General features: G+C 44.0%; 5 protein-coding genes and 1 pseudogene across 11 annotated transcripts in view; 3 read left to right on the top strand and 3 right to left on the bottom strand.

The window, feature by feature from the left end:
- EGLN1 (egl-9 family hypoxia inducible factor 1) overlaps positions 1 to 51,992 on the top strand; it is a 57,154-nt gene extending 5,162 nt beyond the window's left edge. The window contains exons 2-5 of one of the 5 annotated variants that reach the window (XM_060126243.1): positions 40,545 to 40,664; positions 45,586 to 45,722; positions 48,354 to 48,421; positions 49,448 to 51,992. In XM_060126243.1, coding sequence (XP_059982226.1) covers positions 40,545 to 40,664; positions 45,586 to 45,722; positions 48,354 to 48,421; positions 49,448 to 49,512 — 390 coding nt within the window. In that variant the 3' untranslated portion in view covers positions 49,513 to 51,992. Of the gene's footprint in view, positions 1 to 35,007; positions 35,211 to 40,544; positions 40,665 to 44,451; positions 44,613 to 45,585; positions 45,723 to 48,353; positions 48,422 to 49,447 lie in introns of those variants that run through there. The other 4 variants (XR_009536083.1, XM_060126244.1, XM_060126245.1 and 1 more) reach the window with 4 other exon arrangements.
- A 6,812-nt stretch (positions 51,993 to 58,804) lies between these two features.
- On the bottom strand, positions 58,805 to 71,391 carry SPRTN (SprT-like N-terminal domain). Of its 2 annotated transcripts, XM_060126241.1 has the most exons (6): positions 70,879 to 71,391; positions 70,471 to 70,745; positions 69,354 to 69,453; positions 65,360 to 65,488; positions 62,378 to 62,645; positions 58,805 to 61,134 (listed from the first exon to the last, which is right to left on the bottom strand). In XM_060126241.1, exons 1-6 carry the CDS (start codon positions 70,879 to 70,881, stop codon positions 60,401 to 60,403), a joined length of 1,509 nt encoding a protein of 502 aa, XP_059982224.1. In that variant the 5' UTR covers positions 70,882 to 71,391; the 3' UTR covers positions 58,805 to 60,400. The 2 variants fall into 2 exon arrangements, with proteins under 2 accessions (XP_059982224.1, XP_059982225.1); XM_060126242.1 differs by lacking the exon at positions 65,360 to 65,488.
- On the top strand, positions 71,150 to 75,958 carry EXOC8 (exocyst complex component 8). Its single transcript, XM_060126239.1, has one exon. It carries the CDS (start codon positions 71,291 to 71,293, stop codon positions 73,466 to 73,468), a length of 2,178 nt encoding a protein of 725 aa, XP_059982222.1. The 5' UTR covers positions 71,150 to 71,290; the 3' UTR covers positions 73,469 to 75,958.
- Positions 75,959 to 78,885: 2,927 nt separating this feature from the next.
- On the bottom strand, positions 78,886 to 79,485 carry LOC132507354 (transmembrane emp24 domain-containing protein 2-like; annotated as a pseudogene).
- Positions 79,486 to 84,555: 5,070 nt separating this feature from the next.
- GNPAT (glyceronephosphate O-acyltransferase) lies at positions 84,556 to 114,493 on the bottom strand. Of its 2 annotated transcripts, XM_060125456.1 has the most exons (17): positions 114,252 to 114,493; positions 106,429 to 106,611; positions 102,574 to 102,678; positions 101,078 to 101,254; positions 99,036 to 99,165; positions 95,834 to 95,961; positions 95,058 to 95,133; positions 94,654 to 94,805; positions 94,376 to 94,506; positions 92,688 to 92,911; positions 89,201 to 89,443; positions 87,723 to 87,802; positions 86,720 to 86,860; positions 86,344 to 86,443; positions 86,166 to 86,259; positions 85,608 to 85,669; positions 84,556 to 84,862 (listed from the first exon to the last, which is right to left on the bottom strand). In XM_060125456.1, exons 1-17 carry the CDS (start codon positions 114,327 to 114,329, stop codon positions 84,819 to 84,821), a joined length of 2,148 nt encoding a protein of 715 aa, XP_059981439.1. In that variant the 5' UTR covers positions 114,330 to 114,493; the 3' UTR covers positions 84,556 to 84,818. The 2 variants fall into 2 exon arrangements, with proteins under 2 accessions (XP_059981439.1, XP_059981440.1); XM_060125457.1 differs by lacking the exon at positions 102,574 to 102,678.
- Positions 114,494 to 114,557: 64 nt separating this feature from the next.
- On the top strand, positions 114,558 to 135,853 carry C16H1orf131 (chromosome 16 C1orf131 homolog). Its single transcript, XM_060126464.1, has 7 exons — positions 114,558 to 114,695; positions 116,817 to 117,160; positions 131,384 to 131,440; positions 132,432 to 132,527; positions 132,650 to 132,736; positions 133,303 to 133,355; positions 134,397 to 135,853. The coding sequence occupies exons 1-7, from the start codon at positions 114,617 to 114,619 to the stop codon at positions 134,533 to 134,535; spliced, it is 855 nt and encodes a 284-aa protein (XP_059982447.1). The 5' UTR covers positions 114,558 to 114,616; the 3' UTR covers positions 134,536 to 135,853.
- The last annotated feature ends 6,824 nt before the right edge of the window (positions 135,854 to 142,677 follow it).

The raw sequence follows: 142,677 nt of genomic DNA, 5'->3' as shown, positions 1-142,677 counted from the left end.
CAGGATGTCCTAATTGAAGCAGCTTGTTTAATGTTTTAATAGCTACGTCAGAGTCGAGATCAAAGTCAATTATTCTGTATTCAGAAAGGTTGAAAATATTACAACTTCCATAGTAGCAGTTTTGTATAGCGCTTTACTGTTTTAAAAGAGAAGCAAGTGGACTGAAAGAGTAGTCTTAATAGGTTGTGACAACCAAGTTCAACTTTGTAGGAAAACATTTTGTACGGTGAATTAGTGTACGTGTAGTTTACATATATGGTAACTTCTTTAATTCTAAAGGAATTTTAGTTTAAATTAACAGGTTGTTGGTTTTTCAGAAATGTTTATAGCTCTTCCCTTGTCTACCGCCTAATAAGCCACAAAAATTTCCTGCAAAACCTTAGTCACACAGGAGGAGAGCATCTGAACGTAGAAGGATAGTGGACTTTGTCCTGCTGTGAAACCTGGCTTGGGTTCTGGATCTGCCACTGTTTCCGTGTCCTTGAGCCAGTTGCTTAAGCTTTCTGAGCCTCAGTTATTCCATTTGGAAAATGGTGTTAAATGATGCCTGCCTTTTCTGTCTCTCAGGCTTGCTGTGACGAATGTATATAATCTTGCATGTAAAGGCACTTTTTAAATTGTAAAGCACTATGCAAAAGTGTCCTTAACTTACTCTTCTCATTTAGAAAATTTTCTACTTTTCTGATTTCTTTCTTTGAAAGAGTCCTGTGCTTCTCCTCTTTAATAAGCTAGAGGAAAAAAGACTTTAGAATGATCACCCATTTTTGACTACATACACACACACACACACACACACACACACACACACACACACACACACACACACACACACACACACACACACACACACACACACACACACACACACACACACACACACACACACACACACACACACACACACACACTTTTTTTTTTTTAACAGAGGAAATAAGTCCCAGAGAGGTTAAGTGCCTTGTTCAAGGTCAGAGAGCTGGTTAGTGATTTACTTCATTCTTTTATCTGCACCTTAATGCTGCAGCACGTGTAAAAATCACGTGTTCCCACTTAACTAATTTTGGTGTCTTTTATGCCATTTTTGAGGCTACACTTGAACATTTATGACTTCCTTTTCTTCTCCCTTTTACTCCTGTCACTCTACAGTCTGGCTTATCTGACATTCTAGTTTAAATTTTCCTCCTTTCAAGAATTCCTCCCTAATTTCCCTAGATGTTCTTTATTTACCTCCTTTTTTCCTCTGTTGTTGAAGCCATTTTCCCTGAAGCAGGCCCACTCTCTCTTATTTCCTTAGTTGGAACTGTCTTTCTGCTCTGTGTTTCTGATTTAAATGTTTATTCTCTGTTTTCCTTTCCCCCCTTTCCCCCATCAGGCATGAAGTCTGTCTTTGTTCATCTTCTAGCATGTTCTCTGAAGCCTGTGCCTTCCCATTATGCTTTTGGATTGATGTTATCAGCTTAGTTGTTTTTATTTAATTTTTCTCTTTAGGCTTTTAAAGCAACACCAAATGTTTCAGTCTCCCTTTCATTTGCACACGTTCTTGATCAGTGTTTCATAGATGCATTTTAGTGCTGCATTTGCATTCTACCTCCTTTTCCACTATGCGCTTGTTTCTGCACCTGAAACATTATTTGTGACCACAGGATGGCATTCAGATGATTATTTGAACCATATTCATGGCTTGTCTTTGACTGTTTCTGTTCCAGCTCAAAACTTTCTATTCTAAAGAACAAAACAGAGAAACAACCAAAAAAACTGATAGATGATTAACCAAAGTCTTCCCTTAAAATGGTTTATTTCACACCTGTATTTCTTAGCCCAGACTCTGAATTGTTCTGCCATCTTTACTGGAATGTTTTGTGCTTCATTATCACATTTTCCCAGAACCAAGCCACAGTTTTATTTCTGAAGAGCTTGGATAGTATCTGTACCCTCTGTCTGTTTGCTCGCTGAAATCACCGGAAAGTGTTCTTGGGTGTGGATTTCTCGTTTTCTTTATTCAGTGCCCCAAACCCCGTTTCTTCATCAAAGCAAAATGCATGCACTCTTGGCTTCTCCTTACCGTGTTCTCTGAGTCTTGTTTGGATAGTCTTTTCATTCGTTCGTTGATTCAACAAATGACATGAAGTGAGTACTTTGCATGCACAGGTACTGTCCTAGGAGCTAGGAATACCTGAAAAACGAGAACAAAAATGCCCCCATTCTCAGGGAGCTTAAATTCCACTTGAGGCAGGTGAGGGGCGGGGAGAGACAGTTAATAAAGAGATGTATGAGTAAGTGCATGACACATTAGGTGATAAATATTAAAACAAAAAAATAAACAAGGTAAGGACAGAGTGACCAGGGGGTTTTCTTTTACACAGGCTTGGTAAAGTAATACGATATTCATGTAGAGGCTTGAATGAAGTGAGGGCCTGGGTTATAGAGGTACGTGGGGGAAGAACAGTCCAAGTAGAGGTATTAAATAGCACACACAGCGGCCCTGACGTGGGATGTGCTTGGTGTGTTCAGAACACAGCAAGGAGGAGGCCACTGCGTCTCTAGCGGAGCAGAGGGGAGGGACCGAGCGAGAGTGGTAGGCGATGGGGTCAGTAAAGCAGGGGTGGGGATGTGAGGTCAGTTCATGTAGGATTTCGCCTGTGAGCCGCGGCAGGAGTCCTGGGTTGTATCCTAGGTGACACAGGAGGCCCCTGGAGAGCTTGTTCTAGGAGAGCTCTCTGGCTGCTGTGCGGGAGCAGGGGTGGAAGCAGGGGCACCAGGTAGGAAATTCTTCCAGCAGCCCTGGCCCTGGGAGGTGGCGGCTCACGTTAGAGCAGTAGCTGCAGACCTGTGGAGAACTAGTTGGATTCTGGATATATTTTGAAAGTAGAGTCAGTGAGATTTGCTGATGGATTAGTCGGAGGAATGCGAGAAAGGAAGGAGTTGAGAATGTCTCTTGGTTTTTGGCTTGAGCAACTGGAAGGAGATAATTCTTATTTCATCTTGCTCCAACCCTCCTGCTTTTCTCCTCTGGCCCCGCTCTTTCAGTTTCCATTTAGAGCAGATTGTTGACACTTATTTCGCAGCTCAATCCAGAGGAGAAAAGTTCCATGCTCTGCTTGTCCACATTCCTTCAAATTGGCTGTGTTTGCTGCTCCTGCTGTTGACCTCGCAGCGCCATCCTTTCTTCTCCAGAGGCTTTATGGCTTCTTTGCACAGTATGCTCTCATCAGCTCTGCCCCTGGGGCTGCCTGCGGGAAGTACTGCAGGACATCTTGCTGAACTTCTGGTGCTGTCAACAAGTAGGTCTGTGCTCTCTTACATGAACTGCTCACTTAAGATGGCTTGTAGATACAAATCCATGTAAGAAGAATTACACAGATTCTGAAATTTAGGGAAACACTGGAGAAAATTGAATGGTTCAACCTGAGAGACAAGCATAGATTTAGATTAAATTTCAAAATAAAATTAGAAATAGAACATCTTTGTTTAAATATGCTGTTGGAAGTTAAAGCTATTGTAGAAAATTGAGAAGAGGTAGAATGACCAAAAATATCAAAAATAATTCCTGACATATAGATGCAAACGGCTCTGTGATAGCTGAGGAAAAGAAGGGGGAGGTGTATGATACTTTAGGGATCCGAAAAGATAGCAGAGAAATACAGCTCTCATCCACTTGATGCGGAGCCTGACCCTGGAATTAGAAATAAAAGTACCACCTATCAGATGGGAAGTGATAGGGTTAAAATTATAATATAGTGCCCAGGACTTTTAAGCATAGGAAACCTTGCTTTTGACTTTAGGGTAAGGGAGGGTCACAGAAGTATGGGTAAACATTAAAATACTCTATATGAAATGATTAAAAAAAATTAAAACCTGAAAGGTCAAACTTGAGCTATAGAATTGAGGAACCTTATAATCTCAACTTAATGCAAACAACATCAGTTTCAGCCTGATTTTTGTATACATGGGAAATGTCAGATCTGGCCAGTTAATTGAAAGAGTCTAATCAGGAGTTTGGGGTATGAAAAGATTGACCGCATCTGAATTTTTTCTCATTAATATTGGTACTCTCATCTGTAGATGGTAACTAGAGGTTCTGAGTCCATAGTTTTGTCAGTAATTATCCTTTATTCTATCTCTAGGCATTTTTTACCTTCTATTATGTCTTCCACTGACTTCTGTTAGCATTACTTCTCTGAAATACAGCCTTGAAAGTTACTTTTTAATTAGAAAATTGCGTGATTTCCCCCCGTAGGCCAGGTCTTCGTGCTGCTTCAGTAGCACTATTGACCACCCCACCTCTAGAATCTTTGATCACTCATTTACTAGCCTGGATCTGAGCCTTTCAAGTGTTGTTTTCTCAGTATATTTTTCAGAATTTTCCTTATTTTCTCAGCTTCTAACTGTGGTTTTTTCTTGAAGCTCAGTTCTTAGCTTTCTGCTCAGCACTGTGAGAAGACACATGTAGGGGGAACTTGAAGCATCTATATTTCTAGACTTTTCTTCTCAGCTTATATTAGTTATCTGTTGCTATGTAGCAATGTAACAAGTTGTACCAAAACGTAGTGACTTAAAATAACACCCATTTATTATTTCAGTTTCTGTAGATCGGGAACCTGGACACAGCCTAGCGGCATCTTCTGCTTCGCTGCCTCTCACAAGGCTGAAGTCAAGGCATCAGCCAGGGGCGGTGGTCTCCTCCAGAGGCTCAAATGGGGAAGGATCTGCTTCTAGGCTCACTCAGTGGCTATCAGCAGCGTTCAGTTTCTCGTGGGCTGTTGGACTGAGGACCTCAGTTCCTTGCCACGTGGGCCTCTCCAGCACAGCAGCTTGCTTCATCCAAGTATGCGAATCAGAAAGGCAGTAAAGAATCCTCTGTCGAGACTGAAGTCCCAGACTTTTGTAACTTAACCACAGATGTGACATCCCATCACCTGTGCTGTATTTTTTTGGTTAGATAAAATCACTAGGTTCATTTCATACTCAAGGGGAAGTAATTACACAGGGGTGTGAATACCATTTCTTAAATTGCTTCTTCCTTTATAGTGTTCACCCCTGAAGTGATACTGGTTTTTTTTTAAATTTATTTATTTTTATTTTATTTATTTTTGGCTGCGTTGTGTCTTCGTTGCTGCACGCCAGCTTTCTCTAGTTGTGGCGAGCGGGAGCTGCTCTTCGTTGTAGTGCGCTGGCTTCTCGTTGCAGCAGCTTCTCTTGTTGCGGAGCACGGGCTCTAGGCGCGGAGGCTTCAGGAGTTGTGGCGCGCGGGCTCGGTAGCTGTGGCTCGCGGGCTCTAGGCGCGCAGGCTCAGTAGTTGTGGCACGCGGGCTCAGTAGCTGTAGCTCGCGGGCTCTAGTTGCTCCGCGGCATGTGGGATCTTCCTGGACCAGGGCTCGAACCCGTGTGCCCTGCATTGGCAGGCGGATTCTCAACCACTGCGCCACCAGGGAAGCCCTGAAGTGATAGTTTTAATGATCTGTGGTTTGTTTTCTCCTTTTGCTCTGGTCTATATCTTTTTCTCCCTGGGTGATCTTATGTGCTGGAGGAAGCACAAGTTCTTGAGCTAGTTTGCCGGTGTTCAAGCTCTTGTTTTGCTACTTAATTGCTCTCTGATTTTAGGCAAATTTCCTAACAATTAAAGTATCGCTTTCTCATCAGTATATTAGGAGTTAATAATGGCACCTAATTCAATAAGGTTTGTTCAGAGATAGGTGAGATACATGAGAAATGCCCAGCAGATTATCAGTGTTCATTTAATTTTAGCTGTAACTGTAATAGCAGGAGGAGGAGAAGGGGAGCAGCCGTGGCTTCAGCTGTTGGGCTTTGTTCAAGACGCCTTGACCGTCTCTGACCCCGGCATCTGGAAAGGACTGATGGACGGCTCCGCTTGGATGTTCTACAAGTACTGCAAACCCAGCGTGGTTAAGACTGAAGTCTCCTCTTGGAGGGGATCAGGGTTGGTGGGGCTCTCTGATGGGAGAACAGGTTTAAAACTGAACCTGTTTGCAAAACCCATTTATTTTTTCAACAACTATTTGTGGTGTCTAATATATGCCCGGATCAGTGCTAGGCACTGAGAGTACCACGATGCCCAGGTCAAGGTAATTCTCTCTGCCCTTCCCAAGTTTTATTGTCTGAGGGGAAGATAACACTGAACCTGCAGTTCCATGTGTGATGGATGTTCATGAGATGTACTGGAGGCCATGGGAGCATGTTAGAGGAGACCTAGGTTGGTCTGCAAGCCAGGAAAGGTGTCCTTTTGTTTTTTTTTTGCGGTACACGGGCCTGCCACTGTTGTGGCCTCTCCCGTTGCGGAGCACAGGCTCCGGACGCGCAGGCTCAGTGACCATGGCTCACGGGCCCAGCCGCTCCGCGGCATGTGGGATCTTCCCGGACCGGGGCACGAACCTGCGTCCCCTGCATCGGCAGGCGGACTCTCAACCACTGCGCCACCAGGGAAGCCCCCTAATTGAGATTTTTAATCACTTTATACCTGGACTGTTATACAATATTATTATTTAATTCATTCTCCATGTACCACCTACATCTATCTAATATAAGTTTACTAACACTTATAAAAATCTTACTCAAAAGTCTTCTGAGGTTTATTTAAAGGATACAATTTGATTCCTAGGCACTTAATGCTCCCCAGCTACTTAGGCCCACCCCACCTATCCACCCTTATTTGCTACCCCTCTTTGAAATACAGCCACTATTTCAGCCAGACTATTTTCTGCCTTTTTGCTTCGCATCTCACTCCTCCCAACACATCTGTGAGTTCTTTGACTGGTTTATGCTCCCAGGATTCAGATGTTATGCATCCCTTGTGCGTCCCTTAGCATCTAGCTTTTAAGTCCCATCCCCCGTATCTCCCTGAACTCTGAACCTCCATTGATCTCTCTTTTCTCAAAAATTTTGTATATCTTTTATTCCTGAAGTATCTTCTCCAGAAAGTTGTAAGAGCAGGGGAGCTGTATTATATACTCTTTGGTCTTACACAAAGCACCTTTTGTTGTTCTGGTTATTTATTATTCATATGCTAACACTTAGTGAATTGCCCTCAACCAACCTGCCGTGTACCTCACCTCTGCTTCCCCTCTTTCTATCCATTTTCTAAAACTACAGTAAGACCTTTTGAAAGTCTGTGAGCATTTTCATCCTATTGTGGTCAACTCTCCTTTCTATGCTTACTATGCTATTTCCAGTCCCTATTTTCCAGATAAAAATAACCCAGGCCAAGATGGCCTAAACTATTTTTAACTCCAAGTACTGGGAGAAAGGTCTGAAAGTGAAATGAAGTTTTAGCCATTGCCTTGGCCCACGGTCGGTTGGTAGGTTACGCATTGTGGTAGAAGCCTGCACATCCATGAATCTCGAGGGCAGAGTGCATGTATGTCTTACCTCCCTCATCCCCACCAGTGAGAATCCCCAGGGAACATGTGTCACTTCAAAACAAAGGTGCATAATAGACACGATGTTGAAAGTGACCTCTTACATACTCTTCTCTGTGACCCAGGAGAGAAGCTTGTGCCTAGCAAGCTGACACAAAGCTCAGCGTTTCCTATACCATGGGATTGACGTGCAGAGTTAAAATTTTTCAAGAGCAAAATTATCATAGTTTTGATTTGGTTTTAGTATTTGGTAATTTAGTCAAAATTTTAGATCACATTGAAGGAGTTGTATTTACATTTTTATGTTTAAAAAGAATTTCACTTTCTAGCTTTGCTTGATTTTGGTATTTAAAATGTGTTTTCATTCTCTGAGAACAGTTTTTTAGTTGGAGGAAAGTAGCTTGAGATTTAATATTTACCACAGATAATTTATGTGCAAAGAATGGGTGCAGTTTTGGGTTGTTACAGTCCAGAGTATTTGGAATCAAATTTCTTCAATGAAGAAAATTTTGGCTAAAAATTACATATGATAATAAAATAGCACCCCTCTCCCATAGCTTACACTTTTTGTTTCAAGGTAATTATATACACTTGTGGTTCATAACTTTGTTTTGCATCTGGACCCCTTTAGGAATCTAATTGTAGCCATGCACCTTCTCGCCCTAAAAATGAACATACATGCATGTTTTGCTTATACTAAAGCCCATCCATAGACCGTACAGTAAGAACCCCTGTTATGAGAAGAGTTCTAAGGGACAGAACAAAACTAAAAACATTTTAAGATTTTCGTGTCTCCCCCTTTCCTTTTCATGTCTGGTTATGGTTAAGTGAGGTTTCTACATTTATTCAGTTGCTGTTCTTGCCTCATGTCCACAGAACTCTGCTTTGAATTTTTTCCCCCCATGATAGTAGTCAATTTAAGTTATGGAGACCCAGATAAAGGATATATATTATAACTTAAATCTAGTGGTGTAGGTGTGCAGACTTCTGAAAGATGTCTGCCTTGTACAAGCTGGCTATGTAACAAAACAAAGTTAACTGTTGTGTACCAGGATGGAAACCATGACCTTAGGGAGAATGCCTTCCCAGAGGGCACACTTCTGCAAGTACATCTGCTAGGTTATCCTTGCTTTAGAATTCTAGATGTGCAGTTTTGCCATAAAAGACGGAGATCCTTTATCACCAATAGATAACGCTGGACGCTGATTCTCTCTTCTCCCCTTTTCCGTTGCACCGTCTTGTTTCCTGCTCCCGCTGTACACGCTCATGCGTGCGTGTGTATTTTGCTTTTTTTTTGTTTTTAACTTGTAACTGACATTTCAGTAAGATTCATCTGAATTTTTTTAAAAATGAAAACCTTGGTAATAAGAGAGCATCAGGGCTGGGGGGGAGCAGGGGGAGTGCCTTTAAAACAAAAATGAAACTAGAATTCATATTGGTTGGTTTTGTTTTTATTAAAAATAGTTGCTGTAGCTGTTAGACATGAAGGATCTCTTGGTAGTTTTGGTAGAAAACATTTTTAATACGTGTAAGAATAATTTGTCCATCTTGCGCATCTCAGGATCTGTGCTTTGGTGTCGCGTAATAACTGTGAGGTTGTTCTTTGATGTAAAGATTCTTGCAGGTGTTTCTTTATCTCAGGAGTGTCTGGAGTCAGGGGCCATTGTTGACAGAAGCCAGGAGTGGGAGTAGGACCTGCTGGCAGTACTTCCGGATGCGTGCGGTCGGCCTCTCCGAGCTCTGAGCACAACGCTCAGCGCTCCTCCCACTCTCCTCGGCTCTGAAATGGGGGTGACGTTGACCTGGTTAACAGAAGATATGTTGAATAATTGATTATTGTAAGAAGCTTTTCAAAAAGGTGATTCTGGCTCTCATCAGTGCCCTTTCAAATCACTAGGCCTCGGCCCTGGCAGTCCTTAACTCTCCACCTTTGCCCCCGTTTGTTGTGTTGGTTAAGTTCAGTTTTAGATGAAGAATTCTTAACTTGCTTTTAACGCAATACCAGAACCTTATCTTTAATTAAGAGGAATCTGTTGTTGCTTAGGCGGTTGGTACATAGCCTTGGCACTGTGAAAAAAGAAACTGGTCAGTTGATAAGGGCACCTTGAACTGAATTTCAGAAGTTGTGTTACATCATGGGTAGTGAAATAACTCAGTCCGAGGGACACCCTGATCAAAGGCTCTTTCTCCCTCCATGTTCTCCCCTTTAGCGGAATCAAGTCAAATGGCAATAAATATTTTATTTATAATCATGAATTGAATTATTTAAGGTGCATTTAAAAAATTGAAACCTTTGGACGTTAATTACTTTTAAGAGCTAGTTGTGTGTACAGATGAGCTAGTACCTATAAAATGATCAGATCAAATCTCACACAAATGAGTTTATACTTATTTTATAGTTTTTATTGATATAAACATAGATTAGATTGTTTGGTGATTTGTTGATATTAGTATTTACCTTATTTGCCATGTAGGCTATAAGTTAATAGGCTTTTAAAACAAAATCTGAGAGGTTAATTCTTCCTTCCCTAAAGTAATGGGGGGGTGTTTGGGGTTAGCTACTGTTCAGTCATGCTTTATGTCTTTTTTACTCTTAGTAGTATCATCTTGTGGCTGTTACCATTTCATAGCATTCCTTTGGTGTCTGCACTGTTGAATTCAATTCATAATAATAATAGTTGTGATTCTAGTGAAAAATGCATTTTAAGAAGCTCACGTTGTCCTTGATATAAGAAATTGCTTGTAGCTTCCACATTTTTCCTAAAATTGGTCATTTTTAACAATTGAAACCAGTAAGATGTGAACTACTCTACTTACATATTATAGGAAGTAGCTTTTTTATGTTGACACGGGACAAAATTATTTTAGTTGTTTACAAAGAAAATAAAGCTTATTTGAAAATAAAGAATTGAGAGGAAAGCGAAGTTAAAACTACATGTATCCGTATCTGTATGTTTCTTACAGAAATATATGCTATCGAGATATGGAAGAGTAATTTCTTTGAATTATACTTTTAATAATATAGATTATATACGTGGTAATTTTCGTGCTTGCTATCTTTTCAGCTTGGGAATTGCATGTATATGTTAACTGTAAAGATCTTACATATGGGAAGAGAGATTGCTCCTTTGTTTGTGACTTTATATGTTTTCTGATAATAAAAATAATCCAATGCTTCAAAATCCATGAAGCCAAAACTGACAGAATAGGAAGGGGCAATAGACAAATTAAAAATTACAGGTAGAGATTTCAGTACTTCGTTCCAGTAATTGTTAGAACGAAGCAGGCAGAAAATCAACAAGGGTGTATGAAAGATTTGAACACTGTCAACCAACTTGACCTAATTGACATCTGTTGAACGCTCCTCGAAATAACAGAATAAAATACACTTTTTGGAAGCACACATGGGGAGTAGACCCTTGGCTGAGCCATAAAACAGGTCTCAATGGACTTAAAGGACTGAAATCATTTAGAGGCCGTTCTCAGACCACAGTGGAATTAAATTAGAAGCAAATAATAGGAAGAAATCTTGCAAATCCCATATATGCAGAAATTGAAAAACACATTCCTAAATAATATTAAGGAAGTAATAGAGGGCTTCCCTGGTGGCGCAGTGGTTGAAGAGTCCGCCTGCCGATGCAGGGGACGCGGGTTCGTGCCCCGGTCCGGGAAGATCCCACATGCCACGGAGCAGCTGGGCCCGTGAGCCATGGCCGCTGAGCCTGCGCGTCCGGAGCTTGTGCTCCGCAACGGGAGAGGCCGCAACAGTGAGAGGCCCGTGTACTGCCAAAAAAAAAAAAAAAAAGAAGTAATAGATATAGACGTAGAGGTCAATGGGCAGGAATAAGAATCCAGAAATAGACCCACGTTCAAAACATCAATTGAGTTTTTATTTTTGTTTGTTTGTTTACAAAGACTAAGCTAATTCATTGCAGGATAGTTTTTTATTTTATTTTTAAATAAATGGTTTTGGAATAGGTGGATATCTATATGGAAAAAGTAAACATGACCCTTACCTCACTTCATACAGAAGAAATTAATTCAGAGTGGATCACTGACCTAAATATAAGACCTAAAACCATAAACATTTTTAAAAAAAAAGAGAAAATTTTTATGATCTTAAGATAGGCAAAGAGTTCTTAGGACCAAAAGAAAAAAGGATGAACGATGAAGGAAAAAAAAATGACAAATTGGACTTTAAACATTAAAGCATTTTGCTTACTGAAAAACACCATTAAAAAAAAAGACCCTTTTAGGAGAAAATATTTGCAAAACATATCTGACAAAAGACTTTTATCTGGAATATAGAAAGCTTTCTTATAACTCAATAATAAGAAGGGAAACAACCCAACAGAAAAAAGGGCAAAAGATTTGAACAGATATTTCACGAAAGAAGATATGTGAATGACCATGTACGTGAAAAGATTCTCAACATCATTGGTTATTAGGGAAATGAAAATTAAAAGCACAATGAAAAACCACCGTATATACGCTAAAATGGCTAAAATTTAGCATACTGATAGTACCACCTTTTGGGCAAGGATGTGGAACAACTGGAATCCTTACACGCTGATACATTCCTTCATCACTTGTGGGGATGCAGAGTTGTACGGTTACTTTGGGAAACAGGTCAGCCACTGCCCAGAAAGTTAAATACATATAGACTCATCATATGACCCTAAATATCTTAAGTATTCTACTCCTAAGTATCTACTAAGAGAAATAAAAACATGTCCAAATAAAGACTTGAGTATTACTCATTTCCTCAAAAATAGGAAACAACCCAAATGTCCATCATCCGGTGACTAGATAAATAAAATATGGTACATCATACAGTGGGATACTCTTCAGCAATAAAATGAACTACTCTTTTATTCAACAATATGAATGACTCTCAGAAGCACTGTGCTCAGTGAAAGAGTGTACCATAAATTATTCAGCTCCTTGTGTTGGAAGTTTGGGTTATTTCTAATTTTTTGCTCTGACAAATAATTCTGCATCGGATATTCTTGAAGGTGAATCTTGTGCATTTTAGTAAGGTTTTTATGAGAAAAATTTCTTGAAGTAGAATTGCTGGATTGAAGAATTTTATATACTTATATTGCTAACATTTACTCAATGCTTATTATGTACCAACCACTATTATAAGTACTCCTTCTACCCAGATTATTTTGTTTAGTTCTCACAACAACCATATGAGGGGTAGATACTATTATCTTCCTCATTTTACAGTTGAGGAAACTGAGGCACAGATTTTTTTTAAAAAAACTTGTTCCAGATCAAACAATTAGGGACTTACGGAGCCGGGGCACAAACCAGGATAGGCTGACTCCAGAGCTTGACCTCCTAGGTAAGACATGTGAAGTATGTTTCTATTTATGCATGTTTTAGAGGAGTTTATTTACTTTTATGTTTCCTACTTGATCTTGTTCAATGCATTATAGAAATTTCTTAATTTTAAAACATTGGGGATAAGCCAAATATTTATCAAGAGAGTCTTTCTCTTTCCTTACTGAAATAATTTCAGAAATGCACTATTGGAATGTTGTTTAATGTCAACATAGACAAAGTCATACTCGAAAAATACAAACTGTTCACTTAAAGGAACAGTCTTTTGATAGTATACAAATATAGTGTACAATTCTTTGAACAGGTTCGTTTTTTCACATAGATCATAAAAGGTACTGGTCAAGTAGTAAAGTTCATATTAACCTGTAACGATTTTCAAATAGGCTGTATATGCACAGCGTGTTGTAGTTCCTTTAAGTGTGTAAGCTTTGCATTAGAATCACATTAATGTCAGGGGCCCACTGTAGATCTTCTGAATCAGATTTTGAATCCCAGGAGAAGGCCAGACAACTTGTTAAAACTGAACAGAGGTCCTAGTTCATATTTGGGTCTGAGAAAACTGGTATAAGGTGTATTCTTAATCGATAGGGATATAAAAAATGTGACATCTGATATCTCAGATACCCAAAGGACATTTATTAACTATTCTAAATACCTCTTAACAACCAATAAGTTGGCAAGGAAGAAATCTTTTATTAATGAAAACAGCTGGCTACATTTTCTTGATTATATGAATCCCATAAATTAATGCTCTCTCATCTTTCTTCCCCAAGGCTTCTATACAAGTAGGCGATACCATCTGCCCTCACTTGGTCATCACTTATTTATTCCTTGACCTACTTACAACATGATGTGTGCGTTCAAGTGCTGTTTTGAAGCTAATCTTTTGAAAGGTATTATTCCCCTGTTATAAGAGGACCTGTCCTTTTCTTTCTGCTGCCTTTTTTCTCCTGTCACTCTGTAGCACTTGATTGGAGGTAGTATGTTGTATTGGTGAAGAGTGTAGGATTCAGAGTCAGAATGCCTGGATCCTAAGCCTAGCTCTGCCATTGGCTAGTTGTGTGATGCTAGCAGGTTACCTGCCTTGTGTTCACATTTGTTTCACGGGATAAAAAGAGTACTTATGTCATGATTGTGGAGAGGACTAAATTGGCTAATGTATGACAAGCATTGTAGCTGGCATGTAGTAAGCTAGCAGAATTCCCACTTGTTGTTATTCACCCCTCCCTTTTCCTTTCTCCTTCCTCAGCTAACGTGATACTGCACTGCCCTGGCTTTCTGTAATCTCTCAAACCATTCCTTCTCTGTTGGCTTCCTTTCTTCTAAGTGTAGGTATTTCCCTCCCTTTGGCATCAGCATTCTTCTCTTTACCCGTAATATGGAGATGGGCCACTGGCTTTGAGATCAAGCAGACCTGGTTTCAGTTCTAGCCCTGCTGCATGTTAGCTGAATGACCTCAGATTTTAACCTGAATCCTTTCCAAGCTCAGGTGTCTGATCTGTAAAATAGAGGCAGCTCCTTCTTTCCGGATTATTGGGAGGGCTAGAGAGAACAGAATGCCCAGTATAGGGTGTGGCACACTAGTTGCTGAGTGAACGGGATCCTCTGCTCCTGCTGTCATTTCTAGCTTGTGTCATCCACTTGATATCATCCAGTTCTGTATCTTCAGATACCATCACTGAACTGTTGATTCTTTTTTTTTAATGTGTATTTTATTTATTTGTGTATTTATTTTAGGCTGCATTGGGTCTTTGTTGCTGCGCGCGCGCTTTCTTTAGTTGCGGCGAGCAAGGGCTACTCTTCATTGCGGTGCACGGGCTTCTCATTGCAGTGGCTTCTCTTGTTGCAGAGCACGGGCTCTAGGCGCGCGGACTTCAGTAATTGTGGCACGCGAGCTCAGTAGTTGTGGCTTGCGGGCTCTAGCGCGCAGGCTCAGTAGTTGTGGCGCACGGGCTTAGTTGCTCTGTGGCATGTGGGATCTTCCCAGACCAGGGATTGAACCCATGTACCCTGCATCGGCAGCTGGATTCTTATCCACTGGGCCACCAGGGAAGTCCCGAACTGTTGATTCTTAGTTCTGTTTCCCAAGTTGCATTTTCTTCTCTCCCTGTTAAGGTGCGCTTTCTCTATTTCTTACTGGTATTTTAGAGTTTTCATATCTGATATCAAATTAATCCTCTATCATCTTCCCTCTGAAACTTGCTCTTTACTGTGTGTTCCATTTTTTAATCCATCCTCCCAGCCATGGTACCTTAGCATTGGGTTGATTCATGCTGTCTTTCAGTCTGTCTCTGCTTCCTCTCTCAGCAAGGGTTCCATTCTCACCAACACTGAGGCTCAAACACCCATCTTTGGCTTTCAGTTCCCACTATCTTTTTTTGTGTGCTTTCTCCTGATAGCCATGAATGTCATCTCCCTGCTTCCAGTATTCCTTGTTCTCTCTAGTCTATCCTTTACATTCAACTTTACGTTCATCTGCCTAAAGTCGGGGTGGGGGGTTAGTAGAGTTTTCCCAAAGGGCTAAATGTTTTAGGCTTTGGAGGTCCAACATTCTTTGTTGTAGTTACTGAACTCTGCTGTTGTAACGGGAAAGCAGCCATAGCAATGTGTAAATGAATGAGCATGGCTGTGTTCCAATAAAACTTTATTTACAAAAACAGGAGGTGAGCTAGCTTTGGCCCACAGGTCAGGGTTTGCTGACTGCTGTCCTAAATGGCAGCTCAGATTATTGTCAATGCTTGCTTATATGACTTCAGGCATTCTGTAGCTTGAAAAATGAGTCTGAATTCCTTAGCATAGTATTTGAGGTCTGCCTCGAGTTAGCTTTATTTCCCTTGTCATACGTTGTTTATTCTAGCAAATGAAACTACCTCCTGTTCTTCGGACACGCCATACTTTATTAGGGCATCTCATGGTTGTTTTGTTGGTTAAGGTTTTAGAGTAAGCACTCTGTGTATTCTTTTTAATTTTCCTCCCTCCCTCTCTTCCTTCTAAATTACCGCTTCTCATAGTATTTCTTGAAATAATTCCCTTTTTAAAATACAGACTGCCAGGTGGAACAGTTTCCCTAGCACCCCGCTTTCCTATTCTTATCTAAAGTATTTTGGTTTTAAGTGTTCTACTTCTCACCATTTGGAGAAGCAAAATATGATGCAATTCCAAGGTTCCAGAAATATTAATTCTCATACCAGTTGCTCTGAATGGTAGTTCCTAACACTTTCTTAGCCATTCTGGACGCATGTGTGAGTGATGCCGTGGTACATGGAAGTTCTTTGGGAAAATAGCTTTAGGTCTGATGGGCTGAGTGGCAGTTTCTTCAGAACCTGTTTTGACCTCTGTATAGTAGTATTCTATTTCTCCTATCTCATCTCAGCCTTTCCGATCTCACTGAGTGATGAAGGAACATCTCTATTATATTTTTTTCTTAAAATTTTTTTTTTAAATTTACAACTTCCAGAGAAGTTGCAATATTATTACAAAGAATTCCTGAATGCTCTGCATCCAGATTTCCCAAACGTTAACATTTTAGTGCATTTGCTTCATTTTTTTCCTGTCTCTCAATATGTATTCTGAAATATTTGAAAATAAATTACAAGCATGACACCCGTTACCACTAGCTACCTTAGTACATTGTTTTATATAATCACACAACAATAATCAAAATCAGAAAATTAACACTGATAATTCTGTTATCTAATATACAGATCTTATCCTGATATGGCAAGTTATTCCAATAATGTCTTTTATAACAAATGAAAATCTTGGATCATACATTGCATTCAGTTATCATGTCTCTTTAAGTTTCCATTAATCTGAACCAGTTCCTCAGATCTCCTGTGTTTTATGACACCTACATTTTTGAAGCGTACAGGCCAATTATTTTGTAGAATGTCCTTGAGTTTGGGTTTGTCTGACATTGTTTAACCATTAGATTAGGGTTATTTGACTTTGTCAGGAATATCGCTCAAGTGTTGCTGTGTCCTTCTCAGTGCCTCTTACCAGGAAGCACATGATGTTGATTTGTCCCTTTACTGAAGAAAATCTCTGTTGGATGCCGTATATCTTCCTTCGGGCTTGGGGGCATTCTGTATCAACCTGGTGGACATGTGAGCCCCTTGGAGCTCCCTTAAGAGCCCTTGGAGCTCTTCCTAGCAGCATTCTAATTCCTTAAGTTAATATTTTTTAGTACTTTCTCTAGGCACGTGCTGGGGACGTAAAGACAAGTAAAACACAATCCTAGCCTTAACAGTACTCATGGTGTAATGCAGGGGTCAGCAGACTTTTCCCCAAAGGGCCAGATAGTGGTTATTTTAGGCTTTGTGGGCTACATGGTCTCTGTTGCAACTACTCGAATCTGCCATAACATCAGTGGCTAACCATGGACTAGAATGTAAAGTTGAAATGACTATTTAAGATAAAACTGAGCCTTGCAAGAAATGTCGTGTTTATAGTGAGCTTCTTAGATGTGTATCTGCAGACCCTTCTACTGTTTGCTGGAAAACTTTGAAAAGCACTGCTAGGCGTTTGGAGCCATTGAAGGATTAGAGGAAGGCAGGGACATCAGATTTTGATTTTAGAAAGTTAACTTGGATGGAGTACAGAGAATGGTCTGGAGCAGGGCATGGCAGTCCTGGAGGCGGGGAGAGGGGTCAGGAGGCTGTTACTAGGAATCCAAGGAAAAGATAAGGACCTCTTTTAAGATAGAAGTACTAGCGCTGTAGAGATCCAGCATACATAGCAAGGGATATTTGATCTGATTGATTGTATAGGGCAAGGGAAGTGGAGAAGGGTAAGTCGAGGATGATTTCTAAGCTTCTCTAGGGAAATTGACCAAGGTTGCCACTTGGTAAAGGAAAGAATATATGAAGAACAGTAACTTGAAGACCAGAGATGACAGGCAAATAAGTTGTCGTGGAATCGTTGAGTTTAATATGCCTGTGTATGTACAAGTGGAAATTGGTTTTATAGGTCTAAGGCTGCAGAGAGCCATCTGGACTATGGTGGTCAGCATATAGGTCATAGCTGAAGCCACAGGATTGAGTGCCGTGCCTGGAGAAGGAATTTTGCATAGCAACGGTAGTGCTAATTACAGAAGCCCTGTGGGAAGGAAAACTTCATTGGTGGAGAAAGGGCATGGGAGGAAAGCATATTGAAAGAAAAAGAAGGAAACCAAAGGACAGTGGTGTTTTAACCAAGGAGAATAGAGGTGCAAGAAGATCAATAGTATCAACCACAGCAGAGAGGGTTGATTAGGATTAGAACTTGAGACATATATTGCTTTTATTAAAAAGGTGGGGCGGGGCTTCCCTGGTGGCGCAGTGGTTGAGAGTCCGCCTGCTGATGCAGGGGACGCGGGTTCGTGCCCCGGTCTGGGAGGATCCCACATGCCGCGGAGCAGCTGGGCCCGTGAGCCATGGCTGCTGAGCCTGCGTGTCCGGAGCCTGTGCTCCGCAGTGGGGGAGGCCACAACAGTGAGAGGCCCGCGTACCGCAAAAAAAAAAAAAAAAAAAAAAAAAAGTGGGGCGGGCATAGTTTGGGACTTCACCCAAACTTTAATGATATCTAGGAGTCATTTGAAGATCTTGTTAAAGTAGAGATTCTGAATCAGTAAGCCTGGGGTGAATTCCAAGATTCTGCATTTCCAACAACCTTCGGAGCAGCGAACGCTGCTATTCTGAGAACTACGTAGACCACCCACGGTTATCAAATTGTGCGTTAAGGCAGCCCAGGGCACTGTAGCAAACTCACAGGGGTGCCATGAATATTTTTAAAATTTCAAGGGAAATACAGCAACATCTCATGGACACCACACCATTAGGTCACTGTATTACTTTTGGTGATGTCATACCTTTGTGAAGCTGGGTTTTCAGTGCTTACTCTGATTTTTTTTAGAAAAGCAAGTACTGGGCTTCCCTGGTGGCGCAGTTGTTGAGAGTCCGCCTGCTGATGCAGGGGACACGGGTTCGTGCCCCGGTCTGGGAAGATCCCACATGCCGCGGAGCGGCTGAGCCCGTGAGCCATGGCCGCTGAGCCTGCGCGTCCAGAGCCTGTGCTCCGCAACGGGAGAGGCCACAACAGTGACAGGCCCGCGTACCGCAAAAAAAAAAAAAAAAAAAAAGCAAGTACTTCCTAAAAATCAGTGTGAAACAGAAATGAGGCTGATTCCAAGATTTGAAAAGTTATGCAGTGCCCAACAGACGCTAAATTATTAGGATTTAAATACTTGCCAAGTGGTTTGGCCCATACGACTTAATAAAGTGAACAATCAGGTATTTCTTTTGGCCTAGGAGTGCCATGAAAAAATTACTGTGACACTAATTACTGTGTGAACCAAGAAAGTCTGGGAACCATTGGCATAACTGTTCTTCATAGAAACTTACCTGTGGAGCAAAGCGGCCGAGAAGATTGGATGGTAACTGAGAAAGGGCTTATTTTAAAGTAGAAAAGACAGGTATGTTACATGCTGGGGGAGGGAGCAGCTGAGAGAGAAACAGATGTGAAGATACGGCAGATAAAGGTGTTGACTTAGAGTGAAAGGTCTCTGAGGAGATGAGGCAGGATGGAATCTAGACCCTGCTTTTCCAAACCTTGCTGCAAACCCGCAGCATTAGTTTGCTGGAAGGAAGTGCAGAATCTCACATCCCACTGCAGACCTCCTGAATCAGAATATGGATTTTCAGTAAGATTCCCAGGTGATTATAAATGTGTGTTAAAATTTCAGAAGCACTGTATAGGCAGGATTATCCCTCCATAGGAGAAAGAATGCCCCTTTTGTTTATTCCATCACTGTGTTGTGAAATCTTGTACACGCCAGCCGTTCCGATTGAGGGAAATGAGGTGATGAGGCCTATAGGTTAGATACATTAAGAGTTCTGAGAGTAAGAAGTTGAAGAAGTTTCTACCTGATTGCCTTAATTACCTCAGAGAAGTAGGAAACATCTCCATCTATTGAAGAGTTGGAGCTGAAATAATGGCTGGAAGAGGTGAGTGATGGAGGTTTGGAATAATCGTTTTGAGGAGTACAAATAAATTGACTAGGATGAAATTGCCAAGCAAATCTGAAGTTCCGGCTGAGGTCAGAGACCACTTTCAGTTGTTTAGGTGTTAGTCTGCATGGTAATAACTTTTTCCAGCAGTGCTGAGTAGCTTGGGTGTAAATTTGTTAGTTTGCAGGGTGAGGTTAAGGGAAAAATGAGAGGGCTAACAAAAACTCTATCCTGGATAAAGAAAGAAATGAAGCCACAAGGAGGAATATGAGAAGGAGGGGTAGAAGGATTGGAGGTCTTCTTGAAAGCCTATGAGGTCACACATCCTGGATTTGGAGGAGTTCTGCCCTTGTTCTTATCTACCAGGAAGAGGAAAATTCTTTTTTGTCAGGCTGTAGAGATTTATCAGGACTTAGTGATTGACTGGCTAACAGGGAAGAAGGCTCAGTCTAGAATGACTCCTAGAATTCTGGTTTTAGAGACTGCTTAGAGTACATTATTAATCAGTGAGGAATTGATCTCCTGTGGGGGTTTTGTTTTGTTGTAGATGGGAAGTGTGGAGGCAGGGTAAGATCTGATTTGGAAATGTCAAATTTGAGGCTGGATAGGGGACTATCTAGGTGGAGATGGCTAGCCACTGGTAATATAGACATGCTACTCAAGAGAGGTCAAGTATGAAGGTCAATTTGGGAGTCAGTGGTATAATCATAGCCTCTACTAATTGAGTGTTTGCTCACTGTTAGGCAGAAGACTGAGCAGTTTATATGCGTTATCACATTCACCCTCTCATCAAGTAGGCTTACACAAATGTCCATGGTCACACAGCTAGTAAGTGGCAGAACCAAATCCACGCCCTTCTACTGCATTCTGGGCGGTGATTGATACCAGGTGTAAATGACAAAAGAAAATGAAAACTTCCTCAGATGGGCTTAAGCAAAAAGCCAAACGAGAAATGAATTGCTTCCCGGAACCGTAGTCTAGTAATTGACCTTCTGGCGCACAGGTGGAACCAGGGGCGCAGGCGGTCTCATCACAACCTGATCTCTCAGCCCTTGTTTTCTATATTAGTTATTCTCTTGTACGCTCTCCTCATCCTCTTCTCTCGCCAGTAGTTTCAGCCTTACATCCTGGAGATACACAGTTGACCCTTGAACAGCAGGGGTTTGAACCGCAGGGGGGTCCACTTATAGGATTTTTTTCAAAGTAAATACAGCATGATCTGCTGTTGGTTGAATCCCCAGATGCTGAACCACAGATATGAAGGAACTGTGTATACAAAGGACAGACTATAATTTATACTTGGATTTTTGATTGCTCGGAGGGGTGTTGTCCCTAACCCCGGCATTGTTCAAGGGTCAGCTGTACATAGAAAGAGAGCTTCTGTTTACCAGGGGCTCTGACAGAAATTGGCTTGGGCTGTGTGCTTATTTGTGAACCAATCTCTGGCCAGGCTTGAACCATGTGCTGAACCTGGAGGGTAAAGAGTGAGCCTCACCCAGACATAGGCACTGAGGATGACAGATCAGCATTGCCCTAGGAAATGAGGCTGCTGGAACGAGAAGAGGGGGAATGGATGCTGCGCAAACCAAAGCAGATGTCCACACACAGGCAGGGATGCAGTGCCCCTGTGACTGTGTGAGGAGTGTACCAGGAATGATGATAATAGCTAACATTAATTGGATGCTTACTGGGTACCACGTGCAATGCTAGCCCTTTATATGCATTCTCTTTTTAATCCTCACAGTAGCCCTTTGAGATACATACAGTCCACCCTCTTTATCCGTGGATTCCGCATACATGGATTCAACCAACTGTGGATCAGAAATATTGGAAAAATATTCAGGAAGTTCCAAAAAGCAAAACTTAAATTTGCTGCAATGCTGGCAGCTACAGTTGACCCCCAAACAACACAAGTTGAACAACACAGGTCCACTTATATGCACATTTTTTTCATTAGCAAATACTGCAGTACTGTACTATCGGCAGTTGCTTGAATCTGTGGATGCGGAACTACAGATCTGAAGGAACCTCAGATACAGAGGGCCAACTATAAGTTATACTCAGGTGTTTGGCTGCGTGGCAGGTCAGTACCCCAACCCCTGTTCAAGGGTCAGCTATATTCACATAGCATTTACATTGTATTAGGTATTATAAGTAATCTAGAGATGATTTTAAGTATATGGAGAATGTGTGTAGGTTATTAGCACATACTGTGCTATTTTATATAAGGAACTTGAGCATCCATGGATTTTGGTATCCAAGGAACAAATCCCCGTGGATACTGAGGGACAGCTGTACTGTAGTATCCCCACACGTAGCTAGTAAGTAGCAGAGCTGAAATTATAATCCAGGCTGGCCAGCTGCAAATCTTTATATACTTACTTAACCATTGTACTATAAGTTGCTTTATCTCCTCTGTACCACCATAACATTTCTATACCACCATAACATTTTTTAAGGGCCTTTTATTTATTTATTTTTATTTTATTTATCTTATTTTTGGCTGCTTTGGGTCTTCGTTGCTGTGCACAGGCTTTCTCTAGTTGTGGCGAGCGGGGGCTACTCTTCGCTGCGGTGCGCGGGCTTCTCATTGCGGCAGCCTCTCCCATTGCGGAGCGTGGGCTCCAGGCGCGCGGGCTCAGCAGTTGTGGCTTGCAGGTTCCAGAGCGCAGGCTCAGCGGCCATGGCTCACGGGCCCAGCTGCTCCGCGGCATGTGGGGTCTTCCCAGACCAGGGACCGAACCCGTGTCCCCTGCATTGGCAGGCAGATTCTTAACCACTGCACCAGCAGGGAAGTACCCGCCGTAACATTTTATTTGTGTTTTTTTCATTGTATTTTTCACAGTTTGTCTATTATAGTTGGGGAGTTACAGCGGTTTAGAGCATAGTGAATCAGACCTAGGTTACCATTTGTTCTATATAATATGCTTTTAATAAACATTTGTTAATGTGACTTAAATAACATTTACCTTAAATGTTATAGTGGAAATTCTTTGTTATTTTAAAAATTAAATTCTCATTTTTCTCCTTTTAAATGTTTTGTGCCATTTATTTATTTGGGCTATGCCGCGCAGCTTGTGGAATCTTAGTTCCCCAACCAAGGATTGAACCCAGGCCCTCGGCAGTGAAAGCGCAGAGTCCTAACCACTGGACCGCCAGGGAATTCCCTGTGCTTTATATTTTAATCTCACAAGTGGCTTTTTATATTTAGCCACAGAACACTTTCTTTTTTTCTAAGACTTTTTATACCATCCTTGAATATGTAAAATTCTAGTTGAATTATTGCATTTTACTGTGTCTCTAGAGATTATGAAAATTTTTTTGTTAATCTTGGTTGAGCCTTTATAACAGTAGTTTCAGAATCTTACCCAGTATTTCTGTAAATTTTTTTTTCAAGAAAACAAAACAAAATAAAGCTAATAGTGCTTCTGCAAGGCTTTTGTCATCAGAGTAATTTATTGAGGTCACCCCGTTTATTTATTAGAATTGGATATTCACAAAACTGAGCCGATATCTTAATGTGTCCTCATTTGAGATGTTTATTTTAAGCAGTGAGTGTTCCGGGCTGACTAATAAAGTTTGAGTTTTTAGACCAATAAAAGTTACCAAGTACTGTTTAATTTTGGCGTCCGTTATTACATGCGTTGTGACGCCAGTTATATTTCTGCTAATCCTGTCGGTTTGAAATGTCTGCTCTGTGTCATTATAAAGGAAGCAGTGTAGGATTAGAAATTGGGAGACCCAGATTTTTGTCCTTTGGATCTCTAGTTGGAGGGGTCTCTTAACTGAAGAGTTTGGGCCAGACCTTTATGGTCTCTTCCAGTTTTAAAATTCTAGAGTTTCTACTTTCAATTTCTGCTATATCTGAAGTACTGCCAGATGGAACGTATAGTCTTTGAGCTAGATTGGAAGGTTATGTAGTCCAGGTTCCTCGTTTCAGAGCCAGAGAAAGCTGGCTAGACAACGTGGTCCATGAGCTCCGCCACTCAGCGGCAGATGCAGCAGGGAAGGGGGGTTTCTGCTTCTGCTGCTCTGCACTCCTCTTTCCTCAGAACAGTTGTGCCAAGGGGAGCACAGCTAGCATGCGTTTATTTGATTAAAGAAACATTTTATTAGGCATGTTGCTAGCTGCCAAGATGCATAAACGAGGGAATGTGCATGAAAAGCCACATAGTGTGGAGTCTCAAAACTGGGCTGTGGAGTCCAGCAAACCTGGGTTCACAGTCTAGCTGGCTGCTTAGTTCTGTGGCCTCAGGTAAGCTAGCCATTCCAGATCTCAGTGGCCTTGTCTGTAAAATGAGGACATTAGCATTCTATACAACTGTTGTAAGGATTAAATGAGATAATAAAGATTATATCAGTACTTCGCAAGGTGCCTGGTGCATAGTAGGCTCTTGTAGAGATTATAATGAAGGCGTTCATTGAAGGAAGAAAGGAATTAAGATGTACAGAACTGTTTCCTTTGTTGTCTTGTTTAGCTCACATCCTCGTGTGAAATAGTGCTAATTCTAATTTCTCAAATGAGGAGACAGCTCTGAAGATTTGGGACTTCTCCCACGCCCCGTAGCTGTCGGCAGTAGCTAACACGGCTAACACTCTCTGTTTCCCAGGCTGTGTTTTAAGCACTTTTTGTGTCCTATCTTATTTGCCATGCAGGTCAGGTATACCGTTGTTATTTTCACTTTACAGACAAGAGAAATCAGGCACAGCAAAGTTAAATAACCTCCCCAGTGACCCAGCACATACAGTGCAGGCAGTGTCTGTGTCCTTCCTTTATTTCATGTGGCCTTTTGGGGATGTAAAAGCCATGTTGCAAACTGGAAAGCACTACGTAAGATGGGGTGCTATTTTATCTGACTTGGGCCCTGCACTCTGGAGATGACAGTCCACTGGGGATGTGTCTTCTCCATGCTAAACCTGCTCACTTCTACCACTGTTGTTCACTGGACGTTGTTTGGCCATTTTTTTTTTTTTCTTAATAAATACTCCAGCTTGTCAGTATTCTTCCTGTAATGTGTCCCCAGAAATGGATACAGGCTTCAGGTATGGCCTGAGTAGTACAGAATCTAGGAGCTGTTTAATGTTGCTTAATGTCGCGGTAGCTTTTTAGTAACACAGTGGCTCGTTTAAGTTTATGGTCAACCCAAACTCCTAGATTTGGGGAGTTTTTTGTTTTTTAAGATATCTGTTCTCTAAACTGTCTTATCCCCGTTTTATAGTTTACTCTGCCCCCCAGGAGTTGTGAGAATTAAATGAAAGAATGAGTATAAAGTTCTTGCCACAGTGACTGGCACGTAGTAATACCTCAATAAATGGTGGTGGTTTTCCTGTTATATTTATTTATCTAAACTCTTCCCCTTCAGAAAAGTTACACTGATAGATTCTTCTATTTTTGTGATTCAAGGTCATTGGTAGTGATCAAAATTTGTGGTCAGGATGCTGAGTGGCTACATTTGGGTAGAAATAAATGTAATTGAAGTTAAGTTTAGGGAAGGGTTGTAGAGTGGGAAGTAACATTTGAGAATCATATAAACTATTCTCACGCTTCTGCTGTTTGTTTTAAATTCTGTTAGGTAATTTTAACCATTGTGGTTTGGTTTGCATGTTAAGTGTTTGGGAGAAGAAAAGTTTGTATTGTTGCAATACTATGCTCTGCAAAGCCTTTTAAGGTATGAGATGTTTACACCAAAAAAAAAAAAAATTGATGAAAAGGTAGATTAGGTAGAGGCTAAAGACAGAATAGAATCTCCAGGCAGACAGGGGCCAGATGTGGGATTTATAGAGAAGCAACCTGTTAGTTTGTCCAGCTCATGTTTCACCGTCTTATCAATCAAATATATGAGAATGTTTTCAAGGTGTATCTGGTTGGTTCTTCATAATTAATTTACTTAAAATTCTCTCAAATTGTATACAAAAGTGGAGCCTCACCTTAAGACTTCTTGCAACATTCTCTGCACATGAATCACATCCTTATAGCAGTGGCCCACCTCATAGCCCATCAGTCACTTTGGTTAGAGTCACTGGGCCCCATCACCCTCCAGAACCAAAACAAAACTTCCTCTTTCGTCAGCAGCGTATGTAGAGATAATATTGAATAACAGTTGGTAAAATTCTGCCTACAGTAGATTTACACATAATGATGTTGATCAGATGAGCTGGATGGATCTGTTATTAACAGGATTCAGTAAACATTGTGACATAAAGATTAACCTGGGCCGGCAGAAAACTGTAGCTCAAAGAAATAGGTGGCGCTGAGGAATAGGGGAGAAGCAGCAGAGTGGCACAGATGCTTGTTCTGGAGGGCAGTGGGAACAAGGGTTGGAAATTCTGGATGTCAATACTTAGTTACTGGCAATATGCCTGGAAGTCACTAGGCGTAAGGGTTTAGAGAACTTGAGTTCTTAATAGTTGTTATGGAAATCTTGTATTCCTTTTAGACCGTTTTTCTAAACCACTCGCTAGGTACACTTGAACATTCTTAAAAATAAGCTACGCCTAGGGCCAAAATAAAGTCACATGGTACTGAATGAAAACCAGTCTGTAGGCTTAATTTAGTAACCCTGCGTGTGTGTGTGTGTGTGTGTGTGTGTGTGTGTGTGTGTGTGTGTGTGTGTGTGTGGTGTGTATGTTATCTTTGTCATCCCTTGCAAGTAGAAAGCTGTTGAACTTCAAATTTATTTCTTATGACCTAATAATACTTCTGTCAACCTTTAGTAAAACTCAGCTTCTATTTTAAATGTATTAAAGTTGTTTACATTATTCCCAGCCTCCCCCCTTAGTCATTAATTGATTTATTCAGCACATAGTTGAGCACTTGTGTTTGGCACAGATTAGTAAAGCCTGGTTTGTGCCCTGTAGGAGTCCAAAATCTGATCGGAAAACCCATAAAATAAGTATTATAAAGGTGTCTAGATATGGCAATTTATAGATAGTTAAGCAAGTGCCTTAAGGATGATGTGAAAAGCAAAGAACGTTAAAAGCGCATTAAACTCACTCAAAGTGATAAAAGTAGAGGAGAGGTTAACTTTATTTGAACCGGGCCATAATTATTTTCTAAGACCAGATCTGGCTCTTATAAGATTGATTACATTCCCGTGCAGTGGTATGGAGAGGCATATTAAACCCTTCAGCACTTAAAACAAGGCCCAGATAGGTTTATTTGTAAAATGTAGATAGTCGCTTTCCTGCATGACTCATGGAGCCGTTGCAGGACTGAAATGAGATGCACTGTATGCAAGTCCTGTAAACTGGAGTTCTCTCCCAGTAAACTTGTCCTCTCACAAATGCTGCGACTTGAATCTCTGTCAGTCACACCACAAAAGCTTTTCAGAAGTGCTTGGTTCTCTGCCTACAAAGAGAGTTGTGCTATTATTATTGGAAAAAAAAAAGAATCAGCTCATTATTGGAATTATTGATTTCTTAAGAGTCTTGAGTTATATGACCATGAGTTATATGTTCTTATGAACTAAGAAAGAGTGCTGACTTTGTCTATTAAATCTTAATGAAAAAAGCATTTTAGTGACTACTGAATTTCTCTCCAAGCATTGAGGCTAGGGCTAAGTTTAAACTTTTAAGTAATGCATTTGAACCCATTCATTTTGGGAATATTTTTTAAAATATGACTTTTGTTGTTACTGTTGCATTGATTCTACATCAAGAAAATTAAAAATAAAAAACAAGCATTTTGGTAAACCATTATGGAAAGAATATAAAAAAAGAATGTCTATACGTGTATAACTGAGTCACTTTGCTGTACAGCAGAGAGTGGCACAACATTGTAAATCAACTACACTTCAGTTAAAAAAAAAACACAGGATTTGGAATCGCAAAACAAAACAAAACAGAAAAAACAACCCAGGGACTCCCCTGGTGGCGCGGTGGTTAAGAATCCGCCTGCCAATGCAGGGGACACAGGTTCAAGCCCTGGTCCAGGAAGATCCCACATGCCGCGGAGCAACTAAGCCCGTGCACCACAACTACTGAGCCTGCGCTCTAGAGCCCACAAGCCACAACTACTGAGCCCGCGCGCCACAACTACTGAAGCCCGTGCGCCTAGAGCCCGTGCTCCACAATGAGAAAAGCCACCGCAATGAGAAGCCCGCGCACCACAATGAAGAGTAGCCCCTGCTCGCCGCAACTAGAGAAAGCCCGCGCGCAGCAATGAAGACCGAACGCAGCCAAAGGAAAAAAAAAAAAACACCCAACATTTTTTCCTCTATAGAGTGACCCAAAAGAGGAAACAGCTAGCTGTTTGCCAGCTCCAGTAAGAAAAGCAGACTCATTACTTTGCAGCTATGCTTTGGTGCTACTCTATCACCTACTCAAGTGAATGAAAACTCAGAGCTGATGGTATCACTTCCTAGCTCAGAGCTCTTCGGTGGCTCCCTATTACCCACCAGATAAAATCAAGTTCATTATCAAGGAGCACTCACCTTCCAGGAAGGGGCTTTGCACGTGTCCAGCCTCGTGCTCACACTTTGGCTCCCCCGCTTGCAGTTTACACACAGCACATGCCTGAGCCCGTAACACCGTGCTGTTCCTTGTCTTCGTTTGTGACTTTTTCTTTTCCTGGAATGTTCTCCCTCTCCTCTTTGCCTAGCTAATTTGTATTCTTCTTTCAAGACACATTTATCAAGAAGCTTTCCCTGATCCCAACTTCCCCCCAGTGGGATAATGCTTAGTGCCTAGTCTGGTCATTTTAATTGTTGGTTGTGTTGAAATGATTAGTTTTCCTTTCGATTCCTCTGGACTGCAAGTTCTTCAGGAGCAGAGACTGTCTTCCTACCAGCGTCTCGTGAACCCTAAGTCTCAGCGTGTCCAAAATTGGCCTCCTCATCTCCCGCAGCCCCTGCCCTAAGCCCTTGCCACCTGTTGTCTCCGTTCATTTAGGGTAGTTACAGTTTTCCAGCATCTCAAGCCAGAACCTTAGAGTCATGTTCTACCCCGTACCAGTCCCTCTGGGGATTCTGCTTGTGCTGCCTTCAAAACAGAAGGAGAGTCCAGCCACTTCTTAGCGCCGTGATCCAGGCCGTCAGCGCACTTCACCTGTTAACTGCAGTAGCCTTCGAACTCACCTCCTGCCCTCCGCTCTTGCCAGCCTTCAGTCTATTTTCCACATCAGGGGTTGCAGACTTTCTGCAAAGGGCCAGATGGTAAACGTTTTAGGCTTTGTGGACCAAACAGTCTGTGGCGCAGCGACTCAGTCCTGTCGTGGCATGAAAACAGCCATGCCACAGATGGTAATACGTAAACAAATGAGTGTTCCAATAAAACTTGACTAACAGAAACGGGCAGTGGGCGGTAGTTTTCCAGCCATTGCTCCACATGGCAGCCAGATTGCTCAAAGCCCTCCAGCGACCTCTCTCTTAGTTAGTCCTTTCAGTGATGTCTACAGCCCCCAGCTCTTCACCTCTGACCTCATCTCCCACTGTCGCCTGCTTTGCTCTCTCCTCTCCCGGCACACTGACGCTCCTTTCCCTCCGACAGGCCAGGCACACTGTGCCTGGAACATTCAGTTCTTCATCTCTTTCAGATTTGCTCAGACGTCAGCTTCTCAGAGAGGTCTGCCTGACCACCCCATTAATAATTATAAGCCCAGCGTTGTATTCCCCATTCCTGTTTTTTTTTTCCACAGTGCTTATCTTCTCACGTACTATTTATTGTGCTCTGTGTTGACTTAATTATTTTGTTTGTCCTTTCTCCTCCTAACAGAATATGTTCCCTGAAGGCAGTCACTTTTTTAATCTGTCTGTCCATTATTGTACCCCCAAGATCTAGAACAGTATCTGACATACAGTAAATGCTCAGAAAATAGTTGTTGAATGAATGAACAAACAGTGGATATTTTTAAGGTGGTGGTTGTTGTTTTAACGCGTTCTTCCTTCTCTGTCACTGCACCAAATCCTGTCTGTTTCACAGTCTTAATTTTGCCTTAGTTTTCCTGTCCTCTCCAGTCCTGTGGCCCTTCATCCGGGCTCGCATCTCTCACGTGCATGTCAGTAACCTCTAATCCCAGGTCCTCCACTCCATCCCCTGTGAGTAGCCCGAGTGATGCTTGGAAAGTTGAAATACGATTCTTCTGCTACTATGCTTTGACATCTGGCCCTTGATAATCAGAATCCTGTTGAACGCTTGTTTAGAATTCTGAGGTCGTAGGCCTCATCCCATGCTACGAAATCAAGATTTCAGGTATGGGGTTTGGAACCATATTTTAAGAAGTAGACCAAATGATTCTTACTGAACACATTTGGCTTCACTGGCCTGTAAAACAAACTCCTGAGCAAGTCGTTGAGAGCCTTTCTGCCGACCCCTGCCCCGTCTATCCTGCCTCATCTCCCCCCGCCCCCCCCCCACCCGCCCCTTCATGTTCCAGCGGTGCTCGCCTATCTGTGGCCCTCTCAGGGTGCCGCCTTTTCCAAATATTGTGTTTCCTCTACTCAGAATCTCCCCTGCTCTGGAAAAGTTCTATTTTTATCCTTCAAAATTCTGCTCATTTGTCACTTTCTCCATACAGTATTTTCTGCCGCCCCATTCCCATGAGCGCGTTGATCATCTTTGCTGTCTGGATGCCTTGTGTAAGGCTCTGTTTTGTTCAGTACGCCGTCCCGGATGCCTTTGTGTGACCGTCTCCCTGTTATGACCCACCTGAGCCAATTCAGTTGTTTAGGTATTAGGCTCTTTCTGAAAGACACTGCTTACGTTTGCAGCTACAGATAAGTGAGTACTGTTGATCTGCTCCCCCAAAACTGAGCTTCCAGATGGCATGTTACTATAAAAACTCAGCCTGAGCTCTGCCACGCACACACAAATAGTCTTAGAGACTGTTTTCTAAACTGGATGGAATCTCTACTCTCCATTCATTTAGAAACTCTGACAAGCACCTTTTATGAAAGGTTTATTCCAGGCAGAAGTGCTAATATGGTTTTAGTATTCATTTTAACCTAGATGAGATCAGACAACAGAATTCCCTTAGAGGGGACTAATCGCAGAACCAGCGGGAACCTTAAGGCCTAGGGTACCATCCCAAAGAGTATAGACCACTGGGTTCACTAGACTTCTATGTACGTGCTCATGTAAGAGCAGTGGTCCCTGTTTGACATCTAGCCAAACCACATAGCTTACTCACCACTCTTTTCTAATACTGTAGTCATTTCTAATATCTATTATGCTAATCACCAAAGTCTCTGGATTTGAAGAGAGAGAAAGATCCTGGGCTTACCTGAGGTTTCTGATTAGAAGCATTCAGCATTAACCAATGACTGTCTCTATCCGGGAGTGGCTTTGCAAATGTTAACTGACAATCCAGGATGAATATCAGGACCCTCTAATCCAAGCCCTCCAGTCCGTTAAAACAAATAAGCACTCTCTATGCTGAAATAATTTAAATAGTTTAAATCACACCTCTCTTGCAGACTCTGGAATTTCAGGAAGCAGGTGTTGAACTTCCGTCTCTGTATCCCCAGGCCTAGCGAGGTGCCGAAGTGCATGTTTGTAATGTTAAGCAGCTGGGGGTTTTGTTTGTTTGTTTGTTTGAATGCTAAATTGCAAACTCTGCCAGAGAGTTATATCAATAATAAAACAGGTTTGCCATAGCTGTCAGAGACTGTGTCTTAACCTGTGCACCTCCTTGCATGGGCTGGAATGCAGTGCAGTCGTGTCGCTCCTGGAGATCCAGCTGAGGCCTGCCCGGGATCCCCACCTCCTTGTGCAGAGAGGCTGCTCTGTCCTCCTCAGGTTTCATCTTGGGGTGCTGCAGGTGACTGCCATAAACAGAGCCCAGCTTAGGAACCTGAGGAAGGGTTGTGCAGAGCTGGTGAGGTTGCAGCCGAGGGTAACAAATTATAGGTCTCCTCTGACAGCAGAGCCAGGCAGCTCAAATATAAACTGCTTCCCCAGACCGATTCGTGATTTGTACAGTAGGACTTTATCAATTCCTTGCTAAAAGGGAAAAGGAGTGCAGTAAGGCATCATTATGTATCTCTAGATTACACTGCGTGTTGGGACATTGCTCTTAAGCAGGTGGATATTGAAGTTTTTTTTCTTTGGGGCTAGAATTAGGGCCCAATAAGGAAAGTAGTGTGTCTGGTGTTGGATTAAACAGTCCATCATTGTTGGGCCATTTGAGGAGTAATTTGGAGCAATACTATTTATTATGTTTCCTTTTTTTTTCCCTGCCTTTTTCATTCCTGTGAGTATGGAGAGAAGAGTCTCTTGGACTTTTTAAAACTTTAACTTATATTAGTAATTATTATGGTTATACTCTGCCTTACTACACAAATTATAACTAGCTGGTATTAAAATATTCTATAGGAGCATAGTAAAAATGTTGAAATTGTTCTTATATTATATGATAGAAGATTAATAAAGAGCTCTCAAAAATCAGTAGAGAAATTATTAATAACCCAATAGGAAAGTGAATAAAGGATGTGAGTAAGCAGTCAACAAAAGAATTAAATAGCAAGTAAAAATGTGAAAAATGTTTACTCATAAATTGAGATGTGATTAAAACAGTAATAATACAAGTTTTTACCTATTTTAAAAGAATGAAACTTAACAGCCGGGGTTGGCAAATGGGTGGGAATATATATGTACTCATACAAAGTATAGGATTCTGAAGGATATTTTGGCAATAAAAGTTTTTAAAGATTTATATTTTCACTTCCAGGAATTTGATTTTAGGGAGTTATTGAGGATGTTTACAGTGATTAGAGCTCCAAAACTGTTCTCAATCACAGTATTGTTTATAATAACAAAAAGTTTTTAAAAACGTTTTAAGGAAACAACGTAAATGCCCTTGTATGTCCTGTTTTATAATATATCTTTAATCATTTACAATTAGTCAAAAAAGAAGAAGTGAAATAATTAGTCAAAATTCATTTACAGTTGGTCAACCTTTGGCTAGTTATTTAACCATTTTCCTGTGATGAGGACAGCAACAAAGCTTAATGAGTTCTTACTCTAAATGAGTTTATTCCATAAGAACGTGTCCTCTGTTCCTTCTCTTCTCCCTACACGCTCTTCCTTCCGTGGCACTCAGTGGCAGCCGCGTCGCTTCCCCTGTCCCCTGTGAAGATGGCGCCTAACCCGCATCTCCAGCCATGACCTCTTTTTGACGTTCCAGACTCGCATTCCCAACTGCCTTTTGAACATCTGCACCCAGATGGCCTAGCAGCATGGCAAACTCAGTATGTCCACAAAAAGGAACTCATCTTTCCCAAACCCATATTTCCTACTTCCAGTAGTGGTCTGTTCATCTCAACCAGACACAAACCCTCTTAAACCGTCTTTGATTCCAGCCTGTCCCTTGCTCTATCGGTGAGAGCGCATACTAAGGCCTCTCACTTTCCTCAGTCTCTACCCCTCCCCATGCTGTTGATCCTTTGTCCTGCTCCCTCTTTCCCCACCCTTCACCAGCTCCCTCCTCTCTGTCAGGCTCTCCTTGCTTTTCTTTGTCTGTTGCAGTTGTGATATGATTGGTCTCCTCAGTGTCGTTTTTCTTCCTGCCCCCTTTCCCAGATCCACCCTGTATTCTACTTGTCGTGTTTCTGAAGCACAGTCCTCTCATCATGTTGCTCCCTTGCCCCAAAATGATGGCTTCCCTCTACCTGTAGTATAAAGGTCCCTTATTCCTGAGTCTGGCCCATCTTACCTTTTCCATTTTCTTCCCTCTTCTCATGAACCCTGGACTTCAGCAAATCTGAGTAATGTTCTTTATTTTCTCATTTAAACCTTCCCTTAGTTTATTCACTCTGTGAATTGAAGTGCCCTCCTCTTCCCTAAAGTCTGCCATGATCTGTCCTAATACTGTCTTGGTACTTCCTTTTACAGTCTTCTCTTTCTACCTGGAATTAGTTGAGTAAGTTTTATCCAGTACTGATCTTCTGAATGGTCTTTATTGCCCTGTGTGGACTAGAGGCTAGTACCAAGAGAGACTGCCCTGGTTCTTATTGCTATTATCCTTTTTCTCTGTGCTAGTTTTATTTTTTCCATGATATAGATTTGAAAAATTCACCTCCCCAAACACAAAGTCTGTTTATTTATGGTGAGATATGTTATTTATAACATTAAAGTTTAGGAAATAAGTCAAGAGCCTTAAAATTTTAAATGCCTGTGGATTGCCCTTCCTCATTACCCCTATTTTTAACATGCTAATTAATGCAGTGAACCAAATTCATAACTTTATGAAGTTTTTAATTGTCTCTTTTAGGAAACGAGATTAACTAAGCAGGTGTAATTGAAATCTGCAGTTTTAAAAACTAGATTATTCTTATAGTAAATACCAACTTGCTGTTAGTCTAGTTCTCTTGATGACCTGTTTTCCCCGTATTTGAGCTAGATTTTGTGGACCCCGGGGGTAGTGAATAGTGGTGGGTGCGTGTGCTTTGGGAATGAAGGAGGAAGAGACTTAAAAGCTGTAACTGCAGGGCTGGAGGAAACCTTCTGCAGCACATCTGGACGTGGGAGGACCGAGCCTTACGCACGTGCGTATCGCTGTGTCAGGTAGGCGGTCAGGCCGAACAGGACCCCACTGGAGCCAGGAACTGGGGAGGCTGCAGAGCCGCCGGTTTTCCCTCTGGGCCCCTCAAGGTCTCTGGGGCCTTTGGCAGGCTTTCTGTTCTCGTTATAGTTCAGTTTTCTGATCTCCAAAATGGATACATTAATTGTACCTAACCTCATAAACTTGTGAAGACACGGTGAGACGGTAATCCTTGCCTGGCTCAAGGTAAGTGCTTACTGAATGTTAACTGTCAACATCTACAAAGGGCAGAGGGCTGGCGACCCTGGGGCAATATAGTTTAATAGAATACATTTTCAGATAGTAAAGCTTCTCCCCCCATTCAGGGTAAATATAGTACTTTGATAGCCTGTAAAATTTTACTTTTCTTGCCTTTGAATCAATGTTTTAAAACAATTCAGTTCAAAAAGGAAAAAGGAAAAAAGTTTCCTGGTTCAACTTCATATTGAATACAAGCCTTCCAGTGCCAGAAATAAATGTCTTCAGATTCCAAAGAGGTATCGCAAACCTCTTCCTTCCTTTTATTCTTAGAGTAAAAAACAAATTTATGGTGTTTCTTATCTTAAGAACGTCCTCAATCATGTATAGTTTCATATCAAAAAGGAAAAAAATAGTATTTAATTGTTTTGCTTATGTTTAAATAGACTTTTCCTAATGGGAAACTGAAATATTTCAACTTGGTGTCTCAAAGAGATGTCAGATTAGGAATGTACCTCAGAATGATATAGTAGGCAATCGCATTGTTTCTTTTTCAGGCTAATGTCTAGACTCTTCCACTGTCTTCCAGCCCAACCCTTATAGGAGTGTGAGGTCGTGTCTGCTGCTCCTCAGAAAGGACAGAAGGATGACCAGGGAGTACCGCTCCAATCCCCAACAACTCTCTAGGGATAGAGATACTTCAGTTTTTCTTCGTCGACTTTAATGCCTTTCCTTATCCTTAGGACCAGTACATACAGTGTAAATCTCTTGGAACAGTTTTACCCTGCATAGGTGTGTCTTACTCCCTGTGGGCTGCTATAACAAAATACCACAGACTGGGTAGCTTATTAACACAGAAATGTATTGCTCACAGCCCTAGGGGCTGGAAAGTCCGAAATCAAGGCGACCATGCGGGTCACTGTCTGGTGAGGGCCCTTTACTGGTTCGTAGCCAGCGACTTCTGGTTGTGTCCTCACATGGTGGAAGGGGCAGGGTTCCCTCCAGAGCCCCTTTGTAAGAGCACTGTTGCATTCATGAGGGCTTCCCCTTTGTGACCTCAGCACCTCCCAAAGGTCCCACCTCCTAAGTCTTTGGGGGTTAGAATTTCAACATGTGAATTTAGGAAGGGACACAAACATTCAGACCATAGCAGTGTGCATTATCTTACAATAATCTTTCATATAAATCCCAGAATACGGAAGCTGCCTTCTTAAAAGCTTTTGCTGTGGCCATCCCCACCCAAGGACCACAGTGGCTCACTGCTGCTGACCTTTCCTGTCCTTCTTCCTTTGCTGAATTTTCAAAATTTCATCCTATTTTTACCAAATTAACTTTACTACTTAAGTAATTAAGTGACAGAGCAGACCGTTATAAAAATACCCCACTGTCCCCTCAGCTGTTTCCTATATTTGTCATGCTTATACTGTTTGCTTTTTATCCCTTCACCTTTCCAAATCACATCTGTCCTTTAAAGATAAGCTGGGGTCATGTGTAGCTCAGAGCCTTGTCCCTTTATTTTATCCCACATGAATAATTCCTTTTTTTCAGAATTATTTTCCTGTTTATTATTTGCACTACTCAGTTTTATCAGTTGATTTGTAAGTGCCCGGTGTTTTCTTTCTTTCCAGTTGCCTGGTGTTTTCTTTCTTTCCAGTTAAGTCCTTTCAGACAGATATCACACTGACCCTTTTTGTAGTGTGATATGGTAGGTATTCCATAAATATTTTTTAATACTGCTAATGACTTCTAGACTAATAACATGCTCAAGCAGGTGAAATCAGGTGTCGAATGAGTTGTTATTAGTTGCTTTATCAAGAGATTAAGAGAAAATAAATTGAATTTATTAAAAGTATTGTGAATAAGAATCTGCATATTAAAAACAAACAAAACAAGAACAGCACTATCAAGAGTCTTTTTTACACAAATACATGTAAAATATACCAGGAAGGGGCTTCCCTGGTGGCGCAGTGGTTAAGAATCTGCCTGCCAGTGCAGGGGACACAGGTTCGATCCCTGGTCCGGGAAGATCCCACATGCTGTGGAGCATCTAACCCCGAGGGCCACAACTACTGAGCTTGCGCTCTAGAGCCCACGAGCCACAGCTACTGAAGCCCGCGCGCCTAGAGCCTGTGCTCCGCAACAAGAGAAGCCACCACAGTGAGAAGCCCAGGCATCACAGCGAAGACCCAACACAGCCAAAAATGAATAAATAAATTTTTTTAAAAATTAAAAAAATATATATATATATATATACCAGGAAAACAAAATTACCAGTTAAGACGTAAAGTGTAAATATTTTTTCAAACCTGGAAGCACTATGTTACATTTAAGGAACTTTAAATTTTGATAATCCAAACCATAGCTAAGGATAACTTTATTTAAATATGAATACTTATTTTAAATATAACAGCTTCCAGATTTCATGAGACGTTATAGAAATACCTTTTTATGTTTTCTAGAATCCAAGTGGGGAGGAGTCTCAGGACACACATGAATTGCTAAGTGCAGTTTCACTGTGTCATTTTTAGGCCACACAGATACTTGAATGAATTTATGATCCTTCCAAATCTTTGCACGTTTCCTACAAAATTTATCTTTCCCCAGAACCTCTAGGAGTGTGGCTCTTTCGGGTCTCAGGTTTTCCGTGACGATCTGCTGTTTCTGGGTATGCTTGGCTCTCCCTTTTCCTCTTAGAGTCTCTAGTTATAGGCACGGAAGGGCTTGTCTGTGCTCTGGGGTCAGGGTCGCCTTGCTTCCTTCTCCTTTACACATCACTCTTATTTTATCGCCACCCGCAGTTAGCTGTAATTATTGATAGGCCGTCTAGTTCGCTGGGTTACGCTGGTGTTTTGCATTTTATCCTTTCACAGTTGTCCTAATGTACTGCTGCCTTTCCTGCGGCTGGTATTGACAGGTCAAGCTGGCAGATAAAATGCAGGCCCTGTGTATCACTGATCCCCTTCTCCTTCCTTCCTTTCTCTACATTTGGTAGCGTCCCTGCCACCAGAGCAGAGCTAAAGGGATCTAGGGGACAGCAGGCCAGGCTAAAGTGGTAATGGCACCTCAGATAATACACTTAGGTGGGCGTGAGTGAGCTATATCAGGGATTACAGAATTTAATTAATACAATTGTTTAAAGCTTTTATTGCATCTTTTATTTTTTCCAAAAGTTTCACTTGGAATTCAAAGGACACAGATAAATGCTGCCCCTAGTTGAAGGCTGGGGCAAGACCAAACAAATGTTTGGCCTCTTCTCATTTCACTGGACCCCCCGCCACAGGTGGCCACCCTCAGGTACCTCCAGTAACCCTAAGGAAAGCGGAGTAGAAGTGACTGACACAAACAGGTCCCATCTTGAGGCATAATCCTGGTGTCTTCAATCCTGTTCTACTCTGGGATGTCTGGCTCATTGTGACTGTTGCTGAGAAACTCCTTTCCTACCCTGTGCATGTTACTAAAACCACTCTTTCACCTAGTGTTTCCATCTTGGTAAATTGTTAGCTCCATTCATTCAGTTACACAGGCTGAAACGAAACCTGCAGTCATCCTTGTCTCTTCCCTACTCTCCGCTTCCGGTCCCTGAGCACATCATGTTGCTTTTCTGCCTTCAGAATACATCCCACCTTGCCACCCTGGTCAGCCTCTTTTTTGTTTTTCTCCTAGAAACAAACTGCAGTAGCGAATTAGCAGTCTTCTTTTTTCACTCTCCACCCCCAGTCCCCCAACACACACACCACAGTCTAGTACAGTGGTCAGTTACGCGGGTTCTTAAACCAGACTGCCTGCATTCATACCTGGGTCAGCTGTCGTATGTCATTAAGAACATGAATTAACCTTTCTGGGCCTCAGTTTCCTTAACAGGTAAATGACGAGGAGGAGGACGATACTAGTTACCTCATACAGTTGTGTCAGATAAGTTATTGTATGTAAATTACTTAGAGTAGCGCTTGGCAAATAGTAAACGTCCAGTGAATGTTAGGTAGTGGGTGACACTGAGGGTATTGCAGTTGTTATTTTTTATTCATACAGAGTCTAAACTGACCACCTTCAGACATTAATCAGATGTGTCCTCCATCGGCCTCCTGTCACTTTTAGAGCAGTATCCTCACCATGGCCTGCAGGACCCCCTCCGACCATCCTCTGCCCTCGCTCCTTTTCCTGCAGCTGTCCTGCTGCTGCCCTCCGCCTGCCACGCCACTGCTGCCTCCGTGCCCGTGGGCCCTCTGCCGGACGTGCTCACCCCGCACACGGACACGCGACTCGCCACTCCCTTCCTTTCATCTCTGCTCAGTGTTAGATCCTCAGAGCGGTCAGAGTATCCTTCTGTCGTTTTCTGTATCCTTCAGCTTAACACATTATTGACCGGAGATGTATTAACGCCACAGACGTTAGTTTCTGCAAAAATCCCCCAGTCAATAATGTGTTATCTTTTCATAAGATATGAAGAAAATCATCGCTACCTAACATCACGTTATATATCTGTTTGTTGATTATTAACCCCACTATGCTGAGTTCCATAATAAATGAAAGCAAGAGACTTTGTTCATCATTTTAGCCCCAGGCCCTTTCATGTACATAGTAGGTGGTCAAGAGGTGTTTGTTAAATGGAGGGATAGGGTGGGGTGGGGTGGGGTGGATGATCTAAGAAAGATTTTCCCATTTGTTCTTACCCGAGAAATGCTGAGGTTACAAACCAGATAGTTGGAGGGAGGCCTGAGTAAACTTTCTCGAGATGAGAACTCCTTAGGGAAGAGTTCAGGTTGATTTTTCTTTTCTTTTCTTTTCTTTTTCCTTTTTTGTTGATAAGAATGTATCAAGTAATTTACCATAATTGTCTCAATTAATCATATATGGATTAGTTGCATTATTAAATTAGTACCTTTTTATAGTTAATGTTCAAGGTCTGCTACATATGCCTTTCCTTTGCAGCTAATGACAAGGAAATTGGGTTTATCTTTTATTGAGCATTATTAAATGCAAGAAACATGTCATTCTCCCTCTTATTACAACCTCAGGTCACAAGAAGAGGGATTTAAAGTCTGTCTAGAATTACGAAAAATAGAGACATAAGCAATCTTCACCAAAAATTCTTCTTCTGATAAAGAGCAGTAGGTCCAGGTGTCTATGAAAATGTGATTTTTTTTTTTTAAGCATTCAGGTTTAAAATGCTTTCTAGTCCCTCAGAGATAGAACAGAGTTATTTGTTCACTTAGGAATTTTAAAAATTAGCATTTGCCATTTATCTTAAATAATGATGTAATTTAATTACTGTTTGATGACTGTACTAATTCATTGACACTAATACTTATCCATTAACTTTAACACGTGGAGAAATTAGAGAAATAAAGAATTTCAAGAATAACTGGTAATCTTGAGCATCTTTGTTTTTGTTTTCTTCGTAATTCCTGAGATTTAAAAAAAATTACCCTTACTAATTTCACTTCATTATAATGTACTACATTTCTAGGACATGCAAGTTATTTTTTGCTTTTTATTTTGGGCCTCTCTTACGCCTGCATACTTAAACCCAGCAGTCTTCTGAACTACATCTTGTTATAATCTGAGTGAAAAAATGACTTTCTGATTTGAAGAGGGGTTCGTCACATGCTAATTTGTCATTTAGCCTTTTTTAAAAAATCACTGACATTAAATGAGTTAGTGTTTGGAGTTGATCTTCTAAATTGTGTCTATCCAAATTGGTACCACTCAGAGATGGTATCAGAGGATGTGTGTGACTGTCGGACGGTAACGCAGGTGTTCTGTGGCGAGCTCAGGGAGGGTGGCCATCCCCCATGGAGCAGGACAAAGCCCACCTGATCTTGATTATCGGCATGAGTGACGATCACGAAAGAGGTCCTGCAGGCTTTCCCATCCTTCCACAGCAGCTTTTCCCATCGCTGTGACGCAGAATTCACCACACTTTGCATTGTTCACCAGCCTACCCTGTGTTTTTTCTTAATGTCAACATAGAAGATTTTTACCTCTTCTATTTACAAACATGATTTTTATTAGAGAAAGAATTTAAGCGTAAGTCAGAGTAGCCAAAAATCAGAGATCTTTGCTGTAAGCTGTTTTCCCTTTTTATTCATACGTGGACTTTAAAATTTATTATTATTATTATTACAGGCCATGGTTGCTTGTTATCCAGGCAACGGAACGGGTTATGTACGTCATGTCGATAATCCAAATGGAGATGGAAGATGTGTGACATGTATATATTATCTTAATAAAGACTGGGATGCCAAGGTATGTCACCTCATTGAGCATTTTTTTTTCTTACAGGTATTTTTTCCTCACAAGTAGTGTTAAGATTCATACTCCTCGTAGGTGAGACTGTCTTTAAAACGTGGCACAGTTAAACATTCCTCCTTAGGTATGTTTCACTCAGGTATCGGGAGTGGATCTTAGTTAACATGAAACAGATCCTCATAGAGCTCAAAAAGTAGATTCCCTTATTTCGGATGTTGAAACATTCATATCCAAAATTTAACAAAAGTATCTTTTATTAAAATAATATCCCTTCTAGTAGTTTTTATAAAAACACTTCTGAGAGTGTTTGTTTTATCACGACTTTTGCGGGAGATTATGTATTATGATTATGAAGAGTTATTTGCTCTTTAGCGCCTGCATTTCGTGCTTTGCATTGTTGCAGAGGTGTTGTCTGGCACTGGGCTATGGGATATAGGAGGCAGGATTTCTTTGTCCCCGGATTATGAAAAGCTAGTTTATCGGTACTGAAAAATCCTGTAAAACCAGTTCGAATGTGCAGCATATCCAATTTCTTGTGTTGCAAATATTTATTCCCTTAACATCAGCCTGAGTTTCACTTAAGTTTAAATGATTTAAACTTTAGAAGTGTGTCATGTATTATTGCACTGGAGGTTGTATCAACTAATTTTTGGTTGAATTTTGTAAAAAATCTCTTTTTACTTACATGTAATGAAGCAAAATATTTAAATAGAAAAGTGAACATAATGTATAGCCCAGTGGATTTTCAGAGAGTGAACACACTCGTGTAGCCAAGGTAATTTTTAAAAAATCAAATAACCTTTAAAACAAACACCTTCTTCCACCACATGCATACACACATAAATGGAAATCACGAGGTCTTAAATGTACAAAAACTTAGTCCTGTTCTAAAAGCAAATCCTAAAACTTAGAGTATGCTCACGGTGATCCAGTCATCTTTCCATATCATATACTGATTTAAAGAATTTCCTCTGTCCTTGATACTCTATGTAGAAAACCCTAAAGATTCCACACAGAAACTGTTAGAACTGATAAATGAATTCAGCAAGGTAGCAGGATACAAGATTAATATACAGAAATCTGTTGCATTTCTTTACACTAACAATGAAATACCAGAAAGAGAAAGTAAAAAAAATTCTGTTTAAAATCACATCATAAAAAGAATATATCTAGGAATAAATCTAACCAAGGAGGTGAAGGACTTATATGCTGAGAACTATAAGACACTGATAAAGGAAATCAAAGGTGATGCAAGGAAAAGGGAAGATATTCCATGCTTTTGGATTGGAAGAATTAATATAGTTAAAATATGGCCATATAACCCAAAGCAGTCTACAGATTTAATGAAATCCCCATCAGATTAGCCATGACATTTTTCATATAACTAGAACAGATCATCCTAAAATTCATATAGAATCACAAAAAAAACAGAATTGCCAAAGTGATCCTGAGGAAAAAGAACAAAGCTGGAGGCACAGCCCTCCCGGACTTCAGACTATACTCCAAAGCTACAGTACTCAAAAGAGTGTGGTGTTGGCACAGAAACAGACATATGGATTGGTGAGACAGAATAGAGAGCCCAGAAACAAACCCACACACCTACGGTCAGTTAATCTTTGACAGAGCAGGCAAGAATATACAGTGGAGAAAAGACAGTCTCTTCAGCACGTGGTGCTGGGAAAGTTGGACAGCCGCATGTAAATCAGTGAAGTTAGAACACACCTTCACACCATGCACAAAAATAGACTCAAAATGGCTTAAAGACTTAAATATAAGACATGACAGCATAAAACTCCAAGAGAACACAGGCAAAACATCGTACCAATGTTTTTCTTAGGTCAGTCTCCCAAGGCAATAGAAACAAAAGCAAAAATAAACAAATGGAACCTAATCAAACTTATAAGCTTTTGCACAGCAAGGGAAACCATAAACAAAAAGAAAAGACAGCCTATGCGCTGGGAGAAAATATTTGCAAACAGTGCGACCGACAAAGGCTTAATTTCCAGAATATACAAACAGCTCATACAATTCAATAACAAAACAAACAAACAACCCAATCAGAAAATGGCAGAAGAACTAAGTAGACATTTCTCCAAAGAAGACATGCAGATGGCCAACAGACACAGGAAAAGATGCTCAACATTACTAATTATCAGAGAAATGCAAATCAAAAGTACAATGAGGTAACACCTCACAGAACGGTCAGAATGGCCATCATCAAAAAGTCTACAAATAATAAATGCTGGAGAGGGTGTGGAGAAAAGGGAACCCTCTTGCACTGTTGGTGGGAATGTAAATTGGTGCAGCCACTATGGAGAACAGTATGGAGGTCCTTAAAAAATTAAAAAGAGTTACCATATGATCCAGCAATCCCACTCCTGGGCATGTATCTGGAAAAGACGAAAGCTCTAATTCAAAAAGATACATGCACCCCAGTGTTCATAGCGGCACTACTTACAATAGCCAAGGCATGGAAGCAACCTAAGGGTCTATCAACAGAGGAATGGATAAAGAAGATGCAGTACATATATACAATGGAATACTACTCAGGTACAAAAAAGAACAAAATAATGCCATTTGCAGCAACATGGATGGACTTAGAGTTTATCATGCTAAGTGAAGTAAGTCAGACAGAGAAAGACAAATATTATATGATATCACTTATATGTAGAATCTGAAAAATATTACAAATGAACTTATTTACAAAATAGAAACAGACTCAGACATAGAAAACAAACTTATGGTTACCAGAGGGGAAAGTGGGGAGGGATAAATTGGGAGTATGGGATTAACAGATGCACACTGCTATATCTAGAATAGGGAAACAAGGATTTACTATACAGCACAGGGAACCGTATCCGATATCTTGTAATAAACTATAATCGACAAGAATTTTTAAGAAAGAATAATATAGATATGCACACATATGTGTATAACCGAATCACTCTGCTGTACATCTAAAACTAACACAATATTGTAAATCAACTATACCTCAATAAAATGACTAAAGTTTAGAATTAAAAAAAAAAAGAGCAAGTAACAAAACAAATGCAAGAATAGAAAGTATTATAGAAGTGTGACAAGTAGTTAAAAGTAAAAAACGTTACTTTTCTGGGAAAAAAAAAGAATTTCCTCTGTCCTACTCCAAGTTCAAGGTAGAGGTAAGTTTTACTGCTAAGTATATTTTGAGGCATTATGTCAACAAGCATGGTTTTTTGTTATAGCTTTTAAAGTTTGAAATAGAGACATAAAATTGGTAATTCACCTTGAGCCCAACACACAAAACAAATTGCTATAAATTTGGTTAGAATTAAAATTTTTTTTCCGATTTTGTGAATATCTAGAAAACTATGAATATGTTTGATCAACTCTTAAATTTTACATTTTGTTAGAATCTAGGTTCTTTCTAGGCTGATCTTTTAATTTTTATATGACCTGTCCAAGGTCATTAATACGTTGTTTTTAAATTAGCATATAAGCAGAAAAAAATCTTCAGTATTTTTATATGTAAAACTGAAAACTTTCACTGCAAGATTGCACTGAATATGTACACTGTGGCAGAAGTTGTTCTGGGTGCTGGAAACAGCAGAAATAGAACTATCCCTCCTAGAGCTTGGGCTGGAGTGGAGGATACAGATCAGTAGACGGACGATTACACTTGGCGCTGCCAAGTGCAGGACAGATTGCTGTGGGAACACGTGGGAGCCCGCCTAATTCAGGGATCAGGGAACGTTTCCCAGAGGAAGAATGGTAGCTTCAACTACGTGTTTCTGAACATTTTCAGCAGATGGCCTGTGCTATTCCCGGCGACTCCAGTGAAAGGGCGGAGGGCAGGGGGAGAGAAAAGAGGCATGTTCTCGGTCACAGTCTAGAGCTCCTTTAAAAGATGTCTGCACGAGTGCTTTGGCAGTCGCTCGGAACAACGCTGGAACCTGAGGAAGGAAGGCAAGGGAACCGGGTAGCTTGAATCTGCCTTACTTGACAGTGAGCCTGTAAACAGCTTCTCTGGCTGTAGTGGAACCGAGGAACAGGCTCAGCCTCCATGGTGTCTTGATCAAGTATCAATGTGCCTTTCAGTTGAAGAGTCTACCTGTTAGGAGTTGAGTTTTCCAAGGGTGAAGAGCTACTCACTTGGGTCGGGTTTACCTCGCTTTACTCCCCCCCACCCAGATTATAATTACCACAAGGACCACATCTGTCTGAATTATTTCCTACTCTGCTCCCAGGGCCCAGGACAGGGCCCAGAACAATAGACATCCAGTCAGTATTGGAATGAATAGGTAAGTCCATCTGGTCCAAACAGAGAAGGATATTTGCTGGGGTAAATAGTAATGATCCTTTGTGAAGGGAGTCCAGTTGTATAGGCAGGGAGTCATCGATGTGTCAGGCCCAGTCTGGGGAGGGAGAGCTACAGTTTCTAATAATGACTGCAGCGCTGATGATAAATGACACTTTGTACTGATTTAGTGAGTTCCTTAAATAAGAGGCATTAGATTTGGCAAGGGCAAAGAGCTAGTTCTTTGACATACTTAAACCATTTGTAGTAATTTAGTCAACATGACTAGATATGGCTACATTTTTAAGAGTAGGTTAGGCAGATCATCACCATACATAAATAAGAAATGCTTACTACTTTTTCAGGCTTTCAAGTGTCATTTTAAGACTTTTGAGTTCAGATCATATACATCTGTCTCATCAAGTATTTACAAAATTCTCTGAAAGAAGGAACGAATGTTTCCTTGTATTGATTGGTGCATGTACTTGAAATCTCAGCTCACCTTCCCACCTCGTTAACCGAGATATGTTTGTGAATAATTGATTTAAGACTTCGGATATCCTGAATTGGTCTTTTCCCCCCTAAATTTAATTTTGTAGCATTCTTGGTCACTCACGCTTACGTATTTGGCCCTTTTCCTAGGTAAGTGGAGGTATACTTCGAATTTTCCCGGAAGGCAAGGCCCAGTTTGCCGACATTGAACCCAGGTTTGATAGACTGCTGTTTTTCTGGTCCGACCGTCGCAACCCTCATGAAGTGCAGCCAGCATACGCTACAAGGTAGTACTCCTCCCCTTCAGGAAGAAGTGGTCAAGAGCACGTAGGGTAGCAGGGGGTGGCTGGGGTGAACATGGACATTTTCTAATGCGTACTTTCCTGCTCTTCACCTGCCTTTCTTTATCAGAGGGCCTCGGTCGTAACTGTTTAATTTGAATAATTCTGTAAGATGGATTCACAGTTGGTACCAAATGCTTGTGAGTCTCTTTGCACAGCCACTCCGTGTCTGGGGTCAGTCAGGGGAGCACGGGGCTCCCGTCTTCCCTTAACTATGATCCATTCTCGGATCTGGTGAGAGTATTCACTTGGGGAATAAAGATTAGATAGAGAAGGGAAAGGGCAACTTTGTTAAAGGTGGTCCGGCAGGGGTGGGGGGCAGAGGGATGACGTAGAAAAATGATACAGAAGAGAAAAACACATAACCAGAGAGTAGAAATACAGAAGAAGAAGAGTAGAGCAAAGCCAAGTGGAGAAGAGGTATTTGGGAGTTAATGTTAGAAAACTCACCCTTCAGCTTCAACAGTAAGCGTCTGTGAGGCTTGTTACACGCTCCTCTGCATTATTTTCTACGTTACACTCTCTTCCTACAAAGTTTAGTTTTCTAAACCTATTATGTTTAACGTATTCTTAAAAACATTTCTTTTACCATTTACCATGACCCAATTAAAATGTTTAGACTGTTAAAATGGAAGATGTTACAGACATTGTTATCAAAATGAATATTTGGGGAAAAAAGTGCTCCTTTTTAAATACCTATTCTTCATTGTAGAAGGGACTTTGACCTTACGGTAGTGAATCACTGGCACGCATTTGCCTAGGTCCCTTAGATACACTGGGAGAAGAGCTGCCTCTTGATAATGATGTTAGAGACGGGCCAGCAGTTGATGAGGTTCAAGCTCTGCAGACTTTGTCACCTGTCCCTCCTTCTGGCTTCTCTCCGAGCCATGTCGCCTCAGCCGTAATTCATCATAGTGAGTGCCGGCTGAGTGGTGTGGCTAGCGGCCAAAAGAATCCCTGGGTGGAGGCCGGGGGTCCCGTCACATCACACGGCGCGCCGTCCTGAATCCCCGCCTCGCCTCCCGTCCCCCCGGTGCCCGTCTCTGCCCTAGAGACCGCTTCACAGACATTGCTTTTTATGGAATCTCGGATACGGTGTGGTTGTAGCCTTTCTAGATGAAGACAGAACCGACATTTTAGGTGGTAAATAGATGGCAGACGATTAGGGAGTGCTCCAGGGGTTTGGAGGAGGGAGACAGGCCTGTTGAATTGGAATCGATGGGTCCAGTGTTACCACTGGGCCTGGAGTGTGGGGAGCAGGGAGTAGGGCAGCGTCGGCCTCTGCCGGGAGCGGGGGCGGCTGTGGAAGTCCCAGCAGAGGGGGACGTGGGGACGTGGGGACGAGGGGCCTCTTAACAGATGGCTGGAGGGAGAGGCAGGGGAAGCAGAGCCACGCCTGCTGCTCTGCAGCTGTCTTCTGGGAAGGCCTTGGGGCAGGTGTTAGAACTCTGATGACTACGTAACTGAAAGTGTAGGGCAGGTGCGGAAGACATACCGAAGTGTTTGTGCGTGCACTTCCCTATTGCCACGGCCGCCTGACAGGAGAGAAGAGGCTGCGTGGCAGGGGAGGGGCTGGAGCTCTGGACGCCGGGAGGCCAGACCTCGAGCTCAGCTCTGCCCCTTTGCAGCTGAGTGGCCTGGGGCTTCGGCCTTCCCCGCTGCCCAGACTCCCAGCCTCCACTCTACTCTGCCTTTGACTCATTGCTTCCGACCTGTTACAGGATTTAGTTCTGCCACGTTTGCTGGCTCTTCATTTGATCAGTCAGTGTTGCTTTGCCCCCAGCGAACACTGGCCAGAAGCCGCAGGACACTCTGACCGATGGCTGCGTTCTACTCAGGCGCTGGTCATGTGCAGCGGGCTTCCACTTCCTGCGGTGTGTGCACATTTCCCACGTTATTGGTACCAAAAGCTGTAACTAAGTGGTATTTAATAAACCAGAGATTCTTCAGTATTTGTGAAATGAGATATTCCAAGTGAGTGATGAAATTTTCAGAAAAATGAAACAAAACATAGTATAATTGCTTTGATAAAAATCCTAAAACATTCTTAGCATAATGTAACTTTCTTGATGACTCCAGGTTGTAAAATTGTAAACCCCCATCACGATTCTTTGCCGGTATGTGTGTAGTGGTGTCCTTAGAAGTGGTGGAGACTTAGCCCTCCCTTGCTCTACAGGGCCCCTGGCCTTGAGTCCTTCTCTGCTTTTCTTTTAGAACTTGTGCTATTGATAGCGTGCTTTTTCTGTAACAGCCACTCTTACCTTCTTACTGTCTGTTTCTGATCTGCTGTGGGCTTGCAAAACAGATAATCAAGTAGGTTAAGTAGGTGTTAAGAAAGTCATAAAAACTCATCAACTCTGCAACATGAATTTTAGCTACTCCTGGCTCTCTGCCATACTCCTGAGCACTGGGACTACTGGTTAAGTGAGTGGGCTGTTGCTCCGCTCCCTTATCATCTGATGTCACCCCAAGTTAGGCATTATTTTGGCGTTACAAGTTTTAGTAGACCTTTGCAACAGAATACCCTTTGTTTTCCCCAGTGTGATCATTCTTACCCTATTCTGAATTTTCTTTTAGGTACGCAATAACTGTTTGGTATTTTGATGCAGATGAGAGAGCACGAGCTAAAGTAAAATATCTAACAGGTAAACATCTGGGGCCAGGGTACACCGGAAGGAAGAGACCCCGCAGCCAGGCAGGGCTTTCCGTGAGCCAGAAGACTGGCTCCTTGTTTCCGTCTGATTCTTAGTTCCCCTATTGAAGAGGGCTGCTCTTAAGTCATCTTCATTGTTATCTTGAACCGTCACAATTGCCCAAAGATGAGGAAAGTTTGAGACAAAGAAGTCTGGGAAAATCGTTTGAGTCCAAGCTGAGTTTTTCTGTGGTAATCCTTTTCAGTCACAGGCTGGCTTCCTCTCATTCTCCCCGCAGAGGAAAGGTAATAATATCCTTTCCGTGTTAGATGTACGTGCTCTGAAGAGTACTCCAGGTCTGCCATGTAAAATGTGGACATGAAGAAAATTAATACAAAGGGGATGAATTGACATGCTGAAATCAGTAAAGCAGACAGGCATGTGGAGTCCATGTCTGCCAGTGGCGTCCATAGGTCACCCCCAGTTACGGGTTATCTCCTGGAGCGGTTGGGTCTGAGGTTTCCATCGGATGGACCACTGACCTGTCTTGTCTTTAACCCTACCTTGTATCTCCACAAACCTGCTCAAGTTCATTCATATTACTGATTTAACTAGCTGTATATTCATGAGCCCGTTGATAATCCCACATCAGCCTTTTATAAAACTATAAAAATTGAATGTTCACGCATTTTCTGTGTATTTTTAAAGTTTATTTGGGACAGAAGCCTAGTAGTGTGCTTTCAGTGATGCTGAACACACTGTGCTCTTACAGCAGTTTGATTTGCTTTTCAAATAAAAGGAGACAAAAATCATTATCTCTGTGTAGAGAATGATTTTTCCCTTTGAGGGTTTACTAGTTCAGCGTCTGTGCATGCCTCGTAATACAGTCCTGAGGGTAACTTTTGGAAGTGCAAGCATGATCGTTTTCAGATGATGTGTGTTTGCAAAGCTGAAACGCTGTGCATACTGTTAGGAACTTAGTGGGAAGCAGTACTCTGGTGCTTACCGAATGAATGAATTTTTTTTTTTACCTTGCAGGTGAAAAAGGTGTGAGGGTTGAACTCAATAAACCTTCTGATTCAATCAGTAAAGACGTCTTATAGAGCCTTTGATCCAGCAATACCCCACTCATCTACAGTAATTATTGACGCTGTTTGTTAACTTGTGAATACGAATAAATGGGACAAAGAAAATAGACCACCAGTTGGCAATTTAAGGAAACCAACAACTTTTTTGTGTTGCATCAAAACGAAGATTTTGACTGTGTGGCTTTGTACTGCATGATTGACTCCAAACCTGTGATGGGAGGAATATAAGTTATCAGCTGAAAGTGGTATTTACATCTGGACATGAGATAAGTGCCCTAGGTGGAACTTTTTCACTCTTATATTTGCCAGGTCTGTCGTCTAGCTGACTGCATTGCATCTCTCCCTTTTTTATATAGTCAAGTTTGAATTTGAAGTAATTTTTATATGATCAGGTACAATTTATCAAAACTGAATTGAGAAAAAAATTACAGTATTATTCCCCCAAATAGCATCAATCTATTTTTGTAAACCTCTTCGTACTATTAAATTTTGCCCTAAGAGGCCTCTTATAATGATTGTTGCCAGTGACTAATGATTACTTTAATTTTCTTTTTACTTAAAATAAGAAAAGGAGCACTTTAATCACCAGCTGAAAAATCCGATTGTTTTGTGTCCTGTCTTACACTAATTTGGACTCTTAGAAATTGCTGCTGTTGTTTTCCTGACATTGTTAGTAGTGAAACATAACAGTAAAGCCATCACCGTTTACTACCAATAACTTCTAGTTCATGCTTTATAAGAAAACATACACAGTAAAAAGGTTTTATCTTTTAAGTTACATTTAAAAAAACTAAAGTGACTGGCACTAAATGAACTTGAGGTTATCCTCAGCATCAAGTTCCCAAGATAAAGGGCTTTCTTATGCTTTCAGGTATATATATCCTATAGATGTAGAAGATACTGTCCCCTTTCCTAAGACTTTTCCTTTTGCTTCCCGTCAAGTTGATTGTACTTTCAATTTTGCTGTTAACGTTTTCTTCCTACTCCTGTGCCCATCTGGTCAGCAGATCAGCACCTCGTTCCTGTTGGGTAGCGTCAAGGGGAGGCTGTGCGCATTCAGACTGAACGGTGTTGGTAGAGACTTAACGTTAGTGACGCCTCAGACCCCTGCTGACACACTCCCCAGACATGACGCTCTTCGTCAGTACCGAAAGATGGATGTTTAGCTTACAAACACAAAACACAAAGCAGAAAAACAGATACTTTTATGTTTCATGAGTTTGCTTTTTCACTTTTCAGGAAAAAAAGAGGGAATACTACAAAATCACACAAGGCCTCCCAGACTTCTGTTATTTAACACCTGAATTAGGATGGGTGTCTTAGACTTCAGTTTCCTAGGCTCTTCAGCAAAGCCCTAAGGGTGGTATCTGTATTTTGCGTGAATTATGGGTGTAAGACCTTTGCCCACTTCAGTTTTCTATCTCTATCCTTAATCTTCTTTGCCAAAATAATGTGAGTGTACAGAAATATTTCTGTATATTTCAACCTATGACAGTTTTAGCATCTGTATAGTTTGTACTCAATTAGAGACCTTTTCTATGGAAAGCTCAGTAATTTTTATTAAAAGATTGCTATTGTTCATGTAAAACATGAAAAAAAAATTGTTTAGTGAACTGACAGTGTGGACTTAGGGTGGGATTGAATATTCAGTATTGTGATCTCACTTCCGGAGAACTTGCAGGAGACAATTACAGTTGACTGTTGTTTTTCCTCGCCCGCGTGCAGTTTCGTTCCGCTTCCTCTCCTAGTTCCATAGAATACAGCGGAGCGTCTCGACAGTAAGTGCCTCTGCCCCCTGCCCTCCACACTCCCCGAGCGCAAGTTGTCTTTGCCACCCGGCCTGCGGTGCAGTGCGCTGCCTGAGGCCACAACTCAAAAAGCGCTGTTATTTTTAGGTCTAGTAGAAATCGTATGATGTGGATGGGAGGCTTGTCTGTGAAGGTGTACAGCAACAGCCTTTTAATCTGGGAGCCCCTGTGTCATTCAGATGTGTTTCTCTGCAGTTGTGCAAAGTGTCAGATTCTACTACCTGTGGGTTTTGCTCACCAGACAGGTTTTAAGTTTTGGTTTTTTGTGTTTTTTTGTTTTTGTTTTTGGAAAAGTTTATATAAGTTCTTGGAGATTGTTGTGAAAGGATTGAGAAATCGGGATAGCCATTCCTTTAATATCCATTTAAAATCTGTTCATTTCATGTTAGTGGGACCGTTAACTTGTCACCAAGCAGGACTCTATATAAAACAAAATTTAAAACTTTTTGTGGCCTATATGTGTTTAATCCTGGTTAAAGATAAAGCTTCTAATGCTGTTTTCATTCACCATATTAACCAGTCGTAAAACACAGACCTTTATCCACAGCAGGCAAAGAATTTGAGGATTCATCTACAGATAGACTATAAAGTCATGTAATTTGAGAAGCGGCGTTTCATTATGAAAAAGCTCTCCAGATGCTTGTAAAGCTAATCTAATTAAAAAGATGTATAAATGTTCTTGAAGAAATTATGCTTCTTTCCGCCTGTCTTGTTTTTTTTTTAATCCTTTATCATACGCTGACTTTCTTAATGGGCCCTTCCGTCAGATAATGTGCTTTTCTATCACACATCTCTGGTTCAGTCCAGAGCGTTTGGTATTGCTTTTTATAAATGATAACGGGGAAGAGAGAGAACAGTAAACATGGGAGTCCGACAATTTCAGCAACATCCTGGGAGTAGCTGAACTGGGTCCACGGGCTCCATGACCTCTGGCTGGATTCTCAACATTTGGATTCTTGCCCTTTTACTAGGATTTTTATGCTGTCGAGCATATCTGTGTCGCCCCTCTGCTGCAAAAAGGAAGGGCCACTAGGTTCTGTCGCCGGCCGTCACAGGTGTCCCATGTGTGTATGCAAGAAACTGAAGAGCTCTCACAATATGAGGTCAATATACAAGTTCATTTATCTCTTATTTAAAATATTTTTCGGTATGGTGTTTTTGCTATATCCCAACCTATCCTGGGGCATTTGGACAGCTGTGCTGAAACATAGCTGCGTGGATTAAAGGAGAGGGCAGATGAGCTAGGGATGAAGACTTAGTTAAATTCGGTAGCGTGGTAAAAGAGCACAGCCAGGATTGACCAATCGGTTTAGTTCTGGCTCTCAGCCACTTAGTTGCATGACCTTCGGAGCCCTTTTCATCTGAAAACAAGCACAGTAGCTCCAACCTTAAGAGTTGTGCGCGACCTAAATGAAACACACGTTATTCCCAAGACACACAGGGTTCAAGGATGAGAGTGTATCTCGGCTGTGGGTGGCAGTTACATGTATTTATACCATATATTTGATCATATAATTGTACATGGACTTTCAGAAGTACCCAGTCTCCACTGCTTCAAGAATAGGTTTTTAGACATCTTAATGCCAGGAATGCGTTCTCCAGATTCTGCCGTTGATTTTAAGGCAGAGTCTTCTCATGATGTTGACCAGCAAGTAAATTTCACCTGAAACATGGCAGCGCTCAAGGACGGACCATTGGACCGATGATATGTATAAAGGGCGTGGCCTCATGAGCCGGGAAGAGCTTTACAAGTAGAAAACACTTAAATATAAACCAGTTCATAAGACAGGGAGAGCCTACGCAGCTGCAGGCGGCTAAAGCTCTTCTTATCGAATGGATAATTTCTGCGCTCTGAACAGGTGGTGTAGAGGTTACTGGATAGGGAGTTACTGGATGAGACCTCTCTTTCATTGAGATTAGGCCTTTTTCTGACAAAATTGTTATATTTCTATGCTTTTCTATAAAATGCCTTTACAGTTAGAAAGTCAAAGGTATAAATGCACACGTAGCTAAGTCAGCTTGTTTTGTAGGGGTTGTTAAGGAAAACAGCCCCTTGTGTCCTTCCCCTGAGAAAAGATTTCACCTCTTCTAAGTGATTCTTTGGGTGTGTGCCCGGTTCTTAATACAGTTGCGTCACGCGGGCCTCTCACTGTTGTGGCCTCTCCCGTTGCGGAGCAACAGCCTCCGGACGCGCAGGCTCAGCGGCCATGGCTCACGGGCCCAGCCGCTCCGCGGCACGTGGGATCTTCACGGACCGTGGCACGAACCCGTGTCCCCTGCATTAGCAGGCGGACTCTCAACCACTGCGCCACCAGGGAAGCCCGCGTCGCTACATTCTTGATTCTTCATTGTCCGACATTTATCTCCTAACTTCCCCACATGGAAGGTAAGAATACAGGTGTCTCTCCAGCCCTCCTCCACTGCCCCTGCGACACCTCCCCGATCTCCTTACATAATTACATTGTAACTTAGGTCACATTAATGTTAGACTGTCTGGGACTTCCCTGGCGGTCCTTCCCTGGTGATCCAGTGGTTAGGACTCTGCGCTTCCACTGCAGGGGGCACGGGTTCGATGCCTGGTTGGGGAACTAGGATCCTGCATGCCGCGCGGCGCAGCCGGTGGGGGGGGGAGGGGGGAAAGGCTATTGGTGCTAATTCAAAGGTGAGACGCAGAATAAACCATGATGACTTTCCCAGTTTACTTTTTTCTTTATGTCTTGCTTGATCTTTTGTTTTCCCCTGTGGCGTCTAACCTGCAGGAACCTGGAGTGGTTGCCCTTTGTGCCTGGCGCACAGCTGCCTTCCCTAGACCTCCTTCCACATTGTTCTGGAGATCCTATCACCACTCTCCGTTGGGTCTCCCATTTCCTGGGTCTCATGTCTTCCTGCATGTTGGTTTAGTTCCTCAATCTGGTGGGCCTGGCCTTCAACGCGTTCTGTGAAAGAGTATGTGAGAGCTCAGTTTCCTGAGACCAATGTCTGTTGGTTTTTTTTGACCCTCACATTTAATTGGTAACTTGCCTGAGTTTAGAAATCTAGCTTGGAAATAATTACCCTTCAGACCTTTGAAGGCACTGTCCAGGTTCTAAATCGCAGTGTGGATGCTGAGAAATCTGAAGCCGTTCCTGTTTCTGATTCTTTACATGTCATCTGCTTTTCCTCTGTGGAAGCTCACGGAATAATTCTTTGTCCCCAGGGCTCCACCGTTTTACAGTCACCCGTTCTCTGCCAGTACGCTGGGTATGCAAGCTGTAAATTCGTGCCGTACATTCGGGGACATTTTCTTAAATTGTTTCTCCCCTCCACCCTCTCTGCTCTTTCTGAACCCGAGTCATTCAGACAGTGCACCTCAGGTTTGAGCCAGCTGCTGTCGTCTGCTTCCTCTGCGTCTTTGTCCTACCGAGGAGACGTGTCTTTTTCAGTTCTGCCCGCAAGGGTTTCACGTCTGCTCTCACGTTTTTAATTTTCAAGAGCTCTCTTTTATGTTCTCTAAATTTTTAAAATATAGAAAAACCTATTCTGTTGAATAGACACAGTATTGAACGTTGTTTTCTGTTTGATTTCATTTTTGTCTGTCAGGTTAGAAGCTTTCCTCCCAGGTCTGATAGTTCTTGCTGTGTGTTCATATTTAAGGGGGGAGTACTTGAGCTTCTGGTTTTCCAAGGAATAGTAGTTGCTGCCTAAATCTGAATCTCTTTCACTGTCTTCCCAACAAAGTCACCTATAACCTGTACCTGCAGCGTAACTGTGAGACACAGAAAAAAGTTCATCTAGAGCCGGCATCAGAATTCCTATGAAGGCAGAGTCAGGTGGAAACTATATGGTAAAGAGACAAGGGCAGGGGGCCTAGCTGTGGCAGTACACAGGGCAAGAACACAGGGCCCCCAGCACGAGTGATGGGGATGCTGACGCCTCACACCAGTGCCTCACAGCGCTGCCCACGGGATCATCAAGGGGAAGTCTGAATGAGACTGACGGGGGCTGTGTGAGGAATGTACCGTGTCTGGGACAGGGGGAGATGTCTCCTGGAGGCTTGATGATAAAATGAAAGGAGGAAGTAAGGGTCTTAGAAAAGTAAAATTACAGAATCAGGTGAGACTCCAAGCCCCAACACACCTCACAAAGAAAAGTGTCATCTCTTGAGAAATACCGTATTTCACTGTTCCAACAGAAGAAAACACTCTTGAATCAAACCCCTCATCCTTGCCTACATCGAACCAACTGTTTCTGCCAGTCAAGGAAAAGAATACCTTTCAAAATGAGCCGAAAAGGGAAGAAAATATCTACAAACACTACTATCTATAAGAAGAAAAAAAACGAGAAGTATAGCTGCTGAAAATTCTCCCAACCATAAGGCAGAAAACTGCAACAATATTCGGTGTGAATTAAATATCCTCCAATAGAACTTGGCAGGAAATAAAAACTAACACCTGAAATTCGAAATTCAAAATCTCAGAACAAAAATGGTCCAAAAGACTCCTCAGGAAGCTGTGAAACAAGAGCTGATGTAACTCAGTAGAGAATTGAAAATGACAAAATTAAAAAGATTAAATTGTGAGGTACCCCAGGAAGAATAGATTCAACTGAATATATAATGAAGGTCATTTAAAAAAAAAAAAGTAGGAAAGCAGCCCAAAGTACAAAATAAAATAGGCACAAAGAGTTGGAAAGCAGGATGGACACATACATGCCTGCTATACCAATGAGAATGAACAGTCTACAGATAACAACCACGGTGGCTCTCACAGACATGCCAAGAAGCTAGACTCCATCCTCCCCTCGGGGATCCTATGGAGGTGGCTATTCGAGTATCTGATGGTAAGAATGCAACTGAACAGGTGTCTGGGTGCATCTTACCTTCCCTAGGGAATTATTTTAAATGTATACAAATACATAAAGGAACCCTGTGAGGAATCTTTTGTTAAAAAAATCCAGTTTTCTTTCATGTAGATGCAGATTTTCATGTATTTAGTTTGCAAAGCATGCTTATAACCTGGAATGATTTGGGTCTTAAGAATATCCTATCTTGAAAATACAAACTTTGATTCTTCAGGGAAGTATGGGAACGAGTCAGTGTTACATTAAGATGTTTTTGCAAAAGCAGGTAACAATGGAAGTTGAGAAACGCCAAGAATTTAACAGGCCCCTCTTCTTTCTTCTAGACCTCTGACACAGGGGCAAAGGACATTATGTCCTAGGAAGCTTTCAGACTAACCTAGATGATACACAACAAAATAAGAAGTACCAGACATTCAAAGGAAGAGTGCTGTGATTTTGAAAGCAGTAGAAAGTATAGGTCCCACCGCGTCTGGAAGACATTCTGTTGGGGAGTACCATGTTTTGCCATATGTTAAGTGTTCAGAGTGGAAGGTGAAATGAAAACAAGTCTGGGGAGATTACGGTGCCCTGTAGATCAGTCCTCGTTTGTCTGAACAAGCACACACTCTTGGCCATGCTGTGTCCCCTCCTCTCTCAGGACTTGAGATCCTAACCTACCGTTTCCCTTTATGGGTCAAAATTAGCAATTACTATGCCCGTTGAAGTTTCTCCCTTACATCCTTTTGGCTTTGCTTTTTGCCTTCGGTTTTTCAGAGAAATTTAATTTACTAAGAGCGCCATCTGGTGTTCAGTGAAGCCAGAGGGTATAAATCTTTTGGTAGGTTTATTAGCACCAGAACTGAAGAAAGCAAACAGCGGCTTGTTTCTGTATTACAGTCTACAACGGTGTAAATTTTAATATTGAGATGATTCCTGAGTCACTTAAGAAGATCAAGTCTTTCACTTTTCATATCAAAAGGTGTGTGATGATGTGTATGGAATTCTATAACTTCTAACATTCTAGTGGAATGTTAGAAAAATAAAGGAAAACCAGAGCTGATCTCCACATTGCATCCTTTTCTGTTCATTTCAACTCCCCAGGCAATTTAATCTGTAATACTAATTGTCCAATAGAGTTTCACTTCATTTGGTAGATATGCTACTTAGTCAACAACAAACACAACAAATTGCTAAGGCACCAACAGCCTCAAGGACAAAAAATTGAGACAAAGAACAACAGGAACCCACTGCCCCTCAATAAGGACTAACTTGCAAAGACTTCCGCTTTTTCACCAAGCAGCCCAGTGAGAGGAGATACCGCGTGTGCCCCAGGCAGGGGATCCCAGCTGGGTACTAAATCTGCAGGAAGATGCAGCGCCTCTTTCACTTTGACATTCTAATTTACTTAAAACTCCTCTAAGCTTTGGGGGGGGGGAACCCCACAAGCTCAGAGCTTTAGGACAACGGGATACTCTGCGAGATTTTTGTCCCATTTTCCCACTCACCTTATAATTTCCAGTTAGGATACGCATTTATAGTCTACTGTGAAAGTCTACTATACTTTCTAAGTCTAAAGTTGCTTTGCTAGATATTGTATAATCTTGACTTTAAAAAACACCGAATTTTTACAGAAGTCAAGTCTGCTCCCCTTCTCCCACCCCATCTCTCCAACATGAAGGGCAACAACATTTAAAGGTTGACCCCAAATTACTGTTATCAGGATAGGAAACTTGCTTTAAAAGGGAAAAACAAACCAACAAAACAGAAAACTATTTTTCTAATATAAATGACAGATTGGGGAGTATCAGAATTGAGCGATTGACACGAAGCCTTATTTAATCCCAAATTTAAAATTAACTTGTTTTCTTGCCAACTAACATTCCCATCATCCCTTAAAACTGACCAGCTCTTGATTTTACAACCTGAGTATTTCTCGAACCCATCCTCTCTCTTTCCCTGCCACTGCCCCCCTTTCTTCCTCCTGTCTCTGTTGCCCCCGGAGAACTGGTCAAAACACTTCTCGAATGTTCTTGGCTGGCTTACAAGCCTTCCCAACCCTCACTGCACCAGCCCCACCTGAATCAGCAGATGGCCATACAAACTGGATGTAAAGCGCAGAACGTGAGGGACGGACGGGTCTTTCTGCCCTCAGGCTCTGCGTACACCTGTCCTGTCTGCAGCCCTTTTCCTGCCATCTTACCCCTCACATCTTACATACACTCTGTCCACTTGGAACAGCTTAGTTCTCCCAGTCGAACGTGCCGGTCTGTGCCAAGCCTTCGTGTTCCTTCTCTGCAAGGCCCTTTCTATCCCCCACCCCGACCCCAGGCGACCCTGACTGGCCCTAGGAGACTCAGCCGGATGTAGAGCTTGTCCCTCAGTCCCCTGAAGCCCTGGGCTATTCTGCTGATTGTCTTTAAGTTCCCGCAGCGCCGGCAGAAGCCCGTCAGAGCACTTACAGCGCTGAAACCACCTCTGCTTGTCTCACTCCCCGACTAGGCTGTAAAGCTCCTTGAGGACTCGGGCTCTTACTTACTTCACAGCCCCAGAACCTTGTACGGTTTTGCACCCCTCTGCCCCCAAAAAGTGTTAAACTGCACAAAATTTGTTAAATTGAAGTAGAGAAAATGATCCTCTATGAAAGTGTAACGGTATATATTCAACATAATACACATTTTAAGTCATTTATCTATAAATATTTATTAAATACTATTAACTTCATGCTTAAGAAATATCAAAACTCGTAAACACTCAACCAGACAGGCTAAAATGAAAAGGACTGACAACAGCGTTAAGACTGCTGAGCGACAAGCTCTATACACTGCGGGCAGAACTGTAAACTGGCAGCATTTACTAAAGCTAAACATAAATGCACCTGGTGACCCTGCATTCCAGACTGGGGATATGCTCAGCAGAAATGAGTAAGAACGTTCTTAGCAGCGTTATTCAGAATGGCCAGCCCCAAACTGGAGATAATTGCAATGTCCATTAATATCAGAATGATAGATAAACTCGGGCATATTCATACAAATACTACAGAGCAATGAAAAGACTGAACTTCTGCTACCCATAGCAACAAAGGTACTACTTCATAGTGTTTAAAAACAAGCTAAACTAACCGTGGTGACAGACGAAAACATTGGTTACTCTGGGGTGGTGGGTGTTGGCTGGCAAGAGTTGCCCATAAGGACACTTCATGGCAACTGAAATGCTCTCTAACTGCACCTGCGTAGTGGTCACTCAGCGGGGAACCCAGCTGCACCTTACGGATGTAAAGTCGTGTTGCAACAAAGTTAAGAAAAAGAAAACCTGTGAACTAAGGCCCTGAAAATATGCCAACACACTGGCGGTAGAGCCATGAGACAAAGTAAACTGACCAAACTATCTCTGTCCCTTTGCTGGGACGTGGAAAAGAATGCTTTTTAAAAGAAATATAATTTTTTACATACACAAATGGTATTCCTAAATGGTTTCAACTTTGGCTTAAGGTTCATAATACTGTTTCCAGATGATGGTCCACTTGTACATAAACTAGGCAACTTGGTTATGTTATATATGCCAGTTACTTAGTACTGAGTTTTAACCAGTCATTTCGCTAAAGCTCCACCCTGGCCCACAGAATTACAGTGGCTATTTGTTACCAGCAATATTCCAAAAGGAATTTATTTTACTCTGCTTATCTACTTTAACCTCAAACCTGCTGCCACCTTTTAGTGAAACAGAGAAATAAAAATCTTTATAATATAGGAAATGTATTTCCTGTTAAAATTTTGAAGAAAAAAAAAAGAAACACCAAAAGCCTTGAGTACCGGAAAACAACTAGGTTGTATTTTTGGTCAATATGTCCGATACTATGAATATTACCAGTTCTGGGAATGAGTTTTAATATTAACAAAGGAATTTAACCAAACACCTGACAGGATTCCTCACTGACTATTTTAAGGAAAATATGCAAATTAAAAAGATTAACAGATTTAAATACTTTTAAAGGAAAGAATAAAAGTATCTAAAAATTATACGTGTATGCACCCAGAAGCAACTCTGGGCTACAGTACACCTACGAGTGAGTATAGCACTCTCAGACATAAAATAGTTTAAGTTACAATCTCATATATGTATATATAAAATAGAACATTTAATATGGGTGAACTAGGTTATAATCTGCAAATCTTAGCACTAACCAGGAATTCCTGAGCGGCTGACACTGTGCTATGAGGTAATACGGGTGGGACATGTGAGACCCATTCATTTTTCAGAGATTGTTTTCAGCTTTTGACTTAGAAGCTATCACCTGCAAGGCACCAGTCCAAGTGCTCATTAATCTGAGACTCCAAAACTTCACTCTGACAAACAGGACAGTGAACCATTCTGCTCTGACTAGATGAACTGCTGGCATTCTGCGTTGCAGCTATAGGACGTGAACCACACTTTGGATCGTTACCACCACTCTGTGTTTGCTCTTTCGCGATAAAAAAGTTGTCGAAAACAGTCCTGTCTTCGAGCCTGGGGCGTTTACTTGGGAATTGATCTTCAGGCCCACCTGCAACCTGGGGTGCAGTCACAGATGTCGATTCCACTGCTTTTAGAGGATTTCTTAGGAATATCTTAGAAGATGTCACCCTCCTTTGAGAACTAGAAGAGACCGAGTTTTTAGCGATGTCACCAACCGTGAAGCTTTTCATCGGAGACCCACTCACGCTTCTGAAAGCCTTGTGCTTGGAGACCGATACTCTCGAGAAGTAGTTGCTTAAAACACTTTGGTGACTGGAACTGAGAGCAGCGGAGACTAAGGAAGTTTTCCCACTTGAGCCGTTCTGTTCAAATGTCACCTCAGGTTTCGAATTGGGTCTTAAGGCATTTGCTGAATGGTCCTGATTTAAAAGATCCTGGGTTTTAACAGCATGTGAAGTGAGACATTTCCCAGATGAAGGCGAATTGCTGGTTCCCCCTAGAACATACCCTTTCCCACTGAAAGGGATTAACAACTGTGTCTCCCCTCTGTTCGGTTTACCTGCAAAAGAAGCAAATAAGATTCTTCCTTGGCTCAAAATCAATACCATAACAAATATTAAGCTAATGGATAGCTTTTCCAAATGAAGAAATACTACTTCTGTTCTGCATTAGAACTATGTTGTAATTATCTACTGACGGGAGACGGACAATCCTCAGCAGTCCGAAAGCTGTGGTACTGAGAAAACATAAAGGACAAAAACACCCTCTCATATTTAGATAAGCAGTTCTATCACACAAACATCAACAGCAAAGTAACTTTTACCTTGAAAATTGCTGTTAGTCTTAAGTGTCATTCCAGAAGCGAACAATCTGCTACCACGTTCTTATCTTCCCAACTCACAAAACTGAGGGCATAAAATCTCTCCACATAAATTCTTCTATAGCTTCTCAACTTACTAATGAACACTTCAGATATGAGAAATATAGCTTATGTCTGTGAGTCCTTATCACAACAAATCCACAACTTCCCAAGGGAAGAAGCATTAACTTTAGTAACCTTGTTACCCCTTCAAAAGGCAGTTACTCTAGGGGCTTCCCTGGCGGTCCAGTGGTTAAGACTTCGCCTTCCAATGCAAGAGGTGCAGGTTCGATCCCTGGTCAAGGAGCTAATATCCCACATGCCTCCAGGTCAAAAAACCAAAACAAAACAGAAACAATATTGTAACAAATTCAATAAAGACTTTGGAAAAAAAAAGTGAGATTACAGAGCTAAAAAAAGTTAAAAAAAAAAAGGCAGTAACTCTGAACTGCACAGGAAAGGGATAAATCCTGAAGATGAAGTACTAGCGTAATACATGTCATATCCTTTTCCCATTCTCCCAATGAAAATACATACATCAATAGAAGTCACCTGGATAGACTCCAACTGATAGGAAGGGGTGTAGCTAGGACTTCCATTCCGGGCATTGTTATCTGAATTACTGTTTTCATTTGGACAGTCTTTGCCTTCTGTTTCTATCCTAATGACCCAGTGAGTCAGGACAGGGAAAGGGACTTCACCCTCAAATTTCAGCGGTGGAAACTACTTCTACTTTTACTCACATGTGTATACAGCAGAGGATAGTTTTCTACCACCATTTCATGGACAACGGGATTTTTTTTTTTTCCCTTGAGTCCACACTTGAAAACGTCTACACTAGAAACAATCCTTAAGCTTACCTAATGCCAGGTCCCTGATGGACAGTACTGTCTGCGTTACAGCCACAGCCGCGGAAAAGTTGGGAGCATATAAGCAGAGTTACCTTTATTTTCTGCTTCTGATACTGGCTGCTTTCCTGGTTTTGTCTTTCCTTTGCCTTTTTTTGAGTAGCTCTCTGGTTCCTTGATTTTTATGTAGGTGCCTCCACAGGTTTTCTGGTGCTCAGCCCACCAGTAGTCATGGGCAGAGGGTGCCCTGTTGGTGGCGCGTTTCACGTAGCCATAATATGGCTTCTTGTGCTGACACGGCCCATTGCAGCGCCACCAGTGTCGCCGGTACTCATCCACCTCGTCGTGGAAAGTATGGTACACCTGGGTCGAGACGAAGTTGTCAGCGTTAAGCAGGCAGGTTAACAAGTGTAAGAGAATATACAAGCAATATATAAGCAGCCCCCCGCCCCCTTTTTCAACTTTCCAGTTTCCCAGAGCTTTCTGAAGTTGTGTTTTGGGAAAGACAGTAACGATATTTAGCTTCTCTTCAAAAGTTCATTTTAATGGGAAACAGCAGCACTTAATTTAGTGCTTCATAAACTGTGTAAAGATAGAAAAAGGTGAGACTAGAAGACAAGAAAATTAAAAATAAAAAACCCAAAAAGCTTCTATAAATGCTGAAAGTTTTAGAAACCCTATTTCTAAACGATGAAAAACTAGGATAAAGACAAGATTTTATATAATGCTGTAATAAATAAGAATTGTTCCCACTGCCAAGCTGAAATCTTCCCCTGTAAGTAAACAAAGGGTCCTGAGGACTGTTTCCTGTAAATGCTGGACCCAAACCTCGTGCAGCATCTGTCAAACCCGCCCCGCCCATTTCTTCATAAGAAGGCTTCGGGCTATCATTTTATCTGATTATAGGTGAAAAGCTCTCCAGGACTTGAAAGTTCTCAGCCTGTACCCCTAGTGGCTATTACCGGCCTGGCACAGGGAAGGTGCTCAGTGTTTGCTGAGTGAAAAGCTTCGAGTCAAATAAAATTCTCTGTAAATGTGCTTTTCAGTCCTTCAACAGGATCCGTCTGTTTCACCCTCTAGATGAAATCTTACTTAGAACCTAAGCAGGAGACAGACAGGACGGCTATAGCCCCCCCACCTCGGGAGTACTGAGGATGGCAGGGCACCGTCTGAAACGGATACTCCTGAAGGACTGAGCACCTTTTCCTCCTGTCCTCTCAGTGAAAGGTTACTGTTTATATAAGGAGCACAGCATATGAGTTTTGTTTTGTTTGTTTAAACCAAGGCATTTAACTCTTTAGTAAAGTCCCCTTGTGGGAAAGAATGCTAAGCTTTCTGTAACTCTACAGATAAATAGTTTCATGATCACCATCTCTCCATCATAAGCAAACAAACTCAATTATTTGGCAAGCACGCCAACAACGCAAATTATGGTAGGTGCAGAAGAGACTGGAGGACAGAGGGTCTGGGAGCGAGGAGGCCTGTAAGACCCTGCCCGCTCTCTCGGGTTGAGAACACTCCGCTTAACAATTCAGCGGCAAAGACCACAGCGAACTGGATCTGTTTTGCTTGCAGCTTCCGTAATTCCTATAGCCTGGGGATGTAACTTTTTAACAATGTAGTCACGAAAATAAAATTGCTCTCAATGTGGATGCCCTGTGGAGTGTGCTATAACGTGATGTAACCCGTGAAAGCAAGGGGTGTCCACCTGATAAAACCTCCTAGATGAAAACACACAGACATCCAAGATAAAAGAGCATATCCTCTTCCAACTGAACAACAGGAAGTATACTAGGATTTTGCTTAAAGTGTGAATTCTGATGAAGAAACTAAGTCTTTTACACTAGCAACTCCGTAATTCTTGTGCTAATCTGGATTTTATGTGATTGTGATTGCAAGCCACTTCCCTGATGTTGAAGGAACTCTGTCCGGTAATTAAATGAGCTCTCTAGAAAATTAAACTGACGGCTAGAGAATACTACACGGAGGGTCAGCACTTCTCGCTTTCCATCACACTGGCCTTTGTTGCCTTTTAAAGGAAGGAAATATCTAAACACACCAAGGCATTTAATCTTTGTAGGAATTAATATTTCTGTTTGGTTCCATTCAATTCCATATTTGCTAAGCGCCTGTAGAGACACTGCACTACACATCTCATGCAGAGGTATGTGAGGATAGGCAAGAGCCGCCCCCTGAGAGGTATGAAAGCAGAATAAAGGAGTGTGAAAGGTTAAACATCTGCCGAGCAGGTTCCAAGGAGGGAGAAGCTGCATCTCACTGCAAAGATGGAGATCATGTTGACAGAAAATAGGAGAAGTGGCATCTTTTAGGAAGAGGGTATATGAGGACAGACACGGAGGTGCAAAGTCCAGTTAGAAACGTTAAGACATAAGCAGGCGGGCTGCAGAAGGTAAGAGAAAGGGAAGAGCAAGGTTATCTGAAAAAATGAATCAGTAATAACAAAAACAACTAATATTTAATGAGTACTCAGACTGTGCTAAAATGTTTTGCACGTACTTCCTCTAAGCCTCACAGGACCCAACAGGTAGGTGCTGTCACTACCCTCCTTTCACGCGAGGAAACTGAAGCGCAGAAGAAATCTGCGGGTCCCACAGTGAATCAGTGGCACCAGCGTCTGGACGCAAGCAACCTGACCCTTCCTGCTTTCCTGACCCCAGGCTCTGCCATCTCCTACAATATCATGCAGAAACACGAATCAAGACTTCTGAAGAAGGGAATGACATATGAAATGGTGGCAGAATATGGGACAGACTGGAGGAGGATACGACGAGGCAACAAAATTAGGAGCAGACTGTAGTGGTCCAGAAGAGAGGTGCGCAGGCCTGCAGCAACGCTGTGCAACGTGCTGCCCTCGCTGTGGCTGGAGGCACCGGGGTACCACTGGTGCGGCCACCCTTCGCCTACGTGGTCCTCGACAGGCCAGGCAGCTTCTCTGGGCCTCTCACTTGCTGTGGAAAATCCTCAAACATAGTATTCGTTTCCACCCAGTTCTCTATATTCAGGAAGTGCTGAATAAACAACTGCTGAATATCGTAAATGTGTGTGGCTTTATATACCGTTATATTGGCTCCCGTCAGGCGATTGATGCGATGCATATGCTTACAAAACTCTGGGCCGTGCCCTTCCCGATCTTTATCGTTATTCGTGACAAATAAATAGGCATGTATCATTTCATGCAAGAGGGTCTGAAACAGAGAACAGTCAAATTAATTTGTTATGGTGCTTTTGAAAATAAAAATGCATTTTCTTACTCTACCTGGGGTCTTAACCTTCTTTGGATCACAGACTCCGTTCAGATACTGAACAAAGTCATGAACGATCTTTCTAGAAAACTTACATAAGCACACATTCACAAAACTTTGTCTCTATAATATTCAAAGCTCTGTAGGTCCCAGGCTAAGAACTCTTGTTCAAAGAAAACCTTTTTAATTATTAACAAAAATCCAGTAGAAAAGACTGACAAATCCAACTACATGAAAATTTTAAAATTCTGTATGGGGAAAAAATTTTATAAGTAAAGCGAAAAAAGAAACTCAGAAAAATATATGTGCAACCGTCTCACAGCCTATTAATTCCTAAAATATAAAGAACTCCTAAAAGTCCACAGGGAAATGACCAACAATACAATTTTAAAATAGGCAAATGTCACGGACAGGTCAGAGAAAATGAAACATATATGATCCATAAACATGTGAAAAACGTTCAACGTCATTTATAAAAACAGAAATGCAAATTAATACATTAGTATACCACTTCTTGCTTATCAAGACTGGTAAAACTCCTAAAGTTTGACACCATTAGTAAAGCTAAGGGAAAATAAGCACTCCCATATATCACTGGTAGGAGTGAAAATGGTACAAATTCTCCTCTCCCTGGGGAGGAGAATTTGATAACATCTAACAAAATTACAAATCCATTTATCGCTGAACTCAGCAACACCCAGACTAAAATGAAAGGCCGCACATATGAGGTATTTTCTCGGTGGCACTGCTTACAAAAGCAAAAGAGTGAGAACAGTGTTTAGCAATAGGGGCCTTGTTGAAAGAAGAGCCACATAATGGAATTCCATGCGGCCATAAAAAAGAAAGAAAAATTTCTCTACGAAATGATCTGGAGGAGGCTACAGACTGTATCATTTTAATGAAAAAAGGCAAAGTACAGAAGAGTATACACAGAATTTTGTATAAGAAGTATGCTATGTGGTGGGGAGGGCATAAGAGTGGATATAAATATTGGCAAAACAGAACAACGATAGAAAAAAGAAACTAATAACAGTATCCTTTAGTAGGTAGAGAGTTCAGAATAGAGGGATGGGGGAGATCAAGATTTCTTTGTGTACAGCTTTCTATAGTTTTGGGATTCTGAATCATGTAAAAATTTAAAACAAACAGTAAAACCTGCTCATTCCACACCAAGGATGCAGCAGTTTAGGTGCAAAGTTAACAAAAGCACTTAAGGCTGCTATTTCATACTTTATTCTAAAAAAAAGTGAATACAAAAAGTGAAAATCATAAAGGTCTTCAAAAGCATATCTTTTTCATAATCCTCCATAGTTTTGTGAAAAAAAGAATTTCCATCAGAAGAACTAGACTGGCATTAATGAATTTTAGTCTTACAAAATTATGCTGAACAGCAAAATGGGAGAATCAAACATTTTAACTTGGTCATTATGAAACCATCCCTTTTAAAATTATCAACTCTATCTTTTCAAGAAAATGCCACTCTACTGAGACTTAGAGTCAAAGGCCATTCTACATTTCAGATGTCTCTCAACATTCTAAAATAATGATAACTATTCTCAGAAAGGAGAAACTACTTAGGTTCCTGATTTTTGGTCCGATTTAAACACATCTCGAAAATGGGACATGGCATTGTACTGAACACTTCTATTTTTATATATCTACCATTTTCCACATTTAGGCTCTACACAACATGGTCCCCAAATACCTCTATTTCCCACCACTGTTCTATATCTGGCCAAAAACAAGTACTTCTGCTCCTAAACATGCCGTTAAGTTTAGTGGCCTAGCTTCTGTTCACAGCACTCCCGTTCCTTCTGCCAAGATAGTCTCCTCTACTATGTGTACATGTGAGAATCCAATCTGTCCTGTCAGGCTCACCCCCATGTTTTAGTTTGCAGTGGTAACAGTTCTAAGGGGACAGGACAAGAGCTTTAGGGCCAGGGAAACCAGAGCCTAAAGCGAGGATCTGGTATTCGTGATCCACGTGACCCTGGACAAGTTACACTTGCCCCTCACCCTTAAAATGGAGATACCCTAATCTTGCAGGGCTGTGGTAAAGGCGAACGCTACAATAACCAGGGTAGTCCGGCACGCAGTAGGCGTGGTGATGTTACTAGTAATAAAATCCACAACTCTGAAGCTTTTCTTGACCTCCTCAAGCAGTTTAAGTCTTTTCCTTTTCTGAATCCTACTGATTATAATTTAGGCAGCTACTTTCAGTACGGGCCAGAGTCCCCCTATTCCTCCTCTGTCCACCTTCCTGATCTGATGTTAGAACTTTCTGCCAACAGCAAATGCTCACTTGAAGCATTAGCACCTATTTCCCATTTTCTTCTTGCCCATTACCTTAAAAAGATAAAAACTGTTCACGTGTTAATTTAATCATTTATGCAACAAATATTCATGAAGCAGTTTTCAGTTAGGGCTGTTCCAATTAGGGCTCCTGGTAAGGTTGATCTGGTTAATCATATTGTTCAACTTTTGTTTTTTCATTTTTACTATTTTTGTTCTGCTTATTCATTTAATTACCAACGGAGTTGTGTTAACATCTGCAACTATGTGGATTGATTATTTCTCTTTTTGTTTCTGCTGATGCTTCATGTCACTTAAAGCTATGTTATTACTTTTAGGGTCATTATGTGTTTTTATTTAATAGATTATTCTATCATTATAAAATGTCTCCCTTTTTTCTAGTAAAACTCCCTCCCTTAAATTCTTTAAACAATACTAATAAAGCCATAGCAGCTTTCTGTTGTCTAGTATTTAGATGATATGCTTTTTCTCATCCTTTTATATTTAACATGTGTCTTTATCTTAAGCATGTCTCTGTTAATCTAGGACGTCGTTTCATGTTTTTAACTGGAGTGTTTAGTCCATTTACATTTAACATAATAACTGCTGTTTTTATGTCCACCTTTCTCTTTATTTGATCTGGGCTTTGTTCCTTTATTCTTTTCTTTCTTATTAATTGGGTTATTTCTGTTGTACCATTTTACATTTAGTGGCTATTTACCTTTTTAAAACTGTGGTTAAAAAAAAAAAGTAACATAAAATTTACCACCTTAACCATTTTAAGTGTACGGTTCAGTAGTGCTAAGTACATTCACATTGTTGTGAAACCCATTACCTTTTATTACCCTTAAAAACATATTTCCAAGCATGTTTTAACTTATTTCCCATCCACCTATACCACAGGTGGTATTTCTCTACCACCTATGCCCTCTAGTGCGTATGCTGCAGGTGATATAATTGGGGCAAGACCACTCACACTGGCTGTATCTTGGGGATCTTCAGGCAACTATTCGACTCCACTAAACATACTCTGACAGCTCCCACGGCTCCGTTTTGCTAGCAGGAGTGACCACTAGCTCTAGATACGCAGTGTGCCCTCACGCTGCTTTGTTCTGCCAGTCAGCTACACGTCCTGGGAGGACACCATGGTGGCTGAACACAGGAGAATCTGTGTGTCTCAATACAAAGATCTGGATCCTAAGTTTTTCTCTGCTTCTAAACCAACCACTTTGCCTCTCTGAACCTTGATTATCTCATTTATAAAAATGAGAACACACCGTGAACATAAACAGGATTACGGTAAAGATCACATTGGGTGACTTACCTGAAAGCCTCTATTTTCGAAACACGATAAGAATATAAGGTAATCATTATTATGTGCCCCACAATAAAAGTTCGCAGTGAGGGAAAACGGGTTTTTTCTTGTTCACGTGCACAAATTAATTTACAGCAGTCTAAACCAGTAACAAGCGTTTCTAAATTACTGAGCTAAGCATCGGGTTCACGCAAAGAATACCTCCACCAGATCCTTTCTTGGTCTCAACTTTAAGAGGGGTTCACTGAGGCGGATAGAACACATTCCGCCCCTGCCTTCGTAGCTGCATATCCCAGCGCACCTGGAAAACAACCACCACAAAACGGTCGCTTAGCAAAGATACGCGAAAGGGAAGCGGACGGGAAAGGGCAACCGCCGGTTCCTTCTCCAACGGTCCAGACTGAGAGGGCTCTTGGGCGGGGGGGAGGGGCTCTCTCTCGAGAGCGCACGCGCAGCCGCTCGGAGGGGCGGCCCCTGCCCTTCGCGCCACTTAGGGAGGCACGTGAGCAGCAGGAACTCCCCGAACCCCAGCCGGGCCGTAAGAGCTCGAAGAAGGCCGTCCAGTTCTGCCGCTCCCTGCCTCCTCCCTACACGCCACCGTCGGTCAGTCGTCGGTGGCGGTAACGGCCAGGTCTCCAGCAGCCTGTGTCCAGAAGTGTCGAGGAAACCCACATACGCAGCAGCATGGCACTAGAAACACACTTCCGTGTCGTACCTTCATCTCTTACTTCAGGGCGCTTCGCCTCCATCCAAGAGCAAGCGCGGTGGCCTCGAACCGCACTGTCAACTTCTCAACTCCGTTCGTACGCAGCAGCAGGTTACCTGGAGCCGGCATTTCCCGGACTCGGCGTGCCGGAAAGGGCTGCTTTGAGACGCACCCCGCCGCCCCCACCCAAAGATCCCCTGGACCCAGAAGTAGGGAAACGCCGCCCCTTCCCCACCCTGACCCGCGAGCTCGCGGCCCAGCGGCGGTACCCGCCGAGCCCGGCAGAGACTGCACGCGTCCCGGGGAAGAAAGCAAGCCGCGGCCCCGGCCTCCTTTCCCGGGGTCAGCTTCCGGCTGCTTCTCCCGCCTGGGTCCTAAAGCGCTCCCGTAAGCCCCATCAGAAAACGGTCAGCTCATCGTTCTAACGCCAAGGAACGTCCCCTTACCAGCCAAACCGCCGCGGGGTGGGCCACAGGGCTCCCCTGACGCTGTCTGGGCGGGACAGAGAAGGGCAGGGAAGGGACAGAGGACCGAGGGGCCGCCTGCCCCCAGCTCCTCAGCGCCAGCTGCGGCCGCCGGCGCCCCCCGCCCGCGGCGCGGCTCGGGACTCACAGCGTCATTCGCATGCTCCACTTCACCTCGACCGCCTCCAGATGGCCCCAGAAGAAACGGTCGTTGAACAGCATAAACAGGGCCTGAATATCGGGGGTGGGGTCCACCAGCTCCCAGGACGCGTCCACCAGAGACAGAGGCTCCTGGGCCGGATCGCGCTCCAAGACCTGCAAGTTCCACTCCTCCTGAAGCTGCAGCGCCAAAACCATGTCCTCATCCATGGCTGCCGGGGGACTCCACGTACCGGAGCCTCGGACGGCCGGGTCGAGGTCCTCCTAGGAGATACCGGCCCACGGGTCAGCCCACCGATCTCGCGAGACTCAGACAAACTGCCTCGACAACGAGAACGGAACTTGTCCCAGACGCCGAAGTAAAGCTTCTGGGGCTCAAAAAAAAAAAAGAACTCACCATGACAGCACCTCCCAGTGGGCTCAAAACTTGGGTTCCCAGGGCTTGAGCCGGAGGCAGGTTTCAGAAACCTGGTTACCGCCTTCTCGGTTCGCGAGTAACGTCAAACACCAACGTCACGCTCGGTTCTGGCGCAGCACCTACGCCTCTCTGCCCCGCCTTCCACTCGCTTCCGCAATAGCTTCTCCGGCTCATGCGCCCTAGGCCGCTGGCGCTGCTGCGCAGGCGCAACGCCTGCGCCCGGCCTCTTGCGTAGGCGCAGTGCCTGAAGTTCATACGCGGGCGCAGGCGTACTCGTCTCTCTTCCAGCCTGCTTCCGCAGCCCTGGAGTTGGACCCGGCTTGGGTGGGCCTCGACAGCGGCGGCACGGGCGACGGCGATAGTGACAGGGACTGCGTGAGTCCGGACGGAAATGGCGATGGCGATGTCAGACAGCGGGGCGAGCCGCCTGCGGCGGCAGCTGGAGTCGGGCGGCTTCGAGGCGCGGCTGTACGTGAAGCAGCTCTCGCAGCAGTCGGACGGAGACCGAGACCTGCAGGAGCACCGGCAGCGCATCCAGGCGCTGGCGGAGGAGACGGCGCAGAACCTGAAGCGCAACGTCTACCAGAACTACCGGCAGTTCATAGAGACGGCCCGCGAGATCTCCTACCTGGAGAGCGAGATGTATCAGCTCAGTCACCTGCTGACCGAGCAGAAGAGCAGCCTGGAGAGCATCCCGCTTACCCTGCTGCCGGCTGCCGCCGCCGCGGGGGCCGCCGCCGCCTCCGGAGGGGAGGAGGGGGGAGGCGGCGCGGGGGTCCGCGACCACCTCCGGGGCCAGGCTGGCTTTTTCCCCAGCCCCGGGGGCGCCTCCCGCGACAGTTCTGGGCCAGGCGAGGAAGGAAAGCAGCGCACTCTCACCACCCTGCTTGAGAAGGTGGAAGGCTGCAGGCACCTGCTGGAGACGCCGGGACAGTACCTGGTGTACAACGGGGACCTGGTGGAATACGAGGCGGACCACATGGCCCAGCTGCAGCGGGTGCACGGCTTTCTCATGAACGACTGTTTGCTGGTGGCCACCTGGCTGCCACAGCGGCGGGGGATGTATCGCTACAACGCCCTCTATCCCCTGGATGGTTTGGCCGTGGTCAATGTCAAGGACAACCCGCCCATGAAGGACATGTTCAAGCTGCTCATGTTTCCTGAGAGCCGTATTTTTCAAGCGGAAAACGCAAAAATCAAACGAGAGTGGCTGGAAGTGCTGGAGGAAACCAAGAGGGCCCTCAGTGAAAAAAGACGCAGGGGGCAGGAGGAGGCAGCTGCCCCTCGAGGGCCACCCCAGGTGACTTCCAAGGCTGGCAACCCATTTGAGGACGAAGACGACGGCGAACCAGCTGTTCCCGAGGCAGAAGAAGAGAAGGTGGACCTCTCAGTGGAATGGATCCAGGAATTGCCTGAAGACCTGGATGTCTGTATTGCCCAGAGGGACTTTGAAGGGGCCGTCGACCTGCTGGATAAATTGAACCGTTACCTGGAAGATAAGCCCAGCCCACCTCCTGTGAAAGAACTAAGGGCCAGAGTGGATGAGCGTGTCCGCCAGCTCACTGAGGTGCTAGTGTTTGAACTCTCCCCGGATCGGTCCCTGAGAGGTGGTCCCAAGGCTACCCGCCGGGCGGTTTCTCAGCTAATCCGGCTTGGCCAGTGCACGAAGGCTTGTGAGCTGTTTTTGAGAAACAGGGCAGCAGCTGTGCATACTGCAATACGCCAGCTTCGCATTGAAGGTGCCACTTTACTCTACATTCATAAGCTCTGCCACGTCTTCTTTACCAGCCTTCTGGAGACCGCCAGGGAATTTGAGACGGACTTTGCGGGCACCGACAGCGGCTGCTACTCTGCCTTTGTGGTCTGGGCGAGGTCAGCCATGGGCATGTTTGTGGATGCTTTTAGCAAGCAGGTGTTTGATAGTAAGGAGAGCCTCTCCACGGCGGCTGAGTGTGTAAAAGTGGCAAAGGAGCATTGTCAGCAGCTGGGCGACATCGGACTAGACCTCACCTTCATCATCCACGCCCTCCTGGTGAAAGACATCCAAGGGGCCCTACACAGTTACAAAGAAATCATCATCGAAGCCACGAAGCATCGCAACTCCGAGGAGATGTGGAGGAGGATGAACTTGATGACTCCAGAGGCCCTGGGGAAACTCAAAGAGGAGATGAAGAGCTGTGGAGTGGGTAACTTCGAGCAGTACACGGGGGATGACTGCTGGGTGAACCTCAGTTACACGGTGGTTGCTTTCACCAAACAGACCATGGGCTTCTTGGAAGAGGCACTGAAGCTGTATTTCCCGGAGCTGCACATGGTGCTTTTGGAGAGCCTGGTGGAAATCATTTTGGTTGCTGTTCAGCACGTGGATTACAGTCTTCGATGTGAGCAGGATCCAGAGAAGAAGGCTTTTATCAGGCAGAATGCATCCTTTCTGTATGAAACTGTCCTCCCCGTGGTGGAGAAAAGGTTTGAGGAGGGTGTGGGGAAACCCGCCAAGCAACTTCAGGACCTGAGAAATGCATCGAGACTGATGCGTGTGAATCCCGAAAGTACAACGTCAGTGGTCTGATGCCTGGACCTGTTTATGTGTATCCGTGTATATTGCTTATGGATTATTTATATTAAGTTGCAGTAGCATATTCTTTATAGTCTCAAACATGTCTTAAAAATAAAAGATGCCCTCTCGGATAGAAGTGCAAAATCACAAGGAGAAAGCAAAAAAATGTTAAATTAAGGCCATATGACAAAAACATTGGAATTATTAAAATATATGCTTTCCTTTTAAATTATGCAGCTCTCTAATGCATATATCGTCACACTATAGCATTTCAGCTTATCCTTTGACTCACGACACACGTTCTCACAGTGCAGATTATGCAGCGCCAATAAACAGTTTCTGTAAATACAGAGATTAAGTATGTTGTGAATGTCTCCCCGTTCACAAAAATGTTAGGTTTCTTAAAGGGTACTGTGCCATATAAAACACCCTGTGCCCTATACTTACACACCTTAAAATGTGTTTGAACAATTTGGGGGAAAGAAAGGAGTTGAGGAAATTGGTTTTAGGGTAAACTTTGGTCAAAAGAATTCCTTCATGAAGGTAGCTAGTGTGTGGACTTGAGTACTGCAATCCTTATAGAGCACAAGAGGAAGCTGTCATAAACACAGTTCCAACGTAATTTAAATGATTCAGCATTTTTAGCTGCCAATTAGCAGGTTGATACTTGATTTGGGAGCATTTACTTGAAAATCTTAAGAACTATCATCAAATTTTTTTTAACATATTTCTGAGTTGTCTTAAGTTCCCTTTTATCATATTAAAAATATAAAAAACAAGACACATTGAAGAACCTGACAGCGCTTTTGGGGTGGGTTACACATAGTGGCGCAGACTTCATGCAAGTGGAAGAAAAGTTTTCAGATTTCAGGGTCTGGGTGGGTGGGAAATTAGGAAAATTAGACCCCACGGTGTTCTTAAGTATGACTGCTTTGAGCAGAGATTTGTTTTTGTTTTTTCGTGGCTAAGTGGATAGCTTTTCGTGGCTAAGGGTAAGTGTTTTTTCGTCTCACAGAAAAGTGAGACAGTGTGCCCAAAGGAAGGAGGGGAAAAACCTTTGGTGACTCCTAAAATGCTCCAGGCTGCATTTTTCTTGTTTTATTTTTAAATTTTATTTGTTTTTCAAACTGAATATAATGCTTCAGATTGTTTAGTAAACAAAAATAACTAAAGAAATTTGAGCTTCCCTAGGTTTCTAAACTTGCATCCATTGTATCTTGATTATCTGGCCTTCCTCACACTTGGAGAGAAACTGCTAAGACCCATTTTTCCCCTAACTCTGGTTGTGATTCTTGTCCCTAAGTGTCATTTCTGATGCCGATGACTTCAAAAGGTCGTTTCTTTTATCTGAAGGAAAATAGTGGTATTAAGACTGTGGGAATTATGTAAAACCTAAAATAGCTTCTAATAGCAGGCTAGGGTTGTAAAGCTCCTTGACTTAATTACTCATATGCCAGACGAGCCTCTCATTTTATATTTAGCTATGCATATCTAAAAGGTTGAACATTATCAAAGTTAAAGATTTTCTTTGACCTTTTTTTTACATAACTTTAGCATTTGCTAGATAATAACCATAACTGGATATCTCAGTTGAACATAAACAGCTATAATCTGCCTTTTTGCTTTTTAAGATCACTGGAAACTTGAATTTGATAAAAATTTTATGATTATTTTGTGCCACTTAAAGTTTCCAAAATTATATTGTATGAAACATGTATTGTGTCAATATTTGATGCTGGGTCCATGAAATGATACTTCTGAAATGAAAACTTCTCTTACGGCATGAAGTGTTAAAAACCTCAGTGCGTATGCTCTCAGATGCTATGTAAATGGTAGCCTTTTCACAGAACTGTCTGCTTTTTAAAACTGGAAGTACAGAACTTTCTTCTGTTAAAAGTTGTGTGTTCCTTAATCAAAGTTGTAGCGGGAGGAATTAAGCTGTTGGTGAATCAGTTCGTGTGGGAAGTTGATTAAAGACCATCGATGTTGCAACGTGCCTTTGTGCCAGGACAGAGCATTTCGCTGCATTTCCTCCAAGTGGGGTCAGAGCGCTTCTCTCTAGTTCTCTTTAGTTAGACACCAAAACAAGGTCTGAAAATAGAATGCGGTTAGAGATTGCCCCAAAATATCGTACATACGGTATTATACCACTTAAGTGTTGATTGCCTTGTCTCGGTTGCTTTGAAGGTAACACTGTCACTTGAGCTTGAAATCAGACTTGATTGAATTAATTAGTGTTGAAGAAAGATGCCCTGTGGAATTAAGTCTGTTTTTGATAAAAGCCTCCTTTCACTTAAGTGCTGAAAACTCACTTATTTTTGTTTAAAACACTACCTATCATTGTCATCAGCACTTGTACTTTGCAACTTGCTTTCCCGGGATTGGGAATTCGGGACTTGACGTGTACTATAAAATCAGTATGTGTACATTTTGCTTATTGGTATGCTGTGATCTGAGGGAATCTGAGATGTTTTACCAAAATAAAGCTGAACATTTTTCTTACACTGGATAAAATCGATTGATATTACAATGCTATATTTATTTATTTTCTTTAATGAGGATTTAATATTGTTATCTTCATTTTACTGAAATGTTTTAAAAGTCTCGGTTGTTTTCTAGTTTTTGTTTTTCTATATGAGGAGTAATAGGTACAAAACTGTTAGCTTATTTAAGTAAGTGTTCTGCTACTATCAGAATTAAGTGAATTAAGTCAGATGGCAACTTTTTAGGATTCCCTTGAGTGGGAGATTTCAGATGTACAAAATGTGAATTTACTCTAAAAACTGGGTGTTAGGGACTTCCCTGGCGGTCCAGTGGTTAAGACTCCACGCTTCCAATGCAGGGGGCGTGGGTTTGATCCCTGGTCAAGGAACTGAGATCCCGCATGCCACGGGGCACAGCCAAAAATAAATAAATAAGTAAAAATAAAAATATAAAAAGTGGGTTTCATACCATTTGCACATCTTTAAGTGAAGAAAATATAATGTGGGCTATATGACCTAGGAACTAGGATCATAAATGACAAGGATCTTCTTTTTTTTTTTTTAAATAATACGTGGATATTGCGGGAACTATCACGTATAGTTAACAGTATTTAACAGTATTTAACAGTATTTAATGAATGCTATGCCTCACATTGACTAAAATGCGGGTGGGGAGGACAAAAGAAAGTTAAGCATGCTTTCACTTAATATACTTAAAAATTGGTGAAAATAGAGAATAAAAACTTGGAAAAAATAAATTAGCAAATTAAAGGCAAAACTGTTGCAAATTAAATTCAGCAAAATTAATTCGTTTATCAATAAATAACTGAATAATTGCAAACCGTGTTGGGAAAAAAAAAACGACCAAAAAACCTGCGTGTCGCAGTTTAAGTCCCATGGGAATGCTGAGAAGGATGAGAGCAGTGTTATTCTGAGGAGTTTGGAAAGGCCTCGTGGAATTGTTGGCCTTGGAGCAGGTCCTGGAAGAGGGGAAGAGATTTAGGTGTGCAAGGAAGATGGGCGTGCAAGTGTGAGCAAAGACATGCAGCAGGAGCGCGTGCGTGCTTGGGACAGTCTTGTGGAGTAATGTCACTGTCACAGCGCCGTTGCAGATGTGCTAGAGATTTGAGGAGAGGAACGCTGTGTCTGTAACTCATCCCTACTAAGGAAGCTTCCATCATGCAGAGGGTAGGAGGTAAAAAGTCCACGTCATCCTGCCCGAGCCCCCAGTGACCCCCTCAGCATAGGTGCCACTTGTAAGAGTTTCTCATTCATCTTTTCCCCAGAAATTGGACTGTACGGCACCTACTGTTGAGCCTCTTGCTCCTACTCGAGTGCCCCCAGTTCAATATTTCTCAGAACTGCTCACATCAGTACCTCACCGGGCTGGATTTTTCTGTGATTGAACAGCACTCAATCACAATGAATGGATCTGTCAGGATTGCGTGCTTTCCAATTACTTTGCTGTCTTCAGGTTTTTTTCAGGATTGCCAAAAATTCCGAAAAAAGCTCTCTGTGCATGTATCTTTGCTTACCTGTGCGACTGTGTCTTTCTAGCATTTCTAGAAATTGCTCGGCCAAACCGTACATTTTAAATTTAGGTAAATGGGACTTCCCTGGTGGTGCAGTGGTTAAGAATCTGCCTGCCAATGCAGGGGACACGGGTTAGAGCCCTGGTCCAGGAAGATCCCACATGCCTCGGAGCAAATAATTTACATCTTTTTGAAGTGTTTTCACACACACACAGGCACACAAATTGGCATGCAACAGTTGTCCCAAGGTAAAACACAGTCACCTTAAAACTGTTGCAAGTATTTTCACCCAAGGTTGAAAAACTGTTTATCCTGAACGTGAAAACCTGTAACAAATTTAAATTAATTATATAAAACTCGTTACTTGTAGTTTTCCCCTTGCAAAGATCCCAAAAGAAAATGTCCAAATAACTAATATACATCAGTCACAACATGGTCCTGGATCACCCCACACCAAAACTGGATGATCTTTTAATTTTAAACCCATCATCAGAGACCAAGAGAACATCATTTCGTTTTATACAAAACAAGATTCACATGTGCCGAAAAAGAAAGAGCCAAAAAAAAAAACAGAAACAAAAACCCTAGTACTGACAGTAACGTTCAGTACACTAATTAGTGGCCAAAATGCCACCGATCAAAAATAAAATAGTGGCAAAGAAATCCAAGAGGCTTTTAACCCTTTGGCATCAGAAATCCAAATTTTTCCAATTACGTGAATGCATACCTCCTACGTGCCAAGAATAGAGAAAGTGTATGTGCCGGCATAGAAAGAAAAAGAACCACCGTTCACTGCACCACCCAGAGAACTGGCTTTAACAGAGACTTCTCGCAAGGTTAGGCAGAAACCAAAAAATGGTTATTAGCTGCTGTGTCAACAATTTTAAGTGGAGGTGATTGAGTTCTAAGGTTCAAAGTAAAACTTTAAAGGGGAAAAAGGTTAGGCTGGATAGAAAATGTCAAGATTCAGATTGTTGTTTCTGGTAAGGACTCAACAAAAGGAATCTTTAATGACTTGAACTGCAGGATAAGGGATCCCAAGAATGTAGTGATTTTTAGTAAAGTGCTATCAGTAAAGTACTATCCTGAACAAACTGCATTTTATGATGAAAACAAAAGGAAAGAAGATATAGTAAGGACTATACACCTATATTCCACTCACAGTGTTTGAGTTCTGGAAGGATCTGTATAATGAAGGAAGAATTCAAATGTGAAATCATGCCAATCACATGTCAAATTTTCACTATAACTTTCCCAAAAAAGTGTTTTCCCCCAATATCTGTTAATCACAAAGAAACAGAAGCTGTGAATGTACAGTTCAGAAAATAAAAACGGATAAACTAATGACATTATTATGACCAGGATGTTTGGTAAACAGTGAATTATGAATTTGGGATCTTCAGGAAAAGGCTTTTTAAACAACCCTCTGGACTTCAGAAAATCTCTTCAGGTAGTAGATCTGTCCCAGTGTCATAGCAACTAGAACAAGAACTTCAAAGAGGGACCAAAGGACCACTCTGCTCTCTGTGTTGTCATTGATCGCTCTGTGTATTCTCTCCCAAACTTCCATGTATTCCTGTTCACGCTTTACAGCCATCATCGCCACTGTGAGCTCATGAATCATTTCGTCTGCCTTGTTCTGTTGAGTTTCTGTTTCCATGTCCTGTCTTTTTGGAGCCTCCCCACTATCACTGTGAATATCACTTTGTCTTGGGGGTCACAGTGGACATCCTATTGCTAAAACAAAACTTATTACGTTCCATGCACGTGAGCAGCAAATGTGTATTTCCCCACTGGACTCCCGGTCTCCTTTATAAATTCCTGTATTATCAGGCCCTGTAATCTCCACGTCGATGTCCAGGAAGCTGCCCTTGGCCACCTCCAAGATGAGGCCCATCTCGGTGCCCGAGGTGACCCGCTGGAAGAAGCACCTCTTGGCATGCCCGCCGAGGCTGACGACGTAGCCCGAGGCCGTGGCCGGGAGGGCGGCCAGCAGTTCAGCGAGCGTCCTCATGGTGGCGCTGGGCCCGAAGCCAGGACCCAGGACCGGGACTGCGGCCTCCAGAATATTCCGACTGTAATAAGATTTACTCATCTGTGAAAAAAATTTACCAAGTTTTGCTTGTAATTTTTGAGTGACATTCAGCAACCTTGTATTTCTTTTTTTTATTAAGCTCCCTACGTCTGTCCTTTGCCATTCTTTTCTTAGATGATCTTGGTCTTATGATTTTGTAGTTTATAGTATATTTAGGAAATTAATTTTTCATGTGTACTAAGTGTTACAGATACTTTTCCCCTCGTTTGTCATTTATTCATTTATCTATTTATTTATTTTTGGAGTACAGTATATGTTAATCTGTTATGAAGCCAGACTTATCTGTGTTTTTTCTGTGTGATTCCTGTTTTCGGTGAGACTTTGAAAGGCCTTACTCGCTTTTGGATTCCAAAAACATTCATGCTTTTCTTCTAGCAATTTAGTATATTGTAGTATTTGAAATTTTGCTCCGTCTGTAATTTGTTTTAAAGAATGATGTAAGAATCCCATTTTCCCACAACTATCAATAATTAGCAAATTGCTGCAGTAATTTTGAATCATGCTTCTTTTTCCCCACCTTACTTGAAGTGCCATTTTTTTGGGGGGGGGGAGTACGCGGGCCTCTCACTGCTGCGGCCTTTCCCGTTGCGGAGCACAGGCTCCGGACGCGCAGGCCCAGCGGCCACGGCCCACGGGCCCAACTGCTCCGCGGCACATGGGATCCTCCCGGACCGGGGCACGAACCCGCGTCCCCTGCACTGGCAGGCAGACTCAACCACTGCGCCACCAGGGAAGCCCTGAAATGCCATTTTAATAATTTATTATAGTTGTACTAGATGTGTATCTGGGTACATTTTTGGCTCTATGTTCTGTTTCACTGATATTTTGATTTCTGTGCCATTATCAACCTGTTTTAATTGTAGATTTATAATTTAATAACTGGTAGGACTGGTCTCATTCTTCTGCTGTTTCAGTATTTTCCTAAGTATTCTTACATGTTTGTTATTCAAATTGCATTTTGAATAATTTAATGACACTCCTTACCATCCTCCAAAAGAGTTGGCATTTTGATTGAAATCATATCGAATGTAGATGAATTTAAGGAAATTTGACATCTTTATAATTTTGAATCTTATTTATTTACGCAAGTGTACTTTCATATTTCAGCAGCATTTTCACATTTTCTTCAGGTAGATCTTGCACGTTTCTTGGTGAGCTTATTCCTTGGTACTTCATCTGTAATGCTTTTGTGAATGAAATCTTTAAGAGTTTTCCAGTATATAATCACCAAATAAGGATAATTTTGCCTCTTAAATTTTTATACATCTTATGGAGTTCTCTTCATATCCTATATTAAGTTGAACATCCAAAACTATGTTAAATCATAGTTTTTGCTTGATATTAATATCAAGGAATTAGAAATTATACCAGCTATGTATCTACTAGAAGTGTTTTTCCTGTTTTTTTTCCCTCAGAGCCTGATGTTGGCTTTTGATCATTATGTTAAGGAAGTGATCATCTCTTCCAGTTAACTAAGAGTTGTGGTTTTAATTTTTTTAGGTCAGGAATGCATGTTGAATTATCAAATGAATCTCAGCATCTATTTTTGCCCTAATTTGTGAGAAATGTCTTCATCTTCCAACCTTCTACTGAGTTTTTCATTTCCCGTTTTCATGTTTATTTTCCCTGAGCTCTCTTTTTGTCTGACTGTCCCCTTTACAGAGTATCTTTTATCGCGTGGAGGCTATTAAGAATATGTGGTTTCCTTGTTGTCACTATGAAGGTGGCCCTCAGGCAAACCCCAGGGGCTGGGTTCTCCATGCTGGCTCTCCCCACCCTACCCCGCCTGCTGCCCTCGGCCCCTACCCAGCGTCGATTTCTGGACTCAACAGTAGATGGAGTCCCTCAGGACAAACCGCTCCCAACTCCCCCGGCCCCAAGACCTTCTTTCTTTCTGAAGAACTTCAGGGCCAGGTGCAGGAGGCGAGAGGCAGTGGGCAGGAAGCAGGCATCTCTCCCCCCTGCTCCTTTCCTGGGGCCCTGCTTCTTCCTGAAAATCCCATTTTCTGCCTTGGGTTTAAATCAGTGAAAACAAAAGCCAAAAAGCCTAAGAGGGAGGGAGACATTTTGTGGGTGATGTTTTTGCCTTCCACCCCGCTGCTAACTTCCCCCAAGACAAGGAAAATGAAGCTTGATTATTTGAGCGATGAAAAAGGAAAAGAAAAACACATAAGGAGAAAAACTAAAACATCGAGAAATATTCATCCACATGTGTATATAGCACATATATATACTGGGTCTCACCAGGATGGTGATTTTAAATAAAGAACGAGAGAGAGAGAGAGAGAGAGAGAGAGAGAGAGAGAGAGAAGAGAGAGAGAGGAGAGAGAGAGGAGAAAGAGAGAGAGAGAGGAGAGAGAGAGAGAGAGGAGAGAGAGAGAGAGAGGGAGAGAGAGAAAGAGAGAGAGAGAGGAGAGAGAGAGAGAGGAGAGAGAGAGAGGGGAGAGAGAGAGAGGGGGGAGAGAGAGAGAGAGAGAGGAGAGAGAGAGAGAGAGAGGAGAGAGAGAGGGGAGAGAGAGAGAGAGAGAGGAGAGAGAGGAGGGGGGGAGGGAGGGGGGGGAGAGAGAGAGAGAGAGAGAGAGAGAGAGAGAGAGAGAGAGAGAGAGAGAGAGAGAGAGAGAGAGAGAGATGGAGCAATGCACCACCCCATAATGCTGTTGGGCTGAACAGCTGGGCTGAGACCTGCTCTAAGTCAGGGATGCGAGTGCCTATGGCCATAATGACCACTCCAGAAGCACCCAATCTCATTTACTCTGAGAAGCCAAGGAGGGCTTGTCCCAGTCAGGAGTAGCAGTAATAACAGGTTACACTTACTGCCAAGGACTCTTTGAAACATTTCACTGACATACGTTTCTCACAACTCAAGAGGTATTAGCATTATCCCCATTTTATGCATAAGGAAACCGAGGCTCTGAGAGTCTAAGCAAATCACACATAACACAGGGCTACTGTACGGCAGAGTTGGATTTCATAGCCAGTTGGGCTTTGGACCCTGCATTCTTAGCTGCTACATTATACTGTTTGGATGGGAGACTGTCCTGGAAAACCAGATGCTAAGGGTCTTTCTTTTTACTTGCTTCGAAGCAGGGGCAGCTCCAGAATTTATAGGTCGGGCGGGGGTGTGGAGGCGAAGGCCTTAGGGACAGCGGTGTGGCTTGTAACTGCGGTGTGTGCAGGAGCTCTTGTGCGGCCGGGCACAGCATACACGCTTTGAAGCTCTGACAGCATATGACGCGTGCTGTTCTTTGACTGAGACTTGAGGTTGACTTGGGTGACTTGGGAGGGTCTGAGGAGACTGAGAGGGGAAAAGTGCCCCCGCCACCTCCCACAGCTGTCTCCCTCTGCTGCAAGGCCTCATCTGCTTTGGGCTGCACCCCGTTTTCCTACCTCTCCTGTCTGCTTGCTTGTGTGGTTCTGATGCCAGAGCTGGCCAGGAGACAAGTCTATAGCCACGTGCACCCCAAACTCCAAGGTCTTTGTCCCCAAACCTGAAACGCATTACAAACAGGTCTCAAAGTAGATAAAAGTCACCTTAGTCTTCAACACATATATTCATGGCATGAGAAGAGAACAAGTAACCAAACCGGGTGTGCAGGGATCCTTTGTAAGGCATGCCTACGCAGCTAGGGTTGGCCAGGACCCCGCCTCCCCACTGCTCCCTGGAGGGCAGCAGCTCGGTGCCGTTCGGCTGGCGTGCCATACAGCCCTCAGCCAGGAACAGCCCAACTGACTCCTCAGCTCTTACGCAGCCTCAACACACGCCAGTCTTCTCTGGCTCCCGAAACAAGCAGAGCCACACGGAGGGGGCCCCTCTGCCCCCCCACACGGACTACAGCAATGGCTCTCCATTCTGAATGTGCAGCAGAAACAGTTTGGCCTCTGGGGAACAAACGCACATTCCAGGAATTTGCATACAGATAGTCCTACAACCACAGGTCGAGAAACTTTTCAGCATTTCCCATGGCACTTATATTCCTGTTCAAATGTTTTACAAGAGTCTCTAAGCCACTACAGATGTTGAGCCCTGCTGCTACGGACTCAATGGTGGCCCCCAAATTCAGATATTGAAGCCCTAATCCCCAGTGTGACAGTATCTGGAGATGAGCCTTTGGGAAGAAATTAGGGCTAGAGGGGGTAAATGGGGGTGTGGCCCTCATCTGACAGGGTTAGTGCCCTTCTAAGAATAGAAAGCAGAGAAGACTGTTCTGTCTCCAGATGCACAAAGAGGTAATGTGAACACACAGCAAGGCGGTGGCCTCCTGCAAGCCCAGAACAGAGGCTTCATAATGAAACCTACCTTGCTGGCACCTTGGTCTTGGACTTCCAGCCTCCAGAACGGTGAGAAAACAGATTTCTGCTGTTTAAGCCGCCCACTCTGTAGTATTTCATATGGCAGCCCAAGCAGACGAATACACCTGCCTTTCTTTTTAATTTCACTTCCCATGACTCTTGTTTCAGCCACATTTCAGGTCCTTTGGAACCAATCCCAAGACCTTTCGATCACTATTCTTTCTGCACACCCACCCCCGTACCTCCTGTCACCTCAAGCCCACACTTCGAGGACTGGCTCCTCTCACCCTAATTATCAGCTTAAACGTCACTTCCAGTAGTGGCTGGCTGTCAAGCTAGCTGTTCACCCACCTTATTTCAAACTTTTCTTCCCTTGAATTGTTAAGCCTATTTATGATACTTCTCCTAACTTCTCTTTGTTCCATGTACTTCCTCTAATTCAGTTGTATTGATTAAGGTCCTTGGGTGACAAAATTTACTGTAAGCTAGCTACCACATTACAGATCTCTGTCAAATGTGCACTTGTTTGCGGCAACTTTAATTAAAGAAAGCCAGGAGAAGTCTCAGATATGCCCTTTCTAGTAGTTTTCTTTTGATAGCCAGAGCCTTTAGACTCGATGCTGCACTTTAATTCAGAAGTCAACGTAACAGTTTAATACATGTAATAAGTTAAAAAGTATTAGTGAAATAGGAGCTGGGTTTTGTTTTTCCAAACATGTTTCCGAAAGCCTGTTTTATTTTAAAACACACACGGAGTTGGACACAAATGCCTTTTTAACCAACGTGGAGATTTCACGGATTGCTTAAATTGGTCACTCTTCCTCTCTACTGAGCCCGCCGTTCTTGACGCCTTATGAAGGACGAGAAGATGGTCTCTTCCTTTGCTTCCCTCTTTGTTGTAATACGAGTCCTTGGATGACAGTAGTTATATGACCAATTTTTCCGTAACCGTTTGGCAATCATTAAAGCTTTGCAGTTGCCGGTTTTCCTACTGGTGTCTTACCACCTAAGGGAGAAAGACAGAGACGGCTCATGAAATGATATTGAGTTTGCCCTTCCTTGTACAACTGTTTAGGCACTGGCAAAAGAGAAACACATGACACTTGTGCAGAGTTTTACAGACTGACAAGCACCAATGGAGACAGCAGCGCCCTTCGCTGGAGAAGCAGTGGTGTCGCAGAGGCAATGGGGTCAAAAGTCTTGACTCTTACTGTATACCATAAACAAATGGCCTCGCCTTTTGGGACTGGACTATTTCTTTATAAGCTGATAGGATCTGCAGAAGAGTCTGGATTGGATTATTCTCCTAAGGATGTGCTATCAGCCCCCAATTTCAAGTTCAGAGTCTATATATGATGTGGACATTGATCCCGACCCTCACACGGGAAAGAAGAGATCTGAGGGTGGAGAGGGAGCAAGTGAATCCAAGGACCAAAACGAGAGGAATTTTCTTGATGCTCACTAGGACTAGATGGAAAGGTCTAGATCTTGGACCCTGATGAGTTATGTCAGGAGCTGATCATTTTTATGTTGTATAAGACCGCCTATTTTATGCCTGCTGTGTCTTCTCTGCTAGTTTTCTCCTTAGTTTCCTTGAGAAAATTCTAGATGACAGAAATAGTTCTCTGCGTATACTAAAACCCTACTGCTGTTCATTTTGATAAAGCATTTAGTGCCATCCTTTCTTGTTTTACTACATGTTGATAAGTGCAATGTGCAAACCCATCATATTTTTATTAAGCAGCACTTACCAAGCATTTCTTCTAACTTTGTTGTGGCAGGTTCATTCACAGTAAATATATAATCATTATTTCTAGGAGAAAAAGTAACAAGCTTTCTTACTGCATAAACCAGGAGGAAAAGACAACATTCATCATTTATATAGTAAGACTACTTTTAAACAGTCTTCCTCAGGGCTCGTTTGAAATAGTTGAAAGTTGTGTGTATATATATGTAAGAATACACACACACACACACACACACACACACACACACACACACACACACAACATGCCCCGCCCCCCAACTTTTCTTATAATTAACCTATAAATTTCCATATTAGGTCGAAGCTAAAATGCTGGCCTAAAGCACTTTCTTTCTTTGCTTCAATGTGGTTTTTATTCACACCCACAATAAAATTCGCATGGTAACTCAGAGTGACTTAGCTAACCAGGACATGGATAAGTGAAGCATGATGTCATGTTTCCTAGATCCTGCATTCCCACATCTCTCTCTCTTGACTTGGTGCCCAACTGTTCTGAGCTGTCGCTGCCCCAAGCTCACCCTGGGCATCGTGCACAGTTACTTACACCTTCTTCTTCTCCACCACACCGAGCCTCACAAAAGCTGCTAAGGCGTTTTTTTGTACATCGGAGGATAATACATCGTAACACTGTGAGGCACCTAAAAGAGAGGGAAAGGGAGAGTTAGTGGCTTACTTTCTGTGCTCAACTAACAGAAGTTACCACCCACAGAGGTGTGACTCACCTTGATGGAGAAGCTGACCTGTGAATTTTCTAACGTTCACCAAGTACTGTTTCTCAGTGAAGGAGCCTTCTTCTTCGTTCAAGAGGTATTTGCAAATTATCTGATTTTTCAGAGGGAGGATGAGAGGAACAGAAAGTGAAACAGAGCAGCCAAATACCGGAGAAGAGTAAATAACTTTACACCTGCCGCTCTTGACAGAACGATACTTTATATTAGAGCAGAATTAAGACCTCCCCCTGATCCCCACCAAAAAAAGTTCTACCTTTCACCTGGGGAAGACACTTGCTCTTCAGACCAGAAACAAGTACAGGGTAGGAAAGTCTTAGCTATATTTGCTATGGGAGGATGAAGGAGAACTTGCGAAAGATTTACACACCTGGTAAGATTCCACAAAAGGTTTAAAGAGTCCTATTAAAAACTCTAGCACAGTATTTCCTTTTTCTGTAACTAGGATGTCCCTTGTCGTCACCTGTGTGGCCTCACTTTTACAAAGCAGGTAACAGCCTTCTTCAAAGTCCTGCAAGGGGAGGGGAGAAGACAGAATGCACCCTCTAATTTATAACTTAGGTCAACGATCCACTGCTGGGCTCAGCACGTGCAGCCCTGTGCCCTCAGAACAAGGGAAATACCAGCCAATTCTGCAAGCCTTCCCGACTGCTGTGGCTGTCAGACAGGAGCCAGAGCAGCAGTGTTCCAACACTCACAGTGCTGAACCTCAAATACAGCAAACACCAAAAAGCTGATGAGCCTCAGAGATCATCACCTGGGCCACAGATTCTCCTTCGCTTTGCACTGATGAGCATACTCCTTGCTCTTGAATAGAAGTGCATGTAGCAAGTCCAAAAAGTACTGAGAATCGTGTTATGCTGAGAACGGCTGCCCTCATTTCCTACTGAATAAAACCTGTGGCCCTCAGCCTAACGGACAGACACTTAACCCACTTGTCAATGCTGGTACTGCCCCCAGCCCAGCAAGCCAGAAGTCCAGCTCTGGGAGCCCGATCCTTCACTTGCTGTCTACACCACCAGGCAGGACCACTGTTCTCTAATCGCAAAGCAAAAGGGCCTACTCATCCTAACAAGTGGTGCTGGATAAAGTGTGCTGGTTGCTAAATTTTCTAACAAAATAGAGTTGGTTTATTTACAGTGGCTGCGCTAATGGTTCAAAGGTTTGGTTCCTCTCACCAAATAATCCCTAAATTATTGATTAAACCTGACCAAGAATTAAAACAGAGTTTGTTGAACTGTGAGTGTCCATGTTTCTCTTTTGTTCTGCTGCACGTAGCCTTGAAGGCAGGGAAGACACCCCCGTGAATCCAAGCCTAACGTTTCCAGAACTCACTCCGCAAACACACCTGCTCTTTGGCAGGAAGGATTTACCTTTAGCGCATTTCCTGGAAGAAAGATGAACTCATCTGAAAAAACATTGCATAGGAAGCGAAAGCAACTGTAGACATCCTCTGGAAATAAATTCATTACATAAAATTACAACTCTGCTCTTTAAACATTCAGGGAGTACCAAGAAGTCCATGATACTCCAAAATGCAGTATTTTAAAGGCATATTATTCATATACCAGGGACAAGAATTAAGGCCCCCAAAGGAAGCTATAACCAATCCAAATTTTACCTACAGAGAAACTACAGGCTAGCACAGTTTCAATGGTTGAGACTGAATTACAACCAGGTCTCTAACCAGTCAGTCTGGTAAAGAGCGAGAGGCCACATTCCGCAGAAGCCAGGGCACTTCATTTCCCCTGCACGTGGTTCCCTAGCAGAGAAGGAAAGGAACGGCTTCCTTCATTCCCTTCCACACTCGTATCTGCTGATGTCTCTACTGTGCCTTTAGCGCTAGGACACACCGGCACACAATCATAGAGACCTTATCCCTCGGGCGCGTAGGTCTGCCCTGACCGTCGGCTATACACCAGCTTCCTGACGTGAATTTTCTCATTAGAAAAATATACATCCATATGGACACAAACGGTTGCCTCCAATTTCAGGGTGTTCACACTGAAACACTCTAGAAGACCACGTATGTGCCCCGCAGTTGTGGACAAATCCCAACGTAAGAAGCCTCAGACAGAACTAAGATCAAGCTTTGAGTTTTCTGTGTCCTGAACTAAGCTGTCTGACGTCTCTGGGACCCAGTTTCCTCATTCACAAAATGAGGGCATGAACGCCGGACCTCTGAGGTTCCTTCCAAGGCTAAAGGTCTGTGGCTGAGCTCAGTGTTTCTCTACTCTGGCTTTTCCTAATAATTATCTACAGAGCTTTGAAAAGCCAAAAACAAAAACATTGATTTCTGGCCCACACCCCCGCCAGTTGCATCAGAAACCTTTGGGGATGGGACTCAGCCTCCAAAAATTCTAAGGTGCAGCCCGGGGAGAAAACCCCTGGCCTTGACTACAGGTTTCTGTGAAAAAAAGTTCTACTCATTATTACACTCCTCGGTGCGACGAGCACTCACACCGCTGGACCGTTTACCCGCCCTGTCTGCTTCTGTCAGATGCGGGAAGTGACGTCAGAAAAAGAGCATCAGACCAGCAAGTGGGGAGCTGTGCTCTAGTCCCAGATCCTTAAGGGATCAGGAATCTCTGGCCTCACTTTCCTTATTTATAAAAGGAGAGGTTGAGATGAGATGATTTCTTAGGTCCCTTGCAATTCCCAAATTCTATGGCCAGGTATGTAGGGGAAAAAAAACCTAATGAGCTCTGAGAAGAGGTCCCATCCCTTGCTGGTGTGTGGGCTGCAGGCATGTGGCAGACCATCATAACAGAAGGCTTCAAACGTTGCTCTCTATATGGAACTCAACGGCCAGGTCTCTTCCAAAACTCAAGACCACCTTCCCGAAGGTTACCTTTCCTGAACCCAGGCGTCATCTGCAATGCCACAGCTACTAAGGAAGGACGGACAAAAACGTTGAGCAGCTGGTTCCTGTAAGCCGAGCACACGAGCAGAGTGACGTGCTGGAAGACAAGCCCATCGACCACTTCTGGGCCTCCAGAGTCCACTTTCAGAGTCACCCGGTCTTTGACGAGGCTGACGATGTTGGAATGCAGAAGAAGGCTGGACTGGACCACTTCTTCAGCAAGTTCATTATCTACACGCACACACAGACAATTCATTCAGGCAAATGGCACAGAAATGGGATGGTTACTGCTGGGAGTCTTAGGCTCAGTATGAATCAACGCTACTGACCCGACACGTTTATTTTCAAGTGCCAGGTACGGGTTTTAGGCTCCACCTATTGGGCTAATGATACCATATGTGAAGGGTATTTTAAAAGCACTCTTTCATAAATCAGCTCTCTCTGAGGACATGTAACATGCTTTCTTGTCTACCCCCAATCTGTCAGCCATTCTGAAATGCACATCACTTCCCACTCTGAAAACCAACACTTCCTCAGGAACCAAGGTTTTGTAATTGCAAGTTACAGGACAAGAAAATCACATATATGGGAATTTAAGAATACTAAGACAAGAAGACATGCTTCACACACACACCTCGCTTAGACCAATTCCGAGACGGCAAGGATATCGCTTTACAACTTTGCAGGTAAACCCGAGGGCAGCCCAGAGAGGCACTCTTCTAGCTTCAGGTCTCTCTGAGCACAGAGGGACGCTGAGGAGATTTTTCTGGTTTTCCTACATCAAAGATAACTGAAGAGGCAGGCTCATAACAGTTCCCGGTAAGTCATCACCTGACACTACACTGGCCTAGAGATAGCCAAGGAGTTAGAATGACAAGTCTAATAAAGAGACGGTGATATTTAACAACACTCTTGATAAGGGAAATACCTTTATTGCTCACCCGAGCCAAAGAGCTGGCTGACAGGTGTGCCAGGCAGGGGCACTGCTAGTGTGTCACGGAAGGGACAAAGGGGAGCTGCGGTTCTCCTTTCGGACTCATCACATCCGCTCTGGGCTAACCTGCCTTGTCTCAGCTTGCTCGAGGTAAGGGTGCAGCACATGACATCATACACATAATACAAGATCATTTATCTGACATGTACAATATAATGATATGTATATCATAAAAAGGCCTAGACAGAATGCTTAAGAATATATGGGATAATCTGGGTAAAAAAGCAAAAAGGCACCGAATATACATACCATGTTCTAGATTAGGAATAGTGTTTGATAACTACATGACTTCTGGTACTTGGATACCGAGCAGCTCTCACTTTGTAACAACCGGAGTTGTCGCGGCATCTGCACAGGTACTTTTCGCTGTGAACTGGCCACATGTTTATCCCCTCTTGAAAAACCAACACCTTAGAAAGACAGGTGCCTCTGCTTTCACACGTTTCTGGGCCGAACATTCGTCTTTCACGACTTTCTGCCTTGTATTGCAGTCCACATGTCCTTTGCGTCCCATCAGACCGTTAACAATACTGGGATTCGGACTCATCTTTACTTCCCTCCCGGTGACCAACACTCAACTGGCCGGCACTCCTGTTGGCAATTCCTCCCAGCCTCTCTCAGCCACACCGCCCTCTGCCGCTGCCTGGCTCGGCTTCCTGAGTTCTTATCTACGCACGGCAACCTGCTCAATTGTCTCCCTGCCTCCGGTTTCTCCCCACTGTGGTCCATCTTTAAAACTGACATCAGGGGGCTTCCCTGGGGGTCCAGTGGGTAAAACTCCATGCTCCCAATGCAGGGGCCCTGGGTCCGATTCCCGGTCGGGGAACCAGATCCCGCATGCCACGGGGCAACTAAGCCCGTGCACCACAACTACCGAGCACAGGAGCTGCAACTAAGACCCTGCATGCCGCAACTAAGACTCAGTGCAGCCAAAATAAAAGAACAAAAACATACCACCCTATAAAAAAAACAAAAAACCTGACACCGGGCTGCTTGCTAAAGGCCAATCCCTCACATTTCGCTGCCTAAAACCCACGTCTGCGTCCTGTGACCTACAGACTCCAGTCTAGATCCCCAGGCAGCAGGTCTCTATGATCCAGCCTCTGTCCACATCTCCGCCTCCATCACTCCCTTCCCAGAGCCAATGTTCTAATGTTACCAACCGCCAGCAGCTCAAGGGATGCCCGGGCCTGTCACACCCGCCATCGCGTGTTTCCTGATCCTTACATTAACAACGCTCCTCTCCATCTGTCTTCCTGAAGAGCTCCTACCGCCCCACCAAGATGGGCTCAGGTAGCTTCTATGAAATCTTCCCTGCGCGTGGGCCCTTTCCTACGCAGCAGTCTCAGTAAGCCCCAGCAATCTGTCCGTAGCTCTTTGTCTTTATGTCCCTGAGCCCTCTCTACTAGTTTACACATTACTACCCACCCTGTCTTCTACACACCAGCAGAACCTCCAGAACAAGGGTTGCATCTAGTTCATCTTTGTACCCCTGGGAGTTCCCAGCACCCACTAGGTACTCAGTATGGGTTTAATGAGTGGACAGTAAATACTTGACTATAAATAATTATCCGGTCTTAAAAAGACTGCATTTCCAATTGTAGTCTCTACAATTTTAAAGCAGAGATTGAAAACAACTTCAGCTAACTATTGTCATATACATCCCAAACTCCCGGCATAGTCTTCATAACTCCAGTGAGGTTTCTACAAAGTTGTTATTATCAGAGAATTGTATACAGTTCTCCAAGACCAGCCCTTTAATCCTTACAATCCAGTGAGGCAAATGGGTTGCAAATATAATGTGGTAGAAAGAGGTGGGTGTAGGGGCTTCCCTGGTGGCACAGTGGTTGAGAATCCACCTGCCAATGCAGGGGACACAGGTTTGAGCCCTGGTCCGGGAAGATCCCACATGCCGCGGAGTGACTAAGCCCGCGCGCCACAACTACTGAGCCTGCACTCTAAAGCCCACGAGTTTAGAGCCTGTGCTCCACAACAAGAGAAGCCACCAGAATGAGAAGCCCACACACAACGAAGGGTAGCTTCCGCTCGCCGCAACTAGAGAAAGCCCGCGTGCAGCAACGAAGACCCAACGCAGCCAAAAATAAATAAAATAAATAAATAAAAATTTTAAAAAAATTTAAAGGAAGAAAAAGAAAGAGGTGGGTGTAGAGGGAAGAATATGTGGAGCACAGAGAGTCATTATTTATTCTCCACTCTGCTAGGAAGCAAGGGAGGGTGTTCTGGTCCTCTGTCTACTCAGAGCCTCCTAGGGAGAAATGACATGTAAACAATTATTCTCAAATAATTGATATGCAACGTTCAATGTCCTAGAGTGATAAAAACAGATTAGGCTTGCTTTCTCTGAGCAATGCTTTGCTTAAAGTCCTATATGGGTTTTTTTTTCACGTCTAGGCTACAACTTTTCCAAATTAAGAAATAAAAAAAGCAAGCATTATCACCACATATGTCCCACATACATACCAGGCCAAGTGAGAAACCCCCCGAAGGCCTGGGCTAAGCCTTTCAGCCATAAAGTCTTTTCCAATAGGGCATCAAAGTCCATGGATGGCCGGTTCTGAAGCAGAACAGCAACTATTAGTGGCCACGGGCTCAGAACCAGGTTTTGAATTTGCAGGAGTTGCATTTTGTAGGCAACTTCAGTGACAAAGGCATGCATGTCCTCCGACTGTTTCTGAGGAATATATCTAAAAGGAAGAATACAGAACAACCAATTACAGTTCTGCTGCTTAGACAATGTGAGTGGAGAAGGGAATGGGAGAAGACAGACCCTTTAGAAGGTTTCTCATACTTTCTGCCAACTGAACTCTCTCAGGTCACGCTGCAAAAATATACTTTCACTTTACTAGAGTGGGATCTGTCCATTCGTCTCTGGGCTATGCTCTTGAGAGGTGATTAAAAACACTCAAGGCAAGAGGGTTGGTTTTATTATCCCTGGTTCCAGGCCAAAGCAAACAGACAAAAAACACTTGCTGCTGCTTTGTCAGTGGGCTACATCACTTCTTCTGTGAAAACCGATGCCTCCTCCCGCGGACTGAACTGCTCGGTCTCCTGAGAATCCACAGGATTGGATTTGAACATGGCTCTTGTAGAACACGCCTAACAGGTGATGATATGATATGCATGGCAACTGCTCATGCCTGTACTGACAGGCTGTACCGCTGGCCTGACTGCTACACCGCCCTTCTGAGAAGCTTCAGGGCACCTGCTAGGCACTGTCTGGGTCCTTGCCTGACAGAGTCCTCATGCGTGAAACAGCCAGCGTTGAGTCAGATGATACCCAGAACCTACCCAGAGCTGGCTGGGGCAAGATATATGCACAGGACCTAACAGCAGGCACGTAAGGTGGCTTAGCACGAAAGCTGTAGCCAATGAGGACTCCCTGGTAATGGATACAACTGGCCAATTTGAGATGGGCCAAGTGAAAGCCCGTGGCTGCAGACAGCTAACATCTGCCCCTGACAGCTGATGAAGCTGCGCGCGAGGCCGCCAGCTGCCGTGGGACCACTGGCGCCGCAGATAAATTATGAAGGATGCTGCAGTCACGGAAGCCCGGCTGGGCAGGCGATTGGTCTCCTTTACTCCTGCGGGTGTATTTCTCTACATTAAGAAAACCCACATGTGTATCTGTACCTGCATGCTGGAAGAAGCGAACACATTTCCCTGCCACAAAACTATCACCTTCTTGAGAACAGGCACTCACTCCCATTCGTTATCATTAAAGAATCCTTTCTAGGATCAAAAACAATACTTAGTAGATACTTTGGCTGGCCTACCAATAGTGCTCAGCAATTCCCATACATGCACTTGTTAACAACGGCTTATTTCTTCACACTTTTAAGTCAGTAGGGTACTAGGGAGGGAGCCTGGGGAGAAGGAATCAAAAGAAGCATCTATTACTTTGAGAGCAGGCAATGGGTTTTGCGTTTTGTTTTGTTTGTTTGAGCACTGTCTGGTTTTGCATGTTTAATGTATATATCCTGCAGTTAAGTGTCCGGCGAACATATTAATTGAAGCTTTCTGCTTCTCCGGGGTGTGATCTCAGATAACCAAGTTTCAGTGCTAGAAGTGGTCAACTCAAGAATCACAGTTTACACTTTCATATATTCATCCTTGTTTCTATGTCAGTTATGAAAACACAGGCCTTGCACCTTGGAACCAAGTTATACGGGCTCCGACCCATTCTCCCAGCTGCCAGAGATCGAAGTGACACAGGGTCTCCGAAGTACACATGAATGTTTCCAAACTTTTCAGAGAGAATCCTCCTGGCTTTCAACAATCCCTGAGAGTATCACAACAGGGGAAAAGAAAACAGGAATACATTCAGAAATCAGTTGGTGTATAAAGTACATCATAAATAAATATAAATTTAAAGAAATTTAATTTCTTTAAATTCCAGTACGATCAAGCTTGGCTATCCTTTACGTACAGTTGTAGATTCTTTCGGCTTAGGAACCCCTAGGAGCTCATAAGCATACAGAGTTTCTTCCAATATCCTATCGTAACTGATGCTGATTGGAACAAGGTAGGTATCAAAAACTTCTCTTTTAAAAAACGGTTCCATCACAATATTCAGAAGACCTGTAAACGTACGGAGAAATGATTGTTCAAACATATTGAAAAGGAAAGCAAACAAGGCCGCAGAAAGATACTAAAAGTATACATTATATACCAAGTCCATAAATATAAACAGTTGAACTTAAAGAAACAGTTACACTTATGAAGTAAAGAACATCTTGCAAAACAAGTGTCAAGTTCTATTCAGCAGCTACGATGACGCCACGCCTGGAGCCTCTGGGCTTGTGTTTTTCCCTCAGGCTGTAAGGAACCTACCAAATTTTGGAGTCAGTGTCTTGGCGGAGCGGCTTCTTGTCCCTTCGAGGAAAAATTCAACAGGAGCATAACCATTCTGTAAAGAGAAAACACAAACCAACAAAACAAACACAAAACCCATTGCCTACTCTCAAAGTGATAAATGCTTCTTTTGATTCCTTTTCCTGAGTTCCCTCCCCAGCCCTCCGAGCAAACACTGCTCACAGTGAAACTTAGACAAGAGAGTCACACAGAGGAAACAGATTGCGGAGGTTATGCACATTCCTCGAGGGGGAAAAACCAGCTAAGCAGTCCATTCAGAAGTTACGAATTTAGGGCCTCCCTGGTGGCGCAGCGGATAAGAATCCGCCTGCCAATGCAGGGGACACAGGTTCGAGCCCTGGTCTGGGAAGATCCCACATGCCGCGCAGCAACTAAGCCCGTGTGCTGTAACTACTGAGCCTGCGCTCTACAGCCCGTGAGCCACAACTACTGAAGCCTGCACGCCTACAGCCCGTGCTCTGCGATGAGAGAAGCCACTGCAACGAGAAGCCCGTGCACCGCAACGAAGAGCAGCCCCCGCTCGCCGCAACTAAAAAGAAGGCCCATGCGCAGCAACGAAAACCCAACGCAGCCAAAAATAACTAACTAAATAAATTTATATTAAAAAAAGTATCTATTGCAACAAAAGAAAAAACAAAAAAGAAGAAAAAGTCACGAATTTAAGTAAGATCTTAGAGCAAACTTCAGTGAAAAGAAAACACAGCTTGCAAGTAGTCGGTTATTATTTGCATTACCCGTAACATAGTTTTCACATATTCAGAGAACACCGCCCAATAGAGCTGATCGCCACCGAAGGTCCGCCGCATGAAGAACGCCCCCGACATTCGCAGCAGCTCACCAACCATCTTCATTCCTAGGAAGTCTACGAAAGAAACAACGGTTAATGTTGATTTGCAGACCTTGAAGCTTTCTATGAATAGCTCAACTCAGATTCTATTAAGATAGATTTCATGTACGTAAGACACCCCTAATCTTAAGAAGAAGCATCTAATGGAATTAAGGAAAGAAGGGACTCCGTCGGCAGGTGCTGGCTGGGAGGTTACCTTGTGCACCCCACTCCCCATGCACCTCTGCATTTACAACCAGACCAGCTAGAGGTGGGGCAGCAGCAGGCAATGGGACAGCCTCAACTATGCCATCATGCCAACTTCCTTAGTCAGCAGTGCCGCTGACCTCAGTGACGGATCAACATATATCCTCCCTGCTCTGCACAGTCAGGCCAAACTAGCTCTCACCTTTCCTTTTTAACCATCAGGTGAAAATACCACGCTTCTTTTAGTGGCACAGATTAGAAAAGAAAAGCAAGTCCAGAATGAGAGAAAGAGTTCTACCATCTGTTTTAAAACAGTTCTTTTCATTTTCCCCTAATTTTCAAATAACTTCATGTGTCTATATAGATGGAAATGCTTTCAAAGTGCTTAAGGTCCTGGCAGTTTCTACTTTACTGTTTACTGTGTCTATTAGCAAAGGTGTAGGCTTGAACCCCAGCTTTCCTGGCTAGCTTATAAAGGAGATGATAAACAATTTATTTGCCTTAGCAATCCTACTTTTTTGGAATCAATCCTACAGTAATAAAAGCACTAATATGAAAATATATTGAAAGCTTGTTTGTAACAGCAAAACTACCACATTATGATACATATACACTCCTGAATATTATATAGCAGTAACAATGTTAGACGTGAAGTTGGAACCTTACCAAAAAAAATCACACCACATACAAAGATTAACTCAAAATGGATCAAGGACCTAAATATAAGACCCAAGACAATAAAACTCTTAGAAGAAAATATAGGGGAAAAACTTCATGACATTGGATTTGGCAATGATTTCTTGGATATGACACCAAAAGCACAGAAGATAAAAGAAACAACAGATAAACTGGACTACAGCTGTCCCTGGGGTTGGGGGGAGTCTGTGGGGCATTAGTTCCAGGACTCTCCATGGATATCAAAACACCTGGATGTTCAAGTCCTTTATATAAAAGGGCAGGGTATTTGTATATCACCTAGCACATCCTCATACACTTTAAATCATCTCCAGATTACTTATAATTCCTAATACCATTGCTATGTAAACAGTCGTAAATACAATGTAACTGCTATGTAAATAGTTTCCTGTGAATGGCAAATTCAAGTATTGCTTTTTGGAACTTTCTGGAGTTTTTTTTTCCTGAATATTTTTGATCAATGGCTGGTTGAATCCATGGATGTGGAACCCGTGGATACAGAGGGCCGACTGTATACCAAAATTAAAAACTTCTGCTCATCAAATGATAACAATCAACAGAGTGAAATGGGAGACAATATTTACAAATCACATATCTGATAAGGGGTTAATATCCAGAACATATAAAGAACTCCTTCAATTCAACAACAAAGAAAACAAACAACCAAAAGGACTTGAATACTCCTCTAAAGGAGATATAGAATTGGCCAACAAGCACATGAAAAGATGCTCAACATCACTAATCACCAGGGAAATGCAAATCAAGCGCACGATGAGCTGCCACTTCACACCCATTAGGATGACTATTATTAAAAACAGAAAAACAAAAAACCTAAAAAAACAGAAAATAACAAGTGTTGGAGAGGATGTGGAGAAACTGAACCCTTGTGCCCTGCTGGTGGGAGTGTAACATGGTGCAGTGACTGCATGTGGAAAACAGTATGGCAGTTCCTCAAAAAATTAAAAATAAAATTACCATCTAACCCAGCAATTCTACTTCTGGGTGTATACCTGGAAGAATTGAAAGCAGAGACTCAAACAGGTATTTGTTCACCTATGCTCACTGCAGCACTAATCACAAGAGCCGAAAAGTGGAAGCAACCCAAGTGTCCAGGGATGGGTCAATGCATCAACAAAACATGGTATATACATACAGTGGAATATTATTCAGCCTTGAAAAAGGGAAAATTCTGACAGACACTACAATACGGATGAACCCTGAGGACATCACGCTGAGTGAAATAAGCCAGCAACAGAAGGACAAATCCTGTTTGACTCCATTTACAGGAGGTATCTGGAGCCGTCAGGTTCACAGAAATAGAAAGGAGAGTGCTGGGTGCCAGGGGCTGGAGGGAGAACAGAATGAGGAGCTAAGCGTTTAATGGGGACAGAATTTCCATTTTGCAAGGTGAAAAGCCTTCTGTGGATGGATGAGAGTACAACAGTGTGAACTTAATGCTACTGAATGTGCACTCAAAACTGCTGAAGATGGTGAATTTCATGTTTTGTGCATTTCACCACAATTGAAAACCATGTTAAAAGAATTTAGATCTATTTATTGACCTACAGAGATAGCCACTGATATATTACCAAATAAAAATAACAACAGCAGGTAATACATTCAGGTCGTATAATCTCATTTTTCAACCTGAACCAAAAACCCTATGTGCATATATGCTTGCTGATGTCTGGGTAGGCACAGTAAAGCACAGTGCAGAGGACAGAATCCAACCTATTAAACACTGGGACTTGTAGAAAGAAGGGAGAGGGACTTCCCTGGTGGCACAGTGGTTGGGAATCCACCTGCCAATGCAGGGGACACGGGTTGGAGCCCTGGTCTGGGAAGATCCCACGTGCCGCGGAGCAGCTAAGCCTGTGCGCCACAACTACTGAGCCCACGTGCCACAACTACTGAAGCTTGCGTGCCTAGAGCCTGTTCCCTACAACAAGAGAAGCCACCGCCACGAGAGGCCTGCACACCGCAACAAAGAGCAGCCCCCACTCACCCCAACTAGAGAGAGCCCGCACGCAGCAACCAAGACCCAACATAGCCAAAAATAAATAAATAAATAAATAAATAAATAAATAAATGAAAGAAGGGAGAAGCTATTCTCATCATTTTCTTCAAATAACCTCGGCACTGTTAAAATCATTCCCGTGAATGCCTTAATTTTTATAATTAAAAAAAGGGAAAAAACCAATGCATACCCATTCCTGCTGCTATGACCGGCACAGGCAAGTCGTAGTTGTATAAAAGAAAAGACAGCATCAGAAAGTCAATGTAACTTCGGTGACTGGGCAACAGAACAACAGGATGCTCCTGGATGGCTCGCTGTAGCTTTAAAACAAATGTTACACTTTGAATAATTTCAGCTTTCATATTATTAAAATCGCTATCTTAAATCAGAAAACGGAAGAATGTGCGTATGCACAGAGGGAATACGAGTAATGCTTTTGTGTCTCCCGACCACGTGCACAAAACTTATTTCAGAGTTCTAGTTAAATAATCTCCCATAACGCAAGGACAGCAAAAATAAATTTTACGGATCATCATAATACTGGTGATGATCACTAACTGGTATTAGTTGAGAAGCATATTAAGCATTTTACATGCACTGTTTAATACCATGTATTTGTACATAAGGCCTAAGCCTTAGCTTCCTCATTTGTGACATAGTCATGCCTCTAATACATGGTGGAGCTAGGACTGGATCTGTCAGTCTGAATTAAAAAGTCAACTGTCAGCCACCGCGCTAGACTGGCTGTTAGTTCGTAGGAAGAGAAAACAAAACTTCTCTCAGGGAGATTAAAAAAAATTACAAATTGTTAGGACCAAGGAAAGGAATGGTATTTCTCTATTTATGCACTGGGTTCACTGTCAGGGAGAGTGGGCGCCTTGTAGCAGGGAGGGATGCATCCGAGCTTCCCGATCCATTCCTCAGGCTGTCAGTCTCAAAAACACCCACTGTGTCAACGTGTGTCTGTTCTTCTGAAATCGAAATACATAACCTACCGACAAACAAGACATAGCCAGCAACATCCCCCGTTCCCAACACCGTATCAAACGTTCTCCGACAGAGATGCAGACGTAAGTCAGCAATCTAGAAATCAGTCACAGCAGGAAGAAATACTTGGAAGCAAAATAAATGACTGAATAAAAACAAAGCATTAAAAGGTATGAGGAGGAAGGCCGGTGAAGGTAAGAGCTTCCTAGTAAGAGAAGAAAGGTATTAAAAACAAATGAATAAAAATAATCTTCATAGGGAAAGCTCTTACTTTCAGAAAAAAGTAAACAATTAAATGACAGGAGTGACAGAATTAGAAAAATCACCACTTGGCAATCATAAGAGTAATAACTGATTCAAGCAAAAAACATCAGTGGCTGTAAAAACGCGTGGAGGAAAGTATGATGAAAAACAGGGTACTGAAGCATCCTTCAAGTGTCTTGTCCCAAGATACTTATTAATTACAGGGGCACAAAGAGTAACTCTACAGGGGCCAAGAGCCTGGCGAGGAGCACGGTAGCCAAGTGACGAACATGACCATCACCAGGAACAGGCAAACGGAGGCCACGTGCTTCTGGGCTGATACACTGAGGACACGCCCTGAGCCTAATCGAAAAAACATCTCAAACCCAAATCAAGGGACACTAGAATATAACTGGCCTGATTTCTTCAAAAGTAATATCATGAAACACAAACAAAGCCTAAGTAATTGTTCTAGATTGAAAGAGTCTAAAGAGATATGGGAGCTGACTGTAACACACGATGCAGGACTTTCTTTGGCCTATACAGGACACAGCTGGGACGGCTGGTGAAACATGAATAAGATCTGTATTACCAGCACTGTGTCAATGTTAATTTGCTTATTTTGATAATTACACCATAAGAGAATGTCCTTGTTTATAGGGAAAACACACCAGAAAGGTGTGTGAGGAAAGGAAAGAGAACATGTTGTAGGGGAATCTTGGTGAAGAATATGTAGAACTTCTTTGTATGACTTCTGTAACTCTATGAACATCTGACATTAGGTTAGTCTGTAAAGTCTGTAACTAAGTTAGTTTGTCTGAAGCCTGCAGATCTGAAGGTAAAAGGAAAAAACACCCCGCAGAGAGGCGGAGTCTTTTCTGCTCAGGCTGGAGGCCACCTGCTAACCAGGGCCTGCTCATCGGGTGCAAAGCGGGATGCCTTTGAGCTGAATGAATTGTGAGGGACCGAAGAAGAGATTGCTTTTCTACAAGCAATACTCACTTTCTGAATACCTTCTTCATTTACACACACTTTCGAGAAAATTTGTTTAAAGATTTTGCTCAGGGCAAAGGCACAGAACCGAATGGCTCCCAGACGCAGTTTGTGGTTCATTTCATCCAGGATGCCACAGGCTTCCTCTCGCAGGACCTCAGCAGATTGAAGGGATTCCCTGGAAAGCTACAAGAAAAGGGAAAGCAGGGATAAATTTCTGGGAAAAAAAAAAGTCAAAATTCTTTTTGCTCAAATCAGTAGGACCAGTTCCAAATGGACCAATGTTATTATATAACTCAAAATGGTATGTTCTTTTCTTAATTTAAATTGATATAGTTTACGCTTACATCCAAATTCTCTAAAATAAGTTGTTGCTCAAGATCTAGTGTCTGAGAGCATACACTTAGTAGTTACTTTCAGTACATTGTTGCAGCTGTTTTTTTTTAAAATTTATTTATTTGACTGATTGAGTTTTGGCTGCGTTGCGTCTTCGTTGCTGCGCGCGGGCTTTCTCTAGTTGCGGCGAGCGGGGGCTGCTCTTTCTTGCGGTGCACGGGCTTCTCATTGCGGTGGCTTCTCTTGTTGCGGAGCATGGGCTCTAGGCACGCAGGCTCAGTAGTTGTGGCTCGCGGGGTCCACAGTGCAGGCTCAGTAGTTGTGGCGCACAGGCTTAGTTGCTCTGCGGCATGTGGGATCTTCTCTGAGCAGGGATCAAACCTGTGTCCCCTGCATTGGCAGGCAGATTCTTCACCACTGCACCACCAGGGAAGTCGCACAGCCTACACATCTGAGGAATCAGGATCAGAAGGGAAAGAGAGAACTGGAGCATTAAAAAGAAAGAATACATTGCCAGGAGAGGACCTTCCTCGAGACAGAAAATGCTCATGCCAGTTTGAGCCGGTTGAGAAGGCTGGGGAGTGGGAAAGCCAAGACCCCTGGGGACAGGAAGGACTTGGATAGGTGAAGAACACAGGTGAAAAGGCTGGCTTGTTCAGAAGGCACTGGAGGAAAGCAGAGAAGAGAATGGCCTGGCCTCTTATTCTGTGCACCTGGGCTTCTCATTTGCCCGACTGATGTGCTGTCCCTACAGACCCCTCTCCCTGGAAACCTGAGAGAAGCAGCGGTCTTACAACTCCTTGTCCCCAGTGATGTCCCTCTTCAGTCTCTTGTCCATGTCACAAGCCTGAGCAGTCTCTTAAACGCAGAAGTCATCACATCCTTCCTTGGCTAAAGCCCCTTCAATGGCTGCTACTGCACTCTGCAAGATAAAGGCAGCCTCAGCTGGAGAAGTGGCAGCAGGGATGGACGGAGGTAGACCAGCGCTATTTTTAGGAGGGTACATCATTTTCAGCAGAGCACATCAGCAGCTCTTAGTGCCTGGGAGCGTGTGAGAGGAAAGTAAGAAGCTGAAGACGGCATCCAGATTTTTGGTTTGAGCAACTAGCATATGTGGGGGGGGCATTCTTAGAGACAGGACAATCTGGGTGGGAGGGGGGAATACACACAGTACAGGGGTGCGGTGGATCCAAGACTTTGAGGTAGACATCTTGAATGCTTTCAGAGTGCTTCTGGAAGCACTCCAAGTGGATACCCAGTGGATACCCAATAAACTGTGGAAATATATGTATGAAACTCAAAAGAGATCTGGGCTGAAGCGATACTAATTATCTATATTACTTATGATAATATATTATTTTTATATAGTAATATTATAATACGGAGATATTAGCATAAGGAGGGTACTTAAAATTCTGGCAATAAATAAAACTCCCAGTGAGTGGGTAGATAAGAAGGGGCTAGAACAAAATCTTGAGGAACTGCAGCATTTAAAGAGACAGGCAAAGGAAGAGAAGCCCATAAAGACAACTGGGAAATAATCAAAAAGATGTGGTGGGTAAGTGGGAGAGTGTGGTGTCCTGGAAAGGAGAGAGCGTGTACCAAAAGCTATCCAGGATTTGAATGAGGTTGATTTTTGCCACGAGCAAGAAGGAGGTCATTCACCATCTTGGGAAGAGCTCCTACAGGGGGTTGGAAATCAGATTCCAGTGAGCTGAGCGGTACATGAAGGGTGAGAAAGTAGGGCAACAAGCACAGAAAACACAGCCAACTTCTTCAAAGAGCAGAGCAGAAGTGGGAAAGGAAGAGATGCGTAGTAAGTAGAGAAGGAATGTGGTCAAAGGAAGTCTAATTAAGTTGGAAGAGAAGTGAGCATGTTAAATGCTGATGGTAAAGAGCTGATAACAGGAAGAAGTTGAGACAACTGAGGGGACAGACGACAAGCAAAGTTCCCGAGGAGGAGGGGGGAGGTGGAATTCGGAGCAAAGGAGTAGGGTAGGGATTAAACTCGAACAGAAGGGGATCCCTGTTCCATTCTAGTAGGAGGGAAGAAGAAAATCACGGGTGTTAGATGCAGGTAAATTACGGGCCTGATCTCAGAGAGCTGAAACAGCTCTCACTTATATAATGGCTCAAATTTTCTTTGTGAAGTAGGAAGAAAAGTCATCTGTCCAGAGTAAGTGGAGAAGGTAGGGTTGGAGGTTCAAGGAGAATGGGGCAACTGAAACTGCCACTTTGGAGAAAGGGAGAGAGTTTCCTAGGGAAACAATCAATGACTGGGTAACAAAGAGGGCGCAAGTGTGCTGCATAATCAAGAATTTATAATAATTCCAATCTACCTCGATTATATGATTTTTCTCAGCAGTACGTTCAAGTCTGAAAAACACAGGCTTAAATCAGTCGCACTTAACCTGGCTGTGCATTAGAATTACATGGGGAAACTTAAAAAAAAAGAAGAAGAAGAAGAAAAGAGAAATGCCTGGGTCCTAACCTAGACCAATTACACCAGAATCTCTGGGGATAGGACCAAAGTATTTTTTTTCCATTCATTAATTCAAGAAATATTTATTGAATGTGTACTATGTGCTAGGCACCAGAAATACAGCAATTTAAAAGAGAGAGAGAGAGAATTTGACTTCACTTATGAAATAAGTTCAGTCAGACAAGATTAATAGATTCCCCAAGATAGATCACAACAATACGATTAAGAGCATAGGTCATATGTCCGAATCAGAATAAAAGAGACAGCAAATAATAAAGATAACAAATAATTTTCCTGGGAGCTCCCCGGCGGTCCAGTGGCTAGGGCTCCGCACCGTCAGTGTCTGGGCCCGGGTTCCGTCCCAGGTCCAGTGGCTAGGACACCGCGCTGTCAGTGTCTGGGCCCGGGTTCCATCCCTGTCCAGTGGCTAGGACACTGCACTGTCAGTGTCTGGGCCCGGGTTCCATCCCTGGTTCAGTGGCTAGGACACTGCGCTGTCAGTGTCTGGGCCCGGGTTCCATCCCTGTCCAGTGGCTAGGGCTCCCTCCGTGCTGTCAATGTCTGGGCCCGGGTTCCATCCCTGTCCAGTGGCTAGGACACCGCGCTGTCAGTGTCGGGGCCCAGGTTCCATCCCTGGTTCAGTGGCTAGGACACCGCGCTGTCAGTGTCTGGGCCCGGGTTCCATCCCTGGTCCAGTAGCTAGGATACCGTGCTGTCACTGTCCGGGGCCCGGGTTCCATCCCTGGTCCAGTGGCTAGGACACCGCGCTGTCAGTGTCTGGGCCCGGGTTCCATCCCTGTCCAGGGGCTAGGACACCATGCTGTCACTGTCTGGGCCTGGGTGCCATCCCTGGTCAGGGAACTAATATCCCGCAAGCCGTGTGACGCAGCCCCCAACCCCAGTGCCGCTGCAAAATGAAGAATCTTCCCAAGGCCACAAACCGGACTAACCTCCAGTGAAAAGTCAAAGAAGCAGGATCTCTCTGTGAACCTCAAGGCACAGGAGCACGATATGATAGAAGAGCCCGCCGTCGGGGAGCTCCGATCATGCCTGCCAAGGACCTGTATCTGGATGTCCTCAAATGACGTGTGCAAAGTAGAGCACAGCTTCTCTCCTAAGCCCTCTTCTAAGTCCCTATCTCAGTGAATGGCTCTATCAGCCTTGATTCTTCCTTTCCTTCACTTCATTCACCCAACTGGTCATTTCTTAAACCTGACCATTTCTCTGTTTCTATAACCACTTACCAGTCCAGGCAGCTACGATCCTACAAAGGGACTGCTGCAGGAGCACCACACACAGCCTTCCCGTCTCCTTCAGCACAATGGTGTTTCTAAAACATAAACTGATCACGCCACACTGCAACCTGAACCCCTTCCATGGCTTTGCACTGTGTGTAGGATAAATCCAATTCCTTCAGACGGTTCACAAAGCCCTTCGTGACGTGGCCTGCTCTCCTCTCCAGCCCAGTTCCTGTCATCACCCTCCTCTGCTCTCTTCAGTCTTGGTTCCACTGAACACCTCTCAATACCACGAACACACATGTGCTCTTTGCCTTAAAATAAGCTGGTGGTTCCCATACCTCACCACACTTTGGAATTGACTGGGCTTTTAAAAAACTTCGGATGCCTGGTTTCTCACTCCTGACATTATGATTTAATTGGTATGAGGGTGAGACGTAGGCACAGGGATTTTTAAAAGCTCCCAGAATAATTTTTTTTTAAACGTTCTATTTTTTAAAAAATTTATTTATTTTTTTATTTTTGGCTTTGTTGGGTCTTCATTGCTGTGTGCGGGCTTTCTCTAGTTGTGGCGAGTGGGGGCTACTCTTTGCTGCGGTGCACGGGCGTCTCATCACGGTGGCTTCTCTTGTTGTGGAGCACGGGCTCTAGGTGCGCGGGCTCAGTAGTTGTGGCTCGCAGGCTCACTAGCTGTAGTGCACGGGCCCAGCTGTTCTGCGGCATGTGGGATCTTCCCAGACCAGGGCTCAAACCCGTGTCCCCTGCATTGGCAGGCGGATTCTTAACCACTGTGCCACCAGGGAAGCCCCTCCCCGAATAATTTTAATGTGCCACGAGGTTTCAAAACCACAGGGAAAAAGTTATTTGCCCTGCTAGGAACACTCTTCTTCACCCACTTCACTTGGAAAACCCCCAAACATCTTTCAGGCCTCATTTATAAAATCACTTCTCTAACTCCCTACACAAAATTAGTTGCTCTTATAACTAATTAATGCCCCTGTACACTGGCCTCCCATTAGCATGTCTTGTATCATATTTCACTGTAATTGCCTGCACAACTGTCATCATTCCCTATTAGACTATACACTTATGAGGTCAAGAACGCTGCTCAACTAGCTATTAGGCAGAATGTCTAGCAAAGGGGCTAAGATGCATTATGGGTACAATAAACATTTGATGAATGTGCTGAATATAGCAAAATCTAAAAAGATACATTAAAAATAGCAAAATAAATTCATAGAATCAAGAAGAGAACTTGCTGACAATGAACAAATCTGGCTATGGCTGAAGAGGAAATCACTTACCTGTTTAATGACATAATGAATCTCTTCAGAATTGAGAACACTACATTTAATGTCACTTGGCTTGCAAGGAGTAATTCCCTTGTAGACAAGAGGTGTGTAGCATTTCATGGCAAATTTCAGGTCACTGACATGCCTCCTCTCCTCCAAAGCATCTTCAAACTGATCCCACTTTTTGAGTTCCTTCTGTGGATGAGGCAAATGAAAGAAAGTAATGCACATGCTGTAAAACTACATTGGTAAGGTTTCATCTTAGCCAAAATTTTTATTCTATGACATAGAACAAGAGCAGAGTGTTCCGATGTTAGGTTTTCACATAGTAAGAAAAAGAAATGTAGCTATTGGATTTCCCCGGTGGTTGAGAATCTGCCTGCCAATGCAGGGGACACGGGTTTGATCCCTGGTCCGGGAAGATCCCACATGCTGCGGAGCAACTAAGCCCGCGCGCCACAACTACTGAGGCTGTGCTCTAGAGCCCATGCTCCGCAACAAGAGAAGCCACCGCAATGAGAAGCCCGCGCACCGCAACGAAGAGGAGCCTGCCACTTGCCACAACTAGAGAAAGCCCGTGCGCAGCAACGAAGACCCAACGCAGCCAAAAATAAAAATTAAAAAAAAGAATAAAATTACCAAAAAGAAAAAGAAATGTAGCTATTATTAGGATCAATGAATTGATGTTGAATTATAATATTTTATTATCATATTTCTGACTGTTACCTTTATAAAGCCAGTGCCCCTTTATGAAAGTTAACAAACATAGCAAAGGTGGGACATTAGGCTCTAGAGAATCTGATCAACTTTACAGATTTCGTCAATCACACCAATAAACTTGTTCTGTCTGCCTCTCTTAGTTTTAAAAATTAAAGCGTACATCAGAGTCAAGATTATGTCAAATCAAATAAAACTACATGGGTGCAAACTCAAGACCAAAGTGCTCCCATATAAGCTACTATGGTGCAGTCTGTATTTTGCTGTGTTACTTTCTTTTCTCCTTTCAACCGACTGAAATTCAGCTTCTATCCAACCAGCCCCTGAAACTGCTCGTTATTAGGCTACCAACGACTTCTGAATTCTTAATTCTTAAAAGTTTGTTTTTCTGATGATAAAAGTAATAGTAGTAATAATAAGTACAGCTAACATGCGTCGTTGCTTCCTAAGCGTCAGGCACTGTCCTAAGAACTTTACCTATACGAAGGGTCAATCCTCACAACAAACCTGTGAGGGAGTTATCATCACTACCACGTTTCACAGTGGGGAGACCAGGGCACAGAGAAGTGAAATAACTCAGCCAAGGTCCCACAGCTCTCAGAGGACAGAGACAGGATTCAAGCTGAAGCCTTATCGCTTCACAGACCCTGTTCCTAACCACTACCCTATACTACTCAGCATGCTAATTATGGAAGATTTGGAAACGTGGAAACATACAAGCAAAGATAAACTGCCCACAGTGTTACACCCTGGGAATAACTACTTGTAACACTTACTAGTTCCCTTATTTTTTCCATTCATAGATATAAAAATACATATTTTTAAATTTAAAACATGGACCCTACCAAATATAGTTTATCTTGCCTTATCAACTGTATTCTGAATACTTCCCTATATTAAATATTGTTTTAAAATATTTTAGTGGCTGCACCGTCACCTTTGTATTCCCTAATTTCTGAATGTAATGTTTTAATTACCAAAGTGATACATGTTCATTATAAAAATTGAGGAGATACAGAAAAGCACAAAGAAGAAAATTAAAATCAACTGTCTCCCAATGAGCCAGAGACCATTTCAGTGAATGCTTTTTTCTGTGCCTGTGAAAAGTCCCTCCCTCACCACACATACATTTTGATTTGTCTCCTGATTTTCTTTTTACTTAATGTTATAAACACTCCTCCATGTCATTTAAGTTTCTCGCACGATATTACTTTTAATGTTGGATGTTTGGACTCTTTTTTTCATTCATTGCTACTATAAAAAGCGTAACAGACATTAATATTTCTTTCAAATCTAATCGTTAGACCCTGGCCTCTTTCAAGTCTTCGTTCCTCCTAGACCTCCGCACCGTGGGACACCGTTCTCAAGCACTCCCTCCTTTCATTACCTACAGCTATTCTGAAATGTTCCTACTGTGGTTTTTAATTCATGACTCTGTCACAGCAAAAACCCCACCTCATTTCTCTAATCCAGAGATTCTCAACCTGGGGGAAATTTTCCTCCCCCAATTACAAATATGTCTTCTTTCCTCCCACTTCCTTTAGTATATGTTAACATCTCCATCCCTCCTTTCTTCACTCCACACAGTGCTGAGTACTCTCACCTACTCAACTGGTTTCAAATAATTATGCTTCTGAATCCCTTGCCCTGTCCTCCTCTCGCATCCAGCTTTCCCAAAACTGAACTCATCTCTCCTCCGCACAATCCTACAAGCTGATCATTTTCCTGAAATCTCAGTCAATAACCCCACACCATCTACATCCCTGTGTTTACATCATTCTAGACCTTTCCTCCCTCACCCCTTACATGCAATCCGTTCCATCCTGCTAACACGGCCTTTAAGGATCCATCATGTCTACTCCTCGTTCACATGTCCAGCCTGTGCTCTTTATCACGACAGCCTCCTCACTGGTCTCCTTGCCTATGTTTTGTCCCTTTGAATCAGTCTTCCATGCCACCATGTGCCCTTTTTAAAACACAATTCTGGCTTAAAATATTTACATGACACCCCTCACCTCCTTCAGAACAAGACCTAAGCCACTTCTGGCGTCATATGAGAACCTCTATGACCTGGCATTTCCTTCCCACCACACTCATGGTCCACTCAACAGTGAGTGATTTGATTTCCCCAACACAGTCCCTTGTTGATATGCCTTTGGGCCTTTGCACGTGTCCATCTCTGCCTGGAATGCCCTTCTGTTCCTGTCACCCTTGCCTTGGCATCACTCTGCTGTGACAGCTCTCCTTGAGTTCCCCTGATGGAATTACTCTCCCTTCCTCATCAGGACTTCAGTACCTTCTACATACGTCTATTGTGGTATGTGTCCCATAACATGTAATCGTTTGCATGTCTGTCTCCCTACTAGAATGCAAATACCTTGAGGGCAGGACGGTTTGTGTCCTCTTTGTATTTCCATCATCTAGCTGTGTTTGGAATATAGCACAATTGATCAATAACTGACCGACTAAATGTTAAGGTAATAAAAAAACCCAGAAAAACTGAGACCACCGTTAGGGCACAACGAGAATACAGACAGAAGCAAAGAGCATTTATAAGGAGCTTAAGTATAAAAGGGTAGCATGTAAAACATGTAAAATACGCAAATGTGAACATTTTTATGCCCAGGTATATAAGTATAGAGAATATATGAGGGGAAAATATTCGAGCTTGGAATTCTGGTGTAAACTGCAGTCGCTGTAACATAGTGCATACGCCTGCTTCTAAGGCTGAAGAACCTCAAATTTCACAGTTCTCATTAATGAAGTAATAGCGTAAGTTACACAGGCTCAGACTTGGTAGAATGCCACAAATTACCATTATAAATGATATAACTTTAGGGACAAAAAAGATCTCAGAGACTTCCCATTTAGCCGTCCTGGGTGTGGGAACAGAAAAGGATCAGAATCAGCTGGGGAGGTGTCTGTGGTGTGGAGGGGGGGGAGAGAAAGAGAGTACAGAGGGGAGGAAAGAGGAAAGGGGGAGAGGGGAGGGAGGGCGTCCTCAGAACAAGAACCTGCAAGGCAGAGCAGCACGTATGTATCCTTTGAAAACCTTGCCAGCTGCGATCATCTGCAATCCTTCCATGGTTCTGTAACTGCAGGATCAAGCTCACACTTCTTAACACACGAGCCAGCCGTACAAAGACCTAGTTGCCTCAACAAGCTATGACATCTCATGGCTCCCGCAGCTTTGTGCAAGTCACCTCTAAGAATGGCATTCCTATCAAATACCGGAGCATCTGTTATATGCGTGCTATTGTGGTATGTGTTGGGGATATGCCTTGTCTAACCAAGACAGACACAGCCTCTTTTGTCCGTAACCCTGTGCACGGTGGTACCAGTTGTTGAGACGGGGCACTTACAAATGGCCGTTCACCACCGTTCACCTGGAAAACCCTCGGCCATCAACCACAGCTTCTGTACACCTCCTCTGTGTACCATGTCCAGATTCTCCCTTTAACGCAGGACCAAAACGGTCACCTTCTCCGCTAAGCCTTTAGGGAATCCTCATTACATTTTCATCTAGAATACGTCAATAAACTTGTCTTTGGTGTCTCCCCTACAAGATTGTGAGCTCCCTGTCATGTGTCTTACACATTTTTGTATTCCCAGTCCTTCAATCATTGTTTGTGGAGTGAAAAAATAACTTACTAAATGAAGCCACTTCTTGAGCCCTGTTGATGACAGCTCTCCAATATTCAGTCTAAAGCTCCAACTTCTCCCAATCTGGTCTAACTCAATGTCTAATCCAGTGGTTTTTAACCCAGGCTTCACATTAAAATAACTCGGGGAACTTAAAATATTGATGCCCAGGCCCCCCTAAAGATTCTTGATTAATTTGGTCTGGGAGTGGTACCTGGGTTATCAAAAGTATTTTTGAAAGTACTCTAAGCGATTCCTACATGCAGCCAGGGTTGAGCGTTACTGCTCATTAACTGGCATTCCCTACGCCATGCTGGAGAAGTATTTACCATCATAAAATAAATACTCACCCAGGAGCACGATACAATGAGGAGGCCAAGTGAGAAGAATGACGTGAAGGATTTTCCCCCTATCTTACTTTGCAGAGTGGGCCTCTCCTTATTGCTAGTTAAACAGGCCTCTCCTTGTACCTCCCTTTCAACTGCTCTGGTAGATCCATTCATTCAACAGTTACTGACAGCCCCAAACGTACAGGGCACTGTTCTACAGGCTAAGAACACGGCATGAACAAGGTGGACAAGGAACCCTGAGGGAGCTGAAGATGGACAACAAATAAACAAGGTAAGTTCACTTAGGGACGCCACCAGTAGCATGCTGGTAACATGCAACTATGGGAGAGCCCTGATTTATAGCATCTGCCAGTTTCTGGGGTATACACGCTCCCACCGTGGCAGATTTCAAGCTACCAATACGACCTCACTGAATGTGGAGCTGGGAGGAGATGCAAGGAGCCACCGTTCTCTAGGATTTCCACCTTACAGCGTGACAGATGGAAATAACTTCAAGAGCATGGATAACAGGAAAATTTAGTAAAATAATTAGGAAGTGCTGAGTTCTGAGTATTCTTTTTTTTTTTTTTGCGGTACGCAGGCCTCTCACTGTTGTGGCCTCTCCCGTTGCGGAGCACAGGCTCCGGATCTGCAGGCTCAGTGGCCATGGCTCACGGGCCCAGCCGCTCTGCGGCACGTGGGATCTTCCCAGACCGGGGCACGAACCCGTGTCCCCTGCATTGGCAGGCGGACTCTCAACCACTGCGCCACCAGGGAAGCCCATCCTCTTCCTCTTTATCAGTGAAAGGCATCCGCCCAGTTGCCAGATGGCAGAGACGGGAGTCAAGTTCAGACTGTGGCCTCTTCCTTAGCTACCACATTCAACTGTCCTGAATAACACACTAACTCACCCGTCTCCCTCCTCCCCAGACTCACGGCCACTGCCTCACTGCAGGCTTTCGTCACCTCCCTGGATTACTGCAACAGCATCCTAACTGACCTCCACGCTTCAGATTCCTCCGGTATCAGATTCCTTTCTCCAACGAATTCCCTTTCTACAGCCTCTGCTTAAGTATCAATAATAGAGGTTACCCACATAATCATGCCAGAAACCTAGTAGTCTTCTTAGACTTTCAAAAATACAAATCCAATCATCCTTAAATGGTGTCCCATAGAATGAAAATTTTATCCTGAAAGGCGTTTAAACATATAAAATTCCTTTAGGAAATATCCTCTGCCTACTTCCTTAGTTTCGTTTCTCACGTCCCCTTTATTCTACCCTTACCTATCTTGGTTCCCCCACACATGCCAAGGAGTGGTCTTCTTACACTGATGCCTACGACAGTCTTCCTCTCCCTCACCTCCCATTCATACCTCAAAATCTCAACTCAGGTGTCACATTCTCTGAGAAGCCTTCTCCAAGTCCCCAGACAGCTCAGGCCCTCCTTCCCAGCCCTCCCACAATATACTGTGCATGCTTCAATCACTGGGCTTATCTCACTTAGCTGCGATTACTCCTTTATTCTCATGACATCCTTTGAGGTCCTTAAAGGCAAGGGCTGGATCTTTAACCTCCATATCTTGCACCCTGAGAATACTGACTAGGACACTGTAAGTACCTACAGCTGCAATGTCTGCTGCAAGGAGCAGTATCTTAAATATCTCCAAGACTAGATTAGAGTATTGCACAATAAGAGTGTGGCCGAGGAATGAAATAAGGACAGTCTGAAACAGTAAGAAAAAGTTCAGGTTAACATGAAAGTTAAAAGACTGCTGTCATAAGAGGAGTGAGGGTGGCTGTCCAGCTTCAGAAGCAGTAACGGCTTACATGCAATTAACTGCTTTAGTTTTTCACGTGAAAAAGGTGACCAAAGTCTTATCATTGGTGAATGGGGCAATAAAAAACCAACTCTTTCTTTTAATACACACGTGGAAAATTGCTGTAATTCACAAACCAGTTGAGGGCTGAAAAAAACTACCCATGGGAAGTCAGAGCTACACAGCAACCCTCTTTCCCTACGTTTTGAGGTTGAACTATTTCACCACTGCACTGTGCGGTGAGGTCAATGAAGAGAGAGGTCCAAGTGATAAACCTTGGGAAAGTGGACAATTAGCAGCCATCATAAGCCCAGAGCTCTTGACAGCAAGGGAACAGAAGTTTCCCCATGCTCCACTGGTCTCCCAATTTGAAGGTAGCCATAGGTATATATATTCTTTTCTGAAACTGAGTTTTTTGTTTATCTTGCTCTTGTGTTTTCCCTGTTATGATCCTCCTACATAAATTAACATTATATTTAAGCCAGAACACTGGTAACATGACTTTAAAATGCATTCTTTTATTTCCTCCTAAGGTAGATAAAACTTAATTTGGTTTAAAAAAAAAAAGTCAATTGCCCCAGGGTTGTGAAATACTGAGAGCTACAAAGCTTCCACCTCGTAATTTCTTCATGACAATTCTGAGTGACCAACATTCCGTCGCAAAAAAGACCGGTTAAAATCAGAAGAGGCGGTTGGGGGGTGAACTGGAGAGAGGCCGGGGGGCATTAGCTCTCTTCCAAAATGACTTGTGGAAAAAGTACAGTGATGGGCAGAGGACAGAAACACAATACAAATTTCCAGAACTCCAAATCTTCTTAGATGATAAACGTAAAGTCTTAGAAACTCAATGCCCACAGACAAGCCAAATACTTTTTTTCCCGGGAATATCACAGCTGCAAAAGAGCGGGGTGGGGAGCCACGGGCTACCTCAAGCTGAGTCAGACCCGCAGGTTCCTCGGGTTCGACCTAAAAGTAGCCCGACACGCCTCGCAAGAGATGGAGAGACTCCAATTCTCCCCGCCTCGTTCCCGTGTCAGGGGCGTTCTGAAGGCCCAACGCCTGGTGGAGGGGAAGGGAAGGAACGAGCGGGAGGGAACCAGCGGAACCATCACCAGGAGAAACTTCTAAAAGCACACGGACATTCCCACACGCAGCGCTACACCGTTGCCCTAGAAACCAAATCAAGCACCTAATCCCTCCTGCGGGGGTGGGGAGGAGGCTCGGACCCACTCTTCTGGGCCCTGGGTCGCGGCCCGGAGGAACCGGGGACCAGGAGAAGGGAGTCCTCTCCCGCGGCCCCGCCCCGGCCTCGCTCCCCCGGGCGCATACCGAGTAGAGGAGCACGACAGCGCCGGGACTCGTGGAGCCGACGGAGAAGCAAGAGCTAGACGAACTGGAAGAATCCATGCTGCGGCCGCTGTCCCGGGCGTGGCCTGGGATTCTTAGCTAAGCGGTGGTTGGGGTGCTGCTGGGGGCGGTTCTTCCGCGCGGGGCGGCCCGACCTCGCCTAGGGCGGCAGCACCCTCCGCGGCCCCTCCGCAGGACCCCGGGCGTCGCCATCTTAACCAGGACGGAAGCCGCGCGGGGACCTGCAGCGCGCGCGTGCGCAGCATATCGGAAGCCGGAAGCGGGTGCCGGGCCGCCGGAGTCTCGCGCGCTCTGCGCTGTCCCGCTACGACCGGCCGGGCCCCACGATGGCGCAGGAGCCAGCGCTAGACGCCTCCGCTCCTCAGGCCCTTCTGGACGTTCTGCTCCAGAACCTCTACGACTTTGGTGAGTACGGGCCTTCGGAGCCCACGTGGAGAGCGGACTTGAGCAGCCCGGAACTGGGCCGACCTCCGCGACTAAAGGTTCTTGAACGTCGAGCACCTCTCAGCTCGTCCGACCCGGTTCTGACAGTGGGTCCCCCACTCGCTTCTGTCGGAGATCACCCTCACCCGCGACCGGAGTCTGTTGAGCGTTTTTTATGAATTAAACCTCCTAGCTCGTCCTTCGGTGGGGACCGGCTTGCGTGTCGGAAGCACCAAGGCTTTCAGACTTACCGGGGAGGTGTTCGCAGGACCTCGGGCTCTCGAAATAGCACCCCTTTCCCCTGAATCGCTTTCCTCCGGGAAGCCCCCTTTCCCCACGCACCCCCCAGACTCGCCTGACCCTCGGGCATTGGTGCCACCTTGTCATGTGGGGATCTCATCCTTCGGTGTGTCCCCTGCCAAGGACTTCGGGGGGCGGTTTCACAGGAAGCTCTTCATGACCTGTCATCCCTAAGTTGGCTGACTTATGTTCTCTTTCTTTTATCTTGACTGGGGAAGAGGAAGATAAAAGAGCTTATCGTTAAAGATTGGCAACTCCTGGCACTTGGGTAGGGAGACCGTTACACACACTCTGAAGAATTTGCCCCAGGGAAGGTGACATCCTTTGTTCCTGCACCAAAGATAATCGTTAGGCATTAGTGCCTTTAAAGGCCAAACGTATTTCTTAACTTTGTAGCGTGATGTTGCTATTTTATTTTGGAGCCATTGCTCAAAATTCTAAGCTCATTACACAGTAAAAATAATAGCTAAAATCGTATTGAGAACTTACCATACACTCCATGCTTTGCAGGTATATACTCGTTTAATTTTCACAACAATCCTATGAAATAGATGTTGTCATTAATACCATTATTACAAGACAGATCCCATTATTGTAGAAACAAGCACTAAAGGTTAAAAAACTTGAAGTTCACCCAGTTAGTAATTTTCAGAGCTTGGGTTCCAAACCCTACACTCTCTGGCTCCAACCCCTGCACTTGTTATCGACTTGAACTGTGGACAGGGCATCTCTGTGCCCTTGGGAATGTCGGAAGACAGAGAAGACTTAGCCTCCGACCTTGAGAAGTCCTAGAGGAAAGGACTATTCTGCAAAATCCTAAATATAGGTTGTGTTAACACAGCCTGGAAATTATGCTTGGAGCTCTGAAGGCATGGGCTGTATCTACTCATTTGTATATGCCTAATGCCAAAGGTTAGTCGACTCTTAATACATATTTACTGAATAAAAGACTGAGAAAATAGACAAACATAAATAGCTAATGTTTGGAGAGCTCTGTAATAGTCATACTGTCGGTGAGTCGTTAGGCCTAGAGTTCTTGTCAGAACCTTCAGGTGACTGGTCAGAGTTTGAGCAGCTGAAACAAAGGGGAGGTGTGGAGATTTAGTTGAAAGTAAAGGCATTCGAGTTAAGCCAGTTGTCTTAGGTTCATCTTAATTCATAACCGTGAAAGGAAATAGGAAGACCGCGGTCCCCACCTGTAACCCTAGAAAGTGTTAAAAAGAAACACTGGGGCTTCCCTGTTGGCGCAGTGGTTGAGAGTCCGCCTGCCGACGCAGGGGACACGGGTTTGTCCCCCGGTTTGGGAAGATCCCACATGCCGCGGAGCGGCTGGGCCTGTGAGCCATGGCCGCTGAGCCTGTGCGTCCGGAGCCTGTGCTCCGCAACGGGAGAGGCCACAACAGTGAGAGGCCCGCGTACCGCAAAAAAAAAAAAAAGAAACACTGGCTGCAGTTGGCAGATGTACTAACATTTTTATTACAAAGTGTGAGCCAACAGGGACTACCAGTTTCTGGGGTATTGTGATGATGACACGTACAGTCAGGACCAAGGTGAGGACTAAAGTAATTGTGCTAGTAAGAGTCAAAGACGTAAATATAGTTACCTGGGAAAAGCTGACTGTGCACTTTGGATTCTATAAATTGTGCAAATACGACCCTCTTGGAAGAAAAATAGTTTTTGTCTTTGTGTGTATTTCTGCATGTTTATAGCTGTGGCACATGTACACGTGCATTCGCGTGATTTGGTATTAGTGATAGCTAAAACACAAAATGTTTATTTTTCCTTTTGTGTTTGAACAAACAGGAGAGACGGAAGATGAAGCAGAGCAGAAAAGGATCAGAAAGAAAAGAGAGAAGAAAAGAGATATGGGGACCCCAGGGGCCTTGGTTGCAGAGCCAGATCTCCAACCTGGATCTCTTGTCAGAGGCCAGAGGAAGAGTGCTTCCAGCTTCTTCCAGGAACTCCAGGAAGAGCTGCAGGGTGTTCCCGCCGTGACCCCTGGTGGTTTCCCTTCAGGACCTGTAGTCTCTAGTTCTGCAGTAGCCCCCTCTCCCCTGAGGAACGACAGGGAACCAGTAGAAGTGGTGGAATTTCACAGCAGAAGTAGAAAAAGAAAACAGAAGCCCGATCAAGACGAGAACACAAAGGTAATGAACTGGCCTTCGTGGTGAAAACCCTGATATTGTCCTGCCACTGTTCTAGGCCCTGGGAACAAAAGGCCCTGGGAACAAAAAAAGAACTGCTTTCTCTCAAGGAACTTACATTTTGATGGAAAGCAGTGTGACTGCTGAGCAGCAACCTCAGGCTGAACTTGTAAGTCTGACTCAGAATTCAGCCTCTGAGAGAGGCATGGGTGCTTATCCAAACTTTTTTCACAAGTTTTTGTCCAATTCATTGCAGTAATCCAGACGTCACGTATCTGTTGCTTTCCCCATGTCCTGTACACTTTTGTCTGTCATAAAAAGGAAGAGGATTGTCTTAGTTTCCTGGGGCTGCTGTACAGAAATGTATTATTTCCAGTTTTGGAGGCCAGAAGTCCAAATCATGTTGTTGGCTGGGCCACGCTCCCTCTGCCGGGGGAGGGTCCTTCCTTGCTTCTTCCAGCTTCTGGCGGCTGCAGAGCTCTGGGTTCTTCCTCTGTCTTCACATGGACTTCTTCCTGGTATCTGAGTCTCAACTCTCCTGCCTTTCTCTTAGAAGGACACCCGTCATTGGATTTAGGGCCACCCTAAATCTAGGATGGATCTTATCGTGAGATCCTTAACTTAATTACACTCCAAAGATGCTTTTTCCAAATAAGGTCACATTTGCAGATTCCCGGGGATTAGTGCATGGACATTTCTTTTTGGAGACCACGATTCAACCCACTACAAAGACAGTTAGGCTTGCGTATTCTTGATGAACATGTGAACACGTGCTAGTGACTGGTGTTTACCACATCTTTTCTAGAATTTAGTTAGTACTTTATGTCAAGGTCACCAGCATCTCTTCCTCAAAGATTATTAATGCATTCTGTAATCATATCTACCTTTATTTTAGGATTCTAGGTCAGCTTTCCAATTCTTATAGTATCCAAATACTGGGGCAATGGGAACTGTTACAGGCAGACCAAGAAATGGATTCCATTGGCCCTTGCAGCCAGAGCCCCCAAACCGGCCAGCCAGGGAGCTTCCAGAAAGACTGGTATTACCACAGAGTACCGCAGTGAGCCAGACATATTAGTATTTTCTCTGTGTGCCATGATGTGAAGAAGGTTGGAAAGCACTGTTGTGCAATACAATTATGTGTTTGGAGAATTTAACCGATATAAAGCATCTAGGCACCCTCCCTTGTTTCCTCAAAGGTCTCGGTCTTCACTTTCTGCTTAGACTCAACTCGTGTTCATCTTTCTGGAATAGAGAGTTTTCTTTCTAATAGAAAGGACAAAAAAGTTGGCATTGAATGAGTCTGCATCTCCCTATCTCTTAATAATGGAACATGTGTAGCAGGCTGTTATTCTTCTTTCTGCTCCAAAGAATCCCTTTTCATTGTAGTTGGCTTTTCTCAGGAACCTCAACTCGTTTTACATTTTGGACTTCCTCAACTTGATGAAATTTTTAGCTTCCTTGGTGGTTCTCCCCTTTTCTTTCTTTCTTTCTTTTTTTTTTTTTTTTAATTGGAGTATGATTGCTTTACAATGTTGTGTTAGTTTCTGCTGCACAGCCAAGTGAATCAGCCATACGCATACACACATCCCCTGCCTCTTGGACCTCCTCCCCCAAGCCATCCCACCACACTAGGCCATCAGAGAGGACCGGTCTGAGCTCCCAGTGCCTTACAGCAGGTTCCCACTAGCTAGCTATTTTACACATGGTAGTGTATTTATTGTCAAACCTAATCTCTCGATTCGTCCTACCATCTCTTTCCCCCCATATGTCCACATGTCCGTTCTCTACGTCTCCCTTTCTATTCCTGCCCTGCAACTAGGCTCATCTGTACCATTTTTCTAGATTCCACATATATGCATTAATATACGGTATTTGTTTTTCTCTTTCTGACTTAACTTCACTCTGTATGACAGACACTAGGTCCATCCACATCTCTACAAATGACCCAATTTCATTTCTTTTATGGCTGAGTAATATTCCATTGTATACATGTACCACATCTTCTTTATCCATTCATCTCTTGATGGACACTTAGGTTGTTTCCATGTCCTGGCTGTTGTAAATAGTGCTGTAGTGAACATGGGGGTACATGTGTCTTTTTTTTTTTTTTGCGGTACGCGGGCCTCTCACTGTTGTGGCCTCTCCCGTTGCGGAGCACAGGCTCCGGACGTGCAGGCTCATCGGCCATGGCCATCGGGCCCAGCCGCTCCGTGGCATGTGGGATCTTCCCGGACCGGGGCACGAACCCTTGTCCCCCACATCGGCAGGCGGACTCCCAACCACCGCGCCACCAGGGAAGTCCCTACATGTGTCTTTTTGAGTTACGGTTTCTCAGTAGTGGGATTGCTAGGTCATATGCTAGTTCTATTTTTAGTTTCTTAAGGAACCTCCATACTGTTCTCCACAGTGGCTGTATCAATTTACATTCCCAACAGTGCAAGAGGGTTCCCTTTTCTCCACACCCTCTCCAGCATTTGTTGCTTGTATATTTTTTGATGATGGTCATTCTGACCGGTGTGAGGTGATACCTCATTGTAGTTTTGATTTGCATTTCTCTGATAATTAGGGATGTTGAGCATCTTTTCATGTGCCTCTTGACCATCTGTATGTCTTCTTTGCTGAAATGTCTATTTAGATCTTCCACCCATGTTTTGATTGGGTTCTTTGATATTGAGCTGCATGAGCTGTTTGTATATTTTGGAGATTAATCCTTTGTCTGTTGCTTGATTTGCAAATATTTTCTCCCATTCCGTGGGTTGTCTTTTCATCTCGTTTATGGTTTCCTTTGCTGTGCAAAAGCTTTTAAATTTAATTAGGTCCAATTTGCTTATTTTTGTTTTTATTTTCAGTACTCTAGGAGGTGGGTCATAAAAGATCTTGCTGTGATTTATGTCAAAGAGTGTTTTTCCTATGTTTTCCTCTAAGAGTTTCATAGTGTCCAGTCTTACATTTAGGTCTTTAATCCATTTTGAGTTTATTTTTGTGTATGGTGTTAGGGAGTGTTCTAATTTCATTCTTTTACATGTAGTTGTCCAGTTTTCCCAGCACCATTTATTGAAGAGGCTGTCTTGTCTCCATTGTATATCCCTTTGTCATAGATTAGGTGACCATAGGTGCGTGGGTTTATCTCTGGGCCTTCTGTCCTGTACCATTGATCTATATTTCTGTTTTTGTGCCAGTACCATACTGTCTTGATTACTGTAGCTTTGTAGTATAGTCTGAAATTGGGGAGCTTGATTTCTCCAGCTCTGTTTTTCTTTCTCAACATTGCTTTGGCTGTGCGGGGTCTTTTGTGTTGCCACACAAATTGTATAATTTTTGTTCTGATTCTGTGAAAAATGCCATTGGTAATTTGATAGGGATTGCATTGAACCTGTAGACTGCTTTGGGTAGTATAGTCATTTTCACAGTCTCAATTCTTCCAATCCAGGGGCATGGTATATCTCTCCATCTATTTGTGTCATCTTTGATTTCTTTCATCATTGTTTTATAGTTTTCTGATTACAGGTCTTTTGCCTTCTTAGGTAAGTTTATTCTTAGATATTTCATTCTTTTTGTTGTGATGATAAATGGGATTGTTTCCTTAATTTCTCTTTCTCATATTTCGTTGTTAGTGTATAGGAATGCAAGAGATTTCAGTACGTTAATTTTGTATTCTGCTACCTTACGAGATTCATTGATTGTTCTAGTAGTTTTTTGGTGGCATCTTTAGGATTCTCTATGTATAGTATCATGTCATCTGCAAACAGTGACAGTTTTACTTCTTCTTTTCCAGTTTGTATTCTTTTTATTTCTTTTTCTTCTCTGATTGCCATGGCTAGGATTTCCAATACCATCTTGAATAATAGGGGCGAGAGTGGACATCCTTGTCTTGTTCCTGATCTTAGAGGAAATGCTTTCAGTTTTTCACCATTGAGAATGATGTTTGCTGTGGGTTTGTCATATATGGCCTTTATTATGTTGAGGTAGGTTCCCTCTGTCCCCATTTTCTGGAGCGTTTTTTATCATAAATGGGTGTTGAATTTTTTCAAAAGCTTTTTTTGCATCTATGGAGATGATCATATGGTTTTTATTCTTCAGTTTGTTATATGCTGTATCACGTTGATTGATTTGCGTATATTGAAGAATCCTTCCAGCCCTGGGATAAATCCCACTTGATCATGGTGTATGATCCTTTTAATGTGTTGTTGGATTCTGTTTGCTAGTACTTTGTTGAGGATTTTTGAATCTATGTTCATCAGTGATATTGGTCTGTAATTTTCTTTTTTGTGATATCTTTGCCTGGTTTTGGTATCAGGGTGATGGTGGCCTTGTAGAACGAGTTTGGGAATGTTCCTCCCTCTGCAGTTTTTTGGAAGAGATTGAGAAGCATAGGTGTTAACTCTTCTCTAAATGTTTGATAGAATTCACCTGTGAAACCATCTGGTCCTGACTTTTGTTTGTTGGAAGATTTTTAATTACAGTTTCAATTTCATTACCTGTTCATTGGTCTGTTTATATTTTCTAATTCTTCCTGGTTCAGTCTTGGAAAGTTGTACCTTCCAAGAATTTGTCCATTTCTTCCAGGTTGTCCATTTTATTGGCATAGAGTTGCTTGTAGTAGTCTCTTATGATCCTTTGTAGTTCTGCGGTGTCAGTTGTAATCTCTCCTTTCTCATTTCTAATTTTATTGATGTGAGTCCTCTCCCTTTTTTTTCTTGATGAGTCTGGCTAAAGGTTTATCAATTTTGTTTATCTTCTCAAAGAACCAACTTTTAGTTTCATTGATCTTTGCTATTGTTTTCTTCGTTTCTATTTCATTTATTTCTGCTCTGATCTTTATGATTTCTTTCCTTCTACTAACTTTGGGTTTTCTTTGTTCTTCTTTTTCTAGTTGCTTTAGATGTAAGGTTAGATTGTTTATTTGAGATTTTTCTTGTTTCCTGAGGTGAGCTTGAATTGCTATAAGCTTCCCTCTTAGAACTGCTTTTGCTGCCTCCCATAGATTTTGGATCGTCGTGTTCATTGTCATTTGTTTCTAGGTATTTTTTAATTTCTCCTTCGATTTCTTCTGTGATCTCTTGGTTATTTAGCAGCGCAATGTTTAGCTTCCATGTGTTTGTGTTTTTTACAGTTCTTTTTCCTGTAACTGATTTCTGATCTCGTAGAGTTCGTCGGAAAAGATGGTTGATACGATTTCAGTTTTCTTAAATTTTCCAAGGCTTGATTTATGACCCAAGGTGTGATCTATTCTGGAGAACGTTCGGTGTGCACTTGAGAATAAAGTGTATTCTTCCGCTTTTGGGTGGAATATCCTATTATAAGTATCAATTAAGTCTGTCTGGTCTCTTGTGTCATTTAAAGCTTGTGTTTCCTTATTTATTTTCTGTCTGGATGATCTGTCTATTGGTGTAAGTGGGGTGTTAAAGTCTCCCCACTATTACTTTGTTACGGTTGATTTCCCCTATTATGGCTGTTAGCATTTGCCTTATGTATTGAGGTGCTCCTATGTTCAGTGCATAAATATATATACTTGTTTTCTTCTTGCATTGATCCCTTGATCATTATGTAGTGTCCTTCCTTATCTCTTGTAATAGTCTTTATTTTAAAGTCTATTTTATCTGATATGAGTATTGCTACTCCAGCTTTCTTGTGATTTCCATTTGCATGGAATTTCTTTTTCCATCCCCTCACTTTCAGTCTGTATGTGTCCCTAAGTCTGAAGTGGGTTTCTTGTAGACAGCATATATGTGGGTCTTGTTTTTGTATTCGTTCAGCCAGTCTGTTTCTTTTGGTTGGAGCATTTAATCCATTTATATTCAAGGTGATTATCGATATGTATGTTCCTATTACCATTTTCTTAATTGATTTGGGTTTGTTTTTGTGGGTCTTTTTCTTCTCTTGTGTTTCCTGCTTAGAGAAGTCCCTTTAGCATTTGTTGTTAAGCTGGTTTGGTGTTGAATTCTCATAGCTTTTGCTCGTTTGTAAAGCTTTTGAGTTCTCTGTGAAATCTGAATGAGATCCTTGCTAGGTAGAGTAGTCTTGGTTGTAGGTTTTTCCCTTTCATCACTGTAAATATATTCTGCCACTCCCTTCTGGCCTGCAGAGTTTCTGCTGTGAAATCAGCTGATAACCTTATGGGGATTCCCTTGTATGTTATTTGTTGCTTTTCGTTGCTGCTGTAATATTTTTTCTTTGAATTTAATTTTTGTTTGTGTGCTTAATATGTGTGTTTCTCCTAGGGTTTATCCTGTATGCAACCCTCTGTGTTTCCTGGACTTGGGTGACTATTTTGTTTCCCATGTTAGGGAAGTTTTTGGCTATAATCTCTTCAGATATTTTCTCAGACCCTTTCTCTTCCTCTTCTTCTTCTGGGACCCCTGTAATTCGATTGCTGGTGCATTTAATGTTGTCCACAGGTCTCTGAGACTGTCCTCAGTTCTTTTCATTCTTTTTTCTTTCTTCTGCTCCCTGGCAGTTATTTCCACCATTTCATCTTCCAGGTCACTTATCTGTTCTTCTGCCTCAGTTATTCTGCTATTGATTCCTTCTAGAGTATTTTAAATTTCAGTTATTTTGCTGTTCATCACTGTTTGTTTGCTCTTTAGTTCTTCTGGGTCCTTGTTAAAAGTTTCTTGTATTTTCTCCATTCTGTTTCCGAGATTTTGGATCATCTTTACTATCATTACTCTGTATTCTTTTTCAGATAGGTAGCCTATTTCCTCTTCATTTATTTGGTGTTCTAGGTTCTTACCTTGCGCCTTCACCTGTAACATAGTTTTTGTTGTCTCATTTTTATTTGTGGGTGGGGCTGTGTTCCTGTCTTACTGGTTGTTTCGCCTGAGGCGTCCAGCCCTGGAGTTTGCAGGTAGTTGGGTAGAGCTGGGTCTCGGTGCCGAGATGAGGACCTCCCGTCTCCGGGAGGCTTCACTCCAATTAATATTCCCTGGGGTCTGAGGTTCTCTGTTAGTCCAGCGGTTTGGACTCGGCCCTCCCACCACAGGAACTCAGGCCTGACCCCCAGCCTGGGAACCAAGATCCTGCAAGCAGTGTGGCACGGCAAAAGAAAAGGAAAAAAAAGGAGTGGTACAATAACAAAGCATAAAAAAGAAAATAAAATTAGATAAAAAAATACATTAGGAAAAATAAAAATAGAATTGAAACAGCTACAACAAGGTAAAACAGAACCACAAGAGAAAAAAGAAAAAACAAAGAGGAAAAACAGAAAGGCCGGGAAGGGCCTTGGCTATGGGGGGGGCAGAGCTTAGGGGGGGAGGGGTGGTGGGAGGTGGACCTTAGGTGGGGGAGGGGTTTAGGGCGGGCCGGAGCCTCAGGCTTCGCACCTGAACTCTGCTGGGGGAGAGGCAGCGTGGCCCTAGGGGGCCTCCGGAGTGTGCAGTTCTGGGGTTTGGAGGTCGGGCCCTCGGTGACGGTGTGTGGGTGGCGCTTAGGCTCAGCATAGCTGGAGGGCGTCTTGGAGTGGGTGTAGAGGCGGGGCCCCGGGTGGGGGGCAGGGGCGGGGCTTGGGCTCTGTGCTGCCGAGGGAGGGCGGGGGATTAGGCCCTGGAGCCCAACAGGCTCCTTGGCGCCCGAGTGGGCAGGGAGAGCGCTGGCCGCGCTCCCTTCCGTTCCTCCGCTCCCCTGAGGGTCTCCCCTGTCAGTGCTGAACCCCTAACCGTGGGTGGGCTCCGTGGAGGCGGGGAGGGGAGAAGGTATGAGAACTCCTTCCCTCCTCCAGCTGCCCCTCAGGGGTGCCGGTCCTGGAGGTCCGGCCTTTACTTCTGCTCCCCCTTCCCCCCCAACTCCCTCAGGACCCGCGCGGCTGGAGGGGGCCTCGGTGGGCAGAGGATCAGGCCCGGGATCTCAGCTGGCTCCCCGGGGCCCAAGTGGGCAGAGGAAGCCTGGCCACGCTCCCTTTTGATCCTCTGCCCACCCAACCGTCCCTCCCCTTTCCCCTCCGGGCGTGGGATCCCTTCCCCTCCCCCAGCCGCCCCTCGAGTCCAGTCCCGCCTCCACTTCTCCTCCCCCTTCACTTCCCCGCATGCCCCACGTTCTGCCCGGTCGCTGGGAGTTCCTCCTGTCCCCTTAGGTGTCCTTGGTCCCCCACCGTTGCCTGGTAGGTGCCCTAGTTGTGCGGAGACACAAACCCCGCATCCTCCTAGTAACGCCATCTTGACCCTTTTCTCCTTTTTAAAGTTTATCTTCTGAAAATGTGAATGTGTCTGGCTAAGGAGACAGTATATGTGAACACAGTAAAAACACATACGCCCATAAAAAGACTTTAGAATGTTGACATTGCAACATATAAATAACTGCAAATTAATATAGAGCTAGTTGTTATGGCATATCCTGGGTATAGGGCATGTCAGGCAAAGGATAGACCATTGGAGTAATTAAGACACATAGTGCTCTGCTAAGAGTTTGTGCAACATGGGAACAGGTACATGTGGCCCCTGCTCTCTGAAGACTTACAAGTCACCGTAGGACAGTGCAGACATGGGGTCCGCAAAAGTACGTGATCAAATAATGACAGCCTCCATCTTTGAAGTTTTCTTTTTATTTCTGTTTTCCTTTTATTTCTCCATTTATGTGGCTCCCCCCACTAGTCGAGTCTCCATGTGAGTTCCTGTTGCCCTCTGTTGTCTGAAGTATTCTCGAGAACACAAGAGGTGCTGGCAAGTAAATGACCTTCTTTTCCCAGAATTTAGGCTTGTGCAATAAACAATGATTAAACTACATAGTGTATTGAAACAGATTTTCGTAGGTGTGATATGACGATTTATAATAAGAAATATTAAATATTTGTCCCTGTTTCTGGCACAGAGCTCCTAAAACCCTTGGAATTTCTTAAGAGATGAGAACAGTAAAGGTGTCTTTTGTTGTGTTAGTGAAATGACTTGGAAAGCGTCCTTGAATGGGGACTGGTTGCCAGGAGAACCAACCTTGTGATTAGAGAACCTATGCCCTGACTTCTGGGGAGGGCAAAGGGGCTAGTTGCCAGTGGCCAACGATTTACTCAATTATGCCTATGTGATGAAACCTCTGAGACTCCAGAAGGACGGGGTTCGGTTTGGAGAGCTTCCAGGTTGGGAGAGTGGAACCTGGAGAGGGTGTGGAAGTTCCTCGCCCTTCCCACGAGCCTTGCCCTCTGCATCTCCTCCATCTGGTTGTCCCTGAGTTATGTCCTTTTAGAATAAGCTGGTGATCTAGGAGGTAAACGGGTTTCTTGAGTTCTATGATCCACTCTAGCAAATTAGTTGAACCCAAGGAGGGGGTCATGAGAACTTCCAGTCTGTAGGCGGTCTGTTAGAAGTACTACAGGTAACAACCTGGGCTTGCATTTGGCCTCTGAAGTGGGGACGGTATTGTAGGACTGAGCCCCTTCACCTGCGGAACCTGTGCTGTCTCTGGTAGATAGTGTCAGAGTAGCACTGAACTGTAGGACACCTGACTGTGTGGGACCGTTGCTCCCATGTGTGGGAAACCCTTCCCCCTGCATCGGAGTTGTTGACCAGAACCCCTTTTAATGGACTTATCTGGGAACTTGGTCACCATTTGTTTAATATTTTACCCATTTCACATAGCTGACCTACAAGTGAACTTCCTGATCATGTCCCATTTGTAAAGCTCTATAGATGTAGTCTGCCCAGAAATCTTATTCATTCATTTATTCCACAAATAATTGGGTGCTTACTCCTTGCCAGGCCCAGGAGATCCCACAGTAAACAAGGTACAGCCCTCTTCTCTCATGGAGTGTATGGTTTACTGGTGGGTTGGGCAAACCCTGGATAAATTAATATCAATAATATACTTAAAAAGAGCTATAAACCCTCTGAAGGAAAGATACAGGGTCCTGAGAGTAACAGGCAGAACTTCCTTTAGAGCCAGTGGTCAGAGGTGTCTGAGGAGGTGACTTGAGGCTGATGCTCTGTTGCAGGGTGCTGGGGAAGGAGGGAGCAGAGTAATGCAGGGGAGGGAAGCTGCCTTGCAAATGCCCTGAGCTGTAGAGAGGCCTTCGGGGTTCCAGGAGCCAGAAGACAAGGGGGAGGGGGACGGAGGGGGGAAGGTGTGGGCTGTTGGAGAGACAGGCTGAGGCCAGCCCGCACCAGGCCTCGGAGACATGGGGCCTTTGGAGTTAGTTTAAAGCACATGGAAAGCCACCAAAGGATTTAAGCAAGGGCATGAAGTGATCTGATTTATATTTTAAAAAGATGGCTCTGGCCCCTGCGTGGTAAATGGATCATAGGTGAGCAGTAGCCAGAGGCATGAGGGGACCGAGTGAGGATTACTGCAGGGGTCCAGGTTCAAAATGGGGTGGCCTGGACTTGTGATTTGAGGATTGAGTGGATGAACTCACTCTTTAATGAGTGCAAGGCTGCCTATAAGGAAGAAAATTCCTGTGCTCTTAAGAAATGAAAGGGTCAAGTGTAGCTTAAAATGATCCAAGGATTGTCTGGCCTTCAGAGGTGTGTCTGATCGATGTGATTGTTCCACCCCTAACACTGGTCCATCTCATGAACCTTATGGCCTCCACAGAAAAGAGACAAGAAAGATATAGTAGAAATAATAGAACAGTGTACTGTAGGTCAGAAGGGACGCCTGGATCCTGTGGCCTGGACTGAGGTACACATACACTGCTTCTGAACATGTAAGGAATTGCTGAGTAAAGATTTACCAGTATTTCCTGAGTGCTTACTGTGTACTAACCGTGATTATTTACATTCATTAACTAGTTCGGTATCTCATTAGGTCTTCACAGTGTGACCTGTCTTCATTTCGCAGAAGAGGTTGACGCCTAGAGAGGTTGAGCTCTTTGCCTGCATTTAAGCAGGTACCCCACCATCCCATATCTGCAGTTCCAAAACCCCAGAGCTTTGGAAAGCACAAGCTAGGTTGCTTTTTTAAGTTTGGCGCAAATTTATTTGGCAGTAAAACCCGACCTGAACTGAAGTGAGGCTTAAGAGTTATTTCTGTTGGTTCCATTGGGCGTGAATATTCATGGGCATTGCTGCAGAAACGTGAATGCGCTTAATTATGGGTTGCTGTCTTGGACAGTATTGAGTATATTCACAGTATCACCATCTGAATTGTCTCAGGGTTCCAGATGAAGGATTGTGGATGTGAAATAAGTGCTAGAGCTCAGGTTCAGACCCCAGACTTTCTGGCTTAAAAGCTGTGTGCCCAGCTACTACACAAGCGAGAGGGAATGTAGGTTAGTTAGGCTGTTTGTCTCTTGAGGAACACAAGTGTACTGCACCTGAAGCGTCACTAGACATAAAGACATTCTGTCAAGTTATTGCCCCAGGTTCTTGTTTTTTTTTTTTAATGTTTATTTTATATTATTTATTTTTGGCCACGCCCCATGGCACATGGGATCTTAGTTCCCCGACCAGGGATCCAGCCTGCGCCCTCTGCGTTGGAAGCATGGAGTGTTAACCACTGGACTGTCAGGGAAGTCCCTGCCCCGGGTTCTTACTGCCCTCATAATCTCTGCCGTACCCCAGGGCTGCCCTGAAGTCCATCACCCTTTAGCTGTACCATGTCCCCTAGTGTTTAGTATATCGAATGTCAGATAGGTATTAAGAAGAAAGTAATCTAATTGAAATAATTTACGCTCAAGAAGATATGAAAAAATTTCTCAATATTCCCAGAACTGCTGGCATAATTAAAAAGAGAGTGTTTATTTACCCAACTCTTCTCTAATTGGACAAAGTTTGGACAGGGTAACTAATAGAAGAAAAATCTTACCAGTGCAGGAGAAAATACTTTTGGTCAGCAAGTCAGCCCATGAGAAAGTTCACTGAGTCTGGTACTCAGTCTGAGTCTGCTTCTTATAGCTTGCTTTCTTCTTCACTACCTGACAGACAAGTTCTCACAATCTCCAAACGTTTCTCTCTCGCGCGTATGGGACAGTGAGGCTTTATCAGTCAAGATGGGTGAGACAGTGGTTCCATAACAAGTAGTCCCTACATCTCAGTAGCTTAAAGGCAAAAGTTCATCTTGTTCTCATGTTACGTGTTCATCAGGATTGTCAGGGCAGACGGCTATGATCCATGCCGTCCTGTTCTAGGGACCCAGGGTGATAGGGGCTCCACCATTTGGTGGAGAAGGGGAGTTGATGAAGCCTTTTTTTTTTAAATTTATTTTTTATTTTTTGGCTGTGTTGGGTCTTTGTTGAGGCGCGTGGGCTTTCTCTAGTTGTGGCGAGCAGGGGCTACTCTTTGTTGCAGTGCATGGGCTTCTCAGTGCAGTGGTTTCTCTTGTTGCGGAGCACGGGCTCTAGGGCATGTGGGCTTCAGTAGTTGTGGCTCACGGGCTCAGTAGTTGTGGCACACGGGCTTAGTTGCTCCACAGCATGTGGGATCTTCCCAGACCAGGGCTCGAACCCGTGTCCCCTGCACTGGCAGGCGGATTCTTAACCACTGCACCACCAGGGAAGTCCTGATGAAGGCTCTTAGAGGTTTCATGTGGAAGGGGCATGCTTCCGTCTGCTCACACTTTGGCCAAAACAAGTCATGTAGCCGTGCCTAACTTCAGGTAGGCAGCAAAGCCCAGTTCTCCTGTGAGCCTAGAAGTGGAGGAGGACCCAGTATTACCTGTAGGCACTAGTGCCCCCTACCACAGTAAGGGTAGGGGAAAGAAGACAGGGGAGACCACTGATTATTTCTAAATGCAGGTGCTGCATTGTGAATACTGTACTAAAGTGGTTTTAAAGCTAAAAGTAGAAATTAAAGTTAAGGTAGTGGTGGGGATCATGCTAATAGACTCAGCATCATGATAATTATCCAAGAATTTTTTTCTGTAAAGAAGGATCTGTTGCCGAACCAGGTCCATTTGCCCGACGTGCAGCAAGCCAGACGCGTAGATGCTGAGGTTTACAGTTTATTCAGGAGGCAGCCAAGTGAGGAGATGGGAGAACAAGTCTGAGATCCGCCTCCCAACAGCGAGGGGGCTGGGGTCTTTATGGGATAAGCATGGTGGTCTTAGGAGTGGGGAAGGGTGATCGGAGGAAGGAGAAAAGGTGAGGTAATCGGTGTTCTGTGCAGGCGTATCTGGGTCACAGGCGTCTGTGTTCAGAATGGAGGTGCTCAGCGTGATCGGAGCTTTCTGGCCCCTGACCTCAAAAGGCCCTTCCTCGGACACCTGCGCAGGCCCATTTTAGGGCTGATGACCTGGCCAGCCTTAGCCAGCTCGCCCTGGGCAGGAGCTGACTCCAAATTCCTGCAAAACAACTAGGCTACGAGAAGCTGGGTAGGTATGCAGTTAAAGAGAGGGGAAAGGAAAGAACAAAATAACTAAAGCGAGCTTAACCAGTGAAGGCAGGTTACAAGCAGAAGGGTTTTAACAAGCCATTCCCCTGTCTATTGCTCTCCGCACAGACCCTGCTCCTCCGAGCCAGAGGCCAGGACTGCTTTTCTAGATGCTGCACGGCCGGGATGACCTGAGGTTGAGTAGAGACCGCTGTCCTTGGCCAGATTTGACAATAGTTTCCTTGAAGTCTCAAACTTCTGGTCAATTCTATGGATTGGTAACCACAGCCAGGGGATATATTGATGCAAAGAGTCACATATTTTGATGGCATTTCCAGTATCATTATTTTCTGTGGGGAATTATAAACCCAGTCTCCATCATTTCTAGAAATCTGATGTTCCTGAAAGAAAATTTCAACTCAAGAGAGTTTAAGAGAGTTAGCCATTATTCCAATGGCTGGATAGGAGGGAAGAAAAGAGGGAATTCTTTCTCCCTCCCTCCCTCCCTCCCTTCCTTCCTTCCCCTCCCAGCTTGTGGGATCTTAGTTCCCCGACCAGGGATTGAACCCCGGGCCATGGCAGAGAAAGCGCTAAGTCCTAACCACAGGACCGCGAGGGAATTCCTGAGAATTATTTAAATATGACCTTTCTACCCTCTTAAAATTCTGCTCAGTTATCCTTTTCTAAACCCCCCACCATACTGAGTTTCCCACATTTGGTGTGTGAGATACAGGCATTGTTCTCTCTCTTACTCTCTTTTCTTTTTTAGTTTCTCGTCAGTCTTTTCTTAAACTTTGAAACCTTAAATTTATTTTCTCCATTTGTCTTCCATTAGCTGTTAATTAGGCTTCTGTGCAACAAGCATGTATTATTGTTTGCTATTTAGGCATCTGGGCCAGTTTCAAGGCTTTTAAAAACATGAGTATGCTCTTGGTGTGATGGATGCTATAAGGAACAGATGACCTTAATAAGAATGTTTTCTTTTTCTTTTCAGACCAAAACTAGTATCCTCGAGAAAGATGTGGATGTACAAGAATTTAACTTAGAAAAGGTACGTGCTTTGAAATTCTTAATTTTTTCAGCTTTGTAACAAAAATGCATATGTTTACATGTTGTCCAATGGTTGGGGAAATGGTGAAGCACATCACACTACATTTACTTGATTCAACATTGTGCAGTCGTTTAAAACATGTCGGCTTTGTGACTACAGTGTCAATGATACGATGGTAAGTAGGAAAAGCAAGGATGTGTGTGTTCTGTGGTTGTGACTAGGCTTTAAAAATGTGTGAGAGAGACTTCCCTGGTGGTCCAGTGGTTAAGACTCCACCCTCCCAATGCAGGGGGCCCGGGTTCGATCCCTGGTCGGGGAACTAGATCCCACATGCATTTCACAACTAAGAGTCCATGTGCTGCAATGAAGGTCCCACGTGCCGCAATGAAGGTCCCACGTGCCGCAACTAAGACCTGGCGCAGCCAAAATAATACATAAATAAATAAATAATAGTAATAAAAATTTAAAAATAATGTGTGAGAAAAAAGACAGGAAGTAATCCAGCTGCCAAGAGTGGGTATTGGTGACGTTTTCTCTTCTACAATATGTTTTTAAAGAAAGAACATGGACCTGTGTTTGAAGCTGCTGTGATAAAGGGTTTCCACGTGTGAGTAGATGTATTTGGGAAGGTACTTTTAGTTGTTGCCTTTATGGGTAGTAGCTTGTTTTAGGGCACATCCTAAAGTACAGCAGAGCTCTGCGGGTCACCCTCGTTTTGTCACTAATTTGTGTGGAGATAAGTCTTTGCTTCGACTGCCTGCATTCAGTGTGGGAGAATGGCGTGGGGAGGTTATGGACCTTTGTGAGAGACTCCACAAGGCTGCTTAAACCACACCGTGACAGCACTCTTGCGAGGTGTAGCCCCTGCAGGTCCTCCATAAAGTGCTGGGCATGTAGCCCATCGTGTCTGGCAGGCAGCACTCCTAGGGCTGTGTTTCCTCTGTGGAGTTTCTGGAAGGCACTTGAGCCTGACTGTGCTTTGTGTCTGCAGGCTCGTTTGGAAGTGCACCGGTTTGGGATCACAGGTTATGGAAAAGGAAAGGAGAGAGTCCTGGAGCAGGGACGCGCCATTATGCTGGGCGCTAAGGTGAGGGCTGCTTCTGCCTCCCACCCACAGACGGGGTGCAGCAAAGGGGGGCGCCCCGGGCAGGGCAGGGCGGGGGCAAAGGCCAAGTCAGAAATGATGCTTGGTGTCCTTTCTCATTTCAGCCTCCCAAAAATAGTTATGTGAATTACAAGGTTTTGCAGGAGCAAATCAAAGAAAAAAAGTCTGCAAAGGAAAAAGTAAAGAGAACGGTAGGTGTGATAGCCTTTTCTTAAACTAGAACAGAAAGGTGGTTGCAATTTGCTGGACCCCGCTGCTTGGAAAGCAGTCTAGACAGCAACAAATCTAGAGTTAGATGACTGTTCTTACCCTCTCTTCAAGTCAGCTACATTTTGTGATACCAGCCACATAATCTGACTTATTTACCTGAAAGGTTTGCTTTGAAATAGCAAACTCCTGTTCAGGTACTGGGAGCTACTTTGACCTTTTCCCTATATGCAGTCTTTTTTTTTTTTTTTTTTTGCCTTTTACATTGTATAGAACACACGGGCTTCTGAAAAACCACAAGGGGAATAGATGTTATGCTCCCTCCCTTTTGCCTAAAATGGAAGATTTGACATTTCTCCTGTCTGTTTTCTCTGAATGGCCTTTCACAGTCTTGAAAGGGTTTTAGGATGAAACTTTGTATAATTAACATGCCTACTTGAAAAAAATATTAAAAATAAATGATATCTCTGTGGCTTTTGGTCACAAACCTCTTGCCTTTTTTTTGAATCTCCATTACTGATACATATGTTTTCTTTAATTGTGAAATCAGGCCCAGGACACAGATATTTTCAAGAAAAAGAAGAGGAAAGGACAGGAAGACAGGTGAGTGATACCATCAGGTACTCGGGTAGAATGATTTGGATAAATCCATTGGTTAGTTCTGAACATGATACCTTGAATTGATGTGGTGTTTCAAGCCTGATACAGTGGTGCACTGTCTCTCCTGATCCTAAGTCAGCCCTTGAGGGGGGAGACAGGATTCAGTAAATTGTCCAAGATCAGACAACTCCCTCAGGATTGAACTAGGAACCTTCTCCAGTCTCCCATTTTCAAAGACCAGACATGTGCAGTGACTAGTGGAAAAGCTGAGGCTGACTTTTCCAACAAGACCTCTGTCCCCTCCTAAGAGCGCCTGTGCTGCCTGCACTTGCATGACCACATGAGGCAGAGCACCGTGGTTTGAGTAATGGAGCGTTGATTTTGTGCCTTTCTGCTTGCTTCTTAGCTTTTGCTCAAGTACCTTTTTCTCTCTCCTCAAATTACTGTTTCGAAATCTACTTTTGTCTTGAGCTTTTTCTTGGACCCCTAGCGAGCTTGCACATGCTGGAAGGTGGTCATCTCTTCCGGTTGTGTGGTCTGTCAAGGGCCCACTGTGCGCCGGCACATAGGTGTCTAGGTGTTGGGCGCACAGCCATGATCACGCTGAGAGTCCCCGCCCTGGAGGAGCTTATATTTTAGGGAGGGAAACACAGCAAAACATCTAAACAGATAAGTAAGGGCATGTCAGGTCCTGGCAGGTTTTGTGAGGAGGTTGAAATAGTGCATCGTGAGAGAACGTCACTGAGGGTGGGCTGGTGTGTCGTTCTAAGGAGGCCGCATCTGAGTCGAGAACTGAGTGGGGAAGATCCAGAAAGATCTGGTAGCTGAATATTCAACGTGGAAGAAACCAGTGCAAAGGCCCTAGGGCAGGAGGCAGTTGGCATGTTCAGGGACGCAGGAAGCTAGTGGTGCTGCAGTGGGGCGGGGGCCTTGCATGGGAGGGGCCAGGAGGTTGCAGGGCCAGACCTCGGTGGCCTGGTTGGTGGTGCTGAAATCCTTTTGTATAAGCTTAACTATAGTACCTTCCTCTCACTTTAAATGTAGGAAATCCAAAAAGAAGAAATCGGCTCCCAGTATTTTGTCAAGTGGACGGATTGGGCAGGTTGGAAAATTCAAAAATGGGACACTGATTCTGAGCCAAGTTGATATCAAAAAAATAAATTCTTCCAGAGTGGCTAAATGAAGTACTTTATAAAATAAAGAGAGAAATGGCAAAGGCCAGTGTGCTGAAACCGGACCCTACACGACTTCCAGATTATTCTTATTTATTTCATATTTCACAGACTACTCTTTTATTTTAGGGAACAGAATCAAATTGAAATAATAAAATTTCTATCTGCTGAAGTGTCTGATTTTTTTTTTTTTTTTTGGTGATAACCATGTTGGGCCACAACTGTAATGTGAATCTGAAGTAAAACTGAAACCGTGTAACTCAGACTGGGACTTGAACCCACAGGCTTCCAGCTGAGGTCACACACCTGGTCTCAGGACTTCATGAAGCTCAGGGTCTTGGTGTCTCATCGCAGAAAGAATTCAGCGAGAGACAAAGTGACAGATGGGTAACAAGTGGATTTATTTAGAGACACACACTCCACAGACATTGTGGGCCATCTCAGAAGGCGACAGTGGCACCAGGGTCTGGGGTTGTCCGTTTTTATAGGGGTGGGTCATTTCACAGGCTAATGAGTGGCAGGAGTATTCCAGCTGTTTGGGGGAAGGGGCGGGGATTTCCAGGAACTGGGCCGCCGCCCTCTTTTTGACCCTTGTGGTCGCTCTTGGAACTGTCATGGCGCCTGTGGGTGTGTCATTTAGCTTGCTGATGTGTTACAGAGAGCGTATACTGAGGCTCAAGGTCTAGTGGAAGTCGACTCGTCCGCCATCTTGGACCCATTTGGTTCTAATCAGTTTATGTCGTGTCCTCAGCCTATGTCATTCTTTCAAAGGTTGTGCCCTGCCCCCTTCCCTCCTGTTTCAAAACTATTGAGGAGAATGTTTTAATATTCTCCATCAAGGTTCACTCGAGTTTCACTTTCACTGGTGTTTTGTGCATTTGCTTGTAGATATTTCATAATTTTACGGATTTGTAGATGCTAATAATTAGCTTAAAATTGCTTTTTAATTTTCTAAAAATGATTTAATGTTACTATATCATCAAAGAACTAAGAATGTGATCGTTTGTCAGTTGTTTTGTGGGAAAAGCATTTTCGATTTTCAGCCAAAGTGTATCAACTCTACTTTGTAAGAACTTGTATAAATAAAATACAACTTTTGTGGTAAAAATGACCATGACTATTAAATAACACAACAGATGAGTTAAGCAAATGTTATCTCCTTCTAAGTCATCACCTGGGGTAATCATACGTATATTTTAAAATAATATTGCCCTTGTTGAAAGTGTCTGGAACTTCTCAAAGCTTGTGGAACTTTAAAAAAAAAAGGTCTTCAATTTTTTTTTGTTTTCAGTGCCAAAAATGGAGATCCAAGCCTAACAAATAATAAAGTTTTGGTGAAAACAGAGGGGTACTTTTCACTGCTGGCTGACTTTCTCAAGCGACTCATACATTGACTCTGAAGGCATTGCCATTGTTCAAAACATGCTTTGAATTGAAGCAAGATTGGTAATGTTTTATTAAGTGAAAACACTGTCACTGTTTTATTTTTCAGGTTCACTTTGAAAGGCAGTGTTCGTTAGCGTGTATATTCTGGCAGTTTTTAAGAGGGACTTTTTAAAAAAAAAATTTATATTTACTTTTGGCTGTGTTGGGTCTTCATTTCTATGCGAGGGCTTTCTCTAGTTGCGGCAAGCAGGGGGCCACTCTTCATCGTGGTACGTGGGCCTCTCACTATCGCGGCCTCTCTTGTTGCGGAGCACAGGCTCCAGACGTGCAGGCTCAGCGGTCATGGCTCACGGGCCTAGTTGCTCCGCGGCATGTGGGATCTTCCCGGACCGGGGCTCGAACCCGTGTCCCCTGCATCGGCAGGCGGATTCTTAACCACTGCGCCACCAGGGAAGCCCAAGAGGGACTTTTTAAGAAGGTGTAGAAGATCCTAAATATGGCAGAAGCCCTAGGAAAAATCTCAGGAGCTGGAAATAACCTAGTGGAGTGGGCACCGGCCCAGTGTAACGCCCTCTCTTTATCTGCAGGGAGCCGGGATACCTCACCTCACCGCCCATGAGCTTCAGTGGCTCCGATAACTGAGCACTTGGCCCGACTCAGGAGCAGAGCCCCAGGCTAGTCAATTCTGGAAAAGCACGCAAATCCCTAGTGTAAATTGCTTTCCTTGTTTTCGTTTCACCTCTTAAATACTTACAGAGCAGTTTTGTGACCACGGGGTGCTCTGGAAGCACTCAGAGGTCTAGAGGCTACGAGCAACCTGCACGGTAAGGACTGATGATCACACATAAGACTGTGCTTTTATCTCCCTGTTGGTGAGGCTCCTTCCAGCAAGGTTAGCAGCAGAGAGAAGTGACAATGGAAAACGGTTCTCCGTGGAAGACAAGGGTCGTCTGGCAGCAGCCACAGAGGGAGGAGCCCTGGCCTGGGTGCGCTGGGTAAGAGCTTCCTCGCGGTCTCTTCCATACTCACCGCCCTCCCCCCGTCGCAGAGCGTCTCCCCGGTCGTGGGCACGTCGCGTGGATCGGTCCTGGTGCCACACGACACTCCCGCCTGCCCTTGCTCCCGGTGACCCGCTTAGGGAACTCGCGGTTCCCGTCCCCAAAACTCTTGGCCTTGTGGACCTAGCGCCCCTACTTTGCAAAGAGGGAAGCAGAGAGCACAGCTGTGTCCCACTGAACCGAGGCTGTTGCCTGCACGAGAAGACACCACCCCACAGGGGTGATTGAGCCTGACCAGCAAGAGCCGGTGGGGCTGCCGGCACCCAGGGGCCAGGGAGGGGTCTGTCTGCGCCCAGGTGGTCACCCATGTGTCTCTCATACTCCCTGTCCCCAGTGTGGGTGGCAAACACACAAGTGCCGGAACCCTGGACTGCAAAGGGTCCAGGGGCCCGCAGGAGATGAGGGTCTGAATCAGGTGCTGGGTGACGGCGGAGGGAGTCTAGGGTAAGGAGGAAAGGGCGCTAATGGTGAGTGTCTGGGCAGCGCCAGGCCCAGCGAGCCTTCCTCGGCCCAGCTCCCCTCTCTGGGACTCTGGAAGAGCTTCTCCCCAAACCTCAGGGAGGCACAGATGTGTGGCACAGGGGGGTGGACCAGTGGGCCCTGCGATGTCCCTCACAGATCCCCCATCGGGAATAAGGACTTGGTCCCTCTGCTGCTGAGAGTGCGGTCAGCGCTCTTCGGGGACTGCCCGCCCCCTTCCCGTGCTGGCCACAGGCAGTGATGATTGACCTGAGGGTATTATTTTTTCTTATTTTAAAATAATTTTTATTTATTTGGCTGCACGGGGTCTTAGTTGCGGCATGCAGACTCCTAGTTACGGCATGTATGTGGGATCTAGTTCCCTGACCAGGGATTGAACCAGGCTCCCCTGCACTGGGAGCGCAGAGTCCTAGCCACTGGGTCACCAGGGAAGTCCTGATGTGAGGGGCTTGTCATCCCAGCTCTGGACGACTCCAGTTGAGGTGTGAGGCCCTCGCTGAGTCTCCCTTGGCCTGGTTCTGCTTCCTTCTCTTCGTGTTGATGTCAAGAGCTCTCTCTAAGGGACGTCCTGCCCTCCGCTCTCAGAGTCTGCGACTGCCCCCGACCCTGCTGAAGCACTCGGTGGTCTGGCAGGTGGCTGAGGGCTGAGGCCAGGTCCTGGGTTGCGGGGGGGCACTGGAGATGGCTGCTCTTGGGGAGCGTAATTTGAGGGAAGTGAAGGCGGCACAGAGTTTGCAGTCAGACACCAGGCTCGGTCTGGGTGAAGGGGCTGGTCAGTCTCCTTCATGCTCCCAGGTCACTTAGGACGTTTCCCCCAAGTCTTACCTTCCACTGGAACCCATGATCGATTTTTCATATGTGAATTTATCTTTAACCATATGTTAACTGTTATCAATTTCCAGCCTTATTACCTCTTGCAAAAACGACTTCCATGGACTGCTTGCAATGGTACCTTACAGAAGAGAGTCAAATGTGATCCCTTCACGACTTCCCGGGCGCACGCCGCAGAAGCACATTGACCTTGGGGCCCCCCCACCCCGCCCCACAGTCTCTGCCCCATCCAGTTGGCACTTAGGCCGCTTTGGGGAGAGGCAGACCTTGCCGCTGAGCAGTAATCACAGACCATACCTTGTCTTTCAGCTGTTGGCAGTGTCAAAAGAATTTATTTCAAATCTGCTTAAGACTGCGGTAAAACTCAGGTTTTCCAAAAGGCAATACACGAAGTTCAGCCAACCCCCAAGGACCAGAGACACAGTGTCTGCAATTCAAAAATACAAACGCTTGGGATACCAATACAAAAATTAGAAAAACGTTGCCTACCTCCCCCCACCTCCCCCCTCCGTGCTTCCAGTGGAACGTGAACACCGACGGGACCAAGAGCTGCCGCCAAATGCCGACAGCTCCCAACAGAAAGCGGGTGCGGTGGGGGAGGGGTGGGGGAGGGAGAGGGCGGGGCAAAGACAGACAGGAAGACGGAGGTTCTGTCGACAGCCGAAACAAGGACACAAGCTTTCTGTTACTCTTAAAATTCCTTTGCCAACGTTAGACACACATCTCTCATGCTTGATACAACAGTTTAGTGTGACAACAGCAATTCTACATCATGCATTTCACGTTTTCTGCTTTGCTCACTCTGCACTTCCAGTTGGTGCTGAGCAACCCCGGGGTCTGGGCCGTCGGGCCACCAGGTGAGGAGTCGGAAAGGCCCTCCCCAGGCTGCAGCCTCCCCCAGGAAGCATCCGCCACGCTCCTGCGTCCACAGCTGCAAGCAGTCACTTTTCCACACCTGAAGCCTGTCTTGGACTCTCCTCAGAGGCTTCCTGAGGGCCTGGCCTGGGGACCAGCGCCCACCTTGCTGGCCTGAGAGTCCCCTGGGCCTCCCAGGACCTGGCCAGGCAGCCCCCGCCCAGTGGGAGCCGCGCCCTTTGAGAGAAGGCGATGCCTCCCGCGGCGTAGAGATTTGCCTGGACTCTCAGCTCCCACCTCCTGACTCAAGTCGGCATGGTTCATCGCGAAAGCCAGGAGCCCCCCCTTACCAGGTAGTGCAAGTGAGTCCCAGCCTGTGATGACAGCAGCCCCTCTGCCTAACCCGCCTTCCACACTTAGACGCTGGTTTTCAAAGCCGCTCCCTCTGCTGAGATCTTTGGAAACAGAGGAGACACATCATCGGCTGGGAGACCCCTTAGATACTAGAACTAAGATAACCAAGGAGGCAGGAAGGCGGTCACTCTCCTTCCATGTTTCAAGGGGGTTTCTGCCTGCAGACGCCTTTGGGAACACTGACGCGTAGCCTGCTGATGGCTCTTCTGCTCTGACAGTGGGAACAGCTGTTGTGTTGCCCTCTGTGCTCACGTGAAGCCGGTTTTGCCCCCTCGCGGCCAGGCAGCTGTGTAATCAGCACGTGCTCCTGGTCGCAAGAGGCTTGGATGGAAGACACTGGTCAGAGAAAGCTTGGGAAAGTCACCGCACGTCCTCTGAATGTGAGCTGTTAGCCTGGACCTCTATAGATGAAATGCGCCGCTTTCTTCTCTAAGGAGCGTTATCCTGTGTTCCTCACAGCACACCAGACGAGGTAGGTTAGTGTGGCCGCTCCCACGTTCAGGCGGGGAGACTGAGGCACGGAAACACTGAAGAGATTTGGCCGCACCGGTACCAGGTTCAAGGAGAGGCGTTTCTGGGGCTGAGCCTGGTCTCCTGCCCCAAACCTACTCTTCACTGTCTTACAGTCCATTTAAAGTTAAAGCCGTGGACCAAGGAACGTGACCAATGAATAGCTCCTGGCTCACTTGCAAAAGAAAAGCCGAGATTTCCCAGGCCGCAGAGGCCTTGAATAGCTTTTTGATGATACCTGATTAGATTTCTTTGACCAGCTGAAGGCCACACCCCTCCGAAGAAGTTCCTGTTGCTTCCAGTCAAAAGTGGAAGGCAAAAAGTGGGCAGGCAAAAACACGGGTAAGGAGTTTTGCTTTCTAGGAATGGGGGTGGGTTGAGGACATTTGGGGAGTACAGAGTGAGACCTGACGGATTGGCTTCTGTGAGAGGCTCCCCTCATTTTACCGACCTGCCCCATCTGGCAGGACACTGCAGACCTGGGAAAGCCTGCTCGTGGGTGTCAAGATGAAGCCCGCAGCCTCGCGGTACAGGCTTTCCGGGGACCACAGCGTGGACGCCTCACGCATCACTGTACGTATGGACACGTGACAGACTGCCAGCATAACCCGGTGGTTCTCAGCCAGGGAGTCTGCAGACACTTCTACTGTCACAACTAATTTGGGGCGCTACTGGCATCTAGTGAGTCAGGGACGCTTCTCAACCTCCTAGTGCACAGGGCAGGATCCCACAACAGAGAAATATCCCTCCCGCTCTCGCCCACCGTGCCGAATGTCAGTAGTGCTGAGGCTGAGAACTCCTGGCATCGCCCAGGGTCTCGTGATAGTGTTTTTCAGCATTCACAGGCTGAGTGCCCTGCGGCTGTATCCATCCTCCCGACCTCACAGCCAGCAGGCGCCCTGGGACCAGCGGCAGCTTCCTGTACAAGCGGCCTGCTCACCTGCTCTGAAACCCGCCTTCTCAGGGGACCAAGCCTTTCGGTTGCAACTAGAATTAAGGCTTAAAAGCAAATATCCCTGGAAGAAGTACACATAGATCCTGCATCCTGGTCCTTTCCTGAGAGTGCTCTGGTAGGCAGAGGGCAGGGGCATCAGAGACGGGGCAGTCCTGGGCGCTAAGAGCAAGGAGGATGGGCCTGTCCCCATGGCTCTCTGAACCCCTGTTCTGCCCAGGCTTGCGCTGTACGCATGACCCTCCCCAGTGTCGGTGGGCCACAGGGCGCCTGAGGTTGCTGTCGAAACTACAGATACGTACGTATAGGGCTGAAGACTCAGCCTATAACTATCTACAGTTTTATAGTTTTTAGGTGAGTCCCTTTGTGGGTCAGGATGACTGATGCCCATTTTAATTGGAATCGTTATTTTCCCAAACAGGACAGAGGGGGAAGCCAGGCTGTGTGTAATGTCTTACCTTGCTTTGAATTAGGAGCTAGGATGCTATGCAGTGAAATGCTATTGGACAATTTTTAAAGAGATTAATTCTAAAAGGAAAGGCATACACTTGGACCAAACTGGCTCACTAGCAAAGAACAAACTGCAGAACTACGTTGCTTGGGGGTGGGGGGTGGGGGGGGGCGTTATTTACAATATAATGGAACTTGACACTTTAAATTACTTTGAATTCCTTTCTCACCGAAACTGCTTGATAGACGAATACCAAGTTATCCGTCAGCCAGCCCGACCAAAGCATCATCTTGATATCGTTTTTTATGTACAAACATGTCACCGCATTGTAAAGGAACAGGGAATTCGATGGCAGATGAGAAGCCCGTGACCTGTCGCTTCTACTCTGAATCCCAGGCTTCTGCAGAGGGTGACCCAAGGCCATGAGTTGTTGACGAGTCCCTTGTTCAGTCTGCTGGTTCCTCAAGAACACGGGTGTGCCGCACGGACCTGCCTTCTCCCCGAGGTCCGTTCTGGTTCCTAGAAGGTGTTTTGTGCTGAGGACAGGAGAGGTGGCTGTAGGACAGCCTGACGCGGTCCCCAGTATCCGCCGTATTGCTTCTGGGCCCCTGGAGGAGTTGGGAAAGGCACGTGCTCACCGGCTCCCCACTCACAGCCCCTCTGGCCGCCGCGGCCGTAGGGAGAGAGTCCCGGTGGCTTCTCTCTGAGCCGCAGGTCATGTTCTCCCTAAAGAGGCCTCCCTTCTCCCTTTCCCATCTCCCTCTGACCGAGGTGCTGGCTCTCCGAAGGCTGGTACCAAGTCCAGGCTGATGCCCAGGAGCTCCTCCCCGAAGACTCAGGGCCAGGGCCGCATGGTCACACGGCTTCCATGATCCTGGGAGCTCCCCAGCCTTTCACCCAGACTCCACCGAAAAGAGCCAATTCCACCGGCCCGGCCCGCCTCGGGACCGACGAGCTCATCTTTCCCAAAAGACACATCCCAAAGCCGACGCCTCTGGCCCTGCCGGCCACGGCTCCCTTGGCCCCGGGAAGGCTGTGCCTCCTCTGGTTCCTCCAACCTTCAGGAACCTTCCATACCCTCCAAGCCGAGGCTGCCGTGGCCGTGGCCCAGGAGTGAGACGGAAGGGCAGTGGAAGCGGAGACGGGGCAGGCGGCCGGGGCGCCGGGCCGTGCGCATCACCTGCTGGGCTCTGGCCGGGGCTTCGGGGCGGGATGC

The sequence above is a fragment of the Lagenorhynchus albirostris genome, chromosome 16 (assembly GCF_949774975.1).
Source record: "Lagenorhynchus albirostris chromosome 16, mLagAlb1.1, whole genome shotgun sequence".
NCBI lineage: Eukaryota > Metazoa > Chordata > Mammalia > Artiodactyla > Delphinidae > Lagenorhynchus > Lagenorhynchus albirostris.
Note: the sequence above shows the minus strand (reverse complement) of the source record. Positions and strands in the feature narration are given on the sequence as shown.

Bases quoted from the DNA above. Each gene is read 5' to 3' on its own strand.
- C16H1orf131 (XM_060126464.1), top strand. From the start codon at position 114,617: ATGGCGCAGGAGCCAGCGCTAGACGCCTCCGCTCCTCAGGCCCTTCTG. The intron at 131,441-132,431 runs GTACGTGCTTTG...TTGTGTCTGCAG, and splicing joins AAGAATTTAACTTAGAAAAG to GCTCGTTTGGAAGTGCACCG. The intron at 132,737-133,302 runs GTAGGTGTGATA...TTGTGAAATCAG, and splicing joins AGGAAAAAGTAAAGAGAACG to GCCCAGGACACAGATATTTT.
- SPRTN (XM_060126241.1), bottom strand. The intron at 69,454-70,470 runs GTGAGTCCCGAG...GTTGTTTTCCAG, and splicing joins TGGAGCATGCGAATGACGCT to GTGCGCTGGGATATGCAGCT. The intron at 65,489-69,353 runs GTATTCTTTGCG...TCTCTGTTTCAG, and splicing joins CAAGAAAGGATCTGGTGGAG to ACCCTCTTGCATGAAATGAT.
- GNPAT (XM_060125456.1), bottom strand. From the start codon at position 114,329: ATGGATTCTTCCAGTTCGTCTAGCTCTTGCTTCTCCGTCGGCTCCACG. The intron at 92,912-94,375 runs GTGCAAGGCCTG...TCTTCCTTTTAG, and splicing joins CCGTATAACTTGGTTCCAAG to ATATATTCCTCAGAAACAGT. The intron at 85,670-86,165 runs GTAAGTAACTGT...TTTTTCTCCTAG, and splicing joins GTGGTGGAGAAGAAGAAGGT to AAATAATGATTATATATTTA.
- EXOC8 (XM_060126239.1), top strand. From the start codon at position 71,291: ATGGCGATGGCGATGTCAGACAGCGGGGCGAGCCGCCTGCGGCGGCAG.